The 144,179-nt window shown below is 42.8% G+C and overlaps 6 protein-coding genes across 10 annotated transcripts; 4 read left to right on the plus strand and 2 right to left on the minus strand.

Annotated features, from left to right (window-relative positions):
* Positions 1–4,858: 4,858 nt before the first annotated feature.
* chd2 (chromodomain helicase DNA binding protein 2) lies at positions 4,859–65,484 on the minus strand. Its single transcript, XM_063197489.1, has 45 exons — positions 65,325–65,484; positions 64,638–64,898; positions 63,106–63,165; positions 62,893–62,943; positions 58,664–58,721; positions 54,406–56,226; positions 53,946–54,055; positions 46,244–46,526; positions 45,071–45,157; positions 44,125–44,183; positions 43,178–43,306; positions 42,183–42,371; positions 41,823–41,962; positions 40,306–40,531; positions 39,709–39,809; positions 39,241–39,282; positions 38,601–38,770; positions 37,745–37,869; positions 37,208–37,424; positions 36,858–36,947; positions 36,094–36,284; positions 35,440–35,628; positions 34,169–34,325; positions 33,469–33,621; positions 29,090–29,161; positions 27,682–27,831; positions 26,825–26,973; positions 26,550–26,646; positions 26,140–26,232; positions 24,119–24,289; positions 21,316–21,479; positions 20,931–20,972; positions 20,384–20,523; positions 19,883–20,021; positions 19,414–19,564; positions 18,513–18,635; positions 18,035–18,160; positions 15,093–15,242; positions 14,161–14,277; positions 13,192–13,370; positions 12,428–12,527; positions 11,031–11,229; positions 8,628–8,777; positions 8,444–8,564; positions 4,859–7,706 (listed from the first exon to the last, which is right to left on the minus strand). The coding sequence occupies exons 7-45, from the start codon at positions 54,005–54,007 to the stop codon at positions 7,256–7,258; spliced, it is 5,694 nt and encodes a 1,897-aa protein (XP_063053559.1). The 5' UTR covers positions 54,008–54,055; positions 54,406–56,226; positions 58,664–58,721; positions 62,893–62,943; positions 63,106–63,165; positions 64,638–64,898; positions 65,325–65,484; the 3' UTR covers positions 4,859–7,255.
* An 8,110-nt stretch (positions 65,485–73,594) lies between these two features.
* On the plus strand, positions 73,595–79,984 carry fam174b (family with sequence similarity 174 member B). The gene is made up of 3 exons (XM_063197490.1): positions 73,595–74,147; positions 74,674–74,805; positions 76,968–79,984. Exons 1-3 carry the CDS (start codon positions 73,879–73,881, stop codon positions 76,969–76,971), a joined length of 405 nt encoding a protein of 134 aa, XP_063053560.1. The 5' UTR covers positions 73,595–73,878; the 3' UTR covers positions 76,972–79,984.
* Positions 79,985–88,769: 8,785 nt separating this feature from the next.
* Positions 88,770–105,910, plus strand: LOC134447824 (protein unc-45 homolog A-like). Of its 2 annotated transcripts, none has more exons than XM_063197493.1 (19): positions 88,770–88,797; positions 89,870–90,071; positions 90,188–90,363; positions 90,557–90,646; positions 91,221–91,388; positions 91,692–91,860; positions 94,945–95,115; positions 96,149–96,320; positions 96,799–97,099; positions 99,917–100,011; positions 100,117–100,258; positions 100,379–100,519; positions 100,789–100,916; positions 101,205–101,271; positions 101,543–101,656; positions 102,268–102,383; positions 102,875–102,992; positions 104,130–104,285; positions 104,772–105,910. In XM_063197493.1, exons 1-19 carry the CDS (start codon positions 88,780–88,782, stop codon positions 105,084–105,086), a joined length of 2,859 nt encoding a protein of 952 aa, XP_063053563.1. In that variant the 5' UTR covers positions 88,770–88,779; the 3' UTR covers positions 105,087–105,910. The 2 variants fall into 2 exon arrangements, with proteins under 2 accessions (XP_063053563.1, XP_063053562.1); XM_063197492.1 differs by lacking the exon at positions 88,770–88,797 and adding an exon at positions 89,476–89,644.
* Positions 105,911–105,981: 71 nt separating this feature from the next.
* On the plus strand, positions 105,982–109,647 carry LOC134447826 (RCC1 domain-containing protein 1-like). The gene is made up of 8 exons (XM_063197494.1): positions 105,982–106,481; positions 106,566–106,775; positions 107,103–107,268; positions 107,575–107,696; positions 107,972–108,064; positions 108,699–108,848; positions 108,936–108,965; positions 109,219–109,647. Exons 1-8 carry the CDS (start codon positions 106,208–106,210, stop codon positions 109,371–109,373), a joined length of 1,200 nt encoding a protein of 399 aa, XP_063053564.1. The 5' UTR covers positions 105,982–106,207; the 3' UTR covers positions 109,374–109,647.
* Positions 109,514–112,433, minus strand: LOC134447827 (calcium and integrin-binding protein 1-like). Its single transcript, XM_063197495.1, has 7 exons — positions 112,098–112,433; positions 111,544–111,578; positions 111,260–111,359; positions 111,008–111,161; positions 110,762–110,880; positions 109,874–109,962; positions 109,514–109,777 (listed from the first exon to the last, which is right to left on the minus strand). The coding sequence occupies exons 1-7, from the start codon at positions 112,146–112,148 to the stop codon at positions 109,756–109,758; spliced, it is 570 nt and encodes a 189-aa protein (XP_063053565.1). The 5' UTR covers positions 112,149–112,433; the 3' UTR covers positions 109,514–109,755.
* A 3,853-nt stretch (positions 112,434–116,286) lies between these two features.
* LOC134447828 (glucoside xylosyltransferase 1-like) lies at positions 116,287–136,430 on the plus strand. 4 transcript variants are annotated; one of them, XR_010034641.1, is made up of 9 exons: positions 116,287–116,620; positions 118,064–118,159; positions 120,119–120,341; positions 121,183–121,314; positions 123,915–124,166; positions 127,195–127,318; positions 128,430–128,602; positions 133,316–133,605; positions 135,185–136,430. XR_010034641.1 is itself a non-coding variant. In XM_063197497.1 (8 exons), exons 1-8 carry the CDS (start codon positions 116,406–116,408, stop codon positions 133,484–133,486), a joined length of 1,386 nt encoding a protein of 461 aa, XP_063053567.1. In that variant the 5' UTR covers positions 116,287–116,405; the 3' UTR covers positions 133,487–136,430. The 4 variants fall into 4 exon arrangements, 3 of the variants coding, with proteins under 3 accessions (XP_063053567.1, XP_063053568.1, XP_063053569.1); XM_063197497.1 differs by having other exon boundaries at positions 133,316–136,430; XM_063197498.1 differs by lacking the exon at positions 118,064–118,159 and having other exon boundaries at positions 133,316–136,430.
* The last annotated feature ends 7,749 nt before the right edge of the window (positions 136,431–144,179 follow it).

Genomic DNA, 144,179 nt, shown 5'->3' on the forward strand with positions numbered 1-144,179 from the left:
GATGCAGAGAAGCTGGCCCAGCACAGAGCATAACTGGCCAGGGTGACAAAAGACAGTTAACCCATCGTATGGCCAGATAGACACCGCTGTCTCTCACTATCTCTCTCTCTCTCTCTTTCTTTGTCGAGGCCTCTAGTGTGTGTGTTTGTGTGGGTGTATGAGTGGGTGTAGTGAGTCCGTATGTCTGATGGTTAGGCAGCCACATCTGTCTCTCTCGCTCTCTGTTGGCCCCTCCAGCAGTGCAAAACTCTCTTCGTTATTTTGACAAAAATGTATTTTTGAAAAAAGCAAAAGAGCTGGGTGGTGTCAACGTGGCTGTGCTGTGCTGTGCTGTGCTGTGCTGTAGGCCTCTCCTGACTCACAACTCCACAGATCTGTGAATTTACGGCTGAGGCACTTTGCCAAAGAACCAGCCTTGGTGCCAACACTTTTTCCCCAAAAACATCTGACTTCTCTTTCTATCCCCCTCACTCTCTCTCTCTCTCGTGCTCTCTCTCTCTCTCTGCTTTTTTCTCCCTTTCCCGTTACTCCCTTTCCCCAGTGCACTTCTCACTTATCCTTCTCCTCTTTCTTTTCTTCCACTACGTCTCTTCTTCTTCATCATCTTCTTCTTCCTTGAGAACCTTTGTGGTTCGTTTAAGTATTTTGGACTCCAACCAGACATCCTGATTGTGTATGTACAATAATACTGGAAGGTGCTGCTAAATGAAATCAATGGATGGACTTGAGTTTGTGCGCAGCGGTACACACAAGACAAGAGGATATCTATCGAGTGTGCGTGTGTGTGTGTGTGTGTGTGTGTGTGTGTGTGTGTGTGTGTGTGTGTGTGTGTGTGTGTGTGTGTGTGTGTGTGCGTGCGTGCGTGCGTGCGTGCGTGCGTGCCAAGCTCTACTAATCCACAAGTCATCCTCACCACTACTTCCAATATCAAGGAGGCGTCGGAGTTGTTTTTCTTACTCCAATCCTTCACCCCTCACTCCGCCAGATCCATCTTGTTTTCAGATATATGAAGTCAGAGTTCAAGAAAAGAATGAAACAAAAACCTATCTGGGTGGAGCGTGGGGGGTGAGGTTAGTTCAGATGTTTTTTTTAGCACTAAAAAACCTGCTGTATTATGTCAAACACCTTCTCTGCTTCTGGGTGACTCTGTAGTAATATCGATGCTAATGTTACCACAACATGCCCACTCCCATGTTTTAAACAGCGTTATCAGGTCATTGTGATGCACTCACTGCTTAGATCAACACTCCAGGCAAGTTGAAAGTGCATGTCGCTTCCCTGATTTGCAAGTAGATTTGCTGATGGAAATTGGCCCGTGGTGTGTGCTCAGCCTGGCAGTGTGGATACTGCAGCCCATTAGAAGACACATTAGGCTCCTCCACTTGTGCTTGTCTCCTCGTCCCGCCTCCTGGCCCCTCCTCTGTGGAGAAAACGATAAAGTTTCCCAGCTGTCAGCCTCGCCACAACAACTTTTGAGGAACTGTTTTTCATTCACCATCCCAATTGCAAATGAGAAAAAGACTTAACAATTGAGCTTTTGCAAGATATTGAAATATAATGCTGTTGTCAGTGATGTCATCATGACGAGAAGCAAGTGGAGGAGGCAAGGTCGCATATTAAGACGCACTCTAGGACTTTGAAACAGACGCCTGCCATATTGCTCTCCAAGGCCCCCCTTGTCCATGCGGCCAGCCTTCTGTTTTTCCCATTGAGAGTAAATAGAATGGAGGCCAAAATTCTATTTCATTGTTGAAGCCAAGTTGGAGCCAAGGTTGGACCCAAAAAGACCAAAAAATGGCCAAATCCCATTCATTCCTATGAGAGACATAAAACCCTGTATCTCCCTTAAATGGCACTCCAGGGGGATCATTTTTCGCTCAACTAGTAGGTCCCCTTGCTCTCCAACTTACCAGGGTGGTGATTTTTTGTGGTGATGTTTTATTTTAGAGAGATATTAAAAGTTAAATTGACCAATGAGCATCAGAACATGGTTTGATTGACCGTTAGAAGTCTTGTTGTTGTCCAATCAGCACCTGCGTTTGGCGTTGCTAAGGTGGAATGTAAGTTGGAATGTTCCCAAATCTGGCTTCAAAGCGTTGAATGGCAAATAGCGTTGATTTGGCGTCCATTCTATTTACTGTCAATGGTTTTTCCACACCACATGAACAATCCAGCTTTTCCTAAAAAAACACACTACTAATGTAGTAATTACATCTGTAAGAGTACTTTTACTACTACTTTATACAACTCTCCCCCTGTATCCTGGATCTCTGTTTGGAGGTGAGAGAGGTGTTAAGAGTAAAGGCTTACATTGACAGAGCAGTCCAGGGCGGGCCACACTACCACACTGCCAGGCTATCATGCACCAGTTCGGGCTTCCACTTTTAGCCTTTTAAGACGACAAACTAACGAAAACTACACAATGATTGTAATGTGGACCTCTTTTTTTGCGTTGATAGATGTACTTTGTAAAGTCAGTTTTTATCTATGGTTCTGTGTAATGTGAGTTTGTACATAGCCTTTGCAAAGTTGTTCAGTTGGGGAAATAGTGTTTATTTGTTGTGCTTAAAAATTTGTAAATCTTGACATTTTATATATGTGAGTACAGTGAATGTGACCTTTTTTATTTAAATAGAGAAAAAGGTTCTATGTATCTGTAACAACACGTCAAAAGTTAACCGACTTAACAAGATGAAAAGGAAATCAGAACTGAACCATATCCAAAAACAGAAAGAAAAAAAAAATATGGAGCTGAAAGGTGTTTTTTAATTTGTTTTTTTTTTTTGCGTTTTGGAAGAAGCACTTTATGTTTTTGTTCATGTTTAGCTTTTACATGTCATGAACTTGATTGTGAATAGACCTCATCAAAGTTGTTAAGCTAGGAAATAAAAACAAAACAAGAACTAAATAAAACAAAAAATAAAATGTATTACAAACTAGGTTTGCCGGAGAGATCGAGCTTGGCTTTGTATGTAGGACTTCAGCGTTGACTCACGCCATCTGTAAATACTGTAAATTATTTATTGAACAAAAATAAATGGTCTTGTCGATTTGTTTTGGAATGTTTTGTCTTGTGTGAGTTACAGTATATCTCTTCCTAGTACGTAATGTGAGTGCTTACTCCAAGGGCTACATTGAAATATACCTTCAGAATTGGGGTGGATTACATTTACTTAAAGCTCCAGTGTGTATTTTTTTTGTAATTTTATATTTCCAGAATTAAATTCTATGAAGTTGACGCTGCCCAGTCACAACTTTCAGCCTTTTCATTAATATTTAAAGAATATATTTCATCAATAATATACTCATTATGACTATTTATTTTTCACTTTTCATAGATGAATAAGTAGATCTCCAAACAAACCCACCAATTTGAGGTACAATTCAGACACGAAAACTTCTCTGGTCAGAGCAGTAGTACATATCCATGGAGAAGATCACATTTGTGAATGGGCCGCACAATTTTGGAAATGAGCCACCGAAATTAGACACTGCACCTTAAAGAGGTGGGTGCCCCATCAAAACTTTTGTTTCTTTGGGAAGGTCTTGATCTTGACCAGAGAATACCATAGGCTACCCAACAGTATACAAAGTGTTCTCTGCATAGAGCAGTGGTTCCTAGAGGTGTCAACAATGATCGATTCAGCGATGCAATCCAATGCGGGGGATGGACGATCCAGAATCGATCCGGCAAGCTCCAGAATCGATCCGGCATTTTTTTTTAAAGTTTCAATTACTTGGATATTTCAGGGGCAAATGAATGCTAAATTAAATAAAAGCACTTCAAAACATTGCAAGACTGATACAAACTGATACAGAAAACAGACAATAAATTGTTGCTCAGTATCTGACTACTTGTATTGCCTCATAATGACTGATTAAACATTTGCTTTGCTTTCAGTAGAAATGTAATGCATTGCAATGCATTGTAGAATTGAATCGGATCGCCTCGGATCGCATAGAATTGAATCAAATCGAATCGCTACCTCCCGAATCGTGATCGAATTGGATCGTGAGGGCTGTGCCGATCCACACCACTAGTGGTTCCCAACATCATGCATTGAGTAGTTAAGTTAAATTGAGAACGTTTCAGATGGCCCCCTTGTACTGTACAGCCATTGCCATCTTACTGGTTCACCAACTCCATGTGACTCGACGGTGCCCCCTGGTGGCCAATATGCACACGGAGGGGAAAATGTTAGGGCAGTGGTTTTCAAATTGGGGGACGGGGACCCCTGAGGGGCTGTGAAGGGGTGCTAGAGGGGCCGCAGCAGGTTGGCAAGTAAACTATAGCACAATTTTTATTTAAAATAGACTGCATTCTTGTAGAAAATGCTAAAAGTGGGCTTGCCTTATGGGCCAAAGCATACATGGGTTTTTTTGTTGTTTATAAAACGATGTTGTGAGGGGCAAGACATTGGCAGCCAACCACATGAGCTAATTTGTTGACCAACAGCGGTCTGCAACAATCAGAGGTTGAGTTGTGTGCAGCCAGGGTTGTGCAGCCAGAGGAAAACAAAAAGTGAGAACCCATGTATATGTAAAAATAACAATCTAACTTACTGACCTAGACTATGATTGTGAAAAGGGATGCAAAGAAAAATAGTGGCATGACGGTGACTCATGTAAGGTGGGCCTTGGCTGCAATATATCGATATGTGGGGGGCCTTGCCATGGTAAAGTTTGAACCCTTGTGTTAGGGCACCATAAGCGAGTCACACAGTCTGGGAGTGAGTAGGCCCAACTTAATGTACATCATGTTCATTGTTACAGAAACTCTGTTTGCTCCAAGTGGCTGTCTCAACATAAAATGACATTTCTTAAAATAACAGCCAAAAAGAGTCCACAGTAAATCACGTTTTCATGACGTAGGAAAGTTTAATACATACAGGTCTATACACATATATACAGTATAGTCTGTGAACAGTGGCATTTGTATTTTCCCATTGTCTATAAATTATTCTGGTTGGCATGTCTTGTTGAGCGGAACTCAGCCATGGGGGCTGTGAGGTGGGCGAGGCGGGTCTGCTCGAGGGGGTGGGGCTGGGCTTGGGTTGATGGAAGACTCCCTACGGTCTCTTGCAACATGAGTATGACAACAAGACACCCAGAGCGTACAGGCACACCTACACTGTTGCAGACCACCCCCACCCCACCCGAGACTGCAGTTGCCCAGGCAACCCACAGGTTTGTTCCCACCCTTCTTCAAGCAGACGCTGGTCCTCTCGTGTCTGTGGTAGCAAACAACAAGGCAACAAACACCTAATACTGACAATAGGCCATGTTCAAACCATTCAACACCCAAACACCATATCCATTCAATCATGAGAAATGTACGTACGGATTAAGGCACACATGGAGAGAATGGTGGAAAACTAAGACGAAACAAACAAAAACAAACAGACTACATTTATTCCCGCCTGATTCTTAGCTTCAAGTAGGTTGGGCCTGGTCAGTTTGGCTGCCGATCTTGTCGGCCAACTTAAACAGACGGGGTGCAAAGCGGATCTGGGCCACGTCGGGACCAGCTGAGAGCCAAAAAGAACACAGCCCTCGGCATTGGAAAGTCCAGCCCAGCCTGCCAAGCTCTTGGCAGCATACCTGTCTCAACACATCCTTGGATAACTTCCTTTTGCTATGTTACTGTTTGCCTTCCTGGATCTCCAAGATAGACACTGAAGCACACACCCGTTAGATGGGCTCAGTGCGAGACACCATTTCACTCAATACTTGAGAGGAGAAAATAAAAAAATAAGCAAAATAACAAAACTGGGGGCATTGTAGAGTACTGAACTTGTAGTGCAATATCAGACGCAGACAGAAAAAAGATGGCATATTCTTGATGAGCCCACTCAGACACCCTTTATAGAGTGGCTTTGAAATGGCTCAATATGTACATCCTCACCAAACACGGCAATGATCAACATACATACATACATACATACATACATACATACATACATATTCGTCATAGTGTTCTCTCAGTCCCCCGGTACAGGGGCAGACTGACCATAAGAATACTGGTACATAAAGCCCATTACTAGCATGGAGATGGGTAAAAGTATGAAAAGTGGTGTGCTTGTAGACTGGTGCCGTTTACAATGGTACATTTCTAACAGATCAATTCAGTGATGGGGGGCATTCAAGGCTGTAACCATTTCACTGGTACATTATTAATTATTATTATAACGATTATTACTATTTAGCACACTGGTCAATTCAGTGATGTAGGTCAAAAAATACAGAAGTGGTTATTCATCATCATCACCATCATCATCATAAGCATTATAAAGTGACATTACTGGATCTAAAATGGGAAGTCATTTCAGTGTGGTTTCACTGAACGTGGCAGCTGAAGAGGAGAGTCATCGGGGATGATCATTCATTATCTGTTTCACCAGAGCTAGTCAACATAAAGCTTACATGGCATGAAGGTGCTGTTGTCACAGTCTGGTTGGTTGTGTGATACAGTCTACTCTTGCTTTAAGAATAACACGTCCTTATTTTAGAAGGAGAAAAATACAATGACAGGAACTACCAAACAACCAAAAAGTGACAAATCATCAAAAAATAAACGATTTACTCTTTGGGGATGGGGTGGGGGTGTGGGAAGGGGTTCTTGTTGATCCCTTTTTCTCTGGTTACGTTCACAAAAAGGGCCAACTGCATCAGGCACTTCAAAAACACGAGTCATTCAAACTGTAATTGTCAAAAAAAGGCGTTAGGATTGTTCCTTGAAACAGTCCATAGGACTTAAACATCTCTCGGTCTTCAGCTCACTGAATCCATAGAAACACAACACCAAACAGTACGAGTATGAGTCTTGTCATCTCTGTCCTCAGGTTCAAGGGGAGTTCCTGGCATGGGGAGGAGGTCAGGTGTTCTGACTCTCCCTCCACCCCAAAGAGGGAGACGTGGGTGGGGGTTTATCTGTACCAGGGGTGGGGCTATGCCTTGTCATTATGGTCACCTCCCACCCTCCGGCGTATGTTACTTTTGAATAGAGGAGAGAAGCAGTCACTGACTGCACTGGTTCAAAGCTGGAGATGTTGTGGAAGCAGTGTGAGGAACCACAGGTCAGGACTCATCGACCCACCACCACCACCACTACCCTGCTTCCTCATCCATTCAACATCCTCCTGAGATCCCTCACCTGTCCAGCCACTCCCCTCCCGAGTTCACCTGTCCAGGCCAGCACACCTGGCTGCCCTCAGGGCCTGAGGGATTCCATCCGGCGCTCCTCAGCCCGTTCCTTCTACCTGCTGTTCCAGGTGGAGTCACCAGGGGGTTTGGGCTCTTCTGCTGCTGTGGTGGGGGTGGGAGTGGGGGTGGGGGTGGTGGGGGTGGTGGTGGTGGGAGGAGGGGGGCGCTCGGCGGCAGCAGGAGGTGGGGCACGTTCGGTGGGCGAGCGGGAGTCTTGCGGTGACTTCTGGGCCTGGGGGGAGCGGGGGTCCAGCAGGGGAGGAGGCTTGTCCCCGTGGGAGGGCCGGTGGTGGCCCTCGGGGCCCTGGTTAGGGCCGTGGTTTCCTGGGGGTCCGCGGTGCTCCGACCACCTGAAGTCCGAGCCGTGGCCACCTCCACCTCCACCTCCTCCGCTGCCGCCGCCTCCCCCTCCTCCTCCTCCTCCTCCTCCACTACCGCCTCCATAAGAGCCTCCTCCAGAGGAGCGGAAGTCATCTCCGCGTCTCCTCTTGGGGTCCGCGTGTCTGAGGAAGACAACTCATATGAACATGCTGCTGCTGTTTGGAATGAATGCGGTACCTAGCCAGAGACATTCTCATTATGGAGACTAACGCATTTTGAATGGGCACCTGATGCAACCTAACTGCATTAACACCAGAACATCATATAGCCCTAGTAGAGGAGCTTTTAACACATCCCAAGGCTCTTCCATTAAATGGACACTGTGCAGGAAATGGTCAAAAAAGGTACTGCAACTATGCTGCTCATTGAAACTAGGCACCCTATTGCCAAATTTGATCTTTACATGAAAGTTTACTAAGTAATAAACAAATATTAACTAGTATGGTCCAATTAGTAATTTTTGCAGCTTAAAATGGCTATATTAGGAAATTCAAAATGGCGGACCATGGAGAAGATCCCCCTTTTCATGTATGAAAAGTGCAATTTTTCCAGTCATAATGAATACTTAGAATTTCATGGTGGTGGTAAATATTCATGAAAAAGGTAACATTAGTGAATGGGTAGCATGAATTCTGGAAATAAACAACTAAAAATCTCACACAGTGTCCCTTTAAGTTGCACTTCATTGTTCTGTTGTAGCAGTCATCACTTGGCCTCGTTAGCTTACCCGTCTTGCCATGAAATTATTAAAGTAGCTCGCTAAAACTTGCTCTGCCCTCCATTGCTCACCTGCCATAATGGTCATCCCTGTGCTGTGCTCACTTGTTGCCGTAGTTGTCTCAGTGTCTGCCATGCTCACCTGTCATAATAGTTGTCCCGATTGTCCCTGTTGTCTCGGCCGTCTCGTCCACGGTGGTCTCGGTCGTTGCCGTATCCTTCGTAAGACCTCTTCCGGGGGGAGCCACTGCTGCGGTAGCCCCCTCCACCACCGCCGCCGCCGCCGCCGCCACTACTACCACCACCGCCACCACTCCCTCCCCCACCGCTGCGGTATGAGTCGCCATGGGGACGCCGGTCACCGTAGTGATGCTCCTTGTAGCGATCGTAACCACCGTGGTGGCGATCCCCCTGCCACGACTGGTTGCTGTTGCCTTGGTAACCATATCCCCGCTCCCTCTTCCAGTCTCCCCGGTCTGTTCCGGAACAGAGAGACAATGACATCAGGCAACTCACCAGGCTAAAGAGACGTCACCTAGTAGTTACTCACAGATTCCCAGGTGTCAAAATCTCAGAATTGCACTGATAGTTGTAGTTGTAGCATATCAGGGGTGCATTTCTCAAAACCATAGTTGCTAAGTACATTAGCTACTTTGTTGTTTGCAATGAAATTTCCCATTGGGAAGTACCGAAGTTGCTAACAACTACGCTTTCGAGAAACGACCCCCAGAACAGCATACAGGACTAGGCCTGGGTATTGATTGACAATTTTCGGTTCCGGTTCCATTTCCGGTTCCTTCGTTTCGGTTCCGGTACCAGAACGGTTCCATTTTCGGTTCCTAGAAACCCTGAATTAAACCTGCAGTTACCCAAAGTGGCCAGTAGATGGCGTAACGGGTCTGTAAATCATGAGTTTCCCTGCCTGCCACAAGGCGGCGCTCATCGTGACTTAAGCAATGGCGGGTTAAAGGCATTTAATTCTATACAGCATTCATGATTAATTGCATGCTGCAAGTTGTCCTCTCGGCATGGCTGTATAATAAACGGTTTTGATACTGATAAATGTACTCATGTCTGATTAAAATTGTTCTGCTGTATGGTGCAACTTCACTTCTGGTAGGTCTACCAATCCTATGTAAAGCGTGCCTGACATGATTTTTTTAATGTAGCCTACGCTACCCAGTCTGTCGACAGCTTACCAAAACAGAGACCCAAGATTGCCACTTTCTAGTGGTAAAAACAACCTGTCCTACAGACATGTGTTAGGGCTTGTTCGAAAGCTGCGAATCTTAGCTTTTTACAGGTTTTTACGGCACGTTTTTATGTTCTTTCAATCAAAAGTTATTGAACTGTAAGCGGCCGCTGTTTCAAGTGAAAAAAAAGCGCTTTCCAACCTTTTTTTTTTATCTCGTCATTTTTTCCCGAACAGCCAGCGATCTCCTTAATGTAGACCTATAGACATGTGTTAGGACTTGTTCGAAAGCTGAGATTCTTAGCTTTGTACAGTTTTTTACGGCACGTTTTTATGTTCTTTCAATCAAAAGTTATTGAACTGTAAGCGGCCGCTGTTGCGAGTGAAAAAATAGCGCTTTCCAACCATTTTTTTTTTATCTCGTCATTTTTTTCCTAACAGCCAGCGATCTCCTTAACCTAGACCTACAGACATGTGTTAGGGCTTGTTTGAAAGCTGAGATTCTTAGCTCTTTGCATTTTTTTACGGAACGTTTTTATGTTCTTTCAATCCACAGTTATTTAATCTTAAGCGGCCGCTACTTCAAGTAAACAATGGCGTTATTCTCCAGCCGGATAGAGAGGAAATCTTTTTTGTCGCTGTGTTCTTTGTTCCCTCGAATTAAACCGACGGTCTAAATAGGCTACATTTGTAGGCCTACGTCTCCAACACAAGACCAGTTATTTCTAAGTTAGCTCTTTTCATGGAAAAACATGTTTCCAAGGAGTCAGAGACATCTTCCTGAAGAGTCGAGGTCATGGTTGAGGTTGACAGTATTGCAGCAGGCATAGTTGAGGTTGACGGTGTGTTGCCGTTGTAAAGATGCTGCAACTCTCTGCACGCAAGTTAATCGAATGCAAGAGCAGTGTTTGAACAGGTTGGATGTATTGCCACTGTTGCATGATATTAGTTTATCGCAGATATTGCAGCGCGCTCCTTCCTTATCTACTTTCCTGAAATATAGCCACGCTTTCGACAGCATGTTTTTGTTTCTCAAGTAGTACAATCAGCTGGTTGAAAATCAGCTGTCTTATCAATCGTTTAAATGAGGTGCGAAACGGGAAGAGGAGGAGCGTGGTCAGTTTGTGACACTTGTGGTTGGCTGAAATGGCCGCGTGCTTAAACACACATTTGATGGCTCTGACAGTCAGACTTCAGGAACCGAAACGTGGAACCGACAGACAAGGCACGTTTCGATGTCAAGTAGAACCTTAGCTTTTAATTCGGTTCCATCAAAGAATTGAATTTCGGTACCCAGTCCTATACAGGACCAATACGTAGTAAAGTACTGAACTTTGTTTAGTACATACTGTAAAATCTACCAAGTCTGTGTAAGCATTGCTCGTTACATATTTAAATCTCATTTCAATTCCCTAGAGGAAGAACAGACTGGAGTAGAGACCCGTTGCCCTACTTGCCAGTGGGCAAAATGGGCAGCAAGTTCAGTAAGTCAATTCCCCATGATCAGCCTCCTCTTTCCATTGCTTTGGCATCTCACCGTCTCCAGGGAAGTGCCTCTTGTTGCCCTGGCCATAGGAGTCACGGTGGTCGCCATGCCCAGATCGCTGGGAGTGGTGGCCCGGTCCCTGGTGCCCCTTCTGGGATGCCTGCTTGCCCGGGGAGTCCCTGCTGGAGCTGGAGGCATCCGGCCTGAACGGCTTCTTCTTATCAGAGTCATCCTTTTTACGATGCCCCTTCTGACGTAGGTCAAAAAATAAAGAAGTGGTTATTACATTGCATTTGGCAGACGATTTATAAGCAAAGTGACCAACAATCGAGGACATAATCATAGCCAACATCATTAGCAGGTACAAAGTGCACAGGATATTTACAGAACAACAAGTGCAGATGCAAGGAAGGGTTATTTTTTTATTTTCTTTTTTTCTTTTATTAATCAACAGCATAACCATTTTAAAGTGACAATCTTTTAAAGGCAGTCCACCTACACAGTAACTACAGTGCTGCAGTTACATAATTAATTAATTACGTCCAAGAGCTCGGCAAACTATTCAGTGTCTGACTGTAGCATAGTCTGAGACACTATACACCGCATTTCACATTATTACGCAAATGACATTTTTTGCCGTTTTCCTAAATAATCAATAGAAATGACAGTCGTCATAATTTTCAAGTAATCGGCCATTAGAGTACAATTCAAAAGTTTTTGAATGAACCTTCCAATGATAACTATTTTTTTAAATAACAAAAAACTTAAAATGCCCAATTCTAACTCACCAGACATAGCATCCCATTCATTTTCAATGGGGTTTTATGTCTGGTGCGTTAGAATGTCATCACCTCAAAAGCACCTAAACGTGGCATGGAAATCTACGGGTATATTGAAGAGTGAAGTGTGGGTCACCAGACCAAACAGACAAAAACAGCTGAGAGCAAAGCATCAAGGATATCTGGGCTTCCATAACTCCCATGCAATGCCCTACCATTGACTTCAATGTTAATCGCAGCATTCCAGTTACTAAGACAAAGAGCTTATCACCAAGTATTGAACATTGAAATGTAATTTAGAAGGTACCAAATTCCAACTGTTTTGAGGTAAATGGGAAAAAAAGAAAGAAATTTGGATTACAACACTACAAAACTATTTTGCGTAATAATGTGGAACAGAGCATTTACATTTTTTTATTATTTAAAAAAATACCGTTATCATTGGAAGGTTCATTCAAAAACTTTTAAATTGTAGTCTAATGGCTGATGACTTGAAAATTATGACGACTGTCATTTATATTGATTATTTGGGGAAACAGCGAAAAATGTCATTTGCATAATAATGTGGAATGCGGTGTAGTGTGACTCTGCCCCCCGTGTAAATACTAAATAGCAACAACAACTATTACAACATCAGGTGTAGAGTTCCTGTGTGGACAAGTCACTCACCTCCTCCTCCTGGGAACGTTTCTTCTGCGCCATCTTGTACAACTTGTGCAGCTTCCGAGCACCAAACTCTGTGAACTTGGACACAAAAATCCACAGGTTCCTGGAGAAGCAACAAAAGAAAAAAAAGGACAGATTTAAAACGTGTAATATACGTGATTAAAATGTTTGCATTGTAAAAATTGCAACATGTATCAATTGAACAAATGCCACATGGTTATATGGAGGTAGCATGTTTACAGGTATTTCCAGGTGGGGCTGTGCAATATATCAAATTTATATCGTGATACCAATACTGCTGTCAAACAATGTCAAATTTCATAATATTGAGGTGATACAATATTTTTGTAATTTGTCTATACTGCCAAAAGGTAGGTTACGCTAAGCGCAATGCATTCCCCTCCACTTGAACCATTGCGAGGACAGAGCAGACTTGCTACCAAACACTCAACACAACACCACTGTCTGTTTCTTTATGAACCTCCACTCGCACTGCTGAAGGGAAGAAATCTTTAGCACAATTATATCTTTAAAAGAAATATCGTCTAAAAAAATCAGGATATCAATATTGACTGAAATAATTGTGATATCAATTTCTCTCATAATCGAGCAGCCCTACCTCCAGGTGGCGTTACCTGTGCCAGGTCAGTGTTACTGCTGTGTTCAGGGATTGTTACCTACCCCAGGTCATTGACAGTGTTAATGTTGTGTTCAGGTATTGCTACCTGCCCCAGCTAAGTGTTAATGCTGTGTTCAGGTATTGTTACCTGCGCCAGGTCTTGACGTGTTCGGGGTCGCTGTATGTTTCCAGGCACTCTGTGATGCGGTCTCCGATCTTCAGCAGGCAGGTGCGCGTGTGCTGCAGCTGATCCTGAACACTCATGTCCTCGTCTGGCTTATCCAGCTGCTTCAGAGCTTTCTTCACCGGACGCATTTTCTCCTTACACTACGACACACACACACGCACACGCACACACACACACACACACACACACACACACACACACACACACACACACACACACACACACACACACACACACACGCACACGCACACACACACAGGTTTAGTATTTATATTTGGATCTTAACACACCAGCACAGGGAAGAAATTGCACATCGAAAATGTGTAAATAGTGAAAATGTGTAAATGGTCAACAATAGTGTTTGGAAGTAGGGTGCGCACATCCACAAGTAGTTGTCCAGGTGCCAGGCAAAAGGTAGTAGGTAGTGTGATGAAGCGGTCTGCACACTGTGTATTAACTCCAAAAATACTTTATTGCATTTTAACATATGGCAACGTTTCGATCCAACAGAGGGATCTTCCTCTGTTGGATCGAAACGGATCGTTAAAATGAAATAAAGTATTTTTGGAGTTAATACACAGTGTGCAGACCGCTTCATCACACTAAATGGTCAACAATGAAATCTTCTTTGTTCTTTCTATAATGTATACAAATAGTACACATGCAAACACAGCAACAGTTCAATTATCAGACAACACCTTTGTGCTTTTCTCACAGATGTGCTCTTTCCTGTTAAATGAGTCTCTCTCCTGAGACAAACAGAAATTGTACGAAGTGTATGTTACTCTACATTAGACAACAGCTTCTCACACTAAAATTCACCCTGGAGAATTCTGTGCTTTAGCTCGCTAATGATGCAGGCATGATTGCATGTGTGCAAAAGTGTTTGTGTGTGTGTGTGCGTGTGTGTGTGCGTGAGTGATAACTCACCACGCTGAAGGTTTCTGGTTCCAGCTCATCGTCCTCTTCTCCAATGGGTACGGGTTCTTTACCCGCTGTGATGTGCACTGGACCCTGGGTCTTCTTCCCCTTGGCTGCTGGCTTCGCCTATACAACACACACCCACGCACACGCACACACATGCACGCGTACACACACGTACACACACACACACAATACACACCCCAGGCGTTAGCACAATACTGCCCTACAAAGGAAAATTTAAGTAACTACGTCAACATTGAGACAGAGAAAAATGTATTCACAATTTTGGTGTTAGGTTGGATATTATAGTTACTGCAAATATGACATAGCAATATCTCTAAAACAGGACATATTTGGACCATAGGGCTTTGTCACAAGATAAAGGATGTAGAATGCACATTTCATACTTTAGCAAAACACACTACACGACATACAACTTGGGCTTTATCCCCTTAAGACACGGCATTATAAATTAGCTGTTACCAGGATGGCAATAACCAAGTCGTAATGCTAATACTAAATGCCCCGTGCACTGTCATAGTAGTGTAGTAGTGTAGTAGTTCACTTTCAATGTCTATTACAGCGTGCCACAGGAGGTACGGCGTGCATTAAGAGGCTACCCTAAGACAGCAGTGGCGTTTCCACTTTGCACCATATATATGCGTTTCTGACATTTCTATCGTTTGATGCAGTAGCCGAAACAATGGCCTTAGCGAAGAATGACCTTTTAGTTCAGATGAGAATCAAATCAATGCAAATATGATTTAACACACTCCCGCCAGCTTTATAATAACTGGAGCAGTGTGGAGTACAGATTAGCAGTGGTGAAAAGGTCATCTTTGCTAGAAAATGATGTCCGCATAGTCACATTTCACACTTGCATAAAAGAAAAACGAACAACGGGAGACGTTTGACAAATGCGGGCCAGAAACACACACCTTCTCCTTTTTGGGCTTGGAGCGTTTCTTGTCCTTCTCCTTGTCCTCCTTAGTTTTCGCTTTTTTAGGAGTGCCCTGCTTCTCTTTGTTCTCTTTGTTGTCCTTCTTCTTCTGTCTCTTTTTGGCAGGCGATTTATCAGCCGCGTCGTCCTGAAGGAAAACAAAACGCTGCTCAGCTCTCGCTTTCTCTTTGTGCGTGTGTGTGTGCGCGCGCGCGCGTGTGTGTGTGTGTGTGCGTGTGTGTGTGTGTGTGTGTGTGTGCGTGTGCGCGCGCGTGTGTGTGTGTGTGTGCGTGTGCACGCGTGTATGTGCGCGCGCACGTTCATGCGTGTGTGTGTCTTCATAATGTATTAGGTTGTAATTCTAGCTGCCACCTGTATTTTCTTACTCAGTGGCGCCTGCAGACTTGGCCAGTAAGGTACGCACCAACACCCCCCCCCCCCCCCCCCCCCCCCCCCCCAAAAAAAAAAAAAAAAAACCGGAGAAATGACAGCGGACGATGACACCGGAGGAGAAAAAAAACATAGGATTGTAGTATAGTCAGTATGTCTGGGGTGGTTTTCTTTATCAGTTGTCAATTTTTCTTATTGCTTTAGGCTAGGAAACAAGGTAACTTGTTGACGTTGACAAGGTGTTGGCCTATACGGTTTTGAAAACCTTTTGGCTATATTGGCGTTTCACTTCTTTTTGTGCAGCCATGCATACGCTTACTGTTACTTTTTTTTTTAAACTGCGACATTGAACTGCAGCGACTTCCCCGACTATGCTACTAGGAAGGCCTGCATGCACTTGTGTTCTCTCTCGTGCATGGGGATGAAACAAGTATGGCAGACGCCATATCATTAGATACAACTTTTCAAGCGTTAGGCTATACTTTTCGACTCGGGTAGAAAGTTGGCGCAGAGGTGTCTGCTGCAGCATGATGAATGAAGTTCACGTCACAATGGCTGAGCTGGGACCATAAAAAGCCCGGGCACGTTGTGCAAGAAAAGGCAGACAGCGACTACATCAGCCTGTTAACCCACCGGGGAGTGCACTGAATGTTAGTCCAGGCTGATAACAAATGCGCAATAGAGACAGAGCACAAGAGAACCACCGACGCACTCGCACACAAATCGCAGAATGCTGTTCATGTCAGCAAACAGGAAAACGTGCGCAATAAGCATTAGAAAACACCCAAACTGCATGTCATCAAAACATGCAGAATTGCTTTAGAACTAAATGCTTTCCCGAACATAATGTCACACATAGCTAACCAGCTGTCAGTGCTGCCGTCCGAAGCTAGGAGGCTACAAAGCAAAGTTCCGTACCTCTCATAAAACCGTCTCTGTAGTAAGCCACAATACACAGAACGGTAACCAAAATACTTTAAATATGACACCAGAAGCAAAGTACCGGTACCCTATAATATTTGCCGCGGCGGGCTCAGTGATGAATGAAACAGCTTAGCCTACCTGTTACAGCTACCATCCAATACCTTCGTCCTAGCCCACATGACAACTGGATTTTGGCTACGATTGAAACTTGTCACTTTCAAGACATTAACTTCGGTTATTTGATTTTTCTGCCATCAGCGACGCCACGACATCCTATGTGTTATTCCAAGTGGGAAATGGAGAGCTGTCTTTGCTAACTAGAACTACTAGACTTAAATTTGTGGGCTATGTCTGACTGGAGGTAGCCGCTCAAGTTAGAATTCCGCTGATGGAACTAGAACTTGTTGCTGTATGGAGAGCGCGAGTTTTACGCACAGAAGCAAAAAGCAGGCTATCTGCCTTTGTAAATTAATGGTGCCCAACCATAGTCTCTGCTCTTTAATTTGCTTCATTCTGTTTCTTCTCATATAATATGTTGCATTGTCACAACATTCATAGAAGACACAATAGGCGTAATATTTATTAAAAAAAAAAAAAAAAAAAAAAACTTCCTCCACTGGTGAAGGTACGCACAGTGCGTACGGCCGTACGGCTCCAGGCGCCCTTGGTCTTACTGTAACCCAAACCCTGGTGTGGAACGGAGAAGCGGGTGTGCTGTGAATGGGCTCTCTGCAACAGAGGTGATGTACAAACAGGGTCATAACTGAAAGGTGAACGATTGTCATCTTCAATAATTAACCCCGTGTCATGTAATGGAGGTTTTCTATTTAAAATATGACATCAATATTTGTGCTGTCTCATTATTAATGTGCGGGGTGTGTGTTGTCACGTCTAACAAGGGGTGGTTTCACACAGCTAAGATGTCTTAAACTAATTACACCACACAATAGGACAGCAGGGTGTGATCTGATCTGGCACATAACAATAGAGTGGCAACGATACTTCAGTATGTGTGTGGCATGATGGGAGAGGGGGAAAAAAAAACACACACAAAAAAAACGACTTGATAAATTGTGCAAGCAATCTGTCCTCCTTGGCCACCCCTGCAATAACCTACCCCACCCAGGCAAGACCAGCCCAGCTGCGAAGTCGAAGTCGAAGTAAAATATTAAGTCAGTGAAAGTGTTCATACATCCCAAAAAACAATTGTTGCAGGTGCTGTATAAACAAGGGACACGTAGGTGAAAAAAAAAGAGTAGAAATATCCACAAACCGTACAAGCTCCCTTGTGACGACACCTGAGGCCGAAACATTGAGCTATTCACCTGATGAAGACCTTGGGAAAGGCCAAAACACTGAGCTATTCTTTCACCAAATAAATCAAAAGGGAGCTTGTACGGTGTGGAGGGAGGAAGAGAGAGAAAGGGAGAGAAATAAGAGAGTGATAGAAAGAGGACAAGGTGAGGAGGAGAGGAGAGGAGAGGAGAGGAGAGGAGAGGAGAGGAGAGGAGAGGAGAGGAGAGGAGAGGAGAGGAGAGGAGAGGAGAGGAGAGGAGAGGAGAGGGTCTTATCGAGCCCAATGCAATGTGAAGATTTTTTCTGACCAGGCCTGGGGTAAGTACTCACCTTGACCTCCCCCTCCTCTGAGGGGTTCTCGGAGACGCGTGGGGAGGAGACGTCGTTGGACAGCTCGTCTTTGGGGATCTTAGGCTCCTTCTTCACCCGAGGCTTTCGCTGCTTCTTCACTACCACCTGAGGAGACACACAATGATGACATCACTGACCACCTAATACGAGACATGGCAACTCAACATTACACACGTATTCCAGCTGATTTATTTTGTTTCTGTATGCATGGAAAAATGCCATCAATACATAATGTAGAGATGATTGTGAGAATTCAAATAGAGTCAAGTTTGTGTGTTGCTGATTACATTGTTATTTGTATTTGTTATCTGTAAATCCTTATGGATTAAGGCCTGAGTTAAATGCAATGCAATGGTTTTGTTTGCACCTTGTCTGTGGCTTTGGCCATGTCCTGGGATGAAAGCATCTGCTAAATGCAATACAATGCAGTGTAATGTGGTGTAATGCTAGTTCCTACCTCGTCTCCAGCCTTGGCCATGTCCTTGCTGTCCTGCTCCTTCTTGAGCATCTTCAGCAGGTAGTCTGCCCTCAGCTGCAGCTGCTTGGCCTGGGGCTTCTTGTTCGGGTCGTCAGGCAGGATCTAAAAGGGGAATAAGAGATCCATACATTAATTCATGATCTGTAGGGGGAGAGGAGAGAGATAATACAAAGTTCATCTGCATAATATGATCTGCCACAACTACTGCCCATTAATTCATTAGTAAATGGTAATTGATGTACTGAAATTAATATGCTTCTCAGATCATCCACTAAAAGCAAACAAAAAACAATGTATCAAATACAAGATAGTTGCATACAATACAACATACAATAGTTGCATTAGCTTTTCTTGCATCACCCTGACATGTGCTACTTCAACATCATTGACCCAGGTACAGGAGCAGAGTAAACACATCAAGTCACAATACATTGTCTAAACGTACAGAACAAGAACTAGACTCCTGAGGACTAGACGGTCTCTCTCAGAGTATGAAAGTGAGAAATAGCGAAAGACATGTTAATGCAAAGTGTCAATCTGCATAATGTGATCTTCAGAGGGAGTAAATACATCACATTTTATAAACGTACAGAACTAGAACTACACTCCAAGGATTAGACTCGACTCGTCTATCTCATGGTCTAAAAGCAAGAAAGACAAAAACAAATGTAGTTGTAAACTATTCTATTTTTGATTTTTGATAGTGTGTCATTCAGTATAATTTATGCCTCTACTGTTTCTTTACTCATCTACTGTTTTCTTGTGTCTTGAATGTATTTCTTTATTATTAGAACTGTAGTATTCCTGGATTCTTCGCAATGCTAGGAGAGAAGCTACATTTTCACACACTTTTGCCTACGGCAAGAGCAGTGCCGTGTACCTTATCGGCGAGCTTGAGGTCAGGGTCGGTCTTGAGCAGGTCCCAGTTCCCGTAGCCGTGCTCGTAGATGCCTAGCAACAGCTGCTGATCGTCCTGGATGTCCCAGTCGAGGTCGTAGTGAGGGATCTTCACTCGGCACGTCAGTTGGAACCTAAACAGGACGGAGGATGGTGGTGGGTCAGTCTCAGGGCCAATTTTTGTTTATACCGAGTCTATTTAGAGACTTCTCTAACATCTGGTGCCACAGCTTATAAGATATATTGGCTAATTAATGATGAAATGGATGTGCTGATTGCCCTGCCAGCAAAAACGCTTTCTACTATTTTCCTTTTATTGATTTTCTTCACCAAACAAAATTTGCAGCCAAGGACAGAATATCTCTGCAGGGTGTGTGTGTGTGTGTGTGTGTGTGTGTGTGTGTGTGTGTGTGTGTGTGTGTGTGTGTGTGTGTGTGTGTGTGTGTACTCACTTGCTCCTCTCGGCAGGGTTGGCTGGTATGATCTTGTGTAGGGGTTCGAACTCCTCCTCGTGCTGTATGATGGATTTGGCGTTGACTTGCACACCCGAGATCTTGATGTTGATGCCACGCCTCTTACCTGGGCCCTTAGCTGTGGAGGCACGCAGAAGACACAAGCAGGGTCAGGAAACACACTCACTGACACAGAGCACAGAGGCGCAGTAAATGAGGAAAACACAGGAAGGAGCTGTTATTTTAGATGGCTGTCATTCTGTACATTTGCATTTTAAAATGTTATGTTACATTGATGTGCTAAGCTCTCCCCGTTTGAAATAGATATAAAAAACGTGAACACTTAAATTCCAATTGTATACAGACAAACAATCCAATATGTATACTGTATAGAAATACACATCTAACCACACGCGCAAACACACACACACACACACACGCACACACACGCACGCACGCACGCACGCACGCACGCACGCACGCACGCACGCACGCACTCACCTTCAGCAGGGTTTTCTTTGAGGTGCTCTTCGTGTTCCTGCACGGCGGCTACACAGCTGTTGTGGACCAGTTCGCCCAGACGCTGCAGGTCCGCTACGGACTTGTCCACCAGCTCAGAGTCCCGAGCGATCGCCTCTAGCCTGAGGGAGAGAAACACACACACACACACACACACACACACACACACACACAGACACACACACACCATTACTACAGCTCTGCTATTGACTTATTATTCATCTCAGTCTCCGGAGCCATATCCTCTAACGCCTAAGGAATACAAAACAGCAGAGAACAATTCTGGCCTCCGGTCTAACAGAAACAGAGCATATTTTACGGCAATTGCCTCTAACTAGAGAGAAATATAACAGACATCATCACTGGTACATACTCTTAGCCTGGGAGAAATACATAACAGAGATCACTGCATTAGCCTGCAACCTGACAGTCACACAACATACATCACTCATGCAGCTACCAGCCAGTCAGAAACACGTCACTACACTGCAATTGGCATCTGTGATATGAGACAAGGAATGTGCTTTACCTCTCCAAAGGTGCTCCAAACTTCTTGTAGGCTTTGATGAACCTGATTGACACAAAAAGAAACCCACAAAATATCACAAAACACATAGTACTTTCATTAAAGACATTCTGCCTCTGCACGGCTATTATTATGATCTAACATAGTGAGTATGATCTTACATGGTGAGTATGATCCATGGTGGTAAGCCAGCCAGATGTGTCATCTGTGAGGGCTCTAACACCAGCCAAATGGCTAAATGCTCATGAAATTTCATTTTGTTTGGTAGAAAAATCTTACTAGCCATTCTGACCCATTAGCGAGTGCGTGTTTGCCTAGTAAGATTTCATCTACTTGCCATTTTGGCTGGGGGTGAAATTTTTTAATTTCGTGCCCTGGTCATAGGTACCTGCGTATCTCTGCGTCGGTGAAGCCCTCCACGTTGTTCTTGCGTGCCCGCGGCCTCCCCCTCCTCTTGGGCCTCTTGTCGTCGTCGCTGTCGTCCGAGTCGCTGTCCGAGCCCGAGCCCTTCAGTTTATCCCCCACATCGCTGTCACTGTCGTTGGCACGTGCCTGTTAACACACACACACACACATAAGAACATACACACACACATGTGTGAGACTAACGTTTGTGGGACTACTTGTTTAGTCCACTTTTACTTTGTTCCCCTATTTCTAGGGTGTGCTATATATGTTTACTGCAATGTATTATAATGTGTATTAGGTCTTTGTGCAGGTTTTGTATTTGTGTATTCATGTAAGCTGATGGACACTTTCATTTCCTTCAGGATTAAGAAAAGTACTCTACTCCTTTATAATGAGGAGGTTCTTAACAGAACCCCAGAAAACTACACCAAAGGATCCATTTCAATAACCAGCTTGCAATGTTACTACATCCGCACGTGCGTGTGCGTGTGTGTGTGTGTGTGTGTGTGTGTGTGTAATGAGTCATTAGGTTTTACTGCAGGCACTGCTCCCCTGTGATGCTGACACACTCGCTTTCACTGGCGTCCTATTAGTCCCCCTTCCACACACACACACACACACACACACACACACACACACACACACACACACACACACACACACACACACACACACACACACACACACACACACACACACACACACACACACACACACACACACACACACACACACACACACACACACACACTCTCTTTGACATTGCCTTGAAGATATAAACTCGCATGCATTCATGATCACAATTACACACACATTGTGGAAACACATAGTCAGTCACGCAGGGCAGGCCCCCCACAGAAACATGCCTCGCTCTCTACTCTCGCTATAAGGCACCGGGGGATTCGGCACAGGACTATAAATTCTAATGAGTCATTACGAGCACCAACGACGCCACACGCCTTAGTGTGTGTGTGTGTGTGTGTGTGTGTGTGTGTGTGTGTGTGTGTGTGTGTGTGTGTGTGTGTGTGTGTGTGTGTGTGTGTGTGTAAAGGGCCCTGCACAGCCTTAGGGAACACTTCACACAGCTCCATCTGGAGTGCGTTGAGCCCACGCCTGGGTTTGATAAAGCAGAACGGCATGGCAGAGATGAGGGAGGGCCCAAGGAGAGGAGAGGAGGAGAGAGGAGAGAGAGGAGGAGGAAAAGGCAGAGAAGGGAAGGGCCCAAGGAGGAAAGGAGAGAGTGAAGAAGGAGAGAGAGAGAGAGAGAGAGAAAGAAAGAAAGAAAGAAAGAAAGAAAGAAAGAAAGAAAGAAAGAAAGAAAGAAAGAAAGAAAGAAAGAAAGAAAGAAAGAAAGAAAGAAAGAAAGAGAGAGAGAGAGAGAGAGAGAGAGAGAGAGAGAGAGAGAGAGTAGAGAGAGTAGAGGAGGGGAGAGGAGGAAAAGGCAGAGAAGGGAAGGGCCCAAGGAGGAAAGGAGAGAGTGAAGAAGGAGAGATGAAGGGTAGAGGAGAAAGGGGAGAGCAGTGGAGAGGAGGACCCAAGGAGGAGAGGAAAGGGTAGGGGCATGAAGAAGAGGAGGAGAACAAGCTGGTAGGAGGTGGGTGAGGTGGGATGAGAGGAAAGCTGAAGGAAGAGGAGGGGGGAGAAACAAAAAGATGATAAAATGCAAGAGGAGGAGGAAGGGTGGGAGGGTAGGTGGAGGGTTTGATAAAATAGGGATGTGCACATCACGCGCAGGACGTGAAGAGAGCAGGGTGGGGAGAGGAGAGGCGGTGAGGGGAGAGTAGGAGAGGAGAGGAGAGGAGAGGAGAGGAGAGTGTATAGGCCTATACACAACACAGGGATGTGCTTAGAGAGGTCTGGGGAGAGGGTCGGGCTGACACTGGGAGGTATGTTTTTCAAACGCACTGGAGGCTGTCAGCCGTGCTGCAATTTTGCAGCTTTTTAAACTCAAAATAACTGCCCACAGGGGGAAATGAGGGACGACCATGAGAAGTCTGGGATGAAATTTGATTGTGCAAATGAGGCGTTCAGGAGAGTCAAGAAGAGAAAACACAGCGGGTCACATTTTTTGGGTTGAGACCAAAAGCTCTGGGGCTTTGAAGCTGTGAAGAGTATGCATGTGGTCTAGGCAGCATGCAGCCAGACAGACAGACACACAGACAGACAGACAGACAGACAGACAGACAGACAGACAGACAGACAGACAGACAGACAGACAAAAAGAAGTCATGCACACCCTCTTGTTGTGTACAGTGTCAATGTTGATGAAAGACAGAGACACACAGACAGAGACAGACAGACTCAACATTCAGACTGCTATCCTCCATTGACAGTTTAAGGAAGGTGCCTCTGGCAGAATGGGAGTTGTATTTATTTTCGTGTACACCCGGTCTGATTGAAAACTGCCGCAACTGTCAAAGTTGAAAATTCTGAACTTTTGTGAACCGACCCTCAATGGGATCTGTTGAGGGTCCGTGAAAATGTCCAATAACCAATTGGAGCCAATTTTTGGTCCCCTAGGGGAAATTCTTTCTCTGCATTTATCCCATTTGGACTAGTGAATCACATTGAAGTACACACACTAGTCCGTAGCAGTGGGCTGCCTGCTGAGCAGTGCCCGGGAAGCAGTGTGGGGGTTAGGTGCCTTGCTCAAGGGCACTTCAGACGTGGTTCGGTCAGGCATTGAACCGGGAACCCTTGGGTTGCCAACCCAGTGCTCTAACCACTGAGCCACGACTGCCCCACAATCAATCAACCGATCAATCAATCAATGCTTTCCTCACCCTCTTGTTGGAGCTGCGGGAGCGAGGGAGCATGTAGATGTCCTCCATCTCCTTCTGCTTCTCCTGCTCCTCCACCTTCTTCCTCTGGTCCTCAGGGATGATGTCGTCCCAGTCGCGCACCAAGCGCTCGTCCAGATCCGGAACATTCTCGTCCATCGTGAAGTTGGCCACCTGTCAGAGGAAGGTAAAAGGAGGAGGTCGTGAGCAATGGGCGACGGGTTGTTTGAGTGTGTGTTAGGGGTGTAAATCACAGCTTCCATGACGATACGATGCAGTATCGATTTCTTAAAGCAGGGATTCCATTACTTTCGATACTTGAGAATTCCCCACAATACGATGCGATTCGATATTTTCTTTTTTTTTTTTTAACTTTCTTTTTTATTAATTATTTACATCCAGATATCCAGTTACAAGCATGAAAAAAAGACAAAACAACACAATAATAAAAAACAAAAACAAAAACATATTATAACAGCTTATGGGTTCATCGTCTTCATTTTTTAATATATAAATGCAAACAATCAAGTCTATTCATCTATAATTTGTTCAGTGGTATCATCTTTGTTTTTGTACCAGAGCCATTTCACCCATTTCCTTCCAAATAGTTCCTCCCGCATTTTCAAACAATGTGAGAACTTTTCCATGCTATATATCTCTTCCACTGTACTAAGCCAGTCTTCTTGAGTTGGGGGGTCTACCTTAAACCATGCTCTTGTAACTGCTTTTCGGCTGGTTGCAAGTAGTACCTTAAGCAAGTATGTATCTTCTCCTTGAACCTCGTCTTCTGGTATATATCCTAAATATAATACCAGAGGTGTTTTTTGAATTTCATACCCCAGTATTTCTTTCAACTTTTTCCAAACTCCCTCCCAGTAATCCTCTATTTTTTGACATTGCCAGAATACATGTGCATGGTCTGCCTCCTTTTGACCACATAGCCTCCAACATGAGCTTTTCTCTGGTGTGTATCTTCCTGTTATCTTTGGTGTTATGAAGAACCTTATGATATTCTTCCACCCAAATTCACGCCATATTCTTGAACCCGTAGCTGACTGTTGCGCTTTACACACATTATTCCAGTTTTCTTCCGTTATTTCTATGTCCAGCTCTTTTTCCCATTTTTCTTTTACATATGTGGTTGAATAACCTCCACTGGCTCCCAGGGCTTGGTATAGAGCAGAAATTACTCTGCACGTTCTTCCTTCATATGCATTTATTATTACTTTAATGATCCCATTTTGTTCTCTTGGTTCTTTTAATTTAATTTCCTTTATATAGTAATCCCTTACCTGGAAGTATCTATAAAGTTCCCTTGCATCCAGTCCAAATTTCTCTCTTAAAGCTTGAAAGCTCTGCAGCTCCCCCCTCTCAAGCAATGTGCACATGGCTGTAATACCCCTTTGTGCCCAACTCTCAAAGCCCTGATCATTTACCCCTGGTTTAAACCTCTTATCATGGGATAGCCATCTCAAAATCTTTGCTTCTGTTTGTAGATTATATTTGTTTATTACCAGGTGCCAGATCTCCAATGTGAATTTGCTTATTGATCCCAACATGGTCTCTTCTCGCTTGAATAGTTCCCTATCAGTTATTAGTACTTGTAGTGGGCTAGCCTGTTCTTTCATTTCTATATCTTTCCATCTGGCTATATATTTTCCATTGCACCAGCAAAATACTGCCCTGAGTTGTGCTGCATAGAAGTAGTCTTGTAGCTTTGGCACTGCCATGCCCCCTTTGACTTTAGGAAGCTGCATGGGCGATTCGATATTTTCCAATTACTTTTCTACTTCTATTATGTTATGGAGCTAGGGAATTGGACAAGGGTCAGCAATTAGATTATTTTCAATAATTAAGAATGGCCCAAGATATGATACGATTCGATTATATTGTTGGCCGTAGGATCGATGCATCGATACATTTCGATGATTATTTACACCCCTAGTGTGTGTGTGTCTGTGTGTAAAAATTGTGATCATGAATGCATGCAAGTTTATGACGCATGTGCATTTCAAGGGACACACCTTGAATTGAGAGAGCAGCTCGTCCGTGGCGCTGGACCCCTGGTCACTCTCTCGCGTCTCAGCCAGACGCAGGATCTCATCGATGTCCATTTCCTAAGAGAGAGAGCACGGAGACGGCACACCATTCCACTCAATCATTTGAACACTGACCATTTTGTTGTCGTTCCTTCTAGCATCAATGGCTGAGGACAGTCAACCAAAATTGTCATTGATGTCTACCAACTTTGTGGCATGCACACTCTATAAGTGCTCAAAGGCACATAGATCCACTGTATTCAGATTGATGACTGTATTGGATCTAGACAACAACAACAAAAAACGTCTATATTAAATCTATTCCAATGTGGAAAGCATGCTGTCTATGTAAACATAGCTGATGAGAGTTTGTGAAGAGAAGGACAAGTAAAAACCTGTGGCTCCGACTCCTCTCCCTCCGCCTCCTTAAACAGCTCCTCTGCACCAAACTTCAAGATGGCCGTCAGCTCATCTTTGTTGAATGGGTTCGAGCTACAAGAGCAAATCAAAACATTTCACTTACACACGTCAACATAATGAAACATCATGCTCAATTCAAAGTTCATGTAGAGATGAAACAAACAGATTTCAGACAAGACATATAACACAGTTCCAAGGTTCAACTACCATCTAGCGATAAGGTTATGGATGTTTTTAAGTCATCTCTTACTTTGTGTTTCCAGTGCTGTTGTCCAGCACAGTTCGTCCGGTGGTGTCCATTCTCTGGATGACCAGATGGTCCAGAACCATCTTCTTCTTGGCCCGCTCAATAATGTCCTCCTCCACTGTTCCCTTGGTCACCAACCGGTAGATATTCACCTAAGGAGATCAAGAAAATGCAGAACATCATAGGTCAATTATTTAAGTTCAGGAGCTCATGGTTGTTCCAGTGATTCACATGGATGTCTGTACATGTGCCAATTAAGCCAAGATTATTAAGATTTACTCTTTACAGCAGAGCTTGACATTAACGTTTCTGCTTGCCGGCCACTGTGGCTGGTGGTTTTCCAGAGTCACTAACCAGCCAGTCATTTATTTTTTTTATCATGACGCTATACATCTAACCTCAGAAGATGAGGTGCATAAAACAAGAAGAGTGCATGGGTTTCAACATGGAAATAAAACAAACAAATAGAAACTGAGTAACTGAGCTTTTTCTTGAACTTAAATAGGCCTACAAAAAATTGATACACAAGGGGAAAAGTGCAGAATATACGCTATTCTGATATGTCATACCATAGAATAAGCTACCTGTCAAATTGGCTAGCGACACTGAAATTGTTACCAGCCACAGCCACATTTTATCAGCATTTAGCCAGTTGGCAGGTGCTAGTGTCGAGCCCTGCTTTACAGAGATACTTGGTCATGTATTGTCCCATGAAAGACAGATGAGGAATGTTGGATATGTAGAACATGCAGAAGAATTAGTGTTTTTAAGCATAACGCTGTGCATGGGAAGGAGGGTATGAGCAGACTACCTGTGGGGAAATGGAGGAACGGTGTCAATTTGTTGTTTGGGTAACCCACCTGTTTCTTCTGGCCGATCCTGTGTGCCCTGGCCTGAGCCTGCAGGTCATTCTGGGGGTTCCAGTCCGAGTCGAAGATGACCACGGTGTCTGCCGAGGCCAGGTTGATACCCAGACCGCCTGCACGCGTCGACAACAGGAAACAGAAGTCCTGCAGGAGGAGGAAGGAGAGGAGGGCATTACATTACATGCTTTACATTATACTTTTATGCCAAGGAGCACAGCCACTACAGAAAACAGAAATCTCACAGGTGAGGGAAGAGCAGAATGTGACATTACACTTTGCAGACACTTTAATCTATAGCTATAAACAGGATATTTAGATACAGGCAAGGATATTAACAGTATTTACAGGAGTGTGGGACAGGCGGTAGACATTGCGACCTCAGAGCCACACAGACATGTATTTTGATGTTGTTTTCTAATCTCTTCTAGGGAGAGGGGCTGAGATTCATGTCTGTACACAGAAAGCAATTACTAACAAAAACCTAATTACTAAGTTCCTTATCCACCATCATGATAGACCAGGAGATGACTTCTGCTGTTGTGAATAGGTCTCTCTCAAGATGTTATCCATATTCGACAACACCGCCATACAAACTGCTGATCAGGTAGTTGCCAGCTCTTGTGATTTTCCGGTCGTATTTCTTAGGTATTTCACAAACAGGCTTTCTATAACAGCATTTGATTTCAGTCATTGACTCTGCCAATGGCTGCCTGTCAGTTGGCTGTGCCTGCTGTGGGTTTGTTTGTCTGTCTGTCTGTCTGCAAAATTACATGGGAACTATGGAGCCAATTTTCATAATTAAGTGTGCTAGATGGGGGAAGGCATGGACTATTTAATGGAAACCATCGCATTTTGCGGTAGGCGCAAGTCACAGTGAGGTGTTTTGGATCTCCACTCTCTTTTATTTCGCTTTAATTTTATCAAAAGGTAAACAGTTGAGCTATTCACTTTCAGGGTAATTACACAGCTGAATGCAATAGCCATCTGAAAACCAGGCCGAACAGAAAGGTTAACGTTGTGCCCTGCCTCTGGACCTAGGGGTGGACAGAAGGCTAGTTTTTCCCACGTTGCACAGAAAACATTCCTCCAGTCGAGGCAAGGCCAAGTCAAATGCCCACTGACGCAGATTGGGGGTGGTGGGGAATGTGTGTGTGTGTGTGTGTGTGTGTGTGTGTGTGTGTGTGTGTGTGTGTGTGTGTGTGTGTGTGTGTGTGTGTGTGTGTGTGTGTGTGTGTGTGTGTATGTGTGTGTGTGTGTTTGTGTGGTGGCTCACAGGGCGATTACCCCAGCCTCCTCCTTGCATGCTGGTTATGTAGGCAGTGATCGAACGAGTAAGGAAACAAACAGGCAAACAACCAGTAAACAGAGCGTTAGGGTTAAGGGGAGAGAGAACGGCACATACCTCCGATCCCTCAGCGTTAAAGTGGTCCAGTGCTTGCTTACGAATCTCCCCCTTTATGCCACCGTCCAGACGCTATGGAGAGGAGGGGAGAGGAGAAGAGAGGAGGCCAGCAGAGAGAGGAGAGGAGAGGAGAGGAGAGGAGAGGAGAGGAGAGGAGGCCAGCCGAGAGAGGAGAGGAGAGGAGAGGAGAGGAGAGGAGGCCAGCCGAGAGAGGAGAGGAGAGGAGAGGAGAGGAGAGGAGAGGAGAGGAGAGGAGAGGAGAGGAGAGGAGAGGAGTGAAGTGGAGAGGAGAGGAGAGGAGAGGAGAGGAGAGGAGAGGAGAAGAGTGTGAGAGGAGAGGAGAGGAGAAGAGTGTGAGAGGAGAGGAGTTTAGTGGAGAGGAGAAGAGAGGAGAGGAATGTGAGTGGAGAGGAGTATAGTGGGGAGCAGAGGAGAGCAGAGGAGACAAGAGGAGGAGAGGGGGCGATAAAAACAAACACCGTCAGGCAATTTGGCTGCCTGCCTGATATTTCAGCAGCCCTCCCCTGAACTGTTACACCTCAATCATACAGCTGCTCCCCTGTTAGCAAATAGAGCGTCCCCCGTTTACCTTGAGCCGACGCCAGCCAGCATCTGCAGAAGCGTTTTTCAGTATAGAAAAGGCCAACTTTGCTCGGTGACTACCTGACAACTCTACAGCGTCAACAGAGCTGTAATCAGTGCCCCCCCTTGGAGCCTGCATCATGGCAGCGAGCCCCCATCAGAAAATAACCGTGAGCCAGATAAAAATAACTGGCAGTGTGTGGAAATGTGTTGGTGCACCACGCACACTGCTGCAGCTCTGATACATGATCCTCATATCACCTGAGTCTAACGCAATATGACTAGACTGGAGTATAGAGTGCACACACACACACACACACACACACACACACACACACACACACACACACACACACACACACACACACACACACACACACACACACACACACACACACACACACACACACACACACCATCGACCACAGCCCCAGGGAATAACACGTCTCACTCACACACTGGCTCCTAACACCATTAAGATATTAGCATAATTACAACATTAAGCCAACTGACTGTCAACATACCAGATGGTAGAGGTACAATAACATAAATATGCTCTTTTTAACCCTTGTGTTGTGTTCATAAGCTGCATACACCTGTGGTGTTCGGGTCATTTTTGACCCGTGATAACAAAACTCAGCTATAAAATACCTAAAAACACTAGTTATCATCAAATATTGTTTTTCATCTCATGGCTAACTTGGTATGTATTCATATTCATGGAAATATTACTTGATGTATTCATCTTTTTGACTTTAAAGATCTTTTATCTTACATTATGCAAATCATTTTTGATGACCAAAACTATCAAAATCTGCATAAATTCACTATTAATACCTCCCAAAGTGATACAATTAGTGATTATGTTGTCCATGTATTACAGCTGATATGAGAGTACAACAATCCCCAAATTTATTTTATTAGTTTTTCTCTAATATTAAAAAATATCATCAAGAGTGGCATTTGTGGTGTTCAGGTCCAAACCAACCCAAAGAGATTTATAGCAGGATAAAGACCAAATGTCAACTAAATTAGTTTTTCAGTGCATAAAATTAATGTTTAAATATGTTGACTTGGTGTTTTTCAATATTTATATGATTTTAGTGTGGTAAATATACAAAATAACAATTCTGTCAGAGTCACAGCTATTCCGCCAATCTAATGCAAAGGTATTGGAAATGAACACCTCAATGAACATGAAAAAAAGTCACACTATTCATCTGAATCCCCTATGCCATGAACATGGACCATTATGTCATTGCCACATCAACTTTATGGAAAGTATAAGACCAGTTCTACAGGTTTGGGTGCCATTATGAATTTTTGATACGTTTTTTGGAAAAAATAATGTGCAAAAATGTATTTTGCAAACAAATGTGCAAAAAATCTCATTATATAATGCAGAAATGGATTCCCTGACCATGAAAACATATGAGTAGACACCAGAAATACATCTGTACTCCTTTCACAACAGGAGATATGACATATTGTAGTGTATGGGACTGTCCGGCGGCCATATTGGATTTGTAATATCAAAAAGCTGGCAAAAAAAAAGTTCAGGCAAGAAATATATTTTCCTCACCATAAATCACCAAACTGAAGACAAAGGGCAACCAACAGCTTTTCAGAAATGCATAAAACAACCAAAAATCTATACCGGGTCAATTTTGACCCCCGAACACCACAGATGTAACTTTTTTTTTTTTGGACCTTTAAAATTTACTAAAATGATAAAACATATTTTTTTTTGTGTTGAAATGATTGTGACTGAGGATTAGATGAAGCCTTATTCCAAGAAAATAAAGGAAAGTGTGTTTTTTTCACACTAAAACTTGAAAACGGGTCAAAAATGACCCGAACACAACATAAGGGTTAACCAAAATGCTAAGTCAATGCTGTCAATATCTGTGTTTCTTGTATCTCTTGTCTGGCGTAGTTATACAATTTCCAGGCTTTGAAAATAAGAACACATTCAGCACTGCACTGGCATACCCACACCTCACACATACAGTACATGTGTTCATCATCCCAATACCTCATCACCAAAAACAATCCCTCACCAAAAAAAATTAGGTACACTGAAGACAGTTATTCAATAGACGCTCAATTGGCAGCACTTGAGGCCAAGAGGCAGGTAGTGAGAAGTAGTAATTCATTGTGTTAATTTATTACGCAATACAGCTCCAGGCCTTTTTATTAGAATAGCATGAAAAAGTTAATTTATTTACATAATTCCATCAATAATGTCAAACTGTCATGGATTGTAGATTCATGGCCCAGTTTTTTAACTATTCCAATCATTCAATTTTTTCTTTTTATATACGTTGGCCTTCCAGCTAAAAAAAAAACATGAATTGGGGAATTTGCATCATTCATTTTCAATGGGGTTTCATTTCTGGTGATTTAGAATTAAACTGGTGAGTTAGCGCCAAAACGTGGCATGGAAATCTACAGGGTGTATTGAAGAGTGAAGTGTGGGACACCAGGCCAACCAACAAGAACAGCTGACAGCAAAGCATCAAGGATATCTGGGCTTCCATAACTCCCATGCACTGTTTCTGCCATTGACTTCAATGTTAAACGCATCATGGCTGTTATTAAGACAGAGAGAGTCCTAACCAAGTATTGAACATTGTATGTTATGTAGAAAGTACCAAATTTCAACTGATTTAATGTGACCCGGATTTTGATGAAGAAAAATGTAATTTTATTACAATATTCTAATGATGCGAATTCCCCAATTCATGGGTTTTTTGAGCTGGAAGGCCAACGTATATAAAAAGAAAAAATTGAATGATTGGAATAGTTACAAAACTGGGCCATGAATCTACAATCCATGACAGTTTGACATTATTGATGGAATTATGGAAATAAATCAACTTTTTCATGCTATTCTAATAAAAAGGCCTGGCGCTGTATATTGGTGCCCCCAACCCAGCTAATTGTTGGGGGGTTTTTTTGCCAGAGAGAGCACTGCATCTACACCAGGGGTCATGAGGTCTTATCCCATGACATAGTCCTTGAAGATCAAATTCTACATGTCGTACATCTTGATAACCAGGAACACTGCTGTTGCCCTGAGGTAACACCTGAACTCAGTAGTGCTTGAAGGCCATAGGATGGTCGGCCAGGACGTTTTACAGGAATATGTTTTGCAACTCTACAGCCCTGCCATCTGTGCCCTTTTGGGGAGTTGGTTAAATTTTAAATGTGCCAAGTTCTATGTGGGGTGGGAACAGTCTAAACTTGCAGTAGGTAGTGACTGAGGACCTGGTGATATGGTGTTACCTGGAATGGATAGTGTTTGAGGGCCAGGTGATATGATGTTACCTCGAATCTGAGGCGGAAAGAGTACAGAAAAATGGCACTCAAGTAAAAGTATCTACGGTATATTTTGCTTAAATTCTACTCAAGTAAAAGTGCCCATGTAAAAATATACTCAAGTAGAGATAAAAAGTACTCAAAAAGGTAATCAAATGTTATTTGATTAAAAGTACTTAGTTACTTTTAATTTCCTTTCCTCTCGAGAATACAATGTTTCTTTTTCTTGAATATCACCCTCCATGACCTCTATCGCTTGCTTGACACCAGCAATCATTCGACACATTGATCAAATATAAGTGAGACAAGAAAAGGAGTGGAAATGCTGTGTGCCATCCTGCATGATCTTTCCGGCAGATTGTTTTATTAAGTACTCATAAAAGCTACTCAATTACAATACTTGAGTAAATGTAATTAGTTCCTTTCACCCCTGTATGGAACGGATAGTGTCTGGGGCCTAGGTGGGCTGATGTTACCTGGAATGGGTAGCGTTTGAAGGCCAGGTAGTCCGCCAGGATGTCGAGCATGCGCACCATCTGGGAGAAGATCAGGACGCGGTTGCCCCGCTCATGCAGACGCGTCAAAAGCTTATCCAGCAGCACCAGCTTACCACTGCCACGGACCAGGGCCTAAAGGAGACACAGCACCCAGCAGAAACACATTAGCATATACACACGCACACCTCATCAGCAATTAACCACTTGCCCGCACCACAGACTGCAGGAGAGAGAACACATATTAGTACACACACGCTCAGCTCTGCACCATAGCACAGGGTTTTGATGAATGTCAGAGCATACACTCAGCTCTGCACTATAGCACAAGGTTTTAATGAATGTCAGAGCATACACGCATACAGACACCTCACGCAAAAATACACCAACAATTTCACCTTTCAAAGGGCTTGGCTTTTTAAGACTCTATAAAAGGAATTCTTTCTACAACAATGAAAGATTAAAAAAAAATTAATGGTATTGTATGGAGTAAGAATTCAATAGAACTTTCATTGTCTGAACTTGCCTGTCACATTAGTGTGACAATACACCTTTTTAAATAAAAAGATTTTAAAAACAAAAATAAACTCTTCTTTAAATAAAACCCTTTTTGTGACTGCCATGTCCATAATGCCTTAAGCACTGTTTTTTGTGTGACATCCATCGTGCCTTGGCAGTGTACCTTGAGGCGCTCGTGTGAGTCCTCTTCGTCCTCTGGTGGCTTGATGAGGTAACCATGGTTACAGCACTTCTTGAGCTCCATGACGATGTTGAGGAACCCTGAGGAGCTTCCCTTGTTGCCTTTGGTCAGCGCCCTGTAGTTCCTCGTCAGGATCCACCTGGTCAGACACGCATACAGTACAGGTATGGCTCAAGCTAGATTTAACCCTCAGCAAAATCTGTGACAGGTCATAGCCTCTTAGTGCAGATGGGGTCGCCGGCAGGCCTATTCACTATTTGCTGCAAATACTCAAATACATCTAAACAACATTGTTATGACATTACAGAGAGCCACAGATTAATACATAGCCATTACAATTTTGGTGACAGTCAGTAAGGCTATAACATAGGCTCTGCGCTAAGGGTTTAAGGCAGGGGTGGGGAATCTGTCTCGAGGGCCGTTCGCGGCCCTTGAGGCCGTTTAATCCGGCCCACAACATAATTTTAATGTTAAGCAGCTTCACATGAAATATGACATGGGCAGCCATGGGTAAGTAGTTAGGGCGTCAGACTTGTAGACCAAAGGTTGCCGGTTCGACTTCCGACCCGACAGGTTGGTGGGGGAAGGAATGTGCTCTCCCTCATCTTCCTCCATGACAGAGATACCCTGAGCATGGTACCGTCCCGCCACACTGCTCCCTGCTGCCCCCTTGCACGAGTAAGGCATAAAATGCAATTTCGTTGTGTGCAGTGTACATTTGTGTGCTGTGGAGTGCTGTGTCACAATGACAACGGGAGTTGGAGTTTCCCAGGTGGGCTTTTGGCGTTCTTTTCTTTCAGATATTTGGTAAAGGAAATTACATTAATTTACATTAATATGTTTTAAAGGTGGCTGCCTTTAATAAAGGCCTAAAGTGCAGGGGGAAATACTGGTTTGTGTTCATAGTATGACCCTTGGAGGACTTTTACAGCCCTTGGAGCATTTTGAAGTGGCCCTTCGAATGAAAAAGGTTCCCCACCCCTGGGTTAAGGAATGAATTTATTAAATTAATCTGTATTTCATCTGCAACCCATTTGCTTTCCGTTTCCACTATAGGTTTTTATACACATCCAAATGAGTCTCCCAGCATCACAAATACCAACGCAAGTTAATATAGTCACGTGCCAGACATCGACTGGTTGCGTCTTTAACACACACACACGCGCGCGCACACACACACGTGCGCACACACACACGCACGCACACACACACACGCACGCGCAAACGCACGCACACGCAAACGCACTACTCACTTGTAGAACTGTTTCTGCTGTGCTGACATGTCGACCCTGAGGATCTGCTCCACCTTGGCTGGGAGAGACTTCTCCACGTCCTTCTTCACCCTGCGCAGCAGGAAGGGCTCCAGGACCTTGTGGAGGGTCTGGTAGCCGTTCTCTCTCCCCTTGCCGTGTTCATCCTCAAAATCCTCCCACGACTCGAACCTGAGACAGGACAGAAGGTTTAGCACGCTGCAGAGTAACACACACACACACATGTAGTTACGTGCCTAGTGATACGCTTTCTCACTCTCTGAAGTGATGGTAACAAATGGCAGCTTTTATTGTCATTAAACACTGCTTGTCTGTCTGTGCCTGTCTACCGTATGTGTTTAAGAGTAATGTATTGTAGGCCCTGATGGGATTTCTGGTAGTGCATTTGAAAGTTGGGCTGTGAACATCCACATAAGCAGGTGATCCAGGTGCCGGACAGTTGTAGAAGATAGAGTGATCCCTGGGTTTAAGTTCCAAAAAATACTTAATTGTTTAACAAACACCTCTGTTCCATCCACTAGTGCGATCTTCCTCAGGAAGGTGGGTGTAAATGGTGTCATCTACTGGTGGTGCAGGCTTAAAATGTGGCATCTGCTGGTCTAGTGTGTTAGAGGGTAGTAGGATAGCGCCACCTACTTGTCAGGCATGAGGAAGTGCAGCAGGGACCAGAGCTCCTTCAGGGAGTTCTGCAGCGGCGTGCCCGTGATGAGCAGCCGGTGGTTGGAGCGGAAGTCGATCAGCGTCTTGTAGAGCAGAGAGTCGTCGTTCTTCAGCCGGTGCGCCTCGTCCACACCCAGGAACGCCCAGTTGATGTTACCCAGAATGGCCTGCGCACAAAACACAAAACCAAACAAGATGTGAACCAGCCATGACCATCATGGAGTGTACAGTATATCGTATATCACTAAGTGTATTATCTGGATACAGAATACATCATTGGCTGGATGGACTCATATACTGTATGTGTCCACTAGGGCTGTAACGATATTGTATCGAACCGAGAAATCGTGATGCACAGTGTCACGATACTGTATCGTGATACAAGGAGGCAGTATCGTGATACGCCTTTTTAGAGTTTTGATACACATCAGCCCAGAAAACAACCACAGGATATGAGGTGATGGCGCTTCCAAGCATCAATTATTATATAGAAACTTTTAATAATCATTAGTAGTCTCTTGTAACCTATTCTACCTATAAACTATCATAGTTTTTATTCATTAAGTTTATAATGTTTGCAAATGTGAAATCGTGGGGTGTATCGAACCGTAGGTCATGAATCGTGATACAAACCGAATTGTGAGTTGAGTGTATCGTTACAGCCCTAGTGTCCACAGATATAGTCAGTGGGTATAACAGTGGAACTATGTAGTCGGATATAATTAATTTGCCAGTCTTACCTTGTCTTTCAGTAGTATCTCGTATGTGGTCAAAAGTGCATTGAACTTGATTCTTTTGCTCTGCTGGTGAATCCATTCATAGTCTCGGATCTACAGACAAAAATGACACATCGGAAATTGATGGAAATAAAGATTCTCAAGTTCTTGTGAGGCACATTTTCTAAAACGTATATCATATACATAGCAATGTCTTCTTTTCCACCCAGCACACCTCCTTGGCAATGAAGTTGGAGGTCCAGTCGAGAGAGAGAGAGAGTGTGTGTGCGTGTGTGTGTGTGTGCGTGTGTGTGTGTGTGTGTTTGTGTGTGTGTGTGTCCGTCCGCCTGCGCATATGTGTCCGAGTAGCGTACCGTTTTCCTGCTCATGACGTCCCCCAGGTAGACCACCACGTTCATGTCGGGTGCCCAGGTGTCGAACTCCCTCTGCCAGGAGGTGAGTGTGGAGAGGGGCACAACCACCAGGAACGGCCCGTACAACTGGTGCTGGTGGAACAGGTAGGACAGGAACGAGATGGTCTGGATGGTCTTGCCCAAACCCATCTCATCGGCAAGGATGACACTGTTGCATCTACAGAAGGGCACAGCGTAAAACACAAGGGGAGGAGGAGGAGGAGGAGGAGGAGGGGAACACAAGCAGCTCTGTTAATTCTTTTGGAGATGTTATGAGCCACAATCAAAGGCAATCAGTGGTAGCACTGGTAAGGCTGGTTTACTGTATAGCTGTTCAGGTGTTGAATAAGCAAAACAAACAGGGAAAGCCACCATCAGCTTTTACATGTTGTATTTGAAGCATGCGGGGAAAAAACTGCTCAAATCCGCCAATGGTACAGTGTGGCGCTAGCGTGTATGAGAGGCTTATGCATGCGTGATTAATAAGCATATGGGTACCTGCACCAGGAGTGTGCCAGCCAGTTGACACCGTCCAGCTGGTAGTCCCTCAGCTGCAGGGTCTCGCTGCCGATGAAAGATGGCTGCTTCTTCAGAGCCGTGAAACGTGGCCTCTGCTTCAACACCTACGGCAGACGATGGGGACGAGGCACAGGTCAGTGACTGCTCTTCATCCTTAGTTTGACCCATTTACGCTTAACGAATCTGCAAAAATGCCTGCTGAATGCCTAAGCCCTTTTTGACAAAAGGCACTCTCAGCCTATAAAATCCTAAATATCTCAGCATCCGAAGCACAAAACAATATGACATAAGTTGCATTAGCTAGGAGTTTCATTTTGCATTAGAATGTGTTCATTCTCACATACCCAAACAAGAGCCTGAATCCAGGCGCCAAGGTCAATGCAGCGTATGCGCAGCATCAGGTTTAAATGGGTTAATATGTATTGTAATCCATATCAAATATCTCAGTGGTTTGCTGCACTGCCATCAAGCCAGGTGGGTGTAAGGTGGAGTGAGACATGGTCAGAAACAGATACGTATTTTCTGGATGGCTTTAAAATGGCTTCTAGTCCTATTCTTTGCACATGGTGAACGGTCTTCTGTTATTTGCCAAGTGTATACTATCTGTTAGCAGGGCCCTAAATTAACTTTTTTCACCACCAGCCAAAATGACGAGTAGATGTAAGTCTTACAAGCCGAACACACGCTCACTAATGGGTCAAAATGGCTAGTACGTTGGTCTTCCTTACCAGCCAAACAGAAATTTCACCACCATTTGGCCAGTTGGCTGGTGTTAATTTAAAGCCCTGTCTGTTAGTATAGAGTGTGTACACTGTATACGGTCTTGTTAATGCACCTTGCAGTCTTTGGAGGGGATGGTCTTGCTGCTGTTCCTGCTGATGAAGCTGTCTATGCAGTGCTGGAACTTCTTGCCCACCAGGGCTCCGTCCTCCCAGCTGCACTCCGCGTAGGGCAGCCCCATCCACTTACACAGGTACTCCGGCTCGTTGGACGTGGTCTTGTGCGCTGGCAGACAAGACAAAGACATACAATACAGATTAAATATGTTCTGATTTTTTTTTAAATCTCAAAATGCCAATATATAATTTGCTGTACAAGACTCCGAGAAACTCTGGTTCATTGGGCGTGGTCTTGAGCGCAACATGCTGGACAAGATGGTGCTTTTCCTCAAAATAGCAATATCATTTTTGATGTGGCCATTTTTCAACAATGCAAATAATTTGATGTATAGGTAAACTGAAAATATCTTTGTTAGGCTTGGGTGGGTGGGATGAGGTAAGGAATGGAATGCTTTGTTAACGGATGCTGTTTACTTCTGTTGCATTCAAACATTTTAAAAACGAGTTACCAAAAGAAATACCAATATACTGTGCTATACAAAACTGAGAAACTTAACCAGTCCATGCACTAGAAATCATATTTATACGAGAGTAGAACTAGCTATTTTAAAAAAAATAAAATTAGGTTGTACTCACAGGGAAAGTCTGAAGGTCCCTGTGTCTTCCCCGTTTTCGTAGCTGTTCAGGAAATAAGAGAGCAGTATAATTTGCATGGGAAATTGACATCCAAAAATACATCTTACAAAAAATGCACTATGAAGGATGGAGTCAAAACAATAGAGTACAGTTGTGACAACTGGATTTCTGTTTGGAGCTTGTTTGTCTCATCTGTATCAGCAGAGGTCTCTTGATTGAAGACGCAAAAAAGATTTCAAGCTTTCAAACTCCAAAAAGAATAAATGTCTACACCGACATGTGAGATTAATGTCTTGACTAAGTGAAACTTTTAATCTACCTGACATTTTTTGACAGTATAACTTCAGATGCAAGTTACACCATCAAAACATATTGAAACACCACCAAAACATCTGAAACAAAAGCAAACTAGTACGTAATGGAAGACATACTGGATTGAACTCAGTTATAGTATGGGTCATTGCTTACCAATCACTCTCTCCACAAACTGGTACTGCTTGTGCAGCTCTGTGGTGAGCTCCTGCTGACAGTTATAGTACTCCAGGTCCTCTGGAGAAGCTTTATTTAACCTGGAGGGCACAACCAGAGATTCTTTAAGTATAGAAATATGCCAATGTAATAGGTTGCTATGGGCACCTAACATGACCAGGTTCCGGTCTGCCTAAAGGGGCGTGTCATAATGCTCCTACATTGAATAGAACAGTCCTTAGGTCTGCCTAAAAGGGGGATTCCCCCCCCCCTTCCCCTTGCAATAATAGAACCCGGAAACAATGGGCCAATGGAACCTCTCTCTCTCTACTCTCTCTGGCACAACGGTCAGTTAGCTGCACGCTACACCACACAAACAAACCACAGAAAACGCAACAGTTCTCCCAGAAGGAAATTCAATAGCATTTTAGAGGAAATTTCAGATTATGTGGATGAAATGGATAAAAAAGATTACATGCAATATCATTACATTACGTAATATCACAAATATCCGATAATACCAATTCAATTTTCTACGAGTACCGTCATAGAAACCTGAAAACATGAAACGTCTCATTGTATTGGGACTATTCTCACCAGTACTGAAGCTCGTCGTTCTTCTTCTTGAAGTTGTCGAGCTTCTTGAGTCCTTTGATCTTCTGAGCCACCAGGGTGTCCATGCTCTCCCAGGTGTTGTGTATGTAGGACCAGCCCTTCCACTTGATCAGGTACTGCGTCTCCCCTTCGTCCTTCTCGGGGTCAAAGTCGGCCCCTGGGTCCCCGTTCTCCTCCACGGCATACATTGTTGTGGAGGAGCCGGTGGCTACACATACACACATGGATCCTCATTACAACCATTATATTGATAAACTATTCATTTATAGCATCCAAGACGATGTTTCTTTACCTTATTATACAGGCAATGGATGGATAAAGTCAGTGAAATCGGCACCCATTACCTCCGCTCTTCCCTGTGTTGGTGCTATGTCTGGTGTCAATGCTGCAGTTTACATACTTTTCTTCCAGTGATGGTGACTAGCCTCCTTTCCTTCCTGTCCTGGTGACAGAGGTGGTAACTAACATCCTTTCTTGCCTATCCAGTTGGAATTTCTGGTGGTAACCAACATCCTTTCTTGCCTATCCAGTTGGAATTTCTGGTGGTAACCAACATCCTTTCTTGCCTATCCAGTTGGAACTTCTGGTGGTAACCAACATCCTTTCTTGCCTATCCAGTTGGAACTTCTGGTGGTAACCAACATCCTTTCTTGCCTATCCAGTTGGAACTTCTGGTGGTAACCAACATCCTTTCTTGCCTATCCAGTTGGAATTTCTGGTGGTAACCAACATCCTTTCTTGCCTATCCAGTTGGAATTTCTGGTGGTAACCAACATCCTTTCTTGCCTATCCAGTTGGAACTGCTGGTGGTAACCAACATCCTTTCTTGCCTATCCAGTTGGAACTGCTGGTGGTAACCAACATCCTTTCTTGCCTATCCAGTTGGAACTGCTGGTGGTAACCAACATCCTTTCTTGCCTATCCAGTTGGAACTGCTGGAGGTAACTAACCTCCTTTCTTACATCTTCTGGTGACAATTCTACTGGTTATATACTTTTCTCTCTGTCCTGGTGTTACAAATGGGAGACCAACATCCTTTCCTCTCTGTCTTGGTGTTATTGATGCAGACTAACTAATTTCTTTCTTGTCCTGGTGTTACTGATGGGGACTAACCTCCTTTCTTCCCCGTGTTGATACTGATACTGGTTGCACCCCTTCTTCTCTGCTCTGCTCTGGTCATCAATGGAGACCAAATAACTTCCTGCCCTGCCCCGGTAGTGACACTGGTTACATCATTTCCTCTTTTTCCTGGTTTTCCTGCTGAATTAACTTTCTTCTCTGTCCCGGTGTGGATACTGCTGGTGACATTCTGTCTTCCATCCTTGTCCTCAATGCTAGTGACGGGCCTCTTTCTCTTCCCCGTCCTAGTTTTAGTGCTGTTTACAACCTTTCCTCTCTGTTCTGGTGTTATTGATGGCGACTTACCTCTCGTCTTCCCTGGCCTGGTGCTATTGCTAGTAGTTACATCCTGTACTCCTCCCTGGCTGATGGAGACTAACCTCCTTTCTTGCCCGTCCTGGTGTCCATGATCCTCTCGATGGTCTCGCTGTCATCATCTTGCTGCTCCACTGCCTCCTCCCCCGCCATCTCGATCAGGTCATCTGAGTCCGTCTCAAAGTCGTTTTGGTCTTCCTTATAACTGAGGACGCAGCGGCGAGAGCAGAAATTACAGGTGGCCCGATAAAAGGTCAATTCATATAAGTAACTGTACAACAGTGAATCTTTGATCAACTACTGGAGAATGACACGCATATTTTAATGATTTTTTTGTGAGTCTCCACATACTCTCGACCACACATACACACAGGTCATCAATCGTATAATCAAAATGAGTTCAGTACAATAACACATTCCTGTACCTGACTTTCGTAACTGCCCTTCGGCGGGTTTGTCTCTTTGGGGTGTCCTCATCATCGTCATCATCATCGTCATCATCATCGTCGTCGTCGTCGTCATCATCATCGTCGTCTTCATCAGAGGTCTCCGGTTTCCTTTGCTTGCGTCCCTTTGGAGCCTGTTTCTTGGCCGAGCTGCTTTTGGTCTGAGGCCTGCCCACATGTGAACCACACACACAACAGAACGAAAACACACGCTCCTATTGGACTCAATGGGGAAACAAACATTCATTCATTCATTCATTCATTCACACCACCCACCGTGCTCTACCCTCACCTACCAAGTTAACGTGTAGCGAACAGGTACTGTATGTGCCGATGGCCTTAGGACAGCTTCTAGTCATTTCTGATCACGTCTAATCACAGGATCACATTAGAAACGTCAATTTCAAGTCAATTAAGAAAACAGTTTCAGGCTTTTTAGTAAACCAATCATTCCACTTCCCAAATTGTTAGAGCATCCACAATAGAAAACAGCACACAGGATTTGGATAGGGAGAAATGTTAGAGGCAGGGGTTAGAGTGGGAAATTTGGAGGCTTCAAATCAACTCAAATTGGCTGATTCGTGTTCAGCTTATATATTTTTTTTGGTACTTTGCAAAGTATTTAAACCAAATTGCCATCACTGCTTGATGGCGCACCACTCCGTCCCTTCCCAATTTGACCCCTTGTGAATTTTCAAAAGCAGGTGGCAAAGGTCCACTCGCGCTGGCTTATTTCCCTAGCATGAATCCAAAGCAGAGCTCATGCTCAGGCTATGGGAGAGCGTTGAGCAGAGCAGGCTTTGTGATTGCATAGGCGGGGTGGGAAAGCACCACGAGGAGGGTGGGGGTGGGGTGGGGGGATAGGGACACAGAGCCACAGCCATAGCCACAGGCACAAGGACACATGGAGCCATCACTCCAGCCCGGGAGGGGGAGCTGTCTGCTGGCCACGCTTCGCTTCGCTACACCCTTACCTGCGCGCAGGAAGTCGTCTGGATCTAACTTTATTCTCTTCCTCATCACTCTCTGAACTGCTGGCCTCCTCCTCATCCTCCTCCTCATCCTCAAAATCTTCATCATCAGACTCAATTTTCTTGGCATTTCTTTCAACACAGAAATTCCACAGGTTCACCTTTCATGGGCCTACAACAGCTTTGACATTTGGCCCCTTAACATGACTTAAAAGCAGAGTAAGAGTAAGCTGCAGTGCCTGGTCTTATCCACAAGAGCTACTGGGGCATTTCATTCAGGATTTCACTAGAATCATAGTATCGTGCATAATGTAAAATTTCAGTGGAGGAGGATCTGTGTTGAAGATGACTCGTAGTGAACCAGATCTTCTCACAGTAACCAATATCCGTAAACAGAGGATGGGACAAGACCATCACTATCTGAGTATTCAGAAATAAGGACTAGAGTAGTGGTTCCCAAACTTTTTTCTGCCGAGACCCCTTTTGGACCAAAGATTCATTTAGCGAACCCCCCCACCTCCGAATTGGAAAAATATATTTTCGCTAAATTTCTTTTTTAAATCACAGGAAAGGTCTACTGTTATTACCCATTGGAGTGAATAGTGTTACTAACAATGTATGGAAAGGTTGTAAAAGCATGTATTTAAGGTTCTATGCAAAGGTTCTATGTACCTCTGCGACCCCCCTGAGACGTCCAGTTTGGGAACCACTTGACCACTTGGGTTAAATTCAGTTTGGTTCATTATTACCACTGTCACTATACAAGAGATTTTTGCAGTTATCTTTAACATAATGAGCATTATACTAAGCAATAAATTAATCAATTAAAATGTTTTGTATTGGTTATATGATGGTTGTACAATACAAGTACATTGCATAAAACCATGTTATAAAAGGTGTACTTTGTACTGATCTAAAGTAATTTGACATCCAGGTGTCAATCTACTTACTTTTTCTTTTTCTGATGGCCTTTTCTTTTGACTCCTTCACTCTCCGAATCACTGCTGCCCTGAAAATGCACAATGCCCAAAAGACGAAAGATGAGTTTTCCATCCACCACCAGATGGTGCAAGTGAGCTTTTTACGCAATTATCTTTTCAACCACCAGGTGGCGCGTCAGCAGTAATGTAGTACTCAGCATAACATTTGTGTTGAGGTTTTGGGGAATCAAGTGTATGTAACGTCTGCCGTGCTTCTGCAGTGCAACAAAAAGATGCCTACGTGCAGATTGGAATATGATATCTTGATAAAACTGCCTAATTGGCAGTCATGTGTAGCCAGAGACGACTGATGAGGAGGAGACAGTTGATAAGTTGTTTCTTCCCAAAATCAATATGATATAATGCTCTAAGCCAGGGATGTCAAACTCTGGCCCGCGGAGCCATTTTATTCGGCCCGCGAGATCATTTTAAATGTGTATTACAGTTGGCCCACATACACCATTAATGTATAGGGTAACAGGAATTGAACATGAAATTTGGTGTGTCACAGGATGTGCAGACACATTTCAATTACCATATATGATGGGAAAGAGTGTGTGTGAAATTTAACTATGAGTATGAAGTGCATCAACTCACAATTTTAGACCATTTTTTAAAAATAAATATTGAGTTCGGCCCGCGACTTTGTTTGAGAATTTGATTTAGGCCCTCAGTCAATTTGAGTTTGACACCCCTGCAAGCCGTCATATGGCTGCTAAACCCCTTTGGAAGACTACTGGGCATCAAAATGGATGGAGTTCAATGGGAAAGTTTAGGAGGCCAGACTTGATCCCACGTTGTGGCTTCGGTGACGTGTTATACTTCATCTTGGTTACATCATGGTGAAAATCTTTGGTGTAACCGTGCCTCATGGTAAAGGTATAGACAGAGGAGATGATTGATGAATTCATCTCACCTCGGCGCCAATGTTCAGACGTGAGGGCTCCTGCCTGCTGCGGTTAGAGCGCCGCACCCCATACACATCAGGATGCTCCTCCCACATCTGGAAGCCCACACACACACACATCAGGAAGTGAGAATCACCATCAACATCACTATCTAACACAATCTTCTGTTGTTCGTCAATATACACAGTACATCGATTGGATGGATTTACAAAAGAAATATCATACTGCAATACAGAAACAGTCATTTTAGCATTTACCTATTAACATTACGTATTTTGTATTTCAAAGTATGGTATTTTAACTCCAGAGTTATTTTTTGCAACAAATTCGCCACTGTCTGAGTCCCTTTTGGTTACGGATAAACACGACAGCTTCTATTGCACCCGTGGCCAATGTATGACTCTCGTTCTGGCCAAACATGCCCCTTCTCTTGTTTGGTATATGAGGTAAAGCCTTTATACAACTTCACTCACTGTAAGTAGGATGGCCTGATAAAGCCCAAATGAGATTACCGAGTTACTTAATGCTACACTCACACCATTTGCCAATGCCAACCCAGGAAGAAGAAGAGCTCAACGGGCGACTAGCTTTGATATGAATAGATTTGAGCCAAGTAATTTTGGATTACATAATGCAGCAATTCTTCAGATTAGCAGGGGGATGTGGGTCAAAAAATGTTTAAAAAGGATTTGTAAAGGTTAGGCTATAGTGATGTTTCAAACTGAGAGTTTGACAGACAGCTGCAATATTTCCCTACTATTGTTAGCAGCCACCAATGGACCACCTGGTAACGACACTACAAAAAAATGATATTCATCACACACAACTAGTCATCAATGCTTAGTTGTGCCACCGTGAATAGGGCAATTCACAAATTGCCTGGAACAAATTGGCAACATGGTAATAATGGACTAACTCCACAGGCAGGTTGCAATTACAGCATAGCAGCCTAATAGTGTGCGTGGCCAAAAATAATGTATAACACATGGGCATACTGGAATGACCTAAAACAGGACAGAGAATTTCAGGAAAAGGATAGCATATTTTGATGCCAGATTGGACAGGGCTGCACAGTAGTCTACTAGAAAAGTGTAGCAGACTGCGCTGGGTAACATGTGGACATGGCGTTATGACCTAAACACAGGACTACTTGAGGACACTCAGGGCCTCCATTTTGCTACCTTCTTGACATCAGCCAGCTTGTCCTTCTTTCGTACGGCAGGTTTGTTCTGGACCTCGTCTGACTTTTGCTTGTCTTTGGAGCCGGCTGACCCGTCGCTGCCCGACGCCGAGTGGCTGTCGGAGTCGTTGGACTCTGAGCTGTTGGACTCGGAGTGGTGCGATCGAGGACGCTCACTTCCCCGCTCACTTCGTCTCTCGCTGCCATGCTCGCTACCCTGCTCACTCTCCGACTGGCTACCCGACTCTGAAGCAGAGTGGTTGGACTCCTCAGAGGCAGAGTTGCTATGGGAAGAAAGCGAGGTGGAGGAGGGGGAGAGGGAGGGAGGAGGAAGAAAGGAGGAGAAGGAGGCGGATAAGGAGGAAGAGAGATGTGGATGAGGAGCGTGGGGGGGGGGGGTTGAAGGAGGAGAAAAAGGGAGGTGGATGAGGAGAGGGAGATGGAGAAGAGGGAGGTGAAAGTAGAGGGAGGGTTGTTTACGTCATATTTTCCACATCTTTTGGACTTCAACAAAGTTTGACCTTGATTGCCACTTCATTTCTGCGAAATAGAGAACAGGCTGTTGTTTTGATGAGGACAGGGGTTATCTGAATCCTCCTTGGAAAAGTGAGACACTTCTGCATCCAAACACTTGTACAGAATCACTAAATGTCCTCTAATGATGTCAACAGAGACTAGTGAGGTCAGCAGGGAAGGGGAGGTAATATATAAAGGGATGCACAATAGCACGTTTTGTAAAAAACGATACAAGTACGAGTACATTAATTTCTGTACTTGCCAATACAGAGTACTGATATCGATACTTTTACACCAAACATACAACAAAAACAAATGCATAGCCTTGTTTTTTCCACCTGTGAGATTGTTTTATTGTCCATTTCAATGTAAATTTACATGTATTTAAATGAATGCTTTTTCCCATGCTGCTTTCAAGTCAACAGGACGTGGGAAGATGTTGCATTGTTCCATGTAAATAGCAGTATCGGTGCCAGGTATCGGCAAGTGCTTGATGAGTGAGAGTATGATGAGCAAGTATGCATTAATATATATACAGTCTACATTGAAAACTAGAAGAGTCATTAGGAGAGAGGCAGACACACACACCTTGACAAAAAGCAGCACACAATAGGGGTGTGCAACATCGAACATCTTTACGACTGTGACACTTGTATTGTGATCCATATTAGCTACAGGTTTTTGTTTTTGCCAATACCCAGCCTAGACAGTAGTAGTCTTAATCAGGAGTGAAACAGTTCAATGTTAAGGAACTGCAACTGACAATAAAATTGCACAGCTCCGTAAAAAATAAGCTCTTGTTATTGTCATGTAAACGGTACACGTGTCTGTAAAACGAACAATTCTCTTTTACAGCATTTCTCCCAAATTCCAAATTTAAATACATTTTCTGGAAATAAATGCTATGATTGAAACTATATTAAATCAAGAATGGTACTGCTTTCGGTACCCTTTTTGTATTATATATTCCCTGAAAGAACTGCATCCGTCTTATAGATTCTGCAAACAAATCTTAATTATATTACTTAACATATATTTGGGAATTGGGAGAAGCATTATAGAATAAAACACCAATGTTACATTTTTTATATCTCTGCAGTTTTCTTTGTCTAGGCCAGTGGTTCTCAAACTTTTTGTGTGAAGTACCACCGGAGAAAATATTGATTTCTCTGAGTACCACCTTGACAATCACCTTTGAATATTGCAGCAAAGGCCTTCCATATTCACTTTTGGCAGTCAATACAGGAGAGGTTCATAGCGGCATCAATACGCTCATATTCAATGCAAGTTTGTTTTTAAATTTCTTGCTTGATTTGTACTATTCTGCATTATGTTTTCAGATTCGTACAATTCAACCAAAGACACATTTTCGACGACAACAACTTGATCAGCTTTCAAATCAATGCACAAAAAATAATTCTTCCAAGTACCACTAGAGATGGCTCAAATACCACCAGTGGTACGCGTACCACAGTTTGAGCACCCCTGGTCTAGGCGGTAGTAGTAATGAAGTGGTGCCATGTCAAAATGATTGAGATTGTGTAAATTATGCAGGGCCATCGCAAACACACAAGCATAATCATAGACATCTACATACAGGCTGTTCTCAAAAATGTGCACACTTCAAATCATTGTACGTTTATTAAAATCTGAGTCATTTTTATAACAGAATTTACAGACCTATTGTATCACCACCTACTCTGCAACTGATGTCTAAAGCATACACTCTGACATCTGCACCAGTCTCTGAAAGGGATTGCAGCCATTGAACGTAAAAGCAGAAAGAGAATTGCATGTAATTCATGTTGTCAGCAGTGCCTGGATATCAGTTTGAGAGCAGGTGTTCACAAAACAATAAAATTATGTCTCTGAAATATTTAACATGTATATATTAATAATAAAAACACTTAAAACCTCACTGACCTCACTGAGCTTCCCCCCCCCCCCCTACAAACTACGATTCAAGCTAAAGGGAGTTTTTCCTCACCCCTGATGCCACCAGGGGCCGCATCTGAGCGCCCAATCTCTGTGTGACTATCTATGACTTATGCTAGGCCCAGCCACTATGGACCTTACGCATCTAAGAATCCTGGTCCTAACCTACGTTGACCTTATGACTCTACAATCTCTATCTATCTCTTCTTCCTCTGCCTTCCTGCTATTTCTGCCTCTCGTCTATACCTCTTCTTTTAAATCCATCTCTAACAATTATGTTTTTTTCCCATTTGATAAGCACTTTGAGTTACATGCCTTGTATGATACAGTGCTATACAAATACAATTATTATTATTATTATTATTATTAAAACTACTTTCAAGTGTTTACATGTTTTCAAAACAACTTGTATGTCTACAGGTCTAATCATTAACATCTCTTGAGGTGTCAATGGGATTAATCATAGAAATCTACAGTTTGTCTATGAGCCTCATGAGGCTTAGACATTTGCAATGAGGTCCCTGCTGAAACCAACTCAGGAAGTAATTCAGAAGAATCAGGAAGTGTTTCATCATCAGGCTCCGTGCACCAATGACAAGAGGCCTCTCTCGCCGCAAAATGATTTACTCACATTACAGATATAAGGACAGGCAGCAGTTTCTGTTCTGTGACACACAATCCTCCCTAAGCCAGCTTTAAATATACACCCCTGCCACTGTGGCGCATGTGTGCAATGACGCATTGACACACACACACACACACACACACACACACACACACACACACACACACACACACACACAGCAGAAGCAGAGGAACTGCACTACCTACATTACCCGAGACCATGGCTCTGAACTAGCATATAGTTACAGCAGTCAACTCTCCTGCCACGGGTATCAATCTGACTTCACAAAAATATGTGATGTACAATATTACTAGCCTCATTACTTGCAAAAGCACTTAGAATTTGCATTTAGAAATGCTCCCTTTCAACACAGGGAAAATGAATGGGACTGAATGACACAATGCAAATGATATTTTGCATGGCATAAAACATATCCCTATTGGTTTGGTGACTACACTCCAGCACAGGTCCACTTCAAAGGCATTGGTACAATTAAATCAAATGCCTAAAACTAAAATCTATATCAGTATTGTACCGTATTTTTGGCCATCTATTCCTGATGGCTATATATTTCTAATGGTAGTCTTGGTTAGGCTAAAAGTGTTGGGTATTACTTAAGTGAACTCCTGTGGACTCAACAGTCATCACAAGAATCACAAGCGCGAGTGATCTATTCTGAGCAAATTCTATTGATGGAAGCGGAACGAACAAATGGCCTAATGGGACCGCCTGAGCCACATTCAGACTCAAACTCATCTCAGCTGGCTATGTTACAGCACACACTGTGAAGTGCACATTATGTCCAAGCACCTTATGGCCTTGACAGGAAGAAAATCCTCCCATGTCCCTTATGACACACTCTCGTGTCGCCTGCCTTAAAATAGCACCATCTACGATTACCTTAAACGACAAGAATTCACTTCGTACCGTTCAGTCCTCTTACTCGGCCATGCACTGATCAGACTTGTGAGGCAACCAGAACATATAAAATGATTGCCTTCTTCCTTTTAATCTGACAAATACGAATAATAACTACTAATAATTGACTGCTTGTATCCAGTGATTGTGCAGTAACTGTTTAAGGTTTCCCTCTTTGTTTGATCCACAAAGCGAAAAGGGAAAAAAAGTGTCTGCTGTGAGCTTGGCAGTCTGCTGCTGACAAAGCAAGTGGGGAGGGCTGCTCCCCCCCACCCTTCCGCCTGCTGGCTACAGACATGGGCGGATCCTAGCCCTCTGCTGAATTACTATTGGCTGCTGAGTTGCTACGCCAGTGAGGCCCAATCAAAATTCAGCGCAAGTGTTTCTGACCTCTGGAACACTTCCTGTTTCCCCTTCCTGTAGTTCTAAGGGCTTGTAATATGTTGCACCAAGTCACACAGGCTATGCAGCACAAAGCAAGAGCCATTTTGTGACTGAGGAGGACTTTCAGCTATTTTATGAACCTACTCACAAACTAATGAGCAAATATGTGGAACTTAAGACAACTTTAAAGGCTTGAGAGGAGTTCTGATTATAAGCAGGCAGCTTTTTGGGAGTGTAAACAAGTGGTGAAGTGTTAATGTGCACATTCCTTTACTCTCTCTCTTTCAATGTCAGATAAAGGTGCAAAGAAAATGGCTGCCACAAAGTCTGCTTGACCACCACATCAGCAGGCACAGATAGTACAGTATGTACGTAGATGAATGACATCTGGAGATAAGTCTGCATTAATGATGTGAGCATGTTGCTCAAGACATGTGCTGCTGTATTTAAAATCGTTAAATTTTAACCCTTAGTCGAACCATAAAAACAAGTTATGTTCATTTCAAATGCTTTGTGCATTCTGATATTCATGTCTGCTGCAGATCCGATGTAATATACCCTTTTGTGATTAGTCACTGATAAAGCAATTCAGTACAACAATCAAAGTCCCAATTTCCAGAGTAATGTGACAGATTTGAATGTAGCTTCGGCTTGCACAAGAACAACATTATAACCTTGCAAAAAGTCAAATCAAGTCTACCTGTGCATACAACTTACAATACCAATGCACTGCATTCATGGTTGGTCAGTGTTATGACCAGTGTGCTTAATGTGAGAAAATGGATATTCATTTTAATATCACGGGCTGCTCACAAGGCTCCATCCTAATCAGCCATGGAATATTTACCTAATAACGAATGGAAATGTGTTATCAATTAAAAAATTAACTGCCACCAATGTGGCAACAGTTCTGCAGTCGGACATTCTTAACAGTTCTGAAACATCAAGAACCACGGTATATGGCATGGTCCATTTCCTAAAATGGGAGTGAAGGCAGGCTTTGAAGACAAGTTAAGACCCAAATTGAACACTTTGGTGATGTTTATGGTGAATTATAGACTTGCTGATCGTGTCCTAGTCATACTTCATAATAATGCAGGTGCCCATCACCTGTTGGTTCAACAGTTGGTAAGTTCAATAAACCCTCGACAGAACAACTGAAGAAGTCAGTCACCTTGGTTATCTGCCAATGATCTGTCCAGCATTACAATGCAGGTGAAGCACATCTAAGTGTATGATATCTGAACTGACGATCATCAAAAGACTGAGAATTAAGTTCTGTAGAACTTCTCCCAATGCCTTATGTGTCATACCGGCTGGTTCCTAGTAGAGGCAAAGATACATCAACTTCTTTAACAGGTGCAGGGTAAATGTGACAATGTGATCAGGTTATATACTATGTTAAGAATTTCATTTTTCTCCAATGACACATTTAGACTTTTTTTTTGTCAGGCGCATTTTTTTTTTAGTTTCCAGAGTTGACAAGTGATGATCAAAGTATTAACTGATGCTGTCCATAATAGACGGGCAGACCAATGAAGGCCTCCACCACTGTCATCATCACTGGCAGAATACTACGTCTGGTGCTGGAGAGGTGACTTGTGTCCAGGCTACACTCACACGCATCACCACAAGAAACAGAAGTCTTGGCACCCCTAGATACTGAAGGACCATCTGTATCTGACTAGTCATTACGTGATTTTGATGGGGACAGTTGATCAAACATAACATATTAAAAGTCATGGTTATTGAATGAGATCATAGATGTTAAGTCTGGCTTAAACAACTAAATGATATGTATAATTGCCAGATCTCCACTTCCCAAGATAAAGTTCCTGAAACTAAGGCTTCATCTTGGTGACAGTGGTGTAAGGAAGGTGGCTGTGGTCATACGTCTTGACTTCTTCGTCTTCAATACTACCCATGACCATCATCATTATGCAATAACATGACAGCAAGGTAAAATAAAACATGTGGCCATGAAGTACTTATCCTAAACAGTGGCATACTGTAAACAGTCAAAATTGTTATCATTTTTGCTGCCAATTACATTCAAGACACAAAACAGCAAACACTCAAATTAAGTTGTTTTTTCATGCATTTATACAACTGCAACATGACAGATGCTTACAATTATCTTCTAGGTTTAATGATTTCATCACAACATATTAGTGTGTGTGTGTGTGTGTGTGTGTGTGTGTGTGTGTGTGTGTGTGTGTGTGTGTGTGTGTGTGTGTGTGTGTGTGTGTTCAGTATTTTAGATGTGGATTGCACCAGCAGTTACAATAGTTCACTTTAAAGTTAACAAAAATGAGCAATGTAGCCTTTGACACCCCTTTTGAAGGGGTCTCAGGTCTCAGGTTAAATGTGTTAGCCAGACTGAAAGCTTTGTTTTGAATGTAAATTGCCAACTATGCAAATTCATTCATGACACCCTAGAGACACTACTAGATGTCAACAAAGACCATGTGGAGTATGAGAACATGCTCCATAAACAACATTGAAACTTTTGAGATGAGCACCTTTCAATCTTTAATTCAAGTTACTGTTAATAACATTAAAAAAAGAAAGTCACTAATTTGTTCAGTAATGAGCACTGACAAGTGAACTAATACTTCCCAACAAATGACTAAATGCAAACACTTGAGATTAATTGGGAGACGCTTTATACCATTCAGAAAGATTTCATCTTAGTAAGACACAGTAGACACAGAGAGCTCTATGCGAATTAATAACACACAAATAGTGCTTGATAAGTGGTCATTTGTAAATAAAATAGTCATACACAAGAAAAGGTATATTAACTATAACTACAAATAAAGCACATTAATAGATATTACTGAATGCGTGCGTGAATCTCCTTCCAAACCATCCCATGACTGATACGGTCAAGTGTAATTATTTCCCAAACACGTGTTGATTAAAAGTGTGAAATAATGTAAAAGGGCATTAACGTTGCATGTTAAATGGTGCAATGCAGCAGGCTCATCAGACAAGGACATTTACACCGTGACTAAAACACACATGCAAAATAAATAAATAAAATTGTGATCCATGTCAGTAGATATCCAAAACAAAATCAAATACACCCGATTGGTGTGCTTTTGGGTTCAGATGTCTTACCATAGGCCACAATGGTCAAGTTTGTAAAACGCTGACAAAATCAGGGTGTGGCTATTTTGCAACCTCAAGGTCAATGAGCCAAAACATGTAGATATGTTCAAAATTGTAATTGAAATACATGCACATGTGATCAACCATGCTTGTCAGTGTTTACAATCACAACAATTGTCAAAAAGGGATAAAAAAAATCATGAGATCGTACCTGGATGCATTGCTTTGGGCTGAACCTTCCTCCTCTTGCTTTTTAGGCTTATTCTTCATCATCGTTGAGGGTTAGGAAAGTGTTATGATGGTGTTATGTCCAGGTATTTACTGTCAAAAGTTGAAAGAATGGTGAACTATCACACTTGCCCCGTCCGTCTGCTGCTTTTGCTAAAAGGGCAGCAAAAGCCATGGTGGTTGCGACAGACAAGTGTTACTGTAACCGGACATTAAATAAGAATGTAATACTACAAAATAACAAAGCATGTATCGATAATAGCATGACACCTGCTCAATACTGATCGATACAGAATAGCCATGTGTTGATTCTATTTCAAAGCGATCCATGTACTGGGCCACGTACATAAATTTGAACTGCGTCACCACACAAAGAACAACTTAAAGCAGGGTTTGAAAGTAAATCGGATTAAAAAAATGAAACAGATGTTAAGTTAACATACCTATTTCCATTCAAAGACATCGATACGCGTCACGTTGTAGTAAAGTAACATTGGTGCAAACAAAAAACGACGTTTATTCCTTTCGTATCCAAAACGCAAAAACTGTCGATTTAAAATATTGAATCCTTCTTCTTATACGATATATAAATAATACTGTCCGAAGAAAGATCCAATAGAGCTTGGTTGAGTGTCTGAGGCAACTACCGAAGCGCACTAAAAATGGAGGAGCGCCATGGCTGCCAGAGCAAGGCAGGGAAAACAACGACTCGCACTCTCACACTGCAGCGCTGGTCCTTTCGACGACATCCACGGAATTTACGATAAAATATGAACACTATGATACAAATTATCTTTGTATATTATATTTAACGTCAAATCTGAGACGCCTAGAGCCTAGTAAAGTTTCAAAAGAGAGCCAGCAAAAAGCCCACGGACACTCGACGTGTTCCACTTCCCAAGGCTCATCCGCCATCTAGAGCTCCTTCCCAGCTCTGAAAGCTTAGCTTTTGATTGACGTTCTTCCCATTTACCCAGCACTCAGGTGATGTACTGAAGACCCTCCCCTTTTTATTTGGACTAAAACAGTGATTCAGACATTAATTTCTCATTGCCAATAATGTAAACCCTCTCATGGCTAAATGGCACTTCAGCAATAACTGTTTTTTTTGGCTCAGATGACTGGGTCTTATTGAAAAACTACAGAGAAATGTTTTATATTTTGAGCCTTCACTTCCTGTGCAGACAGGAAATGAGACAACAGGAGCCATTTTATGCTGTTGGGGTGCTCTGGACACCATTTCATAATGTACAAATTACTTCAGGCCTAGGTCTCATTACAAGATTTAGTATTGCAACTGTAAGCAATAAATAAGTAACCAGGCTTTTTATGCATATGTGCTGGTTTTCTGCTCTGAATTTCAAATTTGAAAGATGTGACCACATGACTATTGTCGTATCCAACTAAATTTATTGAATATAATTTAAGAAAACATTTGTTGCATAACGGTCTATGCAGAAAATGGTAAAGTTGGTCTTCAATGAATTGATATAACGCAAACGCAATTCAAACCCATTTGCAAAAATGGCTAATATAGCTTTACCAGCTACAATAACATTTGTATTTTTAGATACGTCCTAGCATCTCTATAAGAGGGTAGGCTATGTCCGTCCGTCGGTCTGTCTGAAACTCATTCTCTAATTGTAATTCCCTCCTTTGTCCACAGGGCGGCAGAGTGCATAAACGGACGCATCTTTGTCCGCCTGTCGAACTTGTTTTAAATACGTAATTTTACGCGATTTGTATATATTAACATATTAGTTTAGAAATCCTTCGCAGCCATCTTGGAAACTTCAATTCACAACAGCACATTATCAGATCGAACAGTCTTGCAGATACAGCTTAATTGTATTGACAAAACAAAGCTAGCTGAACTCCCAAACCAAAGGGAAAATTCCTATTCATCAAAAGAGAGGAAGTCGTTTTTCTTCTTTTTCATCATACAAAATATTTATTTATCAAACCCACAAAAGCAATTTCAATTGACAAATAAATTTTGCTTTTCTTGAGTGAAAATCAACAAAAAACAATCCACAAATGAAATACAAATGTCAATGTAATGCTGAAGAACACAGCAAAAACAGTTCAAATGTTCCATTCACTTGACAATCGCACGGTTGATAATATCACTGATTTGCCCACATCAACAATTACAAGCAAAAGCACAAAAAAAAAAAAAAAAAAAGACAATCCAACCATCAGACAAAAAAGCAGCCTTCTTGACAAAGCAGGTGTGTCCTCATGAATCTCCGGATCTATGGGGTCTTAATGAAATTAAAAAGAAAAAAGGGAAAGAATCGTAAACCCCAAGTTGCATTTCAAAGCATATTTAAAACAAGTCATGCTATCTTTCTAAAACAAAAAAACGGATAACCACTGACAACTAGCTTCTACAAAAATAGCCATAGCCTAGCATTAACTTAGAAAAAAGAGCTATGAATGGCATCAGCTAGTGAACCGAAAATACTAAATGTACATAATCCAATGATATGCTACATGCTACCAACCACCACTGCACAACAGCAAATCATTATGCTGATGACATCAAATCTGTGACATCCAAACCACAATCCTAATCGCTTAAGCGCAGTGGTCATAAGATGAAAAAACTAGCCGTAACCAACGGCTAACAAACAGACATGGCGGTGTTCACCAAAAAATTCCTAGCTTCTTCGAAACCATTTCGCAATGAAGCTAGCCATGTAACACAATACATCCACTTGTTAAATAATTGCTCTGTGTATTTTGCAGCATATGTTTAGTAAATTGGAATGTGTTTGGCCTCAGTCCTCAAATGGCAATTAAGTACATTTGGGAAGTGCCTCAGTATCAAACAGTTCTACATGCCTGAGCAGAAATTAAGCAGCCCATTTCATTACATTTTGGGGAGCAATACTTTGAACACTTAAAACACTTTAAAATGTAAAAAAAGAATAAATTGAGCTTCCTGAAAAAGCTAATCCTGATCAATATTTTTGAAAAGTTTCAGTGAGCTAGCACAATTTGCAATCTGATCATGAAGTGCAAAATACACAAGCAATTCCCACTAAGCAAGTTTTTATAAACAAGTATGTTGCTAGTGCAGGGCTTCTCAGAAAAATGAAGAAATTGGCATGTTTCAACAAATGTCTGTCATCATCGCTGTATACCAACTGGTCTGGGGACAATTGATAATAGGCTGAATGGCAATGTAAAATAAAGGTTCTAAGTCCATGACCATGCAACTTAACCGAGGTCTTTGTTGATCAATTTGTTGATCAATTTGTTATAAGCATCTAATTCTTTTACATCAGTAAGACAAGTCAAATCCATTTTTCTGGTATTATTGTTCTGACCATTATCAACCAAATGTTATGGGCATCTCCACTTTCCGTCAATGAAGTAATTAGAACAGTTAAAAATGGGGTATGCATTCCAAATATATAGACTTAAAGGGGAGCGAACTGTTGTTATGCAACAAGATATATCAAGAATGCGTTTAAGTGTGGCCAGAACAGACTTCTCATTTGAGGAAAATGCTAACTTTATGTTAGGTTGCCTACCGGGGGTGGTGTCTGTGCTTGGGTTTGAGTAGATTACTTAATTGCGCTAACATAAGGAGATGCACACAAACAAGTTGTGGATGTGTACATGTGTGTCAGTGTGTGTGTGTGTGTGTGGTTTTCTTTAATGCGTGTGTGTATTAAAGTGTGTGTATTAATGTGTGCGTGTGTGTGTTAATATGTGTGTGTGTGTGTATTAATGTGTGTGTGTGTGTGTGTGTGTGTGTGTGTGTGTGTGTGTGCGCGTGCGTATTAAATGTGTGTGGGTGTATTGGTGTGTGTGCGTGCGTGCGTATTAATGTGTGTGTGTGTGTGTGTGTGTACAAGTGTGTGTGTGCATATTAGTGTGTGTGTGTGTGTGTGCGCATTAGTGTGTGTGTGTGTGTGCGTATTAATGTGCGTGTGCATATTAATGTGCGTGTGCATATTAATGTGCGTGCGTGTGTGTGTACGTATTAATGTGTGTGTGTGTGTGTGTGTGTGTGTGTGTGTGTGTGTGCGTACAAGTTTGTGTGTGCATATTAGTGTGTGTGTGTGTGTGTGTATTAATGTGTGCGTGTGTGTGTGTGCGTACAAGTGTGTGTGTGCGCGTGTGTATTAATGTGTGTGTGTGTATTAATGTGTGTGTGTGTGTGTGTGTGTGTGTATGTGCATTAATGTTTGTGTGTGTGTGTGTGTGTGTGTGTTAATGTGTGTGTGTGTGCATTAATGTGTGTGTGTGTGTGTGTATGTATGAATGTGTGTGTGCATTAATGTGTGTGTGTGTGTGTGTGTATGTATGAATGTGTGTGTGCATTAATGTGTATGTATGAATGTGTGTGTGCATTAGTGTGTGTGTGTGTGTGTATTAATGTGTGTGTGTGTATATGTATGAATGTGTGTGTGTGTATATGTATGAATGTGTGTGTGTGCGCACATGCGACTGCTATTTTGGAGCATACAGTGTTCACTGGTTAGGTTGGAAAGGGACCATCAGAAAAAGAACTAACTCAGATTTACATAATATGTGCATAACAAAAATGTAACCTTACACAACCAGACAACCAGTGACAGGGGTAGGACTAAATTATTTGGAAGGCGATGTGACAAAATGACAAGACATTTGAAGAAACATGAAAGTATGTTTTAAAGAGGAAAGAGAAACAGAAACAGAACTTACAGAGCAGTCTTCAGGTTTGCCCTGGTCCTCCCATAACTGCATGGTCAGCCAAAGCGCTCTGTAAACATAAAGAGAGAGGTAAGATATTTGTCCAATGTAAAACCTTAAAAGTATGTGATCTTGATGTACATCTTGCAATTGACTAGATGATAAAATGCAGTCCGTGTCTGCTAGTCTGTGATTTAGCATCTCCATTCACTATAATTTGATCTTTTTTGGCCATATTTAAAATTGCTCCTCAATTGGCCCTTTTTCCTCGATGAGCTGGGCAATCAGGCACTGTATCGCTCATCATCCACCTTAAAATACCATCTTGAGATACCATCTCCACCTTAAAATACCATCTACCATCCTGAATTGTAGTTTCCTTCCACTTCCCTAGCCATCTGATGTCTTGTGTTGCCATTCATTTTATATATATATAAAAGGGACTGACCGGCTGCTAACACTCACAAATGGATCTAAGTGCTTTTCACAGTGTGGCCTACAGACAGATCTCATTGTACAGCATAAATAAATGCCATCCTACAAGGAGGCATTTCATGCTTCCTAATGTGCCTCACAAACACACAAGGGAATGTCCGACTAGTGAAGTACCGACACCATAAAGCTGGGTATGGTGTCAGTAATTATTGACATGGTAATTATACATCATCTCAAGTCACTTTACACTGCCCAAATTAATAGTTCCCCGACAACCCTTCAGTTTGACACAGTGGATGAACCACTAGTTCTCAAATTGTTACATAGTTCTCAGAAGAGCCCTGATATTTTCTGAACGGTCCTCAACAGAACACAAGAAACGAAAAGTTATTCTAGAAACCTTCCATTGCCACAATGGAATAACCCATAAAGGTTCTCAGTGGAACCTTGGGGTTCTTGCGAGGATGTTAAGGGTTCATCAAAGAACGTTTTGGTTTCCCCCATGGTCCATCTGATGGTTATTTTGAGGAATCTTAAAGCGTAAACGCACACATAACGAGGCTCAACTGAAGAGGAGCCATCATTAGAATGTTTACACGATGCTCAACTAGTACATCTAAAACTGTTAATTAGGTTCTTGACTGTGATTGGCTGATGTGGCATTTGAAGCAGTTGTACACTGATGGCTGACAAACAGTATTACAAACAAATATTCTAGTGGATACACTCCACTCTACAGAGTACAGGGAGTTGAGGTAGCTTTACCAGTTCCCTCTCATCATTACTCCAATAGTCGTAACGCTCTCAAAAGGGAGGACATAGTCTCCATAGCTGTTAGCTACTTAGTAGCTAAAAAGCAAGTAGCCTTCATAGCGCCTCTACAAGACACTGGCTTATGTCTCAAATGACTCACTTTTGTCAGTGCATAGTGCACAGAGTGCACTGAGGTCTTTAGTGCATAATGTCGTGAAAAATTTGAGCACTATGCACTGTGCCCTCGCTGTAAGTGACGGCTGAGCATGGCATTAGCTCGCCAAAATATGAGTAGGCTACTGTTTACAATGCACAGCGTCTGGTGCTTGTATTTCCATGTCCTTCACCCCAAGGGACAACGATCACACATACAATACTTTGGTTTGCATGAAAAGGTTGGTGTCCCATCAACATTACTTACTACAGAATTAGGAGACTGTTGACCAAACTCTTCTACTGAACTGAATGCCACCTTTCCTCCGTGTCATAGTCAACATGGCCACCGTTTAGTGCGTGCAGTGTCCATCATTCAAGCACTGCATTTTTCCACCATTGTTAGGGGATCATCCTGGCACTTTCAGTGCACTGGCTCAACGTAAATTTTCAGCGTGAGCGCCCTAGGCACTGAAATACAGTGCCCGAAGTGACAGGGACACTGTCGACCAGTCAGTCACTCCTTCCGTCAGCCGGGCACCATTTTGCTGTTTGCATGCAATTTAGGTCCAGATGGCTTTATTTTGTCCTTGGACAATTATGCAAACAGTCCAGAGGTTAAAAGCCTCGGCTTCGACAAAGTGCAGAGGACTGCTCTGCTTAAGTTCGATTCAATTGTTTTCAATACAACCTCGCACACCGGCGCTGATATCCGCACACATCTGCGGATGTTAGGTGGCGATTAGGGCCGAATTCTATTTTGTCTGAGCAAACCACTGATTGTCCATGCTTTGCTGTGGTGAAATTTGTCTGCGGGGGTCGGAATTGTGTCTGAAGCAAAAGTGCTCCGCAGTGCTGTCGAAACCAATGTGCGGGGTGCCTGGCATTTCAGAAATCTAATCACTGCAGTAGGAAACTTCTAGACTTGGCACGAAAGGTTGAGTATGTAAGCAAGTTCAAACAGCAATGTATTACCATCATTGTTATTTTTATACATTAGGACAATATACTATGCTGTTGAAGACCATGTTGACTATGCTGTTAATTCCAAATTATGTCCTGCACACTGATCTTGGATTAGCAAAACCTTCCGCGAAAATGAAGTTCTCTGGGGCACTGTTAAAAAGGGTAAACCATGTTTATTCCTCCAGGCTACAACCAGTCAGACCAGTTTTTTGCCAGATCTATGCAGGGTTCCCACTCTAATTCAGATTTAAAATTCCATGATTTTCCATGACTTTCCAGACCCAAAAAACAGAATTTCCATGACCATTTCGGTAAAAAGAAATGATGGTAAAAAGTTTTTTAAAGTGTGAAAACTGAAGATTATCTTCACCCCTAGAGCCGACACCGAGCCACCACCAGACTTCAGTGTGCTCATTGCATTCTAAAATGTTGCACATTACAGCACAAAACTTAACTGTCTCTGGCGAAGCGTTGTAGTATAACCAGTAAGAAACAATGTTACACACCAAACAAAAAAGTTTTTGCTTTTACACAACTGTTAAGAAAATTCCATGATATTCCATGACTGTGCATGCAAAATGGTAAAATTCCATGACTTTCCATGACTGGAAAAACATTTATGAAATTCCATGATATTCCAGAAATTCCATGACCCGTGGGAACCCTGTCTATGGAATTCTTCTCTCATCTTTTCCAGATTTTTCGTGGCCAGGAACAACCCAGAATAGCTAAGCTAACTGATTTGACTTGACATTCAGTGTAGTCATTATGTGCGGGACAATATACCATTGCCAGCAAAGATTAAAAAAAAATAAAAAAAATGGAAAAAAGCACACTGGCACAAAGTTCACGTTGATGTTCATCAAATGAAACTTGAGAAGACAGAAAAAGGGTTTAAGTGCAGAACATTAAAGCCTCGTTCACTCACTTTGCTGCGAGTTACTCGCTCTGCGAGTTAAGTCAATAGAATGTCTACGTGTTCCAGCGAGTCGAGGAGTGTACAAGCGATGCGGGCGGGTTCCGAGTTGAAAATATTTTAACTTCGAGCGAGAAGAGTAAGCAAGTAACCAATTGCAGAGTTCAGTACTTCTCGGCTGTACATTCGCAGTTAAGGCTGCGGGAAAGTTTCACGAACGTTCCATGAGCAAGTGGCAACTAGGCGAGTGAGCGAGAAGCTAGTAACTAGCAACGACGTGTGTGAACGAGGCTTAAGGAACGTCACTGCATGGCAAACCCTTATGACGATAGAAAAACGGTTTGTTGATTTTTTTTAATGACTAATTCAAAGTCGTTAGTTTGCAAGCATTGATCCATGACAATCAACCATGTTCGCTTGTCTCAGTCTCGGTAGTAGGCTAGGCTACAGTTTCGGCATTAGCCACAGTTGCTAGTGATTGTGTGCGTTTGTGTAGACCAGCTTCGCTAGCATCTACATCTTACCCATCTCTTAAGCTAGAATAAATACCAGTGCCGTAACTTATGTGTCAGATGCAAGATCTTGTAAAATGTACCATCTACTTCACAAGGATTTGTGTGTTGTTCCTTTTGAAGCGTATTATTGGCTATTAGGTTCACATAGTTACCCAATGACTACTCGACGGAGGGATCAATTTGCTACACTGTTAATTGATTTTAACATCAATAAAGTTACTCAACATTACATTGACCCAACTGTTCGCTTCAATGAAAATAGTTTTGTTTACACTAACCTATCCACAATCGAACTGCAATATTATTCCTTGTTACCCATGTAATTTCATTTAATAAAACATGAAATTGTTTGCTACTAGCTGATATTTTAAAATGGTGTTTTGATCCGCTAGACTATAAAAACAGAATTGACAGCCAATCAGGTAATCAACATTGTGAAATTTGATGCTCTTCTGGTTGGTTTGTATTTTTACATGTATTGAGGATATCCCTGAAATACTTACTTTGACAGCCTCAAGCCAATACTGGATACCGCTTCAGTCTTGGCGACGTGGCTATAAAGAAAAACAAATTCAGAACACAACACTTACTAAAACCGCAATCAAACCTAATTCAAGCAACCAAATTCAAGATTATACCACCCCCTGCTGGTGGTGGTAATGAACAGCATAAAATATTCATGACCTACAGGGAGTGCAAAATTGAATTTTCGTTACCTTCAGTTTTAATCTTCTACTCAACGCAGGTTTCTGTGATGTGACCCATCATGGTGGAACCTGAAAACAGAATTTTAAAGCTACATTACAACAACTATACTGCAATTGTAATGGTTTATAACGTTGCCATACATTACGAAACCCATCTGTTTTTGTACGCCTGGACAATATATAATGTCATTACATACAAGCATGTTTTTATCTCAAGTTTCCAACTTTTAAAGAAATGATACCCCTTGTGGCATTCTGAGAATGATTGTCATAAAATTATGAATGCCATAGTATAGTGCAATATGTAAAAAAGACACAGAACATGATTGTGCATTCTTTTTTATTATAAAATGCTTTATGCAACGATGTCAGAAAATACCATCAAATGGAGGACACTGAAAACCCACAAATTGTTGCCTTCAAAAGCAGCTTATCTGTACTGATTTCAAATTGACATAGACCTACAATGTGAAAATTGTAAGCTTGTGAAACAATGTGAAAGCAATACAGGGTTTCTAGTAGATTTTTTTTCAAAATGCCTTACTCGACTACAGCCATTACATGACCCTGTTTATGATATGGTCTAAATTTTTATTTCTTAAATAAAATGGTTATTTTCTTAATCCTTAAAAGGGCAAAAGAGCTCCTAGACTGTTTGAAAATACAATGTCTCACAGTACATCTACATGTGATCAAAAGTTGTTTTCTGTATTTTTTTGTGTTATTTATCCAACCATTACCACAAAGAGTTAAAAGCCAACACCCTATTTATAAACTTCGACAAATACTGGGGAAATGAATGACAAATCATCATCCATTCTGAAGCAATATGACTTCAAAACCAATATTTCTAAGAGAAGATGTTTTGAAAAACATTTAAGATGATTTTTTATTTAGCACAAAGGCTTGCATAACAGCAGAAAATAAACTGTACTATTCAAGTCTAAACTAAATTTCATCCCATGCCTTCCATGGTTGGTTTTCGCCATTATGTTGGTAGAACATAAACATTTTCCACGTTTCCATTACATATTTCCCCACATTTCTTACTTATTTTCTCTGCCTTTTCAAAATGATATGTTTAAAAATCTGTTAAGCCTACAAACCCCACAGAATGTCAATCCTAATCATGATATCTGCATAGGTCTGATTTACAAACACTTGTTTCAATACCTTTTTTAACTTTTAAAACCTTTTAAAATGGGAGTCATAACAAGGGCGTTTGTCCTTTCAAGGACAAAGCACATTTTAAATGCGTAGTAAGCCACCATAAGCAAATACACGACGTTTACAACGAAATAACCCCCTTTATTGTAGTGTTTACATTGTATCAGAATGAAATACACGTTTTGCAATCGTTTAACGTCGAATTTTCCCATCTGGGTGCTATTTAGAGGAACTTCTTCGTCTCCCCATGGAAGGGTGGAATCCACCATGGCCATTTTATAACGCCGTTTCAACCCTCTCGTTTCCACCATATTGGAAGGGACTATGAGCTACTCCTCTAGCCTACTCGACATAAGATTTCGTGAAAATCTTACCCTCGCTCGTTTCAAACGTTTAGCATGAAGGTCTAGATGCGAAGGCCACATTTTTCTCGCAGATTTCGATATTTTCGATGAGATGTCGTCCCCGCTCACGTCTCCTCTTCCCTCCATGTTGTACTGGTGCTGCTGCTACCGCTTCTCTTCTCTTCCGACTGCTCTCCTTGCGTGTGCTCGCGCTGTTATCCACCTCCAGCGACTGCCCCTGTGTTTTCGCGTCAGCGCGCCCTACTTCCTCCCTGTTGCCAAGCAAGCATTCTGGGTAAAATTAGAAGTAACATTGTAGCCCCACAACAACTGATACTGTTACACTGTATCTTTTCTCTTGCTGGCTAGTTTTGCATTATGTTCTACTGAAACAGTGTAACCATTTGGGAAAGTTGACTGGTGTTCCCAATTTAATCTTTAAAATCCCAAATTCCACTGTCCATATAGGCTGGGCCTAGGACAACTAGGCCTATGCCTATATCATGTCAGACCCACTTTTTATTCGGCAAATGGACTATTTTAACCTTGGACTGCAACCTGTAGCCCATTTTGAAACCCATTTGGGTTGGACAAAATAATGGAAACACCTGTCATTTTGCATCCACAGCCATTTTGCATCTGTCATTTTCCGTCCACAGTTAACCCAGTTGAATGTGGTTCATCCTTCTTGGTGGTATGCAGACATTAGGCCCTTACCCTGGATACCGTAGCTCTTGATACATCACAAAGACTTGCTGTTTCTGTCAAAGATGCAACAGTTACATGCGCACCAAGAATTTCTCCTTTTTGAACTCTGATAGCCTATGTCCCTCTTAATGTTGTGTGCATTGCAAGATTTTGAGCAAAACTGTGCTCTTACCCTGCTAATTGAATCTTCACACTTTACCTTAATGGTGTAATGTGCAATTAATGAAGATTGGCCAACAGGCTGGTCCACTTGAGCCATGAAACATCACACTCTAAAACGACAGGTGTTTCCATTATTTTGTACAACCCCTGTACATGTGTGCTTGCTTCCACTGTTGACAATGGCATCGCTAAATGGCCCATAAGCCTACACTTGTAAACATGTGAAGAAAAAAATCTGGGCCTATCTTCAGATTTGCACATGGGCCTTGTTTTTATGTGACCGTGTATGTGATGTAAGACTTGTCCGTCTTAAAATTAAGACAGTTCAACTGAGGAGCGTCTTTGTCAGAGAAAAGAAAAATATATTTCTCTTTTTATTTTTTGGACATAATATTGCACCAAAGGGCACACATATCCAAGAAGCTGCAACAAGAGCACACCATAATCTCTATGAAAATGGTAGGCCAGAGCTCTCTCCATTTTGGGGGGCTTACCCTCTGAAGTCAGCAGAATGAACATAAATGGGACTGAACTTTGAGTTTTAACTGTTGATAAATAGGAACAGATTAATACGTAAATATCTTTGCAGAGTAATCCTAACCACCTAGGCATTTTCTTTGTGGGACTATGTAGCCTATGCAATGATACAGTATTAAACGTATAGGAGTGCAAGAGCACTGATGGTGGGCACCAATATCTGCATGTCAGGGCTGACAAACAGACACAACTGTTCCTATAGAGCTGTGTTGAGCCACAGCACATGTTCGCTTTTGAAAAGAGTCATAGCGAGAGTCTAAGGAGATAAGTACATCCACTGCATTGCACTCAAGACCAGGACGGCTCACGCACCAGGCTCTGTCCGCAGGCCCGCCAATAGGGGAAACAAACGGGTTGGTTGTCCCGGGCCCCGGGCGAGGGAGGGCCCAACATTGTGTCCCTGTTACATTGTACTGTATGCACTGGAAGGGGGGCCCTTTCCGATGATTTTGTCCCGGGCCAACTCTAACTTGTCAGCAGCCATGCCTGTCCACATACCATAGCTGGTATCCTAGCAACTGCAGCTCGATCAGTCCTCCTGTCCCTCCCCCACAGTCCTTTTCTGCCACGCTGGCAACTGCACCGGCAGGAAGAACCTGTGTGTGAAAAACATGACGCAGTCTGTCTGAACTGAACTCATTGTTAACCGACGCTGCTGGACAAATGCCACTTCAACAGTTGCCATTAGCACTGCAACTGTTACTGGTGTTGCTTGTGCGTGTGTTTACATTTCACTAAGAGTTGAGATTGATATATACTCAAAGGACATTGTGCTTTCTGTTGGTTAAATATGCTCAAATGACATTGTGCTTTCTGTTGGTTTATGCCTCCAAATCTTTCATAAAACAAGGATGCCATAACATATTCATGTATACAGTGTATAAAAAAGTGAAGTGATAAACCAGGCTTAGTTACACAGGAAGTGGTAAACCTGCTAATAGATATACCTGCAGGCATCATTTAGTTAAGAAAATGAGGACTCCGGGCTCTTCTATTAGATTATTTACCTCTACCGCAAGGTTAACTTAATCTGGTTTACTACTGAACCAGCTAATTACTATACCCCCCTGTTCACCAGACAGTATAGTCAAAGTAGTAGCTTACTCCCACCAACAGCCAGTTCCCTGCAGTGTATCTGCTAAAAGTGCAGACTACGCCGTCTGGCGTTCAGTGCAGCCTGGTGTGTACTTGTGTCCATACATGTCCTCCAGGCTTGAGAATAGGCCTGCCCAAAATAGGCAGCAGTGCTGGCTGCTTGCATTCCAACTGTTATAGTGCCCCCCTCTGACAGATGACTGTAAAGTCAAACAGGTCCCAAGTGTTCAATTTTTATGTGTTCATTATTAAAATTTGAGTTGCCTGTTCACAAGCTTTTATTTATGAATATCTACCACTATCCATTACCATCAGTTTCTACTAAGCAAAAAGGCAGTGACGGCATTGTTGAAAATGAGTTACTATGATGTTAATATCATATGAAGTTAAATGAAATGATTGATCTGCAAAATATGTGGTAATATAAAGTGACAAAACTGCCACATCAATCAATCAATCAATCAATCAATCAATCAATCAAAAACATTATATAGCACATTATCATACAGATATGTCAATAATCTACCCAAAACTTAGGTTGGACTATATAATTTTTTCTCAGTTTACTCAGCTTAGAGCTCTGCAGAGAGTGATTGTCTTTTCTTGTCACATTTATGTGTATGTCCCTGAGTGGTGATCTGACGTTTGTATCTGCATGTCATCTTTAACTTGGTTTCAAATATGGTATCTTGGTCTCCAATCGCTATAATATAAGTTGGGGGTGTATTTGACACTACTTGTGTCTGGAAACGTTGAAGAAGGCAAGGGATATCTTCCTCATGGGACATTTACGTTTAACAATAATAACATAATATTATAATAATTTAATAATAAAATATAATAATAATAATAATAATAATACAATGAATTAAGTTTCATTAATAATAATAAAATGAGCCCTCGGATTACAGCATGAACCATAAAACCATAGGAGCATAGGCTAGTGCCAGCCACAACAAGCACAGTCCCAGTCTGCCATTTTATATTTTTCTATTTATGTTATTGCAATGGATGTTATTATATCATAAACATGAAAAGAGGCATTTTGATGTTGAGATGATCAGACCTTTTGTAATGCTTAAGGGCAAACATAATTTTGATCTTTGACCTTTACTTTGTTTTTTTTTGTTTTTTTCTCAGCAATCAGGGTTTTTTTGCATATTGTTGCCAACACAATAACCCCAAAACAATACCCCTTCACCTCTTGAGCCTGCCCATACTTCCTGTAAGACTGCACTACATTTCGCAACCGGTCTAGCTATCTCTTAAATTTCATATTTTCCCCAGAATGGAGCCAGTGACAATCTAGACTAGAATTGAGGTCCATCCAATGCTGAGAAATCATAGTCACAATTGGATAATTGGTTAAACATGCCTACCAAATAGTCGCAACTGGAAGGTCTGTTGCAGAATGTTTTGCTATGTTGTGCCCATTCAAGTAATTTAATCAGGATACCGTAGTGAACCATAGCTAAATGTTTTATCGGTTGAACTTACCCAGAGAGTGCATAGTTGAGCAAACACACTGTGTGCACAGCACACTATCCCTAGTCTGGTTTGGTTATTTGGGTAAATCCACTTACAGCCTGTAAGGGGTGCCAAAGGTACCATGTTTGATCCCAAAACCACCCATTGCATGAAGGCCCAAAGTTTCTTTTAATTCTATTTCATAATGGACCGTCTCTGTATAGGCCTACCTGGTTAAGAACGAGGAAATGGTAAAACCAGGCCAAGACAATAGTGCCAGTTTGAAAAGAACTCAAAGAGGATAGGGAATTCAGGCAGTATTAACCTTTGACATTCTGTGAGGTTATTCAATTGAGCCCAGACCAATACTGGACCCAGTGTATGACACACCTCATATCAAATCATGGAAACATTTGCATTGTTCCACAAATCACTAAGCACTTTGGCACTAAGCACAACCCCCCCACACACACACACACACAAACACACAGAGAGCGAGAGAGAGAGAGAGAGAGAGAGAGAGAGAGAGAGAGAGAGAGAGAGAGAGAGAGAGAGAGAACAGAGTACAGTAGGCAACTCTAATTTCACTGCATACTTCATAGTATTTCTATTCATGTGACAAAATCCTGGTAATTCCAGTAATCCCTGTATGTAACCCTTGATACAAATGCAAATGTAATGTGTTGCAGCACTGACCTTTCTATGACTGTAGAAGTGATGGTCATGGTAAAGCACGAGAAAACACATTAAATGTGCTTGACATCAGACAGATTAAACTGTTTCCCTTTTCAATGTTCACATCTTTTCAGTATTTCCAAGTATTACTCATGAAATATCAATGTTCAGTACTTAACTTGACATTATTAGCACGACATTAACACAATGGTACCATTGGCATTAAGCCACAAGTGATCACTGGACGGAATTAAACAGCCGTTTTGCACTCTGGGGAATTTGACATAGGCCTACATTTTTTAGGGCAGTAATAGGTGAGCGGTTAGGGTGTCAGACTTGCATCCCAGAGGTTGCCGTTTCGACTCCCGACCCGCCAGGTTGGTGGGGGGAGTAATCAACCAGTGCTCTCCCCCATCCTCCTCCATGACTGAGGTACCCTGAGCATGGTACCGTCCCACCGCACTGCTCCCCATGGGGCGCCACTGAGGGCTGCCCCCTTGCACGGGTGAGGCATAAATGCAATTTCGTTGTGTGCAGTGTGCAGTGTTCACTTGTGTGCTGTGGAGTGCTGTGTCACAATGACAATGGGAGTTGGAGTTTCCCAATGGGTTTTCACTTTCACTTTTCACTTTTCAAAATGCTTTTTAAGTAGGCCCACATTTGATGATGTTTTATTTGGTACCATAGACTTCCATTAATATTGCTTATCAAACTAGGCATTGCAAAGAGATAAAAAAATCTATGTATAGGAGACTCCTTGTCTGACATCATTGTTTACACTTTTCACGTTCCATTTGATATTGGTTGGCAAGAACCAGCACATTTTACATAGCTTTACATAGTTTTTACACATATGCAGGAGGATTTAGTAGTTCATTGTTATGTTGTCGGTTACACAGCTCTCCTGACAAGACTAAACATCTATTTGATCTAACAGCTCACTTTTATGACAATTGTGGAATAAATTGGATTGATCTATCTTTAAATTATCGGTAGCAAAGGGGGAGTAGAGTTGCCCAGTTGGAACTCAAATTTGGACCTTCTAGGGTAGTAAACTGGGGCTCTGACCGCGACACCAAAAGAGCCAGGCTTGTTGGCATGATAGTCAGAACTGCCTATCATGCTTCTCCCATCCAGTGTGCCCCATCATGCTTCACGCATCATGGGGTCCCTTACACCGGAGTCACCAATCCAAGGGGTCCCTCATATGGAATTACGGCTCAAAATACAATGGGTATGCTTCCGATGAACACACCCACCCTAGTGATGGTCACTCCATCACATTATCAAACAAGCTAACTAAATAGCTAGTTTCCTATAGAGCTTGCAACCTATCACACTGTGTTGTGCCGCCGGTACAGCCATAGCCTATAGAGAATGAAAATCATCAAATAAATGGCAAAAATCAATGGCAATGAATTTAGGAATGTTTAGGGCTTTCTACAGCTGGTGACACTCATGTAGACTAATTTAAGGGTAACACTTTAGAATAACATCCTATTCACAGCTTTATAAACACTTTATAATTAATGAACTAATTCTCAACAAAATGTTTACAAATGTTTATAAATGGGCTAGAAATACTATGCTGACACAGCACAGTCGCAGCGGTCCTGGAAGTTTCTCCTCTAAAGACCACGGCATGAAACTACATAAAACTCACATAGTAGAAGTTGATTCCCACTCCACTGTGCAGTCATAGTTTGGTTATTACTCATTTACAAACATTTGTAAATACTTTGTTAAATGTTAATTGTTATCAAGTGTTAATAAAGTGTTTATAAAGCTGTGAATAGGACACTATTCTAAAGTGTTACCAATTTAAGGACATGGGAAACGATTATGGTGTTTATTTTTATAAGTCACAAACTCAAATACTTTCTGAAAGTAGACCATTGTTTGTTTCAGTTGATGTAATGTCTCATCATCTGAACACAGTGAAGATTAGAAAGACGTTCACGGAAACCTCAACTGCTCTTAACATATTTCATATTTCAAGCCAAATCTTCAATTAGTGAAATAAATTCAGGCCATAACACCCCATAACCAAGCAATATTAATGTTTTACACCATGTGATATTTCTGGCGAAGTGTAAAATTGGTGGTTGTGTTGCCAAGATGTAAGGTTTCATGGCAGGGATGTCTACGCACAAGTCTGTAAACAAAGATTCCCCTATACTACTCAAATTTTATCAGGGCTTACAGATAAGCAATTTCCTGAAATAAGGTGAATTGTTCCTCTAATTCAATGCATTCCAAGCTGCATCGGGTGAGATTGTATGAAATAGGCCTGGAATCCAGTAGTCGTAGTATACCTGCTTCACTTCATAACAGAACTTGTTTGATGTCGCAACGAAAAACCATAATCACTAAAAGGACATGGCACAACTTACTGCAGTTCAGGAGGCTAAAGCTGCTTCATGTAAACCAGGTTGAGTTAACCTTGTGGTAGAGGTACAGTAAATAATCTAATAGAAGAGCATGGAGTCCTCAGTTTCTTAACTAAATGATGCCTGCAGGTATATCTATTACCATGATTACCACCTCCTGTTGGTGACTTAACATGTTCTTGGAATACCCCGCTGGTCTAGTCTCTTTAATCTTTAAAAGTGTACCGTCACGTTCTATAGAATTCTGGGCGTCATTCAATACAATTTGGAATTTTAGAATCTTGCATTGTTATAGAACCATTGAGTTCTATTTACTGTCAAAAACCCACCCTAAACCTTTAACTTTAAAGGTTAATTGTGGCAGGCACCCCAACAGTCCTCAAAAACCAGGGGCAGTAGCACACTGTGTGCAGAATTCATCATAGCCGTACACAGATAGGGACAAGGTGATGCTAAAGCACCTGCCCCTTTGCCCTCCACCCCCTCCCAAAAAAAGACTGTGCACACCACCACTGGAATCCACTATTCTTTATTTGACACAAATCAACACTAGTGTCAATACGCTCTGTGTCACACACAAAAACAAACCCTCATTTATCACACATTTTAAAAAAAGAATATTAAAATGAAACACTTAATTTAATTTCGAATATGGAGATCAGAAAAACTTTTGGACAGAGAATGCACACGCTGAGTCTGCGTCGTTGCCTTGCAGTGACACGCATGTGTGGAACAACCAGAATTATTTTTAAAGCAAAATGAACGTATAGGCCTACATTAATAAAGCTATTCGGGATTAACAATGGGATAAAACCATTGGAATTAAATTTAATTGTGAATAACTTTAATTCTGAATTGTGAAGTGGTGGTTGTACATGATGTTTTCAAAGCGGAATTCGTTTTTATTCGGAATCAAATTGAGTTCATTAGGAATTAAACTTCCTATGTAAACGAGGTCACTATGTTAAATGTTGCAGATGATCAGTGTTGGGCAGTAATGCATTACAAAAGTAATTTATTACTGTAATGCATTGCTTTTTGCTGTAATGCAGTAATGTAAGGCATTACAGGGCAAAAATCTGTAAGATTTATTTAGTTACAATGCTAAATAACTTACAATGCATTACAATGGCCTGGATTTTAGTGGTATTCAGGTGTGGTGGGTCAGAAAGAAGCTATTCCTGAACTTGGTAGTTTTTAGTCTGCATGCTGCCAAAAACACCTCCTGGATAGGAGGTGGAAAAGTCATGACTCATGAGCTTGATTTAGGCTACAATGTAATAAATTGCCACATCCATATTTAGACCAACAGCTCTTTTGCTGAAAGTAACTAAAGTAATGCAAAAGTAGTGTAATGCCTTACATTTTAAATATAGTAATATTGTAGTTTAAGGATTATTTTGAAAAGACAGTACCTTGTAATCAGTAATGCATTACAGTTTTTGAGTAACTTGCCCAACGCTGCAGATGATATGCTATTTTGGATAGAACAATCTAAGACTGAAATTTTCATTAAAGATGCCAGACATTATTTCATTTATACTTCTCTCTCTCTCTCTCTCTCTCTCTCTCTCTCTCTCTCTCTCTCTCTCTCTCTCTCTCCAACCAGCATGATGGTTACGATAATTATTTTACCAACATGATGATGGTGATGATGATGATGACTGGTGCTGATGAGGGCACATGAACAAACTGAATATCTGATGCTTGGCAACCATCTTTTCTTACAGGTGCAACCATCTTTTCTTACAGCCTGGCATCACATGGATGGCGTAGGGCTTTTTTTCACACATTATTATAATATATATTATAATTATTATTAGGCCTAGTATTATTATTATTAATGACGCCCCTCCCATCTACCCCCTGGTGAATGGCTTTAGGCCTACAGTTTTCCGGTTCCGGTTGTAGATAATCCGCTTTTTCCCCAGCTGATGCGCATTCCATTAAAACCAGGAAGGGGGAGCAGACGCACAAACGCATTGGTCATCTGGAGGACGCGCCACTGAAAGCTTGTGACACATTTCGTTCTCACCACGCCGTTCACTGGAACACACGAAGATGGGATTTGCTCTAGTGAAACATTCGCATGGATGCTTCGAGATGCGCAACTAACCATGTATTGCGTCGCATTATGGGAAAGAAAATCAACGCTTCATTTGTCAACTCCTGTCGGTGAAATTATTTAGCTCATAACTCGCATTTGTATAAAATCGGACTCCCGAGGAAAGACAACGATGCTGTCATATGGCTTTGGCTTAACGCTCCTTATTGCGGTCGTCTGTGGAGTCCGAGGAGAGCTGCACCACACTCAAGCTCCAGCCGCGCCGCTGAATTCAACATCTCTTGATGAAAATAAAGCCTTGCATAATGTCACAGAGGATGTCACCGTGGGATCACGCATTTCATCCATCCTAAAAGATCTCCCAACACTTAAAAACATTGTCATAGTTATCTGCGTATTAACCACTTCGCTTATCACGTGCCTCCTTTTCAAAGTGTACAGGTGAGTCGCATTACGCGTAAACTTTAAATTTAACGATAAGCTTTTGAAATGTTTCCAAACACCAGCGTGTTGAAAGACCTAGGCTACTTATGCCGAATTGCGTGACAGTTTTCCATGTTAAGTTAGTCTTATACAAGGTCCATTGCTTAATTGTAACTTAATTGCAATTGCGTCACCATTTATTCACTTTGGTCTGTAATGCTGTTTGGTCGCCGATGGGTCTGTTTCATCACTGCCGCTAGCCGCTAGCCAACAAGATGACACTCTGGCCCTCTAAATGTAGGTTATGTCAAATAAGTTGTGCGGAGTCATATATAATTTGCCCTAAAACTTATGAGAGTCTGTAGGAAAAAGGCCACTTGGGCACAGATGGAACAGCGGCAAGGCCACAAATCTGTTCCGTCTGGCAAATTGCGTCCTCTGCACCAGCTGTTTCTGCCACAGAATCCGGGGGACAGGCTCGCTCATGTCGAGTTGGAAACTAGTCAGCAATTCACCTGAATCATCTCTTATTTTCTTTGTTTAGATCTGGAAGGAAGATCAGAAAGACTCGGAAGTATGATATAATTACTACACCGGCAGAGAGAGTCGAGATGGCCCCTCTCAACGAGGAAAACGAGGACGAAGACGACTCCACTCTCTTTGATGTCAAGTATAGGTGAGTTAGCCTACTGATTCAGCCCCACATGGCTCTGTATAGGCTTACTCTGCGTATATTTATGTACAAAATATCATCTGTAATAAACACTGAGAATGTTCCATATTTTGCCTGCAGATTAAATGTAGCCTGTGTTACAGCCCAGGGATGAAGTGCCATTATCTTGCTCTGTCCAGTCCAGTTCATAGTCTCACTGTGTGTTGTTTGCTGCTTTGTTTACTGTATATAAAGATGAGACAAACAAAAGGCTTTCGGTGCCTTACTATGCAGGTCTGGTTTCGTACATCGGAAACAAACCCTGGCTCGTGTCTGACCACTAAAGAGCTCCAACCCATCTACAGGGGCCACAGAAGGTAGTAGGAAGGGTATTTAGAAAGGGAGGAGGAAGGGTATTTAGAAAGAGAGGAGGAAAGGTATTGAAGAAGAGAGGAGGAAGGGTGTTTAGGAAGGGAGGATGAAGGGTATTAAAGGAAGGAAGGGTATATAGGAGGGCGGATGTGTAATCTGAAATATCAACAACCTTTTGTGGAATTGAGTAGTGGTCTACAGTCAACACTATTTAGGGACAATTGATGGAGGACATTAGTGTTATTGTGGGAGTGTGCTTGGAAAGGCACATTGTTATGGCCATGTTAAAAGCCTGACATCGATCATATTGTACTGTAGCATGTGTGATCCTGTGCATGGTGGTTGTGGCCATCCCTAATCAAAACCCTTTCCATTGTAGACAGTGTATTGAAGAATGTCGGTACTCGACTGCTCCCTTCCGCTTTTGCCATTGTTCTTCGACATGGGGCCCATTTCCTGACCACAGAGTTATGGCCTGCTCCAAGTATTTGGAAGGGTCTGGAAATTGTGCCTGACTTGTACATACAAGATGTGTGTGTACAAGATGTGTATAATGGGAAGGGTGGCTACAGGCAGGGGATGGATGCAATGATCCATCTATGTATTTGTGTTTTTGAGGAGTGAAATGAATGTCCTATGTTTTTTTAACAGTGAGACCAAAGACAAAAGTTCTTGGCGTGATGATATTCTTCCTCTTCTTGCCTCACAATGTTCTTAAATGTCCAAGAGACTTTCCCTTCAAAAGGCCCTGATCCTGTTACAAGTGTGCAACATAACATAACAGCATGGCCTGTTTTGTTTCTCCAGCCAAACCCAACAATGTGACCCTAAACCCATGTGGCTTTGAAACCCGTTCTTTTGTACCACAGTCATTGCTGGACTTTTGGAAAGAATTTCTGGTCAAGAGGGTCACCATTTTGAGAGGGAAAATGTGTCTTATACTGAAACGTGTCGTTGGTAGGCAATTGCTACGTGTACATGATGTTTTTGAATCGGATCTAATAGATCGGATTTAAGTAGATCGGATTAAGAGTTATTTTGCGATGTGTATACATGGCAATTTCACTTAAATGCGATTAAACGTCTGGGGAAAATAAAGCATTGCGATTGGACTGAGGACGCACGTGCTGAGTGAGCCAAATAAGGCGTGGGGGCGTGGTCGCCAAACCTCCGGGGAACTACTGGGACACAAGCTTATCTTCAGCCCGAAAATGAATTCCCTCAGTGGACTCAAGGCTGGTAAAATCCCCTTTGGGTCTGGTTCTTTCAAATGCTAGTTAGCACCCTCCTAGCTTAGAAAAACGAACTGGTGAAAGGGTGATGTGGAGTAACTTTGTTGTGCTTAATTACTTCGTGGGGCACTTTTACATCAATATATGGAAGCCACAACATTTATAGTCGCTTAGGGACTTTAAATTAAGCAAAACTTTCATGTGAAAATCAACAGGAAGTGCCGCCATCTTTTTCTCACTGACAAAGAGCACGGGCTCTTGGCGCCATCGTGTGGTCAACGAGCATGCGTGGAACGACCGGATTTATTGTAATTCTGATTAAAAGGTTACATGACAGAGGAACGTGTTTAATCGGATTTAAAAGAGGAATAAACCACCCACTTTAATCGGACTTAAGTTTAAATCGGAATAAACTTAAATCCTGTTCTGTAAGTGTTTACATGATGTTTTTAAAGTGGAATTAAGTTTTAATGAGATTTAAAGTGAGTTAAATCGGATTTAAATGCCTCATGTAAACGTACCAAATGTCTTAAAAGGAGTCTTTTAATATTCTTCATGATGTGTTTCTCTTCTCTTCACCAGGTGAATGAGGTGGATGTCTGCTTGAAGTCAGTTTGATGATGCGACGTGTTGAATTCCATGGGACACAGCAAAAGTGAGGAACCCCAAGCCCTCACCCCAATCCCCCCCCCCCCCCACCCCAACCCATACAGCCCCCCCGCCTTCCGATCGAATCATTTCCCGTCCTCTCTCGCTGTCGTGAGCCCCACATCGGAGGAAGGTCAACTCATCCCGGCATGTTTCCCATTCCACAGTTCCAACAACATATGCTACGTGGGAGCAGGACCCTCTTCTACTCACTTCAGCACGTCCCTGTTGACATTCCAATAAATATTCCTTTTGGAACACATTCACTCACTCTCTCTCTCTCTCTCGCCTAGAGCAAAATGATGCCCAAGTCTCCTGTGGGATTGTGAATTTCAAATAACAAGAGAAGTTGCTGTAGTCCCAACAAAGACAGCACGACAGTTTGTTTCCTTAAGTGAAACATACTCCACTAATGCACACCATCTGATATCCAGCGCTACAGTAGGATCTTCCTTCATCAGTGGAAGGGCCAATGCTATTAATACCAGAGACTGTTGCATACCATGTTTCTTTAAAAGCTCTTGGGGAATGCACTGCTTGGATCCGGTTGAATCTGATCATACCTGGAGCACAGGGGACGAAGCTGCTGGCATCTAATCGTCTTTGCTACTGACAATCTCATCTAACCGACATTCCTACGTCACCAGTGGACTGGCTGTCCCTGCATCTGGCTGCTCTCGAGATCATGGCTACACATAAAAAGAAATGAAGCAGAATTTCCCATGTGTTTATGTAAAGAAACTTTAGCTCATAAACCAAAACAAGTGTATAGCTACATTATTTTCTTAAATGATTGAGAGAACATGTGAAAAGACCACTATTTAATATATTTTCTTGCTGAGGCATGTGAAGTCCTTTAATTTTTTTTGTAGAAATGAAACATATTCAGAATATATTTAGTGATCGTGTAAATATAGGAAACAGTTGTTTTTTTTGTGTGCGCGCATACTGTACGTGACCTTTAGTTGTTGTCCTTGGCCCGAGTCTCTCCAGACCAGCCTCATGGCTTCAGTTAGTTCTATTTGTGCATATCAGTTCGCCCCCCAGTCATAGGGTGTTGGTGGGTCATGGGGATATTCAAAGTATGTGGCATTGTGATGGACCTTGGAACATTTAGTCTAAGTAGGTGTAGAGGTACATCTCACTGGGTATTGATGTAGGAAATGAAAGTAGTGTGTGTTCAAAAATATCAGTGCTTGCACTTGAATTAAAGGTCTGTAGGCCCAGGGGTGAGTTAGTTATGTACAATCTATGGGTGTGACAGAAGTGTCTAAAATGTTGTCCACAGAGTTTGATGTGGAATTCTAGAATGCCATCATTGTGGAACATTCTTTTATATAGAGTTGTAAAACTTCCTGAAGTTGTCACCAGACCACACACTTGGAATTACAGCCCTGCTTTTTAAGAAGCAAAGCAGTAAAAAGAAAAGCTATTAAAATCCTGTTGTCGTTTTGAACTAGACAAAAACACTATGCAGTATACTACAAATATGTTTAAGTGTTTGTTCAGTGTTTTGGCTGTGTTGATGTTCTGACCTCATATGTTCCTGCCCTGTAACGTATTTGACAGTTTGTAGGCTGCTGTTAGAGGTCATCTTATCACTCGAGTTTTATGTGCACACACACATACATACACACACACACACACACACACACACACACACACACAGTAGCAGGTAAATGGGAAGGGCATCTGTCTGACCGATAAAACAGCAGAGCCTTAATCTATGAAAACTTGGAGCCAACGATTAACCAGTAATGCAATACCACGGAATACCGCAGAGTCAGTCAGCCTGTATGTGTGTGTGTGTGTACCAGACCTCAGGCAGTGCAGACAGACTACATTGGGAGCCGAATCACACACTCATTTGTCTTCTTCGTGCCGTGGGCACTGCCTTGGGAGATCTCCGGTCATGTTCTGTGTTGTTGTGTTCTGTGATATACTCCATGGCTAATGTCTGTGGCATGTTGCTGGTGTGTAGTTCATGCAGCTTACAGAGGCAACGGAAATCATGTGGCGAGCAGAGCAGAGCAGGGGAGGAGAGGAGAGGAGAGCAGGCCAGTGTGTGGCAAGTGAAGTGCACATAATGGTGTTGACTGAAATGAAAGGCTGCATTATCAGTCGGTGTAGAGGGGGGGGGGGAGGTATAGTCTTTCAGGGGCTCTGGTTTAGAAGAGATGAGGTGTTGTATTTTAGAGTTACTAAATGAGCGGTAAGAGCTCTGTGTTCAGAATTACTTTTAATGGTAACTGGAATCATCAACCCATACTGAGAATGCACTCTTCAGAATGCTATTTTACATATATATTTTATTGCTATTTTGTTTTACTTTTATTTCCATTTAGATCTGCTGATTCAACATTCCCCCAATATGAAGGCCTCTTTTCTAGAACAGAATCTATCGATTTTCACAAACTGAATTTTGATTTCGTTTTGCATTGTATCACTGTTTTGTTTGAACTTGGTCAGGAACAACCTTGACACACTTCCAACTGCCCCAAACTACCAATTTATTAAATTTATGGGGGGGAAAAAATCATGCCACTTAAATGTCTTTTTTAATGTTTTGGAAAAGAGCTCTTCTATCCACTCCGCTGGTGTTCATGGTAATGTAAACCTTGTCATGTGGAATACCACATCTGTTTTGGTTAATCCATCAAGATTGTTGTATTTTTTTTTGTTTCTTTAATCTTGAAATGAGCATCTGTGAAAAGTCACATAGTTATTATGTGCCACTTTGTTCCTTTTGTGTACGTTACCTTCAATTTATGTGGACATTTTTGTTAATCATATAGTCACCCTTAGCCATAGATTCATTTTGATAACGCTCAGACAAAGCTATCAGTGTGCTACATGATGCAATGACTAAAAACTGGAATTTTAAAGCATGTGTATTTCTATTATTTAAGAATTTGATTTTCATAAAGATTGTAATAAAGTGATATTCATAATGTTGTGGCATCATGTAAAATATAATTTTTTTGAATTTTGGGCTGAAAATATTACTTAGAGTTCTGTGATAACCAACAAGAATGGACAATATACTCAGACTACATACTTTACTCTACACTTACTGAAATTATGGAGGAAAATGAATTACGCTTGTATGTGACGGTAAACGTTTTAGTTTAAAGTATGTATGTTCGAGCAGTGCAGTACAACAGAGCATCTAAAGTAGAAATGTCGGTGAGGAGCCCCTGTCATGATGGCAGTATTTGGGCTATTAGGGAAGACCTGCAGGAGACCCATCCTACTGATATTTTAATGATTTTGGAGTTTTGATTGTGTTTTATAACATCTATAAAGCTGATACAGAGTCTGGTCCATGGATTCAGTAGATTGAGCAGAGTAAACTAAATTTAGAATGTTATGAAGAAGATATGGAATTGAAACACACAAAAGGCACTTTAAATAGTGTGCTTTGGTTAAAGAAAACATGGATATCCTTTCTTAAACAAGACCACCACCTACAACATATAAAAGCCTTTGTACCTGGTTCTGAAAATCGTTTTAGAGAGGGGTATACATGTATTCATCAGATGCTGAACCAGTTATTTGAGGTCCAGAGAAGATGCAGTTGCTACTACTGCTGTCTTGGTAAGACCTAGTCCCAATGTCAGGCCTTTCTTTTCCATTAGTTTAGTTGGATCCAGTGAGCTTGTTTTAGTGCCAAACACTAAACAATTCAAGGGGTGAACACCAAGTGACAAACTCTGTTTGATCACAGACAAATATCAAAAACAAAGCCATTTGTTTGGCTCTGGCGAAACATTTCCTGACATTCCAGTGGGAGGGTAAAATCATTCTAACCAAATTCTGTTGACCACATTCTTTCCCAGATTTCATTTTCTCACATTTAACATATCTGACAGAGCCAAGACTTGATGTCAGAGTTGCTAAAAGAATTTACATCCCAAGAATCCCAATGACGAAATTGTGCAACAAAGTTGATATAATTTCTTACAAATTGTTCATACAAAAAACAAAGGCCTGGCTTAGACTATGTAGTACGAGTGCTCACGAGAACCTTGTTTTCAATCATAGTTGAGTGTTTATGAGTTTTTATTGTTCTGACACACAAAGAGTTTGCTTGAGGCAGACACACAAGAGGGTCTTTCTGGCACGGACAACCTTAAAGGAATGATTAACACACCCTGACAGCAGGAAATGTGTGCATCTCTTCAGAACAGCCCCGAGAGTTCTGACCCCTTCGGCCACCGCGCGGCTCCCCGCTAATTCAGTTTAGTGCTATTGGTCACAGGCTGCTTCTATTTTTGCGAAACACAAACGCGCTTTTTATGGACAAATGTGTTCATTACTCCGGATGGTCTGCTGACGTCTGAGGAGAGTCTATTATCTATTTTTAGCCCGGCGAGAGCCTCAGAGGGAGCAACATAGAGCAACAAGACGCCTCAGATGTTTCATGTCCTAAACAACATGACCCTTTTTTTTCATCTGATGTGACCAGACCACATGGTCGGGAGGAGGGTTGCCAAGGCTACTCTTCAGCACTTCAAATATTTCAACATCTTCTGTTTTAATTTCTGTTGACCTCAACTTTTGTTTCTGTGTTTCCCTCAGAGCGGAGGTGGTGACAGACACAGAAGAGAGCAAAATAAGTGGTGGTGGTGGTGGAACTCAGAGACACAGCCAGCGCGGGCATGGCATGGCAAATTAAATTCCTGAGTGGAAAAACACAGTGCCGTGGTTTGGAAACTCAAGAATGTGTAACCTATTGCCAACCACTAGATAATTACCAGAAAACCGGCTGAACTGTGAACACAGCAACTAGCGATGAAAATAGAAAGCATGATGATAACAACAAATCAACAAGCAAGGATATCTTTTTAATACACAATGACACATTTTAGTAGTCACAATCAATCACAGAAACAAATGGTTGCATTTATGGAGTGAAAGAATACTGTAGTAATTGTATCATTTGAAACACTCCTAGAAAGTTTTATGTGAATGTTTAGAGTATCTTGAAAATAAACCACTGGGATTGTGCTACGAGGCATAAAGCTGTATGAGGGTGTTGGTTGAAAACAGTAGAAAGCCTGGAGAAAAAGGTTTGTGTGTGTGTGTGTGTGTGTGTGTGTGTGTGTGTGTGTGTGTGTGTGTGTGTGTGTGTGTGTGTGTGTGTGTGTGTGTGTGTGTGTGTGTGTGCATACATTAACACTGACAGATCCAACAGTCTGACTGGAACACACCCAGCTGTTCACACAAGGATATTTACACAGGCACGATTACACACACACACACACACACACACATACACACACACACACACACACACACACACACACACACACACACACACACACACACAAGCAGGTGCTTGCAAACTATTCCTGCAGTCTTTGCATGTGATGGAGCAGCTTGCTACTCTTAATGGACAGGAGGACACACATGGAGTCCCATTACATTACGTATGTTGGTTTAGATGTGGTGTATTTCCTGATAACTAGGCTACTGTTCAACCTGTTCAACCGGAGTTGTAATCTTAGCGACTCCGATGTTATCTCTTCAAGGAAGTATCACTGGTATCACATAGCATTAATGCCTTCATTTTACCCAACTCTCCTGAAATTGGCAAAAAAAAAAAGATATGTGTGTGTGTGTGCATGTGAAGGTGCGTATGCCATGGCTCATTTTGTACGATCCTTCACAATATAGTTGTGTGTTGTTAAAACATTTGGACACTTTTATAAGTGACTTTGTAAATGTCATTAAGAGTGTAGCCTACGGAATGTTCAGGCAATGAAAGTTCTATAGAATTCTGGGCGCCATTCAATACAATTTGGAATTTTAGAATCTTGCATTGTTATAGAGCGCATTCTATTTATAGAATGTTCAAAAACCCACACTCACACACTAACACAGGTTAATTGAGCAGATCTACAAACCCCAACCCCACAGAAGTTGGGACGCAAGCTTAATTGTGAATAATAACAAAATACTGCCATTTTCAAAAAGTCTGGTTCTGACATTAGTTGGAGAACGGTACAAAGAAAACATATCAGCCATCAAAACTGACCAAATGTATTGTTTTGGGGGATATTCATGATTATGTAAATCCAACACGTCTCAAAAGAGTTGGGACGGGGACAATAAAAGGCAGCAAATGTCGAGGAAGACTAAAAACAAAACAAAGAACAACACTTAACAGTTAATAGCATTAACCGATGAAATGATTTTATATAAAAACAATGTTGATTCCTATCTTGGACATGATTTCACCAGCTTAAATGGTAGGTGTATTCCTTGTCATGTGTTTCAATGTTTTCTTTTCTGTAGTGCTTACAGTGTGACAGGTCTTGACCAAAAGCCAGCCATTTTATGTCCTGCTGGTCCTTATGTTGGAGTTAAACTGTTAAAACATAGTAGAGAATGCAATTTGTCCTTACTATGTGGCAGTAATCGAAGATCTCCCTTCAAAATATAATGCACGAGTAGCTTTTCATGCTGTTTAAAACCCATTTATTTCATTCAGTACTGTATTCAACTCTACAGGTGAGTTAGAACAGCTTAACCAATGTAGGCCTACTACTGCACCCCCATGCCACCATGAGGCTGACTTTTGAAGTTAGCACTAACACAACTTGCATGGTCAATTTTCACTGTAGTACGGGATGTGCAAGATTCATTTAGGCCTATTTTCAAAAAGAATTGACTTCTGCAACTTCTGCTGACTTCTGTAAGCAAAGGACAGTTTCCCATGTCGTCTGGGTTTATTTCAAGTGAGCTCGGGTGGATAGGGGAATGTTAAACCCCTCTATCATTTGCACACATGAAGCGTCCATAATATGGTCAAGTTTTCACTAGCTGTAATTCTCGGAGTGCTAGAGTGAAACTACAGCCAATATATATTTCATGATGTCATGAACCTACGCAATGATTTTAATGACAAAAATATCTTATATACACTCAATCACGGTAAATCAATTGTTTTCAAAACTTTATGTAGGCCTAATAACTATGGTAGCCTAATTGTTCCCTCTGCATCTTAAATTCTGAGTGACTCAGCCTCTCGTGATTGTCTTATACCTGGACACTCAAATCAGTACAATTCATTTTGAAATGTTCTTCCTTGTTGTTTTTTCTTATTTGGATGTTTATAACATTTCACGGATCCCCGTCCCAACTTATTTGAGACGTGTTGCAGTTATCAAATTAGAAATGAGTACATATGTCCCCTAAAACAATATTTTTTCTCGGTTTTAACACTTGATATGTTGTCTTTTCACAATTCCCCATCTTAGGAATGTATTGAATGTTTTGAAAATGATAGCATTTTGATTTGATTCTCAGTTTACCAAATGTCCCAACTTCACCGGAGTTGGGGTTTGGAATAGTCTTTGAAGCCTGACTCACAGGCCTGCAGCAGGGCTGTCTGTGGATAGAACAGCGCACTCTTGTGGCAAAAGATATACTCTGCAGGCACACACTTCACGCTTTACGCCAGGCTTCAGATAAGCTTTCCAACTCAACTGTGCATTGACTGATTTTCACAGCTTATGAAGAACACAATTACAGTCACATAGCTAGCCAATCCCCAGAGTGAACTGCTCTTACATTTAAGTTGTGTTATTTATTTTATTTTACATTGTGTAATGGATCAATCCAATGTGATGAATTGTGTCAAAAATTAATTGTAAACATCCTGCATGTGAAGTAGTTATATATCAGATGTCTCCTTTAACCTCATAGGAATACAGATTGTTGAGTGTTGAGTATGAGTGTTGTATTCAGAAATGCCATAGAAAAAACACTATATTGTCCTTTTGTCTAATGAAACGTTTGTGTGCACAGACAGGCACATTATAACCCTTACCAGGTTCAAGGTGTGTGTGTGTGTGTGTGTGTGTGTGTGTGTGTGTGTGTGTGTGTGTGTGTGTGTGTGTGTGTGTGTGTGTGTGTGTGTGTGTGTGTGTGTGTGTGTGTGTGTGTGTGAGTGAGTGAGTGAAAGTGTTCAGGCTGCTAAGCTAATGCAAGTCCCTGACAGGGTTGCCAGATGAGGCTGATGATTTACAGCCCAAAAAAAGCTCAAAACCCGCCTGGAAGCATTAAAGGGACACTGTGCAGGAAATGGTCAAAAAAGGTACTGCAACTATGCTGCTCATTGAAACTGGGTTGGCTATCACCAAATTTGATATTTACATGAAAGTTTACTGAGTAATAAACAAATATTTTCTAGTATGGTCCAAGTAGAGTCATTTTTGCAGCTAAAAATGGCTATTTTTGGAAATTCAAAATGGCGGACCGTGGAGAAGATCCCCCTTTTCATGTATGAAAAGTGCAATTTTTCCAGTCATAATGAATACTTAGAATTTGATGGTGGTGGTAAGTATTCATGAAAAAGGTAACATTAGTGAATGGGTAGCATGAATTCTGGAAATAAACAACTAAAAATCTCACAGTGTCCCTTTAAATCCTGCTCAATTCTATTAATTTAAAAAAAATGGGTGTTTTTTCCCTGTGGCCTTTTTACCCACAGAAGGCCATCCTAAGCAGCCCAATTGGGCAGGAAACTGCCCAATCTGGCAACACTGGTCCCTGTGTGATAGCTAGCCCCTGTCTGTGTAGAGAGCTGAGTGTCCTGAACTCCAGGGGCATGGTGTGTGTGTGTGTGTGTGTGTGTGTGTGTGTGTGTGTGTGTGTGTGTGTGTGTGTGTGTGTGTGTGTGTGTGTGTGTGTGTGCGTGTGCGTGTGTGTGTGTTTAAGTCTTCAGGCTGGTGGGCTAGTGCAGGTCCCTGTGTGTAGCTTTAGCGCCCCCTGTCTGTGTACAGAGCTGAGTGTCCTGAACTCCAGGGGCATGGTGTGTGGGCTGGCCTGGGAGGTGAACTGGTAGGTGAGGGCGTCATAGTAGTGGTACTTCACCTGCCGGCCGCGCTGGTCGTGGTGGAACGGCCAGAAGCCGTACAGGTGGATCTCCTCACAGAAGCGCGTCGCCATGGTGTACATCAGCAGACCCGTGGTGGGACGCTTGATCTGCACGCCATTGGTCAGCCAGTACCTGTGAAGAAAGGTGATTGGTGTTCAGGATTTCAATACATCCATTGCAGTGGTGGGCCACCGGTGGTCCTTGAACATCCATGTGAGACTTGAAATAATTTTCTAAAAATCAAAATAATATTTGTGTAAAACCATATTGTATCATGAGCTGATGTTTCCACTAAAGCAGTGCTCTTTTTCACAGGTCCAGTGTACTACTGTGACCACCGTCACCACACGGGCAAACCGAACTAAGATCCAAACCAGACAAAGGCTGCTTAGAAGTCTCAGGATCACAATACAATGGCATTCCTCTCCTCCTCCTACTCTGTCTCCAGTGAAACCTTACAATATGGCCTCAGCCCATACACATGCCTTTCACTCACTTTTTACAGTTTTTCTCTATTGTTTATACGGAATTTCTGGAATCATGTCACCAATTCTAAAAACTCTACACACAAATCCAAACTTGCACACTAGGGCAAAACCGCTTCTCTAGCTAAATTAACGTCTTCTCTCAAAACTCCCAAAATTGGTACATTGTTTTCAAGTCAAGTCAAGTAGGTTTTTAGAAATTGACAATAAAAACCTACTTGACTTGACTCAAAACAATGTAGGCTACCAATTTTGATGTCAAATGACACAGCGTTCATTTCAACACGCATTTGTAAGAAGCTGAACACTAACATCCATACGGTAAAAGACTAATTATAATGTTTTTTCACTTACCACAAATGGTATAGCTATATCTGAGCTGTTTGAGTTTGAGTTGAGCAATGTTGTTTTCAGAGAGAGTACACACAGATGAGTGGAAAAAAACATTTTACTTACTCTTTTATTTTTTTACACTGAAAAAGTCAAAAATATTGGATAACCACATGAAAGGGACGTTTATTACATGTTTTAGCATTCAATAACTTGTGTGTGAGTTCACTGCATCCACTGTGATCTGTTCATCAATATCACATGTAGGCCTAATGTGTGTCCTATGGAGTGATGATTGCTGATAGTTAACAGATAAAGGAGTTTGCCCATGTGATGAGGAAGTGCACATATGACAACTGCTTTTAGTATGTTGAATGTCATTGTGTTGAAAACGAAAACCATTTCTTCACGAAAGTTGTATCAATCCAGATAATTGCAATGCTTTGGAAAAGGTATGTTTTAGAACTGAAAGTTGAGAGTGGCAATCGGTTCAGGGGTTTGATAAATGGATGAGATGTTTTCAGGCTTGTGGTGGGTCACGTACCAGAAATTCTATGTAAACAATCGAGGAAAACTGATGTAGGGGAGGTGTAAAACAAGCTTATTATAAGCTTATGAGCCTGGTATAACTTTAAAATGAGGTGGTCTGATAGGCCTGGTTTTACTCTTTAAAAAAGACAGAAAGAGATGATGAAGATGCCATGTCAAAACGTTAGTCTTGGACTAAATGAAAAATAAACATTCACATCTGAGTTGCTCCGATGATTAGTTTCAAAAACTCCTACAAATAATAATAGATTAAAATGTCACCACTTGCACTAGCCACCCATAGGACATGCCAACACTGACTTGTCAAAATCTATTCAGCCAATACGGGATCAATATTTGGATTCTTAAAATACATCAGTCATGACAAAACCCATTCGATCATTTAATCTCTATACTTCATTGCTCTACTTCACTCTTCAACCAGACTCTCCTCCTATTTAAAGGACATCTGCTTGTAAAGTATACAGTACATCTTTTCATTTAAAACCATAGATGCAGTCCTTGCTTAAGATTATGTAAAATCTTGCCCTTGGCTTTATTTGTCTGAATAAATGTACTCTGTACATACTGTATGTGCAATGGTTTAGAGGGAGAACATTATGAAAAAAGACATATTAACTAATACAGCAAGACATAGCCTTTAAACAAACTAATAGACTGATTAGAAACAGCTTACTTTATCTGTCTGTCAACATATCTGAATGGTCATTTCATTGTGTGTGCCCTTCAGAGACTCGTGGGCAGCCTATGGGAGTAATGGCTAAAAGGTATGTCACCAAACTGTTTAAAAGTGAACATGGTGAGAGAAGTTTACAAAGACCAACCTAATGCTTCGGCCTGCAGGCACATCACTAACCTAACATTTAAGTGCTGTGAATGCATGCGCTATCAAGAGATTATAGAGATTGGAATATGAGAGAGGAATATGATATGGGTAGCCTGGGGATGTCTGTCCCACAAAACAACATGTATTTTAAGAATTAATCGTCAGCCTGTCAGGATTATTCTGTACACCTGTACCCATGTTACATTACATTACATTATATTGCACTTAGCTGACGCTTTCATTTATTCAAAGCGACTTACAACTATTATTTTTCAGGGTATTGGTTACAGTCCCTGGAGCAATGTGGGGTTAGGTGCCTTGCTCAAGGGCACTTCAGCCTTGGATGGAGATGTAGGGAGAGGTCAGGGGGGTTTCGAGCCGGCAACCAGATTGAAAGACCAAATCTCTAACCACTAGGCCAAGGCCACAGCTGCCCCCGTGGCCTGTTTTCACACGGCCTGGGGTTCTCTTTCACAGAGGGCCATACATACGGCCTGGGGTTCTCTTTCACAGAGGGCCATACATACGGCCTGGGGTTCTCCTTCACAGAGGGCCATACATATGGCCTGGGGTTCTCTTTCACAGAGGGCCATACATATGGCCCGGGGTTCTCCTTCACAGAGGGCCATACATGACCTAACCTACCTTGCAGTCATCCTGCTCATCTAGATGCACGTCTGCCTGCAGGTCAGTGTGATGGGATAACAGGGACTCAAAAATCCCCACCCCCCCTGTGCTCGAGTCTCTATGGAAACTAAATAAACAAGCAGCCCTATCACATTACAGGCCTGTAGACGACCTAAAAGGAAACTAGAGTAGCTTTGTGACATATGTGTGGTTATTATTTGCTTGTCCATGTTGGAAGAAAGATAAAATGATTAAAATGTGACTTTTTGAGCTTTTGCATATAGGGGCCATACAGCCTTTTTTTCTTCAACTAGGCTACTTCAACTAGGCCTAGGGCCTACCTATTTCAGACGTGTTCCTATACATAAACCAAAGATATCCATCATACACAAAATATAGGGTACATAGTATTGTGCAAGCATTAAGCTTAAATGAAGCAGATAATTAAAAAAAAAAATACAGCAGCATAGGCATAGGCCTAAATGCATTTCGATAGTCCTGAAACACAGCTCTCATCATCTAATTTGTGGTTACCCTGATAATCCAATTCAAAAGACAAAGGTGCAATGATAACTTAGGATAAAGAGCAATGGTCAGTGTCAGACCAAATTTAAACAAATTATTCAACTGACTGCTGTGCCCAGGAATCCAGAACAGCACAACCATGTATGGTTGTGGAGCGCCACAAAGGGGCGGGGCAGTCGGGGCAATCGTCATCAGTATGCACCACACCCGGAAATACACAGGGCGCTGGTGGTGTGGATTTGTCTAGAATAGTGTGGAAAAATAACGGAATAACATTATATTGACAAATGCTATAATATCTATAGCATTTCCTGCACATATCCAATTCATTCCGAAAGAAAATACGCTTCCTCTGATCCTGTGAATGACCGAAAACGAAAAGGTAAGAGGAAAATAGTGGAACATGTCACACTTGGTATCCATTCACTGACAAACACTTCTATTCATAAACAATCACTTAAACGTTGTGCCTTCTTCCAAAGTCGTGCAAGAGAAACCGGAATACAATATTATTAGTTGTTAATCTGGGTGCCATGCTTGGCGTTTTCTGAGCTCAGAGCTGAGTTGAGAGGCTTACTTGGAAGTTGTTAATTTCTTGTCCCTGTAGATGACACAGGACGCGGCGGCTATGAAAGAAGAAGGGAACAATCTCTTCAAAACAGGGGATGTTCAAGGAGCACTGTGCTGCTATACCAAGGCACTCAAGCTGAGTGAAAACAAGTCCGACAGTGCAATCCTTTATCGCAATCGTTCTGCCTGCTACCTGAAGCTAGAAGACTTCTCCAAGGCAGAGACAGATGCATCAAAAGGTAGGCTATATCAGTAACAAACTTCCTACACTCCTCCGTCTTTAGACATAAGATTAAAAAATGTGAAGACTTCAAACATAAAACACTCATGTAGGCTATATATGTGCTTTGTCTAGCTCTTGATACAGATCCAGGTGATATCAAAGCAAGGTATCGCCGTGCCCAGGCGCTACAGAAGTTGGGTCGACTGGACCAAGCCTTCATGGATGCACAGAAATGCGCCCAGCTGGAGCCCAAAAGCAAAGCATTCCAAGATCTTCTGCGTCAGCTTGGCATCCAGATTCAGCAGAAGGTAACATTGGCCATCAAAAGACAAAAATCACATTTTCATATTTTTGGATCAATGTTCTAATATTACACATTATCATATTCAGATTCTCACTGAAATTCTCCACACCCCTACATTTCATTGCATAGTTTCATGCATATTGTAGCCTATTGACATGGATTTAACTGAAGGCCGACAATCCACGGTTGTTTTTCAGGCAACGCAAATGTCCTCCACAGACGCTCGTGTCCAGCAGATGTTCAAACTCCTGACTGACAGCTCAACTGCACAGACAGACAGGCAGAAAGTAAGATACTACCACACACACACACACACACACACACACACCTGGGAAACTCCGATTGTCATTGTGACACAGTACACAGTGGTCACTGCACACAACGAAATTGCATTTATGACTCATCCATGCAAGGGGGGCCCAAACGGCACCCCAATGGAGCAGTGCGGTATCATGCATAGTACCACAGTCATGGAGGAGGATGGATAGGAGGACGGGAGAGAAGCACTGGCTCATTACTCCCTTCCCCACTCTGGCAGGTTGGGAGTTGAACCAGCAACCTTTGGGGCTACAAGTCACACATACTGATAGAAGAAGGATGTCTGTGTGCTTCAGCCTTTGTGGTTCTCACAGTTGAGGACGGCAGAATCAAGACAGATTGGGCTACTTCTCAGCGACTAGACCCAGGGATGACTGGCGCACTCAGCACACTTTTTTAGAGGTTCTTTGTTTTGGTACATGAAATGACTGATGTTTCGACGCACCTGCGCCTTCCACTGAGGTGCTTCTGATGAGGAGACACACATACTGATGTTGATTACTCATTGTTGTGTCTCATAATTTTTTCCTTTGTAATGTGAAGGCAGCTCAGAACCTGGTGGTCCTCTCTCGTGATGATGCGGGGGCTGAGCAGATCTTCCGTAACGACGGAGTCAAACTCATCCAGAGGCTGCTGGAGGCCAAGCAGGAGGATATCGTCCTGTCTGCCCTCAGGACTCTCGTGGGCTTGTGCACAGGCCACCAGTCAAGGGTGAGTGGGATTGTCCCTGCCATTAATAATTTGTGTCATTCATTAACCCCTAAAGACACTAACCCTGTTATGAATTAGCAGTTACCAGAATGGCAATGAGCAAGATGTACTGTATTACTCGGCTCTGTGCACTGTCATAGTGGTGTAGTACTATAGTAGTTAAGTTTTTTCAGTGACTATTACAACCTCCCAGTGGCGGGACCGTGTCTGTTTAGGGGCTATGGTGAGAACACACACACACACACACACACACACACACACACCGTCGGTATATAATATTTTTTGTATAATCCTTGTCCACAGACCATGGCTATAGTGAATGAGCTGGGCATGGTGAAGCTGTGTGAGGTGATGGGCTCTGGGGAGCAGACCGTGTCCCTGGCCGCCTGCCACCTGCTGCAGGTGATGTTCGAGGCCCTCACAGAGGGCATGACCAAGGTCATCAGAGGGAAGGAGGAGGCCGTCCTGCCTGGTAAGTACACACCAGAGATTCTTTAAGTATATAGAGATATGCCAATGTAATAGGTTGCTATGTGCGCCTAACATGACCAGGTTCCGGTCTGCCTAAAGGGTCGTGTCATAATACTCCTAGAATGAATAGAACAGTCCTTAGGTCAGCCTAAAGGACTGTCCACACCGGGCGGAATTTCCACGTGAATATTTGCAGCGAAATTCGCAAATAAACAAACGCATGTATTCTAATTACTCTGTGCACACCGAAAAGCGAAAATCCACAGCGGAGAAAAAATAACAAATCTGTCTGTTTTGACGGCGGATTTCGCAAGCGAAAAACGGGGTTTGGCCAATCAGACACTGACTTGACAATGATATCAGCTCCAGCGCAGTTCTAAAACTGAGCTCGGAGTGGCGGATGATGCTGGGGGAGCGCGGAAGGACTGTTTGCAAAAAATAACCATTAAGAAATAATTTCAAGACTTGTTTCGTGCAAAGGAGTCCAACCCAACGGATGTCTTACGCTTTCTGATAGGCTACATTACACTAATTTCAAGCTAGATTAAATTGTCTAAACACTTCACGAGGTGGTGAAAAGGACTGCTGATCTGTGTCAGGCACTTGCGCGTGTGGGTCTGTCTGAGAGCGCAGATCTGGAACGCAGGAGCACAACCTGTGCAGTCGTGGACCTCGGAGCGATAGTATGCTATCCACCACCACGGACCTCTTGTAACCACTTAGGATATTTAATATCTAATGAACATTTCAGGTATCATCCGCGTTTGAGAGCGTGTAGCCTACCGACGTGCACATTTGCATCGTGGAGTAGGCTATTGAAAGTAGCTGGTCAATACAATGACAAGCACGAAGAAAGGCTTTGCGTTATCTTTCCACAGCGAACGTAGGCTATAAATAACACTAATGAAATTGGCTATTATGTCTCTCAACAGTTGAGACAGCAGCTCAAAGGAGATGGAGAGATAGAGCATGTGTGTGTGTGCGTGTGTGCATGCTGACAGAAGTCTCCTGACGCACAGAGAAACCTGGACCATATTGATCTTAAGCGTCCCATCTTAAACTTCACTGATTAAAAACAGTAGGCCTAGTTCTGATGAGTTGTAAGCATTTTTATTGCACACTCTACAGAATAGGCTAGTCCCAACATTCAAATGTTTATTAGCCTACTAGTGACATATACCCTACACTGTGCCACTGCGCAATTTAGCTGGTAAGCTGGCAGTTTCACGTGCAGTGACTTTGGCGTCATCAAATAACAGCAGATTACGGGATACTGTAGAAGGAAGTCCCGCCAGCAATGTAGGCTATGGGGCGACCATGTTTGCAGACTTTGTTAGAAGTAGGCTATAGCCTATATAGTGGTGTAATTTTACTTGTAGCCATGAGGTCCAGCCACTGCGCCGTTAACTCTCCTTGGGTACTTTTTTATGCTCTCCAAAATATTCCAGAGGTTACCTTTTGTCAGAAGTGCAATTACGCACGACCGCAGTAACTTCTGTGGAAACGGTTGTAGCCTTAAACTACAACTAGGGCATTTACTCTATGCACCTGTAAACAACTGACATGGTAGCCTTAAGTCACGGCTAGAGCATCTATGCTCTCTACAAAATACCCTACGAGACAGCTTGCGCGTCTTCCCAGCGCTCTGTGTGAAAACGACTGTGTAGCCATTCTCCTTCCCATTTATCCTCCTCCACCTGTTCTTCCTCGGGCTTCTGTCTCAGGAAAACCCAAACGTGTCCACTCAGTGCTATGTGTGCGTGGCGTGCATAAAACAGATACAAACAACAAAACATTACACCTGATCACACATATATTTTTTAATGGGCTATCTATTTCGATTTGGAGGTGTCAGTAACTCGGGGCGCGCAACGGCTTTCTGTTACGCAAGGTGACTTCTTGTTCGTCGTCGCATCGGTTTATTTTAACTTGTGTAGCCTAAACACAACACTTTGGGTATGCAAATACACCCCCTATACACAAGATTCCTATATTAATAAAACATTATTTTGCCAATAATTTAGAGACCCCTTCAACATTTCCCAAATCATATTTTCAGGGGATCAGGGGGTCGAAACCTGGTTGAGATGACAGCAAGCCATTCCTTCTCTGTATGATGAGGAATGCAACGGAATAGGTGCAGACAGCATATGGCCACGTTGGTCAGCACGGCTTGAAAGGATTCTGCCTCAAACTAAACAAATTAAACATCATGGATAGGCCCAACTGGCTTTGTTGCACTTAAAATGCATTTCCTTCAGGTCTGTCTCCGCAATGGCAAAACCGAAGTTGTGCTTAACATTTCAGCCTACTATTCCAAAATTGTTTACTTTTTTGGTGGCAAATAAATGAGAATAAGGGCGTCATGGCTGTTGAATTTGGCATTTGCCTTCAGGCTTGCGTGTCTCGGCATCCTTAACAGTTACTACATGCCATTGAGGGTGCAATAAAGGATCAGACAATAATGGCGCTCTTTATCTTCAGAAGTGGCTCTTTGCATTCGCGCAGACGGACAATCGCGGAAACAGAGTGAAATAGAACGCGGAAAACTGAAAAATCGCTCCGCAAATGTTTTTCGCCGGTGTGGACGTTTTTTTCGCTTTCCGCAATATTCGCATTTTCGCTTTCCGCTTTTGCGGAAATCCGCTTTCCTCGCCTGTGTGGACAGCCCTTAAAGGGGGATTTCCCCCCTCTCCCCCTTGCAATAATAGAACCCGGAAACAATGGGCCAATGGAACCTCTCTCTCTCTACTCTCTCAGGTACACACACTGTCCTAAACAATCTCTTGCACATTCATATTTGAACATCAAACATGTCCTTTCAGTCAAACCACGTGGTGGGTGATCTCAGCTTGTAAGTGCAGAAACTCTGCACATCTCTGACAACTTTTTCTCCGTAAACGGTTCATAATCCTAGTAGTCATTTTCCTAATTATTTTCTTCATAAAGATTTGTGTCTTGTAAGTTTTATGTCATGAAAATACATACGAAGCTGTGTGTGTGTGTGTGTGTGTGTGTGTTTGTGTTTGTGTGTGTGTGTGTGTGTGTGTGTGTGTGTGTGTGTGTTTCTGCCTGCCTGCCACAGAGCCATCGCGTGAGTTGCGCTCCATGTTGCGGCACCTTCTGGATATGCTGCCTGCTGCTAGTGTGTCGGGACCAGGCCGAGACAGCGCCATCAACCTGCTGGTCAAGCAAGTGCCCCGGAAGTCCCAGAAGAACCCAGACAACTCACTCACGCTATGGGTCACTGACCAAGGTAAGAAGAGGGAAGTTGTTAAAAACCTGCTTACATTTTGATACTCTTAGTGCACATTTTTCCTGACTGGCATGCATTACTAAGTTGTTGGACTCTGTGTATGCCCATCTATGTATGGACTCAATGACGTGATGAACCAGAATACACACCTGCACAATGAAATCAAAATATTACAGATCAAGGATTCTTTTGATGTATATTTTGGGGCTTTTGGTTTAATTCAGATAAGATGGTGTGAGAGTAGACAGAAAGCGAGTGGGGATGAGAGATCGGTTGTGATTGGATAATGACCCAGGCCAGACTTGAACCTGGGTCCCCATGAGCAGTTCATGTAGCCCATGGGTGCATCCCAATATGTGACCTTGCCTCCTCCACTTGTGCTTGTCTCCTCGTCCAGCCTCCTGGCCCCTCCTCCGTGGAGAAAACGATAAAGTTTCCCAGCAGTCAGCCTCGCCACAACAACTTTTGAGAGACTGTTTTTCATTCACCATCCCAATTGCAAATGAAAAAAAGACTTTACAATTGGGCTTTTGCAAGATATTGAAATATAATGCTGTTGTCAGTGATGTCATCATGACGAGAAGCAAGTGGAGGAGGCAAGTGGAGGAGGCAAGGTCACATATTAAAACGCACTCCGTATGTGGTCAGGTGCATTAGTGTGCTGTGACACAGCATCAGCACTCGGAGATGCTCTACACGAGACGAAACACATAGGAAGACGTCCATAGAAATGAACGGGCACAATTTCTTACACCAATATGGTGTGTGCTTGCACATCTCCCATGTTTTTGGCAAAAATAACCAATTGCCTACTGAGCTGTGCTGTCATTGCTCCAATCATCTTGCAAGCAAACACTGTTCATGCGCAGTTGAAAAATATAGAGAAATAGCTTTCCTGAGGCATCGCCAAGATGACCACCAATTGGAAGAACTTATACAGATGGACTTTGCACCACTTGAAGGGTTCTTCAATCCTTTTCGAATTTTGGAGTTCTGTGTTCAATTTTTTGTTATTTGTTATTCATATTTGCAGGGCTTAAGAACGTTCTGGAAGTGGCAGGAACGGTGCCAGAGCTGGGTGATGGGCCGCGACTGACAGACAACTCACACATGAGCAGCTCAGTGCTGCTCAACAAACTCTACGACGACCTCAAGAGTGATGCAGAGAGGGAGAACTTCAACCGCATCTGTGAAGATTATGTAAAGTACGTTTGTATGACATGTCATTTTTTTCGAAAGGAAGAAATGTGCACTTCTATTATATTGCAGTTCTACAGGATCTACCGTATGTTCTGCATAGAATCGTGATGCTCTGTTTTCTGAGCAAATTTTCCAAGCAATTCTGAAGTCTTGCATTATCTTGACATGAGGCAATAATCCATAACCATTGTGCTTTGTTTTTGTTCCATTCCATTACACATTTTTTCCCTAAAGCAACGTTGGAAATGAGGACATAAACAAGGCAATACAGGCCTAGATGAACACAGAGAACACATTGGCATAGCAAATTTAGAGTTCACACCATCCTAGAGTTCACACCAGAGGAGCTAATGCATAAGAAAATGCAGTAGCCTACATGTGCCTTGAATGCATTTCCCGGAACAGTGACACTTCAACCCTAAGCCCAATTCAGCCACATCTGCCTTGCTCATAATGGAAAATGTTCTCCACACCTTTCCCCAGGAATCATTTTGACCGGCAAGCCATGTCGTCCAAGCTGCGTGCCATCCAGACAGTGTCGGTGCTGCTGCAGGGCCCCAGCGAGGTGGGCAACCGCTCCCTGGAGCTCTCGGGCATGATGGACGCCGTCATCGCCCTCTGCGCCTCCAAGGACCTGGTCCACCAGCAGGTGGCGGTAGAGACGCTCATCCACGCGGCCGGCAAGGCCAAGAGAGCCTCCTTCATCACAGCCAACGGGGTGACGCTGCTCAAGGACCTCTACAAGAACAGCGAGAATGACAGGATACGCGTCAGGGCACTTGTGGTGAGTTTATATGACAGATCCAGAGACGTTCTTTCCCTTCTTGAAATTTAACAAGGTTTGTAACGTGAACGTAGGATATCTATTAGTGATCATACAATACCAATACAGTATCTACAGTATGCGAGTTTATCATGTGAGAGTGAGCGAAAAAATGATAAATTGAGAACCACTGGAAATGAAAGATTTTGTTTGCAACTGCAAGCATACATGTCTTGACAGTGGTTAGATTTAAGTTGACTTGAGCCTGCGTCTGAAGTACCTTTTCATTGTATTTGCTTTGTTCCACAGATTATAGCCCTAATGAACAGGGGTTGCTTCACCGTGTTTGGTTTTTGTTAAGCAGTTTGAAAACCGCAGTTTGGTGTTTCTTTTTTTTAGCATGTCCGTGATCAATACAAAAGACTACAGCAGTGGTCTCCGATTATTTTCCCCCAAGGGCCAAATTATGTAGCACAAATGAGGCTACATTTGTCTGAGGGCCAGACAAATCGCCCAACTGTATGGTGACCGATAGCATACGTATATGTTTTAATTTGTTACAACCTCATGGTCAGCCAAATGTATGCCAAGCCTGGGCCGGATCTGGCCACTGGCTGCCATTTGGAGACCACTGAACTACAGGATTTGTCCAGCATTATCATCTTATTATACTCCAACAGCAGCAATTTGCATAACTTGAAGCTCATGCCAGCCAGTACTGTGTTTATATAGCACCTCTTTTTCACAAGTGACTTGAGAGTCATTGTAGGTTTCTTTTAAAACCACTATTACTGTATTAGGAGGACATGAATATCAAACAAGCAGAACACGGAATACCCACAATATTCACTAGGCATGAAGTAGGCTGCTACTTCACAGACTTTATATTGCATTGTGTGTACCATAGGTGAGTGAAAACCATATGCAGACTGAAAATCTCTTGAGCGGCTGTAAGTCGAAGGTTTATGCAAATACATCAGACTGTAAAACTAGCTTTAGACTTCTCCTACACCGAAGTTGACAGAACGGGAACCGCACTACTAGAGGCGGGGGGGTGTTCATAGATCTGCCTTCAAGTCCGCACTCCCAGGACAATTATAGAGGGCGGCTTGTTTTTTTCCTGCCGAGAATTCAAGGATGGCGGTGACGTCAATTCCAGGCCAATCAGGACCTCGCACTGTCCGCTAGCGTACCGGCCCATGATGGACATATCAGCCTGGGAGAACCAATATGTTCAGCTCCGCAAGATCAGCCATGCAGAGGGGGGCGTGCTGGCTGGTTTCTGTGCGGTGGCGGCCGGCTCAGTACGAGTATAGGAGTAGGAGTAGGAGTATAAACCCAGCTTAACGGCTGTAGCAGTAGCAATCACAGACTAATCAGGTAGAGTAGGAGGGGGAGAGGGAAATGGCGTTAGCGGGGAGACGTGTCGGGTTGCAAAACATGCCTGAACGTAATTATAGCTTATGATGATGATGATGATGAATGGTGTCATTGTAGACTAAGACTTCAACATTTGCAGGTAAACATCTTACTGAAAGGGAGAGAACAGAAAGGGGCTGGTAAACAATTTGTCAGACTAAAACCAAAGGAAGAATTATCTTGATTATCTAAATCATAGGCTTTCTTTCTGATGATTGTTATGAAAATGAGATTGCAAATCAGACACACGGGTGTTAATATGGGTCCATCTTTGCCATCCTTTTCCATTGTCCAAATTCCTGATGCTAAAACCAAAACTAGAAAACACACAGACAGCCAATTATGGTAATTAACTGATTGCAATGTCAGTTTTCACAGCCATGGGAGGGTAGTAATGTTGTGCTTTTATTGTATTGTCATTTTTTAATAACCATGTAATAGCTGTAATTTACATGCTGAATGATTACTTTGATGTGGCAGTTAAAACTGAGATGACAGTCAATTAAGACGCACAAGTGATTTTAATAGTGTCCTTCACTTGAAGTCCTTGCCTATAAAAATTAGTACAGCCGTCAATCTAATCTCACAAAAAATGCCAGGTCACCATTGGCAGGAGTTAAGAGGGCACTTTATAGTTGTAACTTTGTTTGTTGTTGGCCAAGCTTTTTGTAGGGGATTTTATCATCTTAAATGGTTTATCCAAGATCAAGTTTATTATGGGACCTTAATTGAGTTTTAATCACTTGTACTCTTGAGAATGTTTGCCTGGAAGGGGAGTCAGATGGTTGTTGTAATGGATGATATTTATGTTTGATATGTATTAAAAATCCATTAACACTTCTATTCAAAAACTCCAAAACATGTAGTAGTCTTTGTCATGTCATGCAGCTATGTCTCTTATCAAAGTCGAATCACAAAATTCTTTCAATAGTTAAGTAAAAGAATGCAAGACTGTATGATGAACACCATGAGCTTCATGCCATCCTAGAGGCAAAAGCAACAGGGAGTGCGTTGCAATATGCGACCTTGCCTCCTCCACTTGCCTCCTCCACTTGCTTCTCTCCTCGTACCAGGAAGTAATATGTCATGATGACATCACTGACAACAGCATTATATTTCAATATCTTGCAAAAGCTCAATTGTAGAGTCTTTTTCTCATTTGCAATTGGGATGGTGAATGAAAAACAGTCCCTCAAAAGTTGTTGTGGCTAGGCTGACAGCTGGGAAACTGTGTCGTTTTCTCCACGGAGGAGGGGCCAGGAGGCGGGACGAGGAGACAAGCGCAAGTGGAGGAGGCAAGGTCGCATATTGCAATGCACTAAGGGTGATGGTGGGGTTAAGGGAAAACTCCATTGTAAATGGCTACCACGACATAAAATGACACCTGTCTGTCTTGCCTCTGTGTGTCTGTCTGTATAGGGCTTGTGTAAACTGGGATCAGCTGGGGGCACTGATTTCAGCATGAAGCAGTTTGCCGAGGGCTCCACCTTAAAGCTGGCCAAACAGTGCAGGAAGTGAGTCCACATTTGCTTTGCACACTTATGTTTCTATTTTCTTTTCCTTGTAAGGTTAACTACCTCTTAATGAGTTATTTATTGTGTTTCAAATGCTTCCCACAGGTGGCTATGTAATGAGTCTCTACCAGTAACGTCTCGGCGCTGGGCCATCGAGGGCTTGGCCTACCTGACGTTTGACGCTGACGTGAAAGAGGACCTAGTGCAGGATAAGAATGCTCTGCATGCCATGTTCGACCTGGCTAAGGTGACTTTTCCCCCCATAAACCCTACTTAAACTTCCGTAATCCACTTCATGAGTACTTTTCCGTGTCTTGCTAGCAATAATTAACATGGTAATTGCCCTGCTTGCTCCTTGTTCCCGTAGTCGGATGATAAGACGGTGCTGTTTGCTATCGGCTCCACGCTGGTCAACTGCACCAACAGCTATGACGTGGAGAAGCCCGACCCTCAGATGGTGGAGATAGCCAAGTATGCTAAGCAGCATGTGCCTGAGGAGCACCCCAAGGTATTGGCCGCGTGGTCATTATCAATTACATTTCACGTCCACAGAGATCCTCCACAAGTGATCTGCACAGAATGTTTATTTGTTTATGAATGTGTAGTCATGTGTTCATTTCAAAATGCACTTGGATGGTGTTTTGTTTTTGGAGTTAATGAGTCATGCAGTAAAAAACTTGTTTCCAGTTGGTTTGGTGTCATAACTCTATGTGTATGTGTGTGTGTGTGTGTGTGTGTGTGTGTGTGTGTGTGTGTGTGTGCGCATGTCTTGTATAGGATGCCCAGTCCTATGTGGAGAAGAGGCTGGTGAAGCTTCTAGAAGCTGGGGTGGTGTCGGCATTAGTGTGTATGGTGAAGCAGGAGAGCCCGGCCCTCACAGAGTCTTGTCGGGAGTGTATCGCCAGGTCTGACTCCAAACCTCCACATTATTTCTACACATTATATAAAGTATTACTTCGACAAATACATGTGCATCCACATTTTCCCACAAACATGCACCATCATAGTCAAACTGTTAAGCCTATCAGTTAGAAAATGCATCATGATTTAGTCCCTGTCATCTTAAATGTTACATATGGTGTTATGTGGTGACGTGTCATATGCGTAATATAATGCTTTTTAATTGCCCTCTTCTGGGACAATTAAAGTTTTCTGCTTCTGGTAATGTTCTCTCTGGTGTGTTCTTGTTCTAGGGTGTTCTTGGCTCTGGTGGAAAGACAAGAGGATCGGGGAATGGTGGTGGCACAGGGAGGAGGAAAGGTCTGACTCCATCAAAACCTCTTTTGTCATATATACCTCTTTTCCACTGCCAGTTTTAGGCCTACAGCTCGACACAGCGCGACTCTCCCACCATTTTTTGCTTTACGATTGAGCTTTACGATTGATTTGAAAAGCTTGCTTTGTCGAGCTATAGGCCTACCAGAAAACCGGACGTGGAAAAGAGGCAATTGTTCCCCACAGCACAAAAACATGAGCTCCCAAGTGGTATTTGTATAACCATGTGGCTTGGCACTACTTTTACTCTTCCCAGGCTCTGCTTCCGCTGGTCACAGAGAGTACAGACAAGGGAAAGATCAAAGCAGCACAGGCACTCGCCAAAATCACCATCACTCACAACCCGGAGATTGCTTTCCCAGGAGAGCGGGTGAGTGTGGTCTGCTGCCTCTCTGGATGGAAATGGATGTTGAAGGAGGAAGCACACCAAACATTGAAATGGGAACACGCTAATATGTCTTCAAAAGAAAAGATACAATATTATGAGCATGGTGAGGACTGGCCTGGGTAACACTTTATGATTATGTCTGCTTACTAAGCATGAATGACACTTACACTTACTGTAGTAAATAATTAACAAATGATGAACAAAACATCAACAAATTGTTTGTGAATTTAAAAAAAAAATACTCGGTTAAAAGGCTTGTAAAATTTTGAACATATTACAGTATTTGTAGATATTTTATGAAGCATGAATGAAAGTTCATAATAAAAGTTAATAATTAAAACATGTGTTAATGTTTTGTTCATCCTTAGTTAATTATATAATCTACTTAAGTCTTTATAAGCAGACATTATTATAAAGTGTTACCCTAGCCTGGACTGTTATAATTCAGAATTCAAGTTTTGGGCAGGGTTGAAAATGCTAGCATATTAATGTATAAAATATAAAAAGTAGTACCCACCTATAAAAGATAATGTCCCCCAAATTCACACTCTGTTAGCCATAATGCTTTATTTTCTATTCATTATTTTTTCCAGATATATGAGGTGGTGCGTCCTCTGGTCAGCCTGCTGCGTCTGGAGTGCACTATGCTGCAGAACTTCGAGGCCCTGATGGCCCTCACCAACCTGGCTGGCATCAGCGAGAAGCTCAGGTCAGTCCCCTGGGACTAAGATGTGTCACCAGTGATATAACAATAATAGTGATGGCAAACTTTTCTCCTATTTCATGCTCAAAGATACAAGGATGTTTTTGTTATATGCATAGCATACTGCAGACATGTAGTGAAATGGCTGTTTGTACACCTATAACGAAACAAAAAAAGACTGAAACTGAAGTATAATCACCAATAAGAAGCACGGTTATAAAAACCCCTTTGAGGACAAAGTGGTAAGATACAAATAGCATTTTTAGTAAAGCGAGGGCCATTCTAAACCAATGAGGTGTTGTCAGGGGCGCAACTACTCTTTTCTGGGGGGTATGCACGAACTATTTTGGTGCCCCCCCTCCCAAAAAAGATACTTAATGATTATTTGACGCCCTCCAACGCCCTCTCTTTGGCGCCCCCCTCTCTCTGGCGCCCCCCTGCAAGGCATACTTCGCATATACTGTAGTTGCGCCCCTGGGTGCTGTTGTGTGTTGCAGGCAGAAGCTGATAAAGGAGCGGGCGGTGCCCAAGGTGGAGGGCTACATGTTCGAGGAGCACGACATGGTGCGCGCCGCTGCCACAGAGTGCATGTGCAACCTGGTGCTCAGCACAGAGGTGAGGCACTACATGTTTGAGAAAAATAATTACAAGTGAAAAGAGAAGTCCGCGACACTGCTTGTCTATTGTACAATAGACAAGCAGTGTTGCGGACTTCTCTTTTCTCTTGGATTTACTCTCATTGTCGTGCACCTGGCCCATCGGGTGGGATGTGCACACATCTACTCCTCTGAACTTGAGGAAAATAATTAGACATGTTTTCAGAGAATACACAAGATAATTGTGGACATTGGAGGAAAGCCTTTGGGCGAAAAGATGTTCAAACTAAACTACCGTATAGGCCTATGTATTCTGCACCTCTGCACATTAATGTCCCCTATACACGAGGGCGGAGCACTGGTATTGTGACAGAGGGGGCGGGAGATGTGTCAGAGGGAGTCTGACATCGTAATGAGCTATAAATAAGGTATTTTAAGTGTATAGTTGATAAATACTGAGTTTGCTATTCAGCATAGAAATGTGCATGTTAATGTCGTTGGGCCCACGAAATATCGTAGAATGGGACCCTGTGAGATGTTTGGCGATCGAAAGCCATTGGCAGGGGGGGCCCTCCAAGTGGCGTGGCCCGGGGTTCCTGGCCCCTATGCCCCCCCCTGCTCCGCCACTGCCTATACATGAATTGTACGCATAATGTGCAGTGCAGCTCTTTTTCTCTGAGACAACACACTTATTTCTGATACTGTCCGTATTGTGTTGTTCATACACATACTACTACTACTACTACAAAGGAAGAGTAAATGCGTAATCTTTCTGATTTCTAGGGATGCACCGATACCGACTGCTCATTATACTCGTACTCGTACTCGTCAAACACTTGCCGATACCAGCTACGAGTACTACTATTACTCAAAACAATGCAAAATATCGTCATGTTCTTTGGACTTGAAAGCAGCATGGAAAAAAGTGCCACCTCATACATTTAATAACATTTAAATCTACATGGAAATGGACAATAAAAATATTACCGGTGGGAAAAAACAAGGCCATGCATTTATTTTCATTGTATTTTGGTGGTAAAAGGTATCGGTACTCGGTATCGGCAAGTACACACATTAATGTACTCGTACTTGTATCGGTTTTCAAAAAAGTGGTATCGGTGCATCCCTACTGATTTCCCTTTGCGTCTGTCTTCAGGTGCAGGAGTTGTTCCTGGACAAGGGCAGCGACCGCCTGAAGCTGCTGGTGCTGTACTCCGGTGAGGATGACGAGAGGCTGAGGAAGGCCGCCGCTGGCACCCTGGCCATGCTGACTGCCGAGCAGCCAGACATATGCGCTCGCGTCCCTGAAACGGTGAGCTTTGGTGGAGAAGCTGGAGCAGTGTGAGTTGCCATCACTGGTGGTGTAGGTGTGCTCTAAGCTTTCTTACTCACAAGCTATTTGGTGCTGTGGGCAAAGTCCACAGATCATATGCAAAGATTCACAACAGAAATCAGAAGAGGTTATTTACATAGCCACAGTTGGGGCTATTCAGTTCAGTACAGTACATTCAGTTATGAGGTTATTTACACAGCCACAGTTGGCTATGTACATTTTTGGCAAGTGAGGCACTTGACGCAAGCAGGCATAGGCAAAGATTATTCAAATATACTGTTATTTCCGAGTGTTTATTTAACCTGAAAAGAACGGTTTTCAAACACCACATTATGTTATCAAAGAGGTCAAATTGAAATGACGCACACATTAGAATGTACTCAAAGAAAAAAATTTGTGTCCCCATATGAAGAAGTCCTTCGTTGTCCTCATCAATGTCCCTTCTCCTTCCTTCCGTCCTTCCAGACAAGCCACTGGCTGGAGATCCTGCAGGCACTGCTGCTAAGCGACAGCCAGGAGTTGCGTCACCGTGGCACAGTAATCACAGCCAACTTGATGCAGGCGCAGCGCGACCTGGCGGAGAAGCTCATGGAGAGCGAGGCGTTGGAGATCCTGTCCGTCATGGCTAAGGGTAGTGACAATGACAAGGAAGGGAGTGACGTCAAGAAAGCCACACCGAAACCAGAGGCCCGCGTCGCCCAGCAGTGCCTGGATCTAGCCCTGGGCTACGGCCTCATCCAGACAGGGGACAAGGCAGGGGAGCCCAGGGCAGAAGCTTGACCCTAGCTCCTGGGACCACCACTGTACTACCACCAGATACGGTTGATAAGGAACCATATTGACAATCGTTGTGTTAGTGTCACCATCACCGCAGCATAGCACAGCACGACACAGCAGACTGGGCTTTCAACAGCCCACCATGACCCTGGAGTGCACAGCTTTGTGTACACAAGAGACAGGAGAGGTGGCTTGGCTTTGTAGTGTATCACATTCCACTGAAAATGTCTTAAACACCACAAAGACGACATTCTGTATATTTGAAGTGACTTCTAAGCAATAATGAATCATGATAATGGATTATATATCACACATCATCTTATATTATATATATTTTATTTTGTGAACACTCACAGACATTCTTCAAGCCACTATTTTGCGCCTTAGTGTAGTGACTTCAGCTGTTATCCAGCATTCCCTCATTACAAACAGCTTTTGGACCAACAGACCAAACGTTCCACTATGACCCACATTCATTCCCATATATTCTTGGTTTTGTATTATTTTGCACTCTTGCATTCCAAAATATTCTATTTAGGCATCCCTAATGACATTTCATTTGCAATGGAGGAGCAGTATTGTTTCATCTGAAAAGCCTGTCCACAGAATGTGATATAAATGTTTTTTTTATGATTGTGCCTGTGGAAAATTGGGAGATGGTCAAAGTTCTTCCCAACGAACGAAGCACAATCAACTTATTTTAGGCTACTTATCACAATAATGGTTTTGTTGGTGTGTTTGTTTGTTGGCTTGTTTCTTTGTTTTCTGAAACTCCCTTGCTGTTTGTGCCTTTTTATATAAAGAACACTAAACCTGTGTGTACCTTATCATTGTTGTCATCTGTGTTTCTCGAACCAAAAATACATGTTCCAGCATACCGTTCGATTGCCCAACTTTTTGACAGCTAGCGTGTTCGTGCGCATGCTCCAAATCGAAATAGGAGATGGCGCTATCCATGAACAGCAGAGTGAATAGACAAATTAGTCAAAGACGCCGGAGAAACATAACGTTTCTTTCGATTACCATGTTACCTCCATGTTGACTTGGAGATATTGCTAACAAGAGCAGGAAACAATCATCCAACACTTCAGTGAGCATTTGAAAAGGGATGGTCGGCTAGGCTAATGGTTAGCTTTCTTGAATTGCCTTCAGATACACTACAAACCTTCCCTGACGGGGTGCGCAAAATGAGTTGGTACGGTTTTGGGTTTAATGGCTTTGGGCAAATTGTTGCACATGGAAGCGCAGATACAGGTGAACCTTGTGTAAACCAAGTGAAAGTGGTTGTTCCAACGGCAGTGGAATTGCCAGATAAATGTGGTGACAGCTCAGTGACAAAGGACTGCAGCATCCAGCTCTCTGCAAGCTGGAGTCGGACGGCTCTATTTCCCGTACAAGGTAAAACAAGCACAAGGCATATTTTGAAATCGTGAAACTCGTATTCCATCGTGTCATTCACCGTACAGTGTCCATTTCTCTTAGCCAACGGAGAGGTGCATCTGACAGGATTCCTAGATGGGGTACCCAGCAGCCGAAGAAGCATCACTACGAGCAATGGATGCTTGGAATCCTACATCAGTGAGAGGTACCTCACCCTCCGCTTCTCAGACAAGGTGGAGTGCTGGAGCTGTGATGGCGCAGATATGGAGCTCGTTTGGAAAACAGAGCAGGATTCATCAGAGAAAGAGACAGGTGTTGCAACATTCTTCAACCAGAATAATGTAAGATGACTCAGAATCAATAGGTCAAGGTCATGTCTCTTCTGTGAAAGCACATGGACGCATATTAAGTGGCCTTGACCTCGGTTCAGAATTAACTTGTACATGTTTCCCTGGTTCTTTCAGCTCGAGATTGCCCTTGTAATTGTTGTTATGATTGTATCCCTTTAGGATATAATCTCAATATAAACTTCACTAAGCATTTAACAACTCAAGTCAATAATATTACAAAACCTCAGTTCCTTGTATCAGTGTTGTTTGTAACGCCATGTACGGTATTCCCGTGCTGCTCTGTCCACAGGTGACTCTCCCCAGCTGCCTCTGGTTCCGGGGGGCTACATTGCCCACATACCCCCTCTATTCCGCCCCCTGTCTGCCCAGCTGCAGGCCCAGAGCTTGGCCCTGGGCTCAGGCCACGCGGTGCTCCTTTGTGCCTCTGGAGCAATATACACCTGGGGAAATGGGAGGTGAGACAGCCAATCTATGATGCCTTGCTCTCTAGCCATTCCCATGGATGTATTTGTTTCATCCCTTTGTCTGGAAATGTGAGCGACAGATGAACTTTTATCCTAGTGGGCCAAGCAATAGCAACCCACGTCCTTATCACGTGCATCATGGATGTAAATGTAATGAAATATAGTGTAATGTGTAATACTGTATGTAATTATGATTCTAAATTAATAAATTACAATGACAATGCATAGGCTGAGAGACCCTCTATGTAGACATGCTGCACACCAAATCCATATGTGTATGCATTATATGCCTTTCAGCCACGGTCAGCTAGGTCATGGCGGTCTGGTGCTGGAAGAGGAGCCGCGGGTGGTGGAGGCACTGTGGGGTGTCCCGTTGCGCTCAGTGGCAGCTGGAGGATGGCATTCAGCCTGCATCGGTGGTGAGAAATCATGTCATAAAATAATTACCACAGAGAGGGGATGTTAAGGGTCCAGTGTGGGTAAAAGGCCCTGTTTAATGTTCTTATGGCAAGATCTGTCGGCCGAAATATGTATTTTCTTGAAATGTTCACATGAACAGACAGACCCCTCCATCAGTTATGTGACTATTTAAAATGCATTTGAAGTCGTGTTTTTTTGTGGTGGTAATAGTGTGTGTGTGTGTGTGTGTGTGTGTGTGTGTGTGTGTGTGTGTGTGTGTGTGTGTTTACAACAGAGGGTGGCGATCTGTATATGTGGGGCTGGAATGAGAGTGGCCAACTGGGCCTTCCCTCGCGCCGTTGCAGGAAGAAGGCTGAAGAAAACAAAGGTCAGTCAGCTCAACAACTAGTACAACCAAAGATTCATAATAGACCGTCTCTGGTACAACCAGTACAACAAATGACATAGTAGTCCCATGATGCACGCCGTTCCAACAGTGGAATGATAAAATAGTCATTGAGAAGTTAACAACTAAAGTACTACACTCTTATGACATAACACAGGACCTTTCGTAATGTGACTTGGTCATTGCCATTCTGGTAACAGCTCATTTATAATGCCGTGTAATGATGGGATAAACTGAATGTAACTTTGGACACTTGAAGTATGGACATTGGTCATGTTAATTTGCATCAAAACGGGGATGAATACTGAAAATTAGTAGTATACACTTAGATCATTTGCATCTTAATAATGCTTGATGGATGGTATGGTCAATGAATGCATGGTAGATCTATAAATGTGAAAATGTATTGGGCCAGAAAAAAACGCTTAAAACTGATATAAAAATGTTACATCGCCCAGATTGTGTTGTCCAAAGACGTCAGTTGTATGTAACTGGACTACTTCCAGAATGTCGAGTCAAAGAAGTCCATATACTTGCAGCTTAAACTATTTGACCCAATTATCAATTTGCTTATCTTTTGCAATTGCAATTTGCTTATCTTTTGTTGTCTGTTTAGAAGTGGGACCAGCAGGAGATGAGCAATCAGGAGACACATCTGAGGATGTGTGCATCTCCATCCAGTCCCTCCCTGCACTAGTGGACATACAGCGCGTGTCTGAGGTGAAAACCATCAGCTGTGGAGCTCGCCACACGGCTGCAGTCAGCAGTAAGACATGTTCTACAGTCCCTATCAGAAAGTTTTGAGAACAACACTGCAAGCAGTTGCCTATAATATATTAACTGTTTCTTGTAGGTGATGGGAATCTGTATACCTGGGGATGGGGTAAGTTAACATGTTGAATGTTATGCCTGAATATCAAGGGTTGTGCTGAAAGTAGTGTATGTGCGTGCAACTTTTTTATTTAAAAAAGGTAGACTTTCAAATGAACATGCATGAATACGACATACAGTACAAACAAAGCCTTCTCTGTTTTTGTGGATTAACTGATAAATAATTCAGATATGTTAAATATATTTATCATACTTCGATGCCTATGATGACCTTAATTAGAAAGATGTATTTGTTTTATGTTAAGGTGACTATGGACAGCTGGGACATGGGCCTCTGTGCAGCTCAGATGAGCCGTGTCTGGTGGATTTCTTCCCCACAAATGGACTGCATGTGGAAGATGTGCGATGCGGTCAATGGAACACATTTGCCTCAGTCAGAATAGCAAACCCCACAGTTTAACATGTCATGATACAGTGTCTGTGCCTAATTTAGCTACATACATCAGTGAATGTTGTTATCATTATTAACTTATTAACTATTTAATGATCATTATAAAAGGTAGTAGTAAATGTTTTAGAGATTCTCCAGACATGTTGTGACAGTGTATAAAGGTATTTATTGCACAAAGAGTTTTCAAAGAAATCACATACAAATTTTAAAAAAGTACCACGACCCTGTATAGACCCATGATAGAAAACAGTAAATCCGTAAGGCAAAAACAAGTTAAAAGACACCAACATGCTTAAAATGTTTATGATGGATAAAATGCTGGTGTTTCCTGTGAAACGTTGTGGACCCCTCCAAAAGCTTCCAGAGCTTTGCATTTGCATGCAGATATAATTTACAGCACAATCTTGAAAGAACTGCAAAAGAAATTAGAAATTCAAAAAGCACTGTATTAGACTTAAATGTGTAGAAACCTTGTCAACAAGCATGCACTATACTGTCTCGACACCCACCTGACAAAGTCTGGAGATCTGGAGATGACATGCTGGAATTCAGAGAGATTCACTGTTCCGTCTTTGTCGATGTCTGACTCCTCCAGAATCTGGAAGAATTACAGACATGGGGGATAATCTGATTAAAGGCATCCCCTGGTAGTAAGGCCTATTAGCCTGGTAAGGCTGATCTTGGTGCAAGCTACATGCCACTTTAAGGTGCTGTTTCCATATAGCCGGATATTTTTAAATGTTGATTTTTTCTCTCCTGTTTAGGTGGAAATACAACATGTGGATAAAAATAAAAACTCCATTGTTACAGGTGCGTTTTAGCCCCCTAAATGGGATATTTTTAAAGCCGCATTTTTGATAAGTAGGTTTTAAAACCTGCTTATGTGGAAACGGAAGGCCAAAACTAATGTTAACAGAAGAGACAATATCCACATTTAAAAATATCCACATTTAAAAATATCTGGCTCCATGGAAACAGCACCTAAGACATAAAAAATATCTTGAGCTGTCTGAAAAGTTTTTTTAAGTGCCATCATCTGGTTGCACCTGCTCCAGTTCTAATCAAAGTGCAACAAACTGTTACTGCCAGTAGACGCCATAACAATAATGTCCAAAGTGCAATGAGATGTAAAGAAAGCATCTTATATGTTATGCATATGGAGGTTATTGGTTATTTTTACAGTTATCTTTTAATAAAAGCTAAAACAACTAAGCTACCACCGAATAACACCAATATCAGTCTTATAAGACCAATAATGTCTTACTGTCCAGGGATCCCTTTAGTTGGAGCTTCAGTAAAAACAAAGCAAACTTCAAAGATCAAGTAGAACTGAGGTGTCAAGAGAGTAGAAGTAACCCCATACTTTTACTTTTGACTCCTCTGAAGAAGAGACTTACATTTGAGATGAGCTGTTTCATCTCCTCATGAGTGAGCCTTGTGTCCTCCGTGTCACCTGTCAAGCAGTTCACCAGCTTCCTTAGGTCACTTTCATCCAGTGTCCCATCGTCATCAAAGTCTGTCAAAGAACACGTACAAAGACTAAGCATACAGTATTTGATGGCTATAAATGATTACAGCTCACTTTTGAGACATGCTTATTTATGTGCAAGAGAAATGTGCCTGCTCAGGTGTGCACCACTTGCCAAATATGCGGAAGGCGTAGTGGGATTTTATTTCCAAGGTGGCAGAGTCACTGAAGGCACTCAGCAGGTCCAGAAAGTCTTCAAATGTCAGACTGCCATCCTTAAGCTCACACGTGGAGAACACCTGACAGATCCTCTCTCTGAATGGATTAGACTGAGGTGGAGAAAAACAGCAAGGCTTGAGAAAACATGGCACATTACAAGTAGGAGTAGATGTCCATCAAACTAAAACAATAAAAACCATGTGATTACTTTAAGCTCTGGTAGAGTGAGGATTTTGTCCATGGGTACTCTGGTGACAGCTGAGCTTCTGTCCTCTCTTGTTACGAGTTCAGTGAATCTTTTGTGAGCTCTAGGGAAGCATAATGAAACATCTTAAATACCTTGGTTATCAACGTGACATGCTGAAAGAAGTAAAACCTGATGGTGAACTTGGTTTCACAATACTATGTCAGTTTGTGATGAGACACAAGTTACTGTTACAGGCTGGGTTGTGAGTGAGTGAGTGTATGACACTGTGTCTGAGATGTACTCACAGCAAAATTTCTTGTTTGGTTAAAAACGTAAGTTCCTGTGGAGAAAAAGAAAAATGGTCAATGCTCTAAGCACATTTGTTGCTCTTCTGACAGGCCTAAGTATACAGAAAAAAATCAACCTGTTGCCCTATCAGTGAGGCTGAGGACAAACGATTCTCTTGTATTAACTTACTTTCATAAATTAACTTAATACATTAATTGTCTTGATAAATTAATGAGTAGGCTGTGATGTTCTAATAAGTTAAAATGTTCACGTGATTTTATATGGTCAATTGAGCAAGCCATGGGTTAGCTTAGCTAGGGCTATTAGTTCTACATGGGTTGTTGACAAACAGGGTGACAGCATTTGTCAGCAGCTACCTGTAGTTGGTTTGTTTTCCTTTACTAGCTTAGCTATGTCGACGTCTTCCATTCCCAACACATGAGTTTGGCGTTTGTTTGAGCAAAGTTAAGTTGTAGCAGTTTCATTTGGCCTTGAAGCTGGGACAACTTCAGTGAACTTTCAAATGTCATTTACGTTTCCCTATTCCAAGAGTTAAAAAGTATCACCCTACCTGGTATTCTGAGAGAAGATCCTTTGGTAACTGACTCGCTGCTCCTCCCATGTTGAACTAGTAAATGAATCGTGCGTTATAGTTGTATGTACTCCAATTTTTTGTGTTTGTTTGGGTTGCACGTCTACCCCTGAAGTTGTTACTTCCCGTTCCGGTTTCGTAATGGAACCATGGAAACGAACATTTGCATAAAGATCAAAGTACTCTTCAAGAAATCCTCAAGGACCCTCCGCCCTGGTCAATGTTCAGACAGAGAAGAATCTACTTCCGTGACTGAATGACAGACGGTTACGAAGGCAAAAAAAGTGCATTTTATATGCCACGGATTTGCAGGTCATAGAATACAGTGCGAGTGTGTGGCTTTCCGTTTTGAATAATTATGCTAGTTACCATTTCGAACCCCCAATTGTTATGTTATCTGTATTGTTCTGTATTTCAAGGACTCGTTTGATATGGTTTTCTAAAGAGCAGTGCATTGCCCACTGTCCACCAACAGGGGGCATTGTCTGACCATTTGTTACGCTAGCCCAGCCCAGGCTCTTATCTGTTACTCACAAAACCCCCCTGGCCTCACCTCATCATGAGCCTTCCAAACTGGGAGGCTCATTTCCCAAAGCCCCCTTGACCTCATTGTAAGCCTGCTAACACCCCCTTAGTATTTAAAAAAAATACTAATGCCCCCAAATGACAACTAAGCTACGCCCCCTCCAGCTGTATTCTCAACACCCCCCTAGGGCTCCCCAATGAAAGTGAAGTGAAGTGAAAGCCCAACTGGGAAACTCCAAGTCCCATTGCCATTGTGACACAGCACTACAGGACACAAGTGTTCACTGTGCGCAAAAAAAATGCATTTGTGCCTCACCCGTGCAACGGGGCAGCCCCCAGAGCCTGATCTCGAAAAAGTGTGTCTGGTTTCTCACGCAAACCAACATCCAAGATTGCCTACATATTCCAACGCTTTCCCTGCTGTCTAGAGCACATAGGCAAACGTAACTTCTGATTGGTCTAGCTGTGCCCTTCCTAAAACCATCCCTAAACCTAACCTGACTGTAATGCCACGCTTCTGAGTTTTAAATTTGTGCCCTGACCAAAACTTTCCCTAAACCTATGTCACGGACAGCTGCATGACCACTGCACATGTGTGTCAAAGAGAATGCGTCGTAAACGGGATGCAATTTCAGCTTTTGGTTTGCGTTAGATTATAGACGCAATTCGTTCGAGATCATGTTTGGCCCCCAAAGGCTCCCCAAGGGAGCAGTGCGGCGGGACGGTAGCCTACCATGCTCAGGGTACCTCAGTCATGGAGAAGGTTAATTACTGCCCCCCACCAAACTGGTGGGACGGGAGTCGAACCGGCAACATTTGGGCTACAAGTCTGATGTCCTAACCGCTTACCCATGACTGCCCAATGCCCCCTGGGAGGCTGTAGGGCCCCTGTTGAGAAACGCCGCGCTAGCTAGTCAATCAATCATAGAATCCTAAGCCCACCTGGGAAACTCCCATTGTCATTGACACCAGCACTCCACAGCACATATATCACTGCACACAGCAAAATGTATTCAACAACCTCTAGTCACCTCATTAGGAAGGCCTACAATGGATGAATAGGCTTAACTGGTGTAACCCGCAATGTTATCATGTATGCTAGTGTTGTATGCCCTCTTACAGCAGAAATGTACTGCTTCTTTTAATTTGGGCAACCCTGGTGCATGCATGCATGCGTTGTAATGTCTGTCCTCAGTATTGGCTGTACAATGGATTGTCCAACCAACAAGGAAATCTAAATTGGCTTGCTTTGTGTTTGAATCTGGGATGTGACTGGAGAGGAAGGACAAGGCTCTGGTCTTCCTCCATCCCTTTAGGACATGGAGGTGAATCAGGAAGGTGGAAGAAAAATAAAAATACAGGACTCACTTGTAAAAGCAAGATCTGCAGTACCTCTGTGCGATTTTAGTCCCTGGTTAAGTAAGTAAAGGTAAAATGAAAAGTAAAATACGACATCTTCAACTGCAGAACAAGTCAATCTATGTGTTCCAGGCGCTTTGGCAAAGTTTTGTAGGTCTGAAAAATGAGAAAAGGTTGCACCATGCATTCCACTGAGGAAGGCAGAACGCCGAAACGCGTCTGTGTAATGAAGAAACCTATGGATGGTGCGTCCTTTTCTCATTTTCAGTTTTACAATATTTTGGTCAGCACCCTTAAAAGAAGAAAAAAATGTTTCCAAACTTCACAAAGTTTTGTAGGTTCCATAGTCTTGACCTGGTCTGCATGCTGTGCAGGATCAGTAGTCTATTACAGTGTTTCCCAACCAGGGGTCGTGTACCACTAGGGGTACGCGAGCACACTGCAGGGGGTACTTGGAAAAATGTTATTATTATAACAAATGTATGGAGCAGTAACATTAGGACAAAGAACGTTATATAGAACATGAATTCGGGGGTACTCATGGTACAACTAAAATGCTTAGGGGGTACGCAAGACAAAAAAGGTTGGAAAACACTGGTCTATTAGCAGCAACATGTTTATTAGCAGCAGTCTATTGGCAACAAGTTTGGCAGATGAAGGGGTAGGCCCCTACAGGTGCAAACTACAGCAAACATATGGTTTAACTACCAGTGTGTCTCTAACACATAGATGAGGGAAGCATACATCCACAATAGAAACATTTGGATGGATGGGAAATAGGGTTGCCAACCATCCCTTGAAATAGGCCTACGGAATCATCCCATATTTAGAAACAAAAGTAGGCCTACTGTTTCATATTGAGCTGAAATTGAAAAATGGAGGAAATGGCCTTAAACATATGATTTTTTTTTCTGTGGGAGGGCCCAGAACCCCTGAGCGAATGTCCCTTACTTTTTCCCCAAGAGAGTTGGCAACCTTATGGGAAGCCTTTAGGCTAATTGTATGTAGTCAAGTCAAGTCAGCTTTTATTGTCACTTCCATCATACGCACAAGACATACAAGGAAAAATTTAATTACGTTTTCTCTCTATACCATGCCAGGACAAGACATATACAAAACTGACATTTTTCAGACTGACATTAAGTGCAAGACAGGACAGGTAACAGTGATGGACTGGTACCAATGGACAATAATACATAATTTACAGTACAAATGAACATTTAACATGTGTATGTAGGGAAGCAAACAGGAGTGGACAAAAGGGTCCATTGTCCCGAGCACATTATTGTGGGCTCATTTCACATGGCTGTCCTGTGTCCAGAGGTGGCCTAGCTAGAAGGTGTGTGTGTGTGTTTGTGTTGTGTGTGTGTGTGTGTGTGTGCGCGCGCGTGCTAGTTGGATTTTTTCCCCCCCAGTAACAATGTCTACCTACCTCATTAGGTACAATGGAATAACTGGTGTAACCACTGTGTGATAGTGTTGTACTTACACCATAAATACTTCTTTTTAATTTGGGCACCTCTTGTGTCCATTTAAAGCTGTCAGCTGCCGTGCCTGTAGCCTTCACAGCCCCTTTAGAAAATCTGTGGCTTAGTGTCAGAGGTTTTGATAGGAAGGTCTAAACCGTCTCTGTTAGTGCCTATGTGATGTCATCCACCCCCATGTCTATGTGCAGAGAGACTGGACTTTATATAGGACTAGTATGGTTTATATTAGAACATACGGTAATTCATCCATGAAACAGAAATGGGATAGGGCCTATATAGCACAGGCCTACCTATAGGTCTTTGCCATACAAGTCTTTCAAATGATGCCCACACAATGCCATCTTGGTGGGACCACTTCCTCCATAGACACACATTTCCTATGCGTAATGGGCTCTATTCGTAGTCTATACGTTTGTATAGTATGGAAAGGTCTCTACAAAAGCACAGGATAGTCTACAGTAATTATTGTTCATTTTTAAGCTGTAAAATGAAATGTTAAATTTGACAACAAAGAGCATGCTTGCATTTTGCTTCCAGGTCACACTCATCATAATAAAAGACCATTGTCAAAATGTAATTGGCGGTTGCTTGTTTCTTTTCCTGAAGATGAAACGTTGGGTTTTGATTAACTGAAATAATTCCCTCCATTCTGTTAGATAAACACAAGCACGATGTCGAGTAAAGGAACTTTGGTATCCTTTGCGTTGCATTTTAAGATGAGAACTTTTATCTTGAAGTATGGTGTGTGCCGTGTCGGGCGGAGTTACGTAGTGTCAAAATATGCAGCCAGTGTGCAGCGCTACAGGAGAGGATCAGCGAAGTTACCTGTCTCTAGTAATTAACACAAATGCATCAAGACGTGAATCCATTCGTTTAATTAGCTATCTGCTCGAGTAAGAGCACTTGCAATAATACAATGCGACGCCGTTTTCGTTTGCTTTTGTTTTGCACTCTTCTGGCATTTTTCTCCGTCTTGTACGTGTTTAGCCAACTCGCCTCCTCTCTGGAAACAGACGGTGGATTCTCCGAGCAGCGCGCTTCGCGAGCGAGCTCGCGAAGTGACTACAGCGGACACAAAGTCAAGAAAGTGTCTGGCAACGAAGGCCCAGCTGATCAGGGCTGGGATGAAAGGTAACGTTAGCTAGCTGTAGCTGACCCAACATTGTCTGAGGTGTTGTTGTCATAATTAGCCCCTAGATAACCACGGTAAAGTTGCAATCAGATCGTTTGTGGCTGACATTTCAAATGCATAGGCCTACATTTAAGACAATATTCTTTGGATTAAGTAAAAGTGGTTCTTGTTCACTGCAGCTTTATGGTGGGTTGACATTTGCTTGTCTTAAGTTGTTTGTTGTTAGTTTTGCACGTTGTAGGCCTATTGCTCAACGAAGAATTGTAGTAATGTTCGTTCACATTCAAGCAAAGCTACTTAACTTCAAGTGGTATTTTTGTGATATTGCTATTAAGAGGTGATGTGTGTGTTGCTTGCCACAAGACTCGTAGCTGCAGGTGTCGTGCCGAAAAGCGAGTCCCTGCCAGAACATCATTGAAACCAATGGAAACCAATGACCAATTTTTCAGATTTATTTTTTTTACCCATTTTTGCAGACAAATCCGACACAATTTAAGATGGAAAGCCTATCAGTAAAGCATCTACATTCCTTCTGGAAGTATTACAAAGAGCTGGTTACAATTTCAGTATTAATTTCATAAATAACAAGTCATAACAAATGTTACGGTTTCATTCAAATAGCTCATATTAAGTGGAGGACGAGTAATGTTTCATAAGCATATGTTTAGTTCATAAATTATGTAATTCATTCTGCAAAAAATAGTATAATTTTCTCTCAAAAAATGTCATTGGTTTCAATGAGGGTGTCGTGCCGAAAAGTGAGTGCCTGCCAAAACACGAGTGCCCTCATTGAAACCAATTACATTTTTTGAGAGGAAATTATACAATTTTTTGCAGAATGAATTGCATAATTTATGAACTAAAAATATGCTTATGAAACATTACTCGTCCTCCACTTAATATGAGCTATTTGAATGAAACTGTAACATTTGTTATGACAATTCTTCGATTCTTTTATGGAAATAATACTGAAATTGTAACCAGTTCTTTGTAATACTTCCAGAAGGAATGTAGATGCTTTATTGATAGGCTTTCCATCTTAAATTGTGTCGGATTTATCTGCAACAATGGGTAAAAACTATCTGAAAAATTGGTCATCGGTTTCCATTGGTTTCAATGAGGGCACTCATGTTCTGGCAGGCACTCGCTTTTCGGCACGACAAGTGCACTCGTGTTCTGGCAGGGACTCGCTTTTCGGCACAGCACAGGCAACAATCGTGTGACCAATGTTGACGTTACTCTTTCACACGAAATTTAAACATGGCCTCGTTCCTTGCTCAGGTCGAAGTTTGTATTGTAATGCCACCGTGACTGCTGGCTGAACCTGGAACACCCCTGTGTCAGGTTGAACACAGTAACTTCAAAGTGACAATGAAAACATTTTGTAGAGGAAGATGTGTTGTGTTCATGTGGAACATTGTTTTTCTTGTCCTGTCTGTCAGGTGTAAGAGTTCAGTGTCTGTATCATACTGGAATCCCAATTGGCGAGACTCCCCTGGGGTCTGTGGAATGAACTGCTTAATGGAATCCACCTGTAGGTAGGATCAGTTGACCAAAACATCCTGTGATCTGGATTTACTTCAGTGCAGACAGCCTCACCACCCACCCATCGGTTGTCAAACCTTTTCCTGTGTTTCACCTGCTCTGGAAGAGTGAAAAGAGAATTCCGATCGATTTCAACATGCTTGCTCACACACTACCCTTGACCTCTCAGTAGCCTACCAGAAGACGTGTCATTTTTTTTCCCCCAACCATTTCCCAGATCCTGGCCAGCTAATGGGGCCATTGGTTTGGTTACATACTGTTTTAAGTGTCTTAACCGTCTCCAAATATCATTACAAAAGTTGTGCTACATTAACAGACACGATGCAACACAGCAGTAACTTTTTGGATGATATTTGGAGTATATTGAGACATTTCAAACATGCTAAAATCTCTGAAAGGGCTTAACAAAAAAAATCTGCATCTTCCGCCACGGACAAGTCAAGGTTATTGTTCTCAATACAACTGCATGTTCAAACTGGCCGGCTTTTTCATTTAAATTACAGTGACGGCCTGCTTTGGGCAGACACTTGCCTGATTTTGACAATCAAGAGCAATTTTACGTCACTGATCATCATCAAGTGTCCTTAGATTGAGGAGTGGTGGAAGATTTTCAGGGCTCCAGCAGAAATCTGGAGCAAGGTTGACAACCTTTGTCCTGGCTTTCCATTAACTCTGCCATTCATGTGACTAAATTGTGTATTCTCAAGTCATGGCTATACCATTGTAGTTCCATTGTGGGCTGTAGAAATACAATGTGTTTGTCTTGCTTGCCATTTGAATTCCATTAAGCACTGAGGGAGTCCAGCTGAAACCTTGTAAATCTTTAACAGCAGCTGTTTCTTCATGTTTTTTCACTTTATTTGAACTTTAAAATGTTTGTTATTAGTATGCATTGCTATTAACAATAACACCCCCCAGTAAAAAAAAATATGTGGAACTTGAAATGTGAGAAGTTAATGTGAATTTATGTACACACACTGAGTGCGTATACATGCAGTTCAGTATCCCGAATATGATTGGGATATTAAGTATCCCAAATTTGCGTTTGAGCATATAAACACTTCAGTATCCCGAATAAGCCCTTATTAGGGATACTGAGAAATCGGGATATGCTAGACGGAGTATTCCGGAATACTGACACATGTACACACCTTATCCCGAATACAGGGGCTTCCCATAGAACGCTGTTGCTGGTATCCAGGCTACACGCATTTGAAGAGAATTCTATAACGGGCAAGAATGTAAACTGGGATGTAACGTTCTGTGCGCATATAAACACCTTATCCAGAATGTGATCGTAACCGGGATATGCCTCATATTCGGAAGGGGTGGGTATTGACAAAGGGTTCACGATTCGATGTGCATCACGATACACATGCCACGATGCATTGCGATTCATGTACTACTGTGATGCATTGCGATATTTACTTCAGTAAATGTGTAAAATACAGCTTATTTGTCAGTTGCTGTGTAGCTTTCTTAAGTCAGTTCATTCTATTTAAGCATTCTATCATCTGGGAGAGAGCTTACATCACAACAGAAATATTACCTATTCTCTACTGAACAAAATAAGCCGTGGCAAATCAAATTTTATTGTTATCAAATAATCAATTGTCATGAATCCATGCAGTATATTGAGAAAATGAGTATCACGATACCTTGTCATGAATCGATGCATTGTATCGTGAGAGTAAGTATCGCGATGCATCGATATGGCGATTATTTTGCACACCCCTAATATTCGGGATACTGAACTGTATATAAACGCACTCGCTGTTCTTCTAATATTGAAGCAAATGCTCAAGTTCCCTTTTTTCATCTGTGTTCTATGTGTCTGTGTATGAGTGAGTGTGCATTGCTGTGAAGCTAGCCTCTGTATGATGACACCCATATCTGTTGATATTTCCACACCTATTAAGTAAGCATCCTCTCCATGTTTACCCAATGTGCAGCAGCAAGCATTCGGCTGCCAGGCAGCGGCAGCAGGGCTCGGCCCCCGGAGAGGAGGCTGGCACGGCGGGGGTGTCGGAGCCCATGCACCTGGCCGTGGTGGCCTGTGGTTCGCGTCTGGAGGAGACGCTCATCATGCTGAAGTCTGCACTCCTCTTCAGCCGCAGAAAGTTGCGCTTCCACATCTTCGCAGAAGACGAGCTGCACAGCGGCTTCACAGAGGCAGTGAGCACCGTGATAGATTCTGTTTTGCTCTTTCATCATGCCAATTTCTCATTTGGCCAGGCATGCATTTGGCACTGCAAGAGTCACACAACGTTTCAGTCCATCAGGGCCTTAACCAGCCTGCCTGATGAAGACCCTGATCAGGGGTTGAAATGTTGTGCATATGAATAAACATTCAGTCAGGATTGCAGTGTGTGCAGACTTCTACTCTCTTCATAGATATGCCTTTGTCCTGCACCTTGTCATAGAAAGGTGTGATGTGCATACATTTAGTCTAATAAAGACACCACAAGAGTCACACGCACTATGTAGTTGCTTTTGAGACATTTTGTGTTGTGGTAGTTAATGCAGTTTGCATTAAACTGGTGCATGATTGGCAGCCTTCAGGCTGTCCAGATCACAGGGAAAAGAATTACCCCACATAAGTCATGAGTGACTGAATCAGTGCAATGTGTACCAAATTAATTCTGGGTTAGTTTTGCTCTAACACAAGACTGACTCTGACCGTGAGACTGTTTACTAAGGGTTTTTTTTTTGTTTATATGCCATTCAAGTCACAGCACTAACAGTTTGACAAAAAAATCAATCAGCAAGTTGTTGCAAAGAATAGTATTCCCATAATCTGTTTGTTGACATGGGCAGTGTACCTGATTGTTTACGGATTATTATACAAAGGTCAAAGTCACCTCCTTTAATCAGGTTTAAACAGACTTTAATCAGATCGGATCACTTTAAGTGTTTATGTGTTGTATTTTCAGTCAAATTCTGTAATTATCCAGATTAAAAGCAAGCATTTGGTGTTCATGGAATGTGTCTGACTTGTCTCCTATCCCTCCTTTAGCTCAACTCGTGGCCTGCTGTATACCAGGCCAAGTTCAACTACTCAATGTATCCCATCACCTTTCCACATGAGAACGCCAAGGAATGGAAGAAGCTCTTCAAGCCTTGTGCCTCTCAGCGCCTATTCCTGCCTGTAAGTTCTGGTCTGAGCTCTTCTGTCATCCCTTTCTGAGAAGGTGCCTGCACGTATAAAATTTTTGCAATTTTTGAATCTTTTTGTTGTTGAAATTTTGGCAAACATCCATATAATATTGGCTTGTTTGCCAATTCGGTTCCAGTTCATTTCCCAACACTACACCATCCCTCTCTCCACTGATTCCTGTAAAATCTCAAACTATCATGTCGGAATAAAGGCCCAACCCCACTCCACCCCCAGCACCCCAAAAAAAATCCCAAACAAATCCGAATACATGTATTGTTTTTGTGTGGTGTATTTTTCCTTGCTGATGACAGTTTTTATTAATTTGCTAACACAAGGGTTCTCAAACTTTGCCATGGCAAGGCCCCCCACATACTGGTATATTCCAGCCAAGGGGGAAAAAGGGGGAAAAAAAGCTCAATGAGGTCTGAGAAAAAAAAACCCTATAGCCAGGAAGAAACCTCAGGCAGAGACCAGCGGCCACCTAGGGGAGCCCCCTGCCAGGGCTGGTTGTGGACAGTAAGGACGCTGCGACAGCTGTGACGCCTTGGCAGCTAGGAGTTGGCAAGGGTGAAGAGGTGGGTCTTCAGCTGCTTCTTGAAGGAGTCGACGGACCTGGCTGATCGGCTCTCGATGGGGAGGGCGTTCCATCTCTTGGGCGCATTGCAAACGAATGCGGCGTCGCCAATCTTCTTTTGCGGGGGGGTGGGAGTCCTTAGCAGCTTGGCATCAGTGGACCTGAGAGCTCGAGCAGGGGCATAAAAAGAGAGCATGTCAGAGATATAACTAGGGGCAAGTCCATTTAATGCTTTAAATACTGTCAGCAGAATCTTAAAGTCAATTCTGTATGAGACAGGTAACCAGTGCAGGTCTGCCAAGACAGGAGTGATGTGCTCTCTCATTCTGGTTCTTGTTAGGATTCTTGATGCAGAATTTTGAATGAGTTGCAATTTGTCAATTAACTTTTTTGGCAGACCAGAGAAGAGAGCATTACAGTAGTCTAGCCTACTGGTGACAAAGGCATGAATACGTTTTTCAGCGTCTTGTCGGGGGGCCAAGCCGCGCACTTTGTTGACATTTCTAAGATGGAAAAAAGCAGATTTTGTTATCTTGTTGATGTGAGGCTCAAAGCTCAAATCTGAGTCTATGACCACACATAGGCTAGTAACCTTATCTTTAATATGTATGCTTAGGTCACCTAGGCTTAAGTGAAGTTTTGCACGTTTTTCCTCAGGCCCAATGAGCAACACTTCAGTTTTATCCTCATTTAATTTGAGGAAGTTACTGTTACTGTTACTGTTGAGGAAGTTACTGTAATACAGACTCACGCCTACAAAACACATTTGACAAAATTGTTGATTTTCTTCTCAAAAACACATTGTTAAACTAACCCTTCATTTCAGAATAGAACACTTTCTTTCTGCTTGCACTAACGTTACCAGACACTAGAACAAACGTAATTCAAAATTAAATACATCCATCAAAGAATAACCCTTTTCACTTCACAAGGTTCATGGAGTCAATCAAAGTACACCAGGTTTCAGAATACTTTCTATTGTTGACGTTACATGAATTGAATAGATTTTTATGTTTCAATTTTACAGGTACTATATATGCATGCAAACATGCAATTCACTGTTTTTACACAGAATTTGTTTTGCTTGCAGTGTTTACAGTGAACAAAATATCCCAAGAAACCCATGAAAGCCCAAAACTACCGAATCTTTAAGTCAAGGCATGCCTGAAGCCACATTCATATTCATGTATTTCCAAATCCATGATTTCATGGACAACATTCACTTCAAAAATCACTTCAACAAAGTGATTTTGTAACTATGCCCATGTTGGTGGATTCCTTTGGATTCCTCTGGTATGATCATAGATCTATGTTAGAACACCTTCATATGCCTCATTCAACTTTTGGCATGACCCAACCTTGGGCATTACCGTCTTGGTCCAGTATCCTATGTTTTTCACAGCTGTTGTTTTACCTTCACCCACAACATAATGTATCAGTATTCCTTCGTTGCTTATTGATGGCAGCGTAATAACGGTGAAACAAGGCGTCAAAACTGAGGCCATTCATTACGAAGCAAAGGGATGGACAACACGGCATCTAGTAGTCTATGGGTAACAATGCGGTCTCATGGCCATCTTGCAATCTATCTTATCCGTAACTGACCAATCACACCAGAGACGATTGATAAGGTAGAGATAATTTATCAGGACACTTTTCCAGGAGCCATGTGACATGAGGTGTACACCCCTTTTGGAGACCAGCAGAGGTTGCGAATGAATAGAGTTACATTAGCACTGTAAATGGCGTTAGTGCACATAGTGTACAGTGCTGGCCAAAAGTATTGGCACCCCTTCAATTCTGTCAGATAATACTCAATTTCTTCCAGAAAATGATTGCCAATACTTTAGGCCAGCACTGTATGCGCCACCACTAAAAGCCAAAGAAAAAGGAGTAGAGGATCACACCCGCTAAGAGACTGGACTTGACATTACTCCTTTGCATTTGTGATGTGCGCTGTGCTTTATGTTGGTAAATATCTTTTGGTAAATATCTTTTGATCTCTCCTGCTCCGCAGCTCCTTCTGAAAGACGTGGACTCGCTGCTGTACGTGGACACTGACATCCTGTTCCTGCAGCCGGTGGAGGAGATCTGGAGCTTCCTGTCCCACTTCAACTCCAGCCAGATGGCAGGCATGGCGCCCGAGCACGAGGAGCCTCGCATCGGCTGGTACAACCGCTTCGCCCGCCACCCCTACTACGGAGAGACGGGCGTCAACTCAGGAGTCATGCTCATGAACATGACGCGCATCAGGGCCAAACACTTCAAGGTAGGAATGACACATCCCCTTTCTTAGAAGAAGATACCGCCATACGGGCCGAAACGTTGTTTTCTTAATAAATTGCAGCACGATGGACAAGAGTGTGCGGTATCTTCTTCTAAAAAACTGATCTACCCGCTACCTGCACCTCGAAACCTCTGGTGTGCGTTGGTTTCCTCCTTCAAAAGACATCTCTTTTCTTAACACATAGGGTTGTTTTTGTTAACCTGTTAGCGTTCCGGGGGCGCTAGTGCTCTCGTTTCCGGTCATGTTTTGTTTATCGTGTGTCCTATTTTGTTTATTGCACGTGATACAGTCACTCATCATACCAAATTAAAGCTTTCCCTTTCATCTTTCCAGCCATAAGACTCATTTCTGTCCCCAATATACACTGTGCATTCACATAATGTCTTAATGAATAAGTCGACCAAAGGAATCCGTCAATAAAATTATGGAATGATTTACCTTTGATGACTTCATGGCGTGATAAGAGTCACCAGTCCATCAGAAACGCCACCAGTCCCTTCGTAAGTCTCCATAGAACAAAAACAGTGCAGAGGTTTTGGTAAATATCCTCACCTTATGTCCATCAAAGGCTTGAAGGTGCAGCCTAAAGTTGCAACGTGGAACAAGCAAGACACATTTTTTGGCGTTGAAAAGCTAAAAAAGGACCGAAAATAACTCGGAAGGCACACTTCCTTAGATTCAAACAACGCGATTGGTTGTCTGCTTTCGTCAGAAGCGGCATTGGACCAATTACATCAGTGTATACGATGACAAAAATGGACGAAAGCCAATCAGTACTGACCATGCGCAATTTGACTTCCTGCACTTAGCTGTCTTTTTTTGATATATTGCAGGAAATACCAAAAAAATAAAGGACTCGGTGTTGTAGTCAAGGACCTAAGGAACTCAGTGATGTGTAGATTTTGTGGGTTTTGACTAGAAGTGTCACTCAAAAACCAGAGGGTAATCGCGATGCGACCATTGGGCTCCAAGACTTTGCGCACAGCTGTTAGCTTGCTATGATATTTGTTGTTTTTAGCCGAACAATATCGAAACTCGAATTGAAGTAAAGATTCGCCCTTCTGGATGTAATGGAAGAATGCACTGAACGTGACAGCGATGAATCAGTGACAGTGGGAGTGAGAGAACTGTCTGTGGAGACCTGTTGCCGACAGGCTGCGTAGAGAGCATACTGTACACAGCCCTTGAGGGAAGGAGGGAAGACGTAGCGTCTGTGTCTGTAAATAATTTGTGCACGTATGCGCTAGGACACAAAGCTAAGATGCTAGGGCATGGAACCCCATGCTGCAAACCTGTTGTAAACTTTCATGTTGCAGTTACTTAAGTCCATAGATAACTAGTCACAAGGGCAAGTGTGTGAGTGACTGGTGTATCAAAAAGTGTGTGAGTGACTGGTGTTTCGCCCCTAGGCATTTTAGGTACCATAATGGCCAGTGTTGCCCCATCTGTGACGAGAAATAAACGAAAGGAGTCCTGAATACGTAGTAGCCCAAAAGACTGCAGTCACTTATTTCTCATCCAAGATCTGGTAACATTGGTGATGACGCTCAGAGCGACTGCGTTACAGTCAATCCGGAAAGTATTCACAGCGCTTCTTTTTTTTTCACATTTTATTATCTTACAGCCTTATTCCAAATGCTACAAATGAATCTCTGTTGTCAAAATCCTACACAAATAATTCCATTATGACCATGTGAAAAACAAGTTGTCTTGACAGTTTTGAAAATGTATAAAAATTAAAAACAAAAATCATATTTACAAAAGCATTCACAGCCTTTCACACCTAAAGAAGCATGCATGTCAACATGCACTATGACTACAGAAGCAGATCATGATACTCTCCATAGAATTTAATTCAAAATTCACACCCATCTATTGTATCAGGTGCAGACTCAAAATGTACAATTTCAATGTACTGAAAGGTTGAAACACACAACAATGACCTCCCTTTTAATCCCTTTCCCTAATCTAATTGCCCATTCTGACTTGGCCTATTATTTTACACAAGTGTAATGTAACACACATTACCGACTGCTATGAAATTTGCTTCCACCACTATTTGGATCTGTAATGCTGCCCTGCTGATGAGATCCAAATAAGTGTGTGTGTGTGTGTGTGTGTGTGTGTGTGTGTGTGTGTGTGTGTGTGTGTGTGTGTGTGTGTGTGTGTGTGTGCGTGTGTGTGTTGGCAGTAAGTTATCTGAGTCGAGAGTAAATACACAGATGTACACACACACACACACACAAGCGGTAAGGGGTTAGGGTGTCAGACTTGTAGCGTGTAATTGTATGGGTATGAATGAACACATCTTGAGAACTGTACAGAATTTAAAAAAAATTGGGTCGCTGGGTTGTTTTTTGGGTTGCCCCTTTCACAATGTTTAAAATAGATGCCTTTTGTCCTCTTGTTTGTTTGTTTAGTGCTGTGTGCTTTGCTATTCTGTGAAAAAATATTTGGCCAACACAGATGCCCAAATCATAACACAGTGAAGAAGGCATCATCAGCTGTAATGTTAGCCTTCTGCCAGATGGGTGCAGTGTTGTCCTATTGATGTTTTGCCCAATCAGACTTCTGTAGTTAGCTGGAAATATTCCATCCTATATTCATTTCAGCGAGAGTAGCAAAAAGAAGGTTATTTGTTTATTTTATACTTGCTTGCACATTTACTTCAAACAGAGCTCTGACAGAATGTAAATGAGTATGTGGTATCTATTTTAGCTCTTGATATCCTTTAGTCAAACTCGCACATGACATTAGGAAGCATTAGCAAGCTGTCTTATTTACTACACAAAGAGGGCTGCAAGACTCCAGACATGGTGTCTAATAGCCTACCTGTTATGGGGAAAGAAGGCTACTTTTGACATTTGGCAGCAGACGATCACGATATCTTCAACACATTTACAGTAGATCTTTTCAAAAGTGAGTCATTGAATTCTCATACGGATCATTTCAAAAGTGAATCTTTTCTTTCCTATCAAACGTCCTCACTCTTTCTCTTCCTCCTCATCAGAATGACATGACGTCAGTGGCTCTGCTGTGGGGGGAGCTTCTGATGCCGCTCTTGCAGAAGTATAAGCTGAACATCACCTGGGGGGACCAGGACCTCCTCAACATCATATTCCACCACAACCCAGGTACACATAACGTTAAGCAAGCAAGCCATCCATTCATTGGATCTTTCCATCCTTTCATCCGTCCGTCCCTCCATCCTCCGAGGAAGACCGCAAGGTTGAAACATCACCATGTTAATAAATGAATAACCAGCAAAGCGTCACCTTCTTAAAATAATCGCCTAAGTCATTTTTTGGTCAAGTTCACGTTTTCGCCTAACTCATGTCCTCCCCCTTTCTGAGGGAGTTTTTGTGTTCCCTGAAAAACCTGGAAAAAAATGACTTAGGCGATTATTTTAGGAAGGTGACGAAAAAAAGAGCTGAAAAGAAGATGTTCAGCATGTTCATATCTGCAGATGTTTTTTGCCCAAGCTAAGCCACAAGTAACTCTTACGTCAGTCACCTCCTCTTGCTAAATAGCTGCTAAAGACCCTTTTTACATATACAGTATGTATAGGTAGACCACGGGAGACATTTCCCTTTTACCATCATGAATAAACTGTACACGGTTGTTCACTTCCTTTGACTTGTTAGCTGTTTCAAAACCTGCAACTAACTGTCAGATACATGTTTTCAGTCTGCCATCATGTTGTTTTGTAGATGTTGAATTTGCAACAGATTTTGAGAGTGGCAGAAAAAAAGTAAGGGTTTAATTACAAATAAATAATAAACATCACCATATCAACATGGCAGCCCCCGGTTGGCGAGTTTGGCCATATTTACTATGCATGAAATTAGTGGGAGATTTTGGCTCCCCAAGTCTCTAATCCCCTGATTGAGTGCTCATCTGCTCCCTCTCTTGTACCCTCAAACGCACGCACGCACGCACACACTCATGCGCGCGCGCACACACACACACACACACACACACACACACACACACACACACACACGTGCAAGCACACGTCTCTCGTCACCCACGCGCACACACACACACACACACACACACACACACACACACACATGCACACAGACACACGAGCAAGCACACTTCTCTCGTCACCCACGCGCACACACAGGCACACACAGACACACACTCCCCTTTCTCTTGTGCCTCCAAAACACACACAAGCATGCACACACACACACAAACTCTCTCTCTAACTCCCACCCCTCTCCCCTCTTCTTCCCACAGAGGGTCTGTTTGTCTTCCCGTGCCAGTGGAATTACCGTCCCGACCACTGCATCTACGGCAGCAACTGTGCCGCTGCCGAGCAACACGGGGTCTTCGTGCTCCATGGCAACCGAGGAGTGTACCATAACGACAAGCAGCCGGCGTTCCGCGCCATCTACGAAGCCATACAGCAGGTATATGAGCGAGAGCGAGCGAGAGAGAGAGAGAGGGGCCACCATCTCCTATCTTCTGCCCTGTCATGCAAGAGTGAAGATTGCGTACTGTAACTGCAATGCTGTTAATGTTGCTGTGCTATATGCCATATAGTATATGGTTCATAGATATAGAGATGATGGGGTGAGGGTGAGGGTGGGGGTGTTTGGCAATGAGGACTGCTTGCTGTTGAATGCAAATGCACTGGCAGCAATCTAGATGTAGTCTCTTGCTTCAAGCCCCTACACTCAGGTCATTAGAAGGAAGAGGAAGGAAAAAAATGATCAGCTCAAGGGCCCCTTGAGAATGAAAATATATTCTGTTAACCTACATTCAGTGATATGGCTTTTAGGGGAGAGGCTCAGACTGAAACCTACTTCCATTCCAAAAAAAGGCACCAAAGCACATACAGTCCATTTTCTTTTATCATACAACAAAAATCTTATCAGATTCAATTAAAATATTTCATTGGGAAGGAAGTGTAGATAAAGAAACGTTTTACTCTGATGCGCCCGTGTTCAAAATTGCTTTTCCATGGGTGTTTGACTTGCGACTTTTGGTGATGAGTTGTTCCATCTTGACTGTTGGGTCCACAGAGACGTATGGCATCGGCTGTATCAGGTGATCAGTTTATCCGGTGGGTGTCTAGACCTGCGTTGTTGGTTCTTTTATCTCTCCTTCCCTAAGTCCTCAGCTTTTCCAATATGAGATTCACTGATCACTGTCGGCCCTAAATGACATCGGCTGTCCAGGCTTAACGTTGTGCTGTTGGGGGATGACATCATCTGCGTGCCACACGGGCCGCTGCGTTTTCCTATCAGGGTCCTAAGGTTTGGCCGTCTGTCTTTAAGCGAAATGGCTGAATCGATAGCCCCTGTTTGCCTGGCCGTCAGCGCAGCCGACAGCTTATCACGTATCTTTGCTGCTGACCCCCCTGGCCTGACGCTATCTCTCTCTCTCTCTCTCTCTCTCTCTCTCTCTCTCTCTCTCTCTCTCTCTCTCTCTCTCACTCTCTCACTCTCTCACTCTCTCACTCTCTCACTCTCTCTCTCTCTCTCATCTGCTCCTCCGATTGCTCTTCTGAGGGAGAGAGAGGAACATAGAGAGAGGGAGAGAGAGAGATGGGGTGGAAAGTGAGAGATAGATAGGAATGTAGAGTGGGAGAGATGGATAGAGATGGGAAGAGAGAGAGAGGTACAATGTTGAGAGAGAGGGCGAGAGAAAGATGGACAGAAATGCGAGAAGAGGGAGGGAGAGACAGATGGAAGGAGAGGGAGACAGATCGGGAAATGGCAAAACAAAGGGGGAGAGGGATGGGAAAAGAGACAAAAAAGACGGGTCGAAAGACCGGTGTGAGACAGGGGGACAGAGATTTACTATGGATGTAGAGAGAGACAGATTAGGAATGTAGAGAGAGCATGTAGAGGTAGGGAAAAAAAGCCAGAGACAGAGGGCTATGTTGGAGGCAGTTGAGAAATGAAGGGATGAGGAGGAGAGGAAGGGTCGGAAGTAAGAGGTTATTTGTCTGACTATTACTACAGCGGCTCCATCAGCGTGGGTGGTTGGTGTGCTCGGCCATTAGGGAAATGAGTGCACTCATTACGGTCAGAGTCGTTTGGCGTTTGACCAGGCCAGAGATGCTGCTCGCCCCTACAGAGTGACCCACAGACAAACAGGCGGGCGGGCGGGCGGGCGGCAGATTCATGGTAGGAATGGCATTTTAGTCCTGGTCCACGTTAATGGAGAATTAGTCGACTCTCAGACCCATATGAGTGGATGGTGCTCCTCCCTCACCTCTTGGCCAGTGTAAGGGCATCACCCTGAACTTTTGGAAATAGAGCTGTGAAAACACTCATTTATTCTTGCTCGCCCACACATGCATCACTTGTCTTTTTATGATCCCAAGACCTTTCTGCTCTCTGGTATAATGGCGAGGAGAAAGGCAGAAGGAGTTCAGTATTTACTGTTAGTGAGTAGTGAAAAGTTGCACGTTGGAATCCAAATCTGATAGTTTATTGGGACAAAAATAAACATTACAGTGTGAGGCATCTTTTTGAAGTCTCTTCATCACAGCCCCTCTCATCACAACGATTCCCCATCATATCTTGCCCTACCCCATCCCATCCCATTCCATCACCTGATCCTCCCTCCCTATTGCAGTCCTAGAGTGCGTCTTAATACTCATGAACGGCGTGACGTTTTCCATGTGCGTTACGCCCATTTGTGGGGGAAAACAACACATGCAAGTCAATTGGTGATGTTGGGGATTAATAAACGAAAGATACGGACCTGTAGACTAGCGTTGTTCACGCGCAACATGCCGAAAACGTGTTCCGTTGCCGGTTGTTCAAATAATATAGCCAAACAGCCGTGGCTGAAGCATGGAATGTATTCATTTAGGCTAGCCAATGTAGCATGTAAGTCAATGAGACATTCGGTTTGTTTTCACCCATAAAGGGGCGTAACGCAAATTTAAGAGCAAAGTACCCGGATGACCGTTCATGAGTATATGCGACCTTGCCTCCTCCACTTGCGCTTGTCTCCTCGTCCCGCCTCCTGGCCCCTCCTCCGTGGAGAAAACGATAAATTTCCCAGCTGTCAGCCTAGCCACAACAACTTTTGAGGGACTATTTTTCATTCACCATCCCAATTGCAAATGAGAAAAAGACTCTACAATTGAGCTTTTGCAAGATATTGAAATATAATGCTGTTGTCAGTGATGTCATCATGACGAGAAGCAAGTGGAGGAGGCAAGTGGAGGAGGCAAGGTTGCATATTAAGACGCACTCCTAGTCACCCCATGCTCTCCTAGGGGTGTCGCCAGTCTGTCCTCCATTTGTGGCAGTCAGTTTGTCTGCTCTCCAATCCCGCAGAGCTTCTCCCTGCCTCCCCTAAGGCGCCCTAGCAAACGCAGGGTGTGGGGAGAGAGCTGTGCGAGATTCAACCCCACACTGATCATAAAACGCCCGACCATTACGCAGGCTTCAGCGTCCCTCCCCGCAAAAGAGCCGTAAAATCTTTTTAGTGCTGAGGAGGCCGCGGGCCATGCCGTAGGCTCCAGGAAGCACAACTCTGGCCTGCCGCATCTCACACACCGCACCACACTGTACACCGCACCCACCGTCATCCTCCCCATTAAAATCAATAGGAAGACAGTAAATGCTGCTTTATCACCCCCCGGCCCTGATGTGTATGTGTATCACATGCACAGCCGTAAAATCAAAGGGGGTTAAAAAAAAAAGAAAAGAAAAAGAAAAACGTCTCAGTGCACTGAGTGACCTAATGTTTGTCCCAAACAAGGAGTCAAACGAGGCTCCATAAAAAAGTAATCTCCCCTTATTTACAGTGCGGACAGTAAAAAGCAGATGCATTCCGCTAGGGATGTAAAAGAAGTTCGAAGGGGAGATTTGGTTTCGACGGCGGGCTGGGCGGCGTGGAATATGAGGGCTTGGCAGTTAGACAGAGGACTGCCGGTGATTTAGTGCCGTTGACTGCTTTACACCAGTCGTTTGCCACTGCCACCACTGCCTCCTCTCCTTTTTCCCTTTGTGACTTGTCCTCAGGAAAAACGGATGGAGGCTGTAAAACATGTTATGTTTGCCACTAAGCAAAGGTTTGGAACATTTTTTATTTTATGCACAGCCACATTTCTTCGTTCCCTGTCTCCATTGTTGTTGTTGTTGTTGTTGTCAAGTGGCTGATTTCGAAGTTTGGAGAAATTGTTTGCAAGGTCTCTCCCAGGTCATCCATTTCCTAGAGTTCTGGATGCTTTTGGGTGTGCTTTTTGCCAACTGCCATGGCCCATTGTCTGATTGTTTTGATTTTGTGAATTCCCTTACAAACCTCAAAGGCAATCTCATTCAAATAGTGTCCACCAATTTGAGGAAGTCTGATTGTTGCATCTTAATTGGCTTCAAAATTGTGCATTTCGTTAAGAGGACGCTGCAAAGAAGAGGTGAGGTCTCCAGCGGTAGACGACGTTCAGGGAGGTGGTGATGAGCCTGTAGTGCCTGGCCGTGGGTACATCAGCATCTGTTGTTATTGCAGGAACAGAACAAGGTGAAAGTGTGAAAGATGAAGGATCAATTAATGAAAGTTCAGAGAATCAAAAAGCGTGGAGGTCTCAGTCAAGAATCAAAAGAAGTGAAAGTCGTTAAACAAGGTGGTCGCCTAGCAACGGGCCGACCGCGAGCTGCACAGCTGGAGCAGCTCCCTACGTCTGCGTGTGTGTTGTGCACTGTTGTGTATGCATGCTGTGTGTGTATGCTGTGTGTCTGGTAACAAACCAGAGGTGGGTTACAGAACATTACAGCATAAACTAGCAAACACATGGACCTGTGTGAGTGACAGCTTCAACTTTGTGTGATTTACATGAATCCTCATGAAAAATTCGTCTGTGTAGCTGAATGGCAATTATAGCCTCTCTGTGAAATGCAGTGTAATATGAAGGAATGATCAGGCATAACTGCCTGGTATCTTGACTGTATCCACACTGTAGTATGCTGGTATTGACCAGGCGAGTCTATGGCCACTAAAACTTGTCGAATCAGTTTTCATGTCAGATCCGTGATAACCCGTCATCTACGTATGTGTCCCCCACCCACCCGCCAGGCTAGGCTTTGTGTTTTCCTGTGAGAACAGCGTGCACCACTGACTGCCTTGACATCTAATCTATCTGTGTGTCTCCTCCACAGTATCCGTTTGGAGCCGACCCATTCGGAGCCCTGCTGCTGCCCCTGGAGGATAAGCTGCGTGATGCGTCCCACACCTACTGTGGCCGTGTGGCCCACCTCTTCACCAAGAGGCTTCGGCAGAGTGTCATCGACCTCCAGCAGCGAGCCAACGGCCCTCGGAGGAGCTCCTAAGACTGGCTTCCATTCCGTTCCATTCCATTCCGTCCAGAGATGGTGGACTGAAACAGCAGCTTGAGAGAGGGAAAAGACCTGCCATGAATTCATACCTTCTGTCGGTGCTGTTTATGCAGGTGACTACATAAATTAGCTCGTTCACCTGGCTGAGGAGCGGTGTGTGCTAATGGTGATTGTGTGCCGGTGGAATGAGTTGGGTGGACACAAATTATCTGGCAAGATGTTTGCTTTCTAAAGCTGGAAAGTGTACGTGTGGTTCCGGCCCAAGAGTGGTTCTACCTGTGGTTCTTCCTCTGCTCCTCTGCTGCCATCTCAAGACCCATTTATACCCTGCGGTAATTACGGAAACGGACGCTTTCACCCGGTTCCGGGGGACGTTCCATCCGTCAGTTTGTCCGTTGGTCAAGAGCTTAGCAATCCGATGAGCTCCGAACAAAACGGAGCAATACCAGAGGAATTCATGTGGGCAGTATAGTCAAAAATATATCAATTCACAAAACTCAAACAAGAAGAGTAGTATTTCACATCTACAAACGAAATAGTACAGGAAATAACCTGTGAATTTGTGAAAGGGTATATTTCCACTACCATACTAGCCAAGCTGAAAACATGGCTCATTTGTTTACATTTGGGCTCGGAGGACGCTCGTTTTCCCATCAACCAACGTAAATGGCCAGCATGAAGTCTCCAGGATTTGTTTAAACGTAATTACTAGAGATGCACCGGATCCTGATTTTTAGGATCCTGCCGGATACCGGATCCACTGCTTAAGATCCTGCCGGATCCAGAACCGGATACCGGATCCTACGAAAGGGTTGAAACCCATAGCCTACTCGCACACGTGGGCCTTTTTTATTACATTGGCTCAAACTATTTTTTAGACTCATTGGCTTACTGCCACACTGCCTGCAATGGCCGCTTCCAAAGGGCTTTCACTCCATGCAGCGATTGGGGTTGTGAAAGACTGACTGAAAAGCCTAGGCTACGTTAAAACTAGAGATGCACCAGATCCTGATTTTTAGGTAACTGGCGGATACTGGATCCACTGCTTAAGATCCTGCCGGACCCGGATCCTGTGAAAAACCCTACTATCCTGCCGGAACCGGATCTTAGATCCGGTGCATCTCTAATAATTACACAAATCTTAAAGTTGTTTCAGTGTGTTATCGCCGTGAATCGTAGGTCTGACTATTTTATTTGGGCTAAATCATTTCTAAAAACTAACACACATCTGCCACAGCAACTGTCCATTTATAGCCAACCAATGCTGCCTTCTAGAGGATTTATTATGTAACATCCATTTGATGAACGGAAGTATGAATGCAACTCCGGGAGCAACGGTTGGCCCGGAAAGACGAATTTCACCCGATTCCGTAGGGTATAACAAGGCCTTCAGGAGGGTACTGATGGGTGGCTATAGAAAGCCCTGATTTGTTTTGGCCTGGAGTAAAGCGTGCGGGTTACTGTACATAGGTGCTGTCTCTGTGTTGAAGCGCCAACTTGGTTCTGTCTTGTTCCTATGAGAAGAGAGGCCAAACATATCGTATCAATCAGGATGTGACAATCACTCTCCTTCATAATGCAGTAATCTTTGAAGGTCCTTTTAAAGAAGGAGGACGGTTTCTGGAATTTTAGCGGGCACCAAGCCAATTTTTTTTCATTTTCTCTCTCCCTCTTTTGTTGCATTGCCTGCAGGTGAGCTTTCCATGTAGACCAGATCTACACCTCTTCATCTTCCAGAGTAGTAGCAAAGTGTGTTGACATTCCTCTGAATCCATTAGTGAATGTCACGTATGAGCTACGTAGATCAAACATTGACAAGAATACCCACTTGTAGTAGGTATTGCAAGAGCCAGTATGAGGATCGTTAACTAACAGTCTATAATTTAGCTTTGCATCAACGTTTGATGCCTTTTTTAATCTTATCTGGAATAACTTATAAGGGCTTATGAATACAACATATCAACACCTCACTAATGATTGTTATTTCCTTAGCTTTGCCATGGAATCCGTACTTTGTCTCTGGACAGCAACAGTGTTAATGTTGTATTTCTGGGGTTTTTTTTTTTATTATTTGGTTTTGTTTTGTTTTTTCTATCTTGCCAATGAGACAGTACATACTGTATATGGTAATTCTGTGGCTGTCTACCAAGATAGACTATTTTAAGAAGGTGTTGGAAAAATAGTATTATACCTGTATAATGTTACGTTACATTGAATTTTGCAAATATCAAGAATAATGTAATTTGATGTTCATTGGTGTTAGTATTTAGTTTTTTTCATGCTATGAAAAAGTCTAAGTTTGAACAGATACTGAGTGAGAATGACAATATACTATTTGCAGTGCAGCAGTCAGAACAAAAATGTCTTATAAAACCTGTGGAAATGTATAATTTATCATTGAAAATAAGACATTAATGTCAGTCAGTGTGAGGATGACATATGTGTCCATATCAAGGTATTTTAAGGTACTGTTTTATTTAAGCACTTTCAAAAAAGATTTTATCTGGAGAATTTTATGTTCTTTTTGTGTTTTACAGAATGCCGTCTTCATGCTGTGAAACATAGTAGAGATCAAATCTGTATTTATATTGACCTGTGGTAGCCTAAATAGAAACGTTTACATGATGACGAATCAGTCCACTCAGCCAATCACACTCTCATGTCTTTTGGCTGGTACCTTACTGATACCAAAGCAGAGGGTTTTGCACTAAGTGACTATCAGGGTTTCTCTTGTCACATCCTCAAAGCCCGTGGTAGAGCCGCCCATGCTTTCAAATGTCCTTCATACTGTATGTGTGTGTTGAAACTCGGAAACATCCGTCTTAATTTGTCTGTCAACCAATCATGTCATCATAGCCTTGTGTGGCCATACAGGAAATGCAGTAATATATGTATATTTTTATAATAAATGCCTTGATTCAGTCTCATATCAACATCATCATGTCTGTGCCTGATTATTTTCTGATTTGATTAATATGCAACATCCCACATCTAATTTGTTATCTTGCTATCTTGTATCCGTTGCAAGCGAGACAGCGATTGTATGAGGAGCGGTCGCCTTAGCCATTCAGACTAAGATCAATGTGCTTGCAGGGAAATTGTGATGAATGATTCTCCTGATGAGGCACAAATGGCCCCTAATGCGGTTTGCGTGCCTTATTAACGGGGAATAATCAAACAGGATGGGGGGGGGGTGCGGTGGCCGTGATAAGTGAACAGATCCACCAGGTGGTCACTGGCAAAGGGAAGAGGGAGAGAGAGAGCCAGGTCATGAATAATTGAAGCTAACTCTGTCTGTCTGTCCTGACCTACCTGTTGTTTGGGCCAGAGGGACTTGTGCAACAGAGAGGAGCGCACTGCCATTGCCAGGGCTCTGATTGCCACTCAGGCCAAGTTGCAGTGTGTCCGTCTCACTTTCACTCTCTCTCTCTCTCTCTCTCTCTCTCTCTCTCTCTCTCTCTCTCTCTCTCTCTCTCTCTCTCTCTCTCTCTCTCTCTCTCTCTCACTCTCTCTCTCTCTCTCTCTCTCTCTCTCTCTCTCTCTCTCTCGCACACACACACACACACACACACGTGCTCCCACGGCTAGCGACATGAGATACACAGTGTATACGCCTCAAATACATTAATCTGTAGTTTAATGCAGTGCATGGACTACCTCAGGGCATGGGAAGGGAGGTGATATGATGCAATATGTGGACAGAGAAAAGTAAGCATACGGTATAAAAAATAAAAGTAATCGTGTTCTGGTTATAAAATGTGAATTTAATGCTGCGAGCTGTAGTCTGAAAGAAAATGTTCATACTCGCTGCATGTATTGCTCATGCAATATGAACATTTTGAAATGGGCTTCACACAAGAGAAACTCATTTAGCTGCTTGGTTGATTAACTATGGGAATAAAAGTTACTAATAATGGGAAAACACAAGTAGCTTTTGGAAGAATGATGTAGTCAAGTAAGCCTGCATTGAAAGGAGAGAAACAGAGGACCTTGATATGAACCCTATGAAGTAAATTATTTTTCCTGAATATTTGCTCCAAGGAGAAAGCAAAAAGTAAAATGCAATTTCCGTGTGTGAGAAGCTTCACAGGCTATAAACCTGACTGGAAACTGTTCTGGCGATGTAGCCTTTGCTCTAGTGTCTTTTTTAAGGCACCTGTGTAAAGAAAACAAAATTGTTAATCAAATAACATAGGTGTTGTTCACAGGAATTGGAAGACTGCTGGTTGTACCGTAGAGAACGCCCAACCACACAAATCCCTCTTTCGCTTTTGTATGCAAAGCCGGATTGGTCATTCCGGTGCGTGGGGATGATTCCCGATGGGCCATGTCTCAAGTTTGGGCAGTTTGGAGGACTACAAAGGAAATACTGTCTAACTAACAGCAGTAGTCGTAATGGGGTTAAAATAATCTTCAATCCACTCACTGTATATTATGAATCAGTAGTAGATAGTCAGTTATCTTACCAATCTCATGCATAGGCCTACTTTTGCACATTTTCTAATGAAAACTGTTCAGACACCGAATTCTCAGGGATTAAAAGAGGTCTCCTGACAGCAAGACACATCAAAGAGCAGTCTGTCTGGCAAGAGAAATATCTTTTATAAATCTGACTCAACCTAATGATTCATCTCTGGCTCGCATTGTAGCGTTTGAGCTTTGTTGAAATTACTAGTTTTGCATCTTCCCTCAGTTATACAAAAGCCTTCGAGGGGGAAACACGAGTAGTCTGGTGCCAAGAGCTTTGCTAGTATCGAGGAAATAGCAAGAGAAGAAAAAAAAAAGGAGAGAAGAAATGCCGGAGGTCAACTCATTTTTTCGTCTGGGCCATTATGCATATGCAGGAGACCAGAGTGAAATGCTGTTGGCTGCTCGCGCCTTGAAGCTTAGCGCTTAGCCGATGAATGCCTTTCCACTCTCCGTGCTTGAAACGTTCTGTTGTGCGGGGCTAAGGGTGGTATTGGTGAGGAGTAGCCTAGATGAGGGTGGGTGGGTGTAGGTGTGCTCGGTCGACCCATGGTGAGGTCTCGCTGCGCTCAGACTCATTTGCAGAAGCTGCACATGGCTTATTCATGTTATAGCCTCATTTCCTTGCTTTGCGCTTGATGGTACTTTAAAGCCCCGACATAAATTAAGTCAATGGGTGGTAAATGGCTCAAGCTAGCGACAGCGAAGGAGGTGAGTAAGTAATGGATAGGTGTGCACTGTGGCAAAGCGAGTGCCCGAAAAAGCTTTCAGATGTGCTTTATGCCGTGTTATGCTCCGCGTGTCGTCTCGGAAGTCGTCAGAGAAAGAAAATCTCCCCCCTTTATTCATTTGCCTAGTGAGGTAATGGGTTCAAGGCTTTTTGCAGAATGGATTTGCTAACGTAGGCCGGTGTCATCAAGTGCATCTAAACAGGTGATCTATTCCGATTTTGACAGCTGCAGAACACTTTAACCGCAACACAAACACAAAGTTTAGCTTCTGTTCTTATTAGTGCTTCCCATCACCTCTCAGGTTACAGGGCTTCTTTAATGCAGCTTTAACGCTTCTATGCATCTTTGCATAATTGGCTTGGCTTCAATGACTCTCGTCCAAAGTTTGTGTGTAGCCTAGGTGCCTTAACCTGTCTTGTCCTCAAATTCTGTAACCATCCATGGTCCTCGGGTCATGTGTGACCCATGTTTTATAATGATGTAACAAACACTACAAACCAATACCATCACATTTGGTTTTAATCTCTTGATTCCTTTTGTATGAAAATACTTGTTTTAATGTTTTTAGTGTGGGTCTTGGACCCTTGTTTGCCAGCATACCCCCCCACCCCCACCCTAAAGCATGAATGTTGTCTGTTTTGGCAGTAATTATTAGATTACTTCATGAACTATTTTATTCATACCCGGGTTAGAAACGACCCAAAGACAAGTGCTATACTTTTATACCCTGGTTCACACCAGACGGTGTGTGTGTAGCTTCGGCGCCCCCTGGCGGAGCAGAGCTGCACACACTACCGTCTGGTACACAGCCATAGAGCACGCGATGGCTCCAGACAGAAAATAGACGGAGCATTTATTGCTTCAGTATCAACAGCAGCTCGCGTCGAGGAGTCACAGGACAGAATATAGACTATATTGACTCTTTAGAGATTAACAGGAAGGGTTTTGAAGGAATTTGTTGGTGATGAGGCCGCGCAGAAGCAATAAATTCTCCATCTATTTTCTGGCTGGAGACGGAGCGTGCTCTATGGCTGTGTAGATGGTAGTGTGTGTAGCTCTGCTCCGCCAGGGGGCGCCGAAACTACACACATACCGTCTGGTGTGAACCAGGCTAATACTTTTATAGACCATTTTCAAATGTACTAAAGCAATTTTTTACTTGATGAATAGGTTAAAGTAGATGGCCTAACAAAGTTTTAAAAAGGCCTTGATGAAATACATTAACATTAAGTAGTAGTTTTATTACTCATTTATTTAAAAACTAAAACAGGTCGTGGCGACCCAAAGACGACGAGAGGAGGGTTTATGAGTTTTGGAAGTTGAGATGGATTGAGCACTTGTCAGTGTCCGAGAGATGATTACCTACTGCCCAGACATAACCGTGGAGGCGCCGCGTGACACATTCCAGCCTCATGAAGATAAACTTGGTCAGGCCGTCAGACAAATAACACTGGAAAAGGAACCGCAACCTCCGCTGCTCTGAAATCCTCCTTCCCGCAGGAAGGCTGCAGTTAATTTCACAAACAGGCAGGCCTGACATTGACAGACGCGCTTCAAGGCACAACATTCGCCCCCTTTGTCACGCCGCCGAAGGAGGGAAGTGACGAACACTCTCTGATGAGGAAATGTGAAAAGCCAGCTGAGGGGAAATGGGGCAGACAAGAGATTTGTTTTCCTCTCTTTCTCTCTTTCTCTCTCTCTCTCTCTCTCTCTCTCTCTCTCACTCTCTCTCCTCCTGTCATCATAAACATACACACACACACATGCACTCTCTCCATCTCTTTTCCTGTTTCTCTGCAGGGGAGGAAAGGACTTTGAAGCCGGAGCAGTTTGATCAATAATACATTTGCTCGTGCTGCTGAGACAGGTGTAATTGTGCTGATATGTCACGACTTAAACAATTAATGTAATTTATTTGCGCACATTAGCCATGCACGGCTCCTCCTGTTCTGTGTTGCCCCCTCGGAATCTGCAATGGTAAGCAGCCCGGGAAATGAAACAAGGATGCAGATGACGTTACAAATCAGGACAAGCTCCCTATCGCTTCTCCTGAGCATTTCCTGTGCATCTCCATACTGGATAGGAACTGCTTTCTGGGGTACCGCTGTTTTTTTGGGGATGTGCTTATGTCAGAGATTCTAGTCAGACTTGTTCACCTCTCTCTCTCTCTCTCTCTCTCTCTCTCTCTCTCTCTCTCGCGCGCGCTCTCTCTCTCTCTCTCTCTCTCTCTCTCTCTCTCTCTCTCTCTCTCTCTCTCTCTCGCGCGCGCTCTCTCTCTCTCTCTCTCTCTCTCTCTCTCTCTCTCTCTCTCACACACCGACACGCACGCACGCACACACGCGCACACACACACACACACACACACACACACACACACACACACACACACACACTATGCTGAGATAGGGACAAAATGTGTCCGTCTTGCAGAGGCAGCTGTCAAAATAAAGCGCCTGACTGCCTTTCAAGTCTCAACAAAAGGGTGCATGCGTTTGCAGCATCCTTCAGAATGTTAACATAGTCAAAAGCACTGTTGGAATGCATGGCATTAAGTGTGTTACTGATACGTGCAGCACAGCTGAAGGGCGAATGAAAGTTGAGCACAATTTAGAGTTATGGCATTATAGAAAGCACGTACTTTATTAATCCCATAGGAATTAAAGGTGTACCGCAGCATATACATCATAATGGCCCACATTTATTCATAGATACAACACACACTTACTACATGAATGACAAAGATCAGAGTCACAATGTAACATAGTAACATAGTATACATATGCTCATTTAGCTATGGGCATTTGAAGTACGTATATGACTATCACTGTGTTCATTCCATCAATGACCCGCCAGCACTGGTTGAGTGGAGATGCTGTTAGATAAATGACCAAGATACACGCATGGCACACACACACACACACACACACACACACACACACACACACACACACACACACACACACACACACACACACACACACACACACACACACACACACACACACACACACACACACACACACACACACACACATTCAGTGCAGATCAATGTGAATACAAATAATCCATATTCTCAGGAGGAGCTATTCTATTGATGCCTCTGCAGTCAGACATCTTTTGTGTTTTTGTTGCTGGTCCAACAATAACAACACCACCAGCCCGGTTTATATTTCTCCTCCTTCACAAGTAGCTGAATGCATTTCAATGACTTTATGAATTTTAATAACATGGCCATGAAGGACCTTGCAGTGCGGTTGGTATTATAACAGGCTGACTTCCTCCGGAAAAAAACACACTCAGTATAACGATATAACACAAGAACAGCGCTGCATAAAGCCCCACATAAATAAGACAATTAATCATTTCAATTGACCTCTGTTTTAAGTTATGAGGTATCAGCTCAATGCGCCAGCGTGACGGCCCCAGGCATTAAAGCCATTTACTGAAATCAGCCCAAGCCAGCCACTGGCCCAAATCAATGCTGCGCTGATGTTGCCAGGGAACAATGGCCACACACACACACACACACACACACACACACACACACACACACACACACACACACACACACACACACACACACACACACACACACACAAATATGTACGCATGCATGTATACACACACAGAGAGATATCTCGGTCCCCTTGGTGGATTCAATTCACTTTCAGAACTAGCTAATAAACTAAACAACAAAGACTGGCCCAATAAAAATTTATCAAAGCATTGCGCATAAAAATGGTTGAGTTGTGATTAAAAGTGTTCCGTTCGCCATAGCTAGAATATGATTTCTGAGATTCCCTGAGTTTATTGATCAAACATGAATGTATATACTGCATGGATGTATGTTTACATCATGAAAGTCCCAGCATATACGTATACAGTTATCTCCTTTGAACGTTCCAGCATGGTCTGTATGCATTTATTTATTCAACATAGCTGTATGAAGTGAAAGTACTGTATGTATGCGTCATTAAAGTCCTAACTAGGACCAGATTAATACACAGGCTAGATATGGCTGTAGCCTAGGGGCCCCCACCTGCCAGGGGGCCCTGATTAGCCCAAAGTTAAAAATTGTAGAATTGTGACAAGATGCAATATTTGCATTCGGGGCGGCAGAAACCGAGTCCATCTTAATCTGGCCCTGGCCTTAGCATGAAGTATATGCTGTATCTCCTTCCTTGGAACGTTGCAACATACTCTGTGCACTATATTATTTGTTCATTCTGTATTTCACCATTTACTTCTCTTATCTGCCTTTCTTCAGAGGCTCCTTTCCCCCTTCTAAGGCCTAGCCTCACTATGTTGTTTTCGCAGCTTGGCCACTGACTTTGCTAATGTGTTCCCCAAACTGTGCCTTGGCCTGTGTTGATTGTTCAGGGGTGTTGATGCCAGAGATGGACAGCTGGCTGCCTTGGCACATAGACCAGCGGGGGGTTTAGTGTGTGTGTGTGTGTGTATGTGTGTGTGTGTGTGTGTGTGTGTGTGTGTGTGTGTGTGTGTGTGTGTGTGTGTGTGTGTGTGTGTGTGTGTGTGTGGGGGGGGGGGGGGTATGTGTGTGTGTGTGTGTGTGTGTGTGTGTGTGTGTGTGTTTGTGTGCGTGAAAGAGAAAGAGGCGTGCGTGCGTGCGTGCGTGCGTGGGTGTATGCGTGCGTGTATGCGTGCGTGTATGCGTGCGTGCTCTTGAATACTCGTGTGCCTTTGTGTGTGTGTGTGAGAGAAAGAGAGAGAGAGAGAGAGAGAGAGAGAGAGAGAGAGAGAGAGAGAGAGAGAGAGAGAGAGAGAGAGAGAGGAAGAAGACAGAAGGACTCATGACACACTAGCATCTTGTGCAGCTATGAAATTACCAAGCATTAGCTCTCAGAAAATATCAAACAGTACATTTGTACCACTGCTTGTCGATTCACACTTCCTAACCACAAGACTGTCCATAAAATATGTGATGCATGGAATTAAAAATCCAACTTTCAAATCAATAACAGTCTCTTGAACTGAATTTATTTGCAATGCATGCAGTAAGATTAGTCCACTGACAGTGCAAAAGACCAATATTTGGAGCCATATTTCTCCTTTGCTTCTGCAAACTCCAGAGGGCCATTTTTTGAGTTTATTTGGCTTGAGCATCAGAGAATATTACCAAAAACTGGTTAGATGTTTTCATTTACTTGTTGCCTGATTGCAAATATGTCAATCCTTGAGGCAAAGCCAGCACTTGGACCAGAAAATAACCCCCCCCCCCCAAATGGAATTTCTTCCTTCACATGACTGGTGTGCTGCTTGTTTGTTTGTATTTTGGAATCTTACTGGAATCCAATAAAAGCCAATCTGACCCAAAGCTCATGATGAAAATAGTTTGCACAGTATTTGTTAGTAACAGCTCTTTCTTTGAATGTGGTAATGGTATCCGAACTCCCAACAGTGGCTGGAAATTGAAGGCTTTTAGTTATGGAGTTTCCAAGTAATCGGGGGAAATTACATTTCTAGTTTAG

The sequence above is a fragment of the Engraulis encrasicolus genome, chromosome 4 (genome assembly GCF_034702125.1).
Source record: "Engraulis encrasicolus isolate BLACKSEA-1 chromosome 4, IST_EnEncr_1.0, whole genome shotgun sequence".
NCBI lineage: Eukaryota > Metazoa > Chordata > Actinopteri > Clupeiformes > Engraulidae > Engraulis > Engraulis encrasicolus.

Coding starts and splice junctions, on each gene's coding strand:
- LOC134447827 (XM_063197495.1), bottom strand. CDS start 112,148: ATGGGAGGAGCAGCGAGTCAGTTACCAAAGGATCTTCTCTCAGAATAC. Junction 111,579..112,097: donor ATCTTCTCTCAGAATACCAG/GTAGGGTGATAC, acceptor TTTTCTCCACAG/GAACTTACGTTTTTAACCAA. Junction 109,963..110,761: donor TGAAACAGCTCATCTCAAAT/GTAAGTCTCTTC, acceptor TAATTCTTCCAG/ATTCTGGAGGAGTCAGACAT.
- fam174b (XM_063197490.1), top strand. CDS start 73,879: ATGCTGTCATATGGCTTTGGCTTAACGCTCCTTATTGCGGTCGTCTGT. Junction 74,148..74,673: donor CTCCTTTTCAAAGTGTACAG/GTGAGTCGCATT, acceptor TTCTTTGTTTAG/ATCTGGAAGGAAGATCAGAA.
- chd2 (XM_063197489.1), bottom strand. CDS start 54,007: ATGATGAAGAATAAGCCTAAAAAGCAAGAGGAGGAAGGTTCAGCCCAA. Junction 24,290..26,139: donor AGCTGCTCTCTCAATTCAAG/GTGTGTCCCTTG, acceptor TTCCTCTGACAG/GTGGCCAACTTCACGATGGA. Junction 8,565..8,627: donor TGGCGACTCATACCGCAGCG/GTGGGGGAGGGA, acceptor GCGGTGGTGGAG/GGGGCTACCGCAGCAGTGGC.
- LOC134447824 (XM_063197493.1), top strand. Junction 91,861..94,944: donor GGAGGAGGCCGTCCTGCCTG/GTAAGTACACAC, acceptor TGCCTGCCACAG/AGCCATCGCGTGAGTTGCGC. Junction 104,286..104,771: donor GCGCTCGCGTCCCTGAAACG/GTGAGCTTTGGT, acceptor CCGTCCTTCCAG/ACAAGCCACTGGCTGGAGAT.
- LOC134447828 (XM_063197497.1), top strand. CDS start 116,406: ATGCGACGCCGTTTTCGTTTGCTTTTGTTTTGCACTCTTCTGGCATTT. Junction 118,160..120,118: donor TTAATGGAATCCACCTGTAG/GTAGGATCAGTT, acceptor CCCAATGTGCAG/CAGCAAGCATTCGGCTGCCA. Junction 128,603..133,315: donor TCTACGAAGCCATACAGCAG/GTATATGAGCGA, acceptor TCTCCTCCACAG/TATCCGTTTGGAGCCGACCC.
- LOC134447826 (XM_063197494.1), top strand. CDS start 106,208: ATGGTTAGCTTTCTTGAATTGCCTTCAGATACACTACAAACCTTCCCT. Junction 106,482..106,565: donor GGCTCTATTTCCCGTACAAG/GTAAAACAAGCA, acceptor CATTTCTCTTAG/CCAACGGAGAGGTGCATCTG. Junction 108,966..109,218: donor TCTGTATACCTGGGGATGGG/GTAAGTTAACAT, acceptor TTTTATGTTAAG/GTGACTATGGACAGCTGGGA.